At 39.2% G+C, this 129,866-nt stretch overlaps 1 protein-coding gene across 2 annotated transcripts; it reads left to right on the top strand.

Annotated features, from left to right (window-relative positions):
* Nucleotides 1-25,494: 25,494 nt before the first annotated feature.
* LOC148818170 (interferon-induced protein 44-like) lies at nucleotides 25,495-75,157 on the top strand. Of its 2 annotated transcripts, XM_088937785.1 has the most exons (8): nucleotides 25,495-25,553; nucleotides 26,230-26,268; nucleotides 30,079-30,118; nucleotides 49,190-49,385; nucleotides 56,613-56,771; nucleotides 64,074-64,245; nucleotides 72,786-72,886; nucleotides 73,570-75,157. In XM_088937785.1, the coding sequence occupies exons 2-8, from the start codon at nucleotides 26,232-26,234 to the stop codon at nucleotides 73,750-73,752; spliced, it is 888 nt and encodes a 295-aa protein (XP_088793911.1). In that variant the 5' UTR covers nucleotides 25,495-25,553; nucleotides 26,230-26,231; the 3' UTR covers nucleotides 73,753-75,157. The 2 variants fall into 2 exon arrangements, with proteins under 2 accessions (XP_088793911.1, XP_088793913.1); XM_088937787.1 differs by lacking the exon at nucleotides 56,613-56,771 and having other exon boundaries at nucleotides 73,570-73,831.
* Nucleotides 75,158-129,866: the final 54,709 nt, after the last annotated feature.

Below are 129,866 nucleotides of genomic sequence, written 5' to 3'. Positions count from 1 at the left end.
CCACCTTTAAAGGCGCTATATAAAATAAAGTTTATAATTATTATTAATATTGATGATATTCTTCCTCCCAGGACTAAAATTGTTGTTATTGTTGTTATCCTGTAAAGCGCTTTGAGAAGCATACTGTCCAGCATATTGTATTTCATTGCACTTTGACAGATCGTCTTATAATCACTTGTTGTTTGAATATCCCCCAAGAGGATATTCCCCCCAAGAGGATATAGAGGATATCCCCCAAGAGGTATCCAGGTAACAGTGAAACAGGCGTACAGTCTGGGGAGATCGCCCGTTTTCCTCTCTCTCTAGGCGCTCTAGGCGGGCTTGTCTTGTGTCTCTCTCTCGTCTGGGCGCGGGAGTGCTGCTGGCGGGTGGTGACGGAGAAGAAATAAAGCACAGTTTTAACTCCACAAGTCTGAGTCTCTGTGTTCGTCCTCAACAAACCTAAATTCATTACATTGGTGTCAGAAGCAGGAAGATGGACAGTGAACGGCCGATGATGTCGGACTCAGAGAAGCACTGGTTCCCCCAGCAGCCGAGTGACCCCCTAAAGCGCCTTTTGGGGGCGAGCAGCAGCCGCCAGGGGCCGGGATGACCCCTCAGCACCGCCAGCGGCCACAGCCCACGGTGACCTACTCAGCGGAAGGGGGGCCCTTTCCCTGGTCGCCTCAGGCGGTGTGGCAGGAAGGAGACGTCAGGCCAGTGAGGTCCAGCCCGCCACCCCTGCACCAGCCTGCGACAGACCGAGCCGTTATAATGGGGAGCTCCAATGGCAAATGTTTGAGGCCCAGATCCAGATGGCGGCCTGGGCAAACAAAAAATAAAAAGTTTATTTTTAAATATAAACTTTATTTTATATAGCGCCTTTAAAGGTGGCTTCTCAAAGCGCTTTACAGGATAACAACTGACGAAACAACAGTGGCTGGGGGTTGAAAATACCTGTGAAACCAGTTTGTTTACAAACAGTGTAGACACAGAGATTTAGACAGTAGCAATAGCAATCAGCAATAGCAAAATAGCAATATTATGGACACTCAATTGACTTTTTAACAAAAAAAACTTTTTTTTGACACCTGGTACAGCACCCCACCGGGCCCACGCGCCAGCATTATATTCTCATGTATGGGTAATAATAATAATTGCTTACACTTATATAGCGCTTTTCTGGACAGTCCACTCAAAGCACTTTACAGGTAATGGGGACTCCCCTCCACCACCACCACCAATGTGCAGCATCCACCTGGATGATGCAACGGCAGCCATAGTGCACCAGAACACTCACCCCACACCAGCTATCAGTGAGGAGGAGAGCAGAGTAATGAAGCCAATTCATAGATGGGGATTATTAGGAGGCCATGATTGGTAAGGGATTGGCCAATGGGAAATTTGGCCAGGACACCAGGGTTACACCCCTACTCTTTTCAAGAAACAGCCTGGGATTTTTAATGACCACGGAGAGTCAGGACCTCGGTTTTACGTCTCATCCGCAGGACAGCGCCTATTTGCATATTGTGTCCCCTTCACTATACTGGGGCATTAGGACCCACATGGGCCGCAGGGTGAGCACCCCCTGCTGGCCCCACTAACACCTCTTCCAGCAGCAACCTTAGTTTTTCCCAGGAGGTCTCCCATCCAGTTACTGACCAGGCTCACGCCTGCTGAGCTTCAGTGGGCTGCCAGCTGTGAGTTGCAGGGTGATATGGCTGCTGGCTGCTAGTAGAATGTGTTCATTGTCTTCCAATGAAAGATGGGCTCCTTTCACCGAAGTCGGGAGACATTAGAAGCTTGCGGGGGCGGGCATTGAGGGGGCGGGCACGATAATTGTTTTGTTCCTTGATTTTCTGATCTGCAAGGCCATTTGGCTGCAGTGAATGTGAATTCTGTCTGGCATTGCCAGATTGTGAAAAAATAAAAGTATTTTAATCAAGATGGGGGGTAAGGGAGTCGTCATGACACTCTCCCTTATAAAATTAACGTGAAACAAAACAAAAACTAAAAATAAGATACAATCTACAGACATTCACATAAACATATCTTAAAACATTTACATATATTGTTAAATTATTACTTTAAATATATACTTTAAGTTACTGAAACAGCCAGTTAATAAAATTGTTGCAATTTTGTTCTTGTTCGGAGGTGGGGATAATCTGTCAAACTGCAATGAAATACAATATTGTTGATATTGTTGTTTTTATCTTGTAAAGCGCTTTGAGAAGCCACCTTTAAAGACACTATATAAAATAAAGTTTATTATTAATTTGCTGGACAGAGAGGTGAACATTATTATGCAGAAGAGAAAGATAACGACTTACGTTGCATTGTCAGATATTTAATTTAAAATGGGTTTGCGATTTAAATGGAAATGGGGGTGATGGGAACTCTTAATCTAAATAAAAATAAAATAAGTAAAACAGGTTTCAATAGTTAATAACCACTTTTTATGCGCGAAACACAGGTGATTTTCCTTCCTCCTGATCAGCTTAGAAATCTGTGTATGCTGTAAGGTTTTTACTTCTTAATTAAACATTTAAAATACACGTTTCGAAAAGAAAAAATCATCTTTTGTTTTCTTCCTGGGATGTAGAACAGATCAGCAGGTCTTTTTTCCCCAGTCAGAGGGGTGTCAGATGGTGTCAGCCAATCACCATTCTGAAGCTGTGCCATAATCTCTGGTATACGTACACCCCAGAATTCTGTCGCATAGTTTAAATCATTTTTATTTTAAGAAATTATGAAATGCTCGGTTAAAAGCAAGGGAGATTGTCTGTTATAGTGGACATAAAAACAAGAGTTTGCTGTGGCGTTATTGGAAACCCAATTTTAACAACAAATCGCCGGCATTATATCCTAGAAGACACAGACCGGCGCCAGTGGGAGCATGCCCGGAGCATAAAAGAAAATGCCTGATGAACTAGGGATTGGACAGTTTCCAAGTGCTTGTACAATCAATGGAAATGTTCAAATAAATGTGCAATAGAAATAAAAAAATAATTTATTCCTTTATCATATTGGCTAGCTAATGTCCTCTCTTTGCTAGTTACATGTGGCTGTGTTTCTGCGTTGCGTAGCAATGAGTGGTTATATTCTCAGGCGGAGGAACGTAAACAGCTTAATTTTTGTGTTACATTTTTAAAATTAAAATTCATTCTATACAGCAATTACATATTTGGGGACCGTTTCATAAAACTTTGATGCTTAAAATGAAATGGAAGACTGATGTGTATTTTTTCTTTAAACTACCAAGACCAGCCATATACAGTACAGTTTACATACAGTAATATGTTTATGTTCCTAAATTAATATCGTTTATGACCTTCAGATGCATTATGCTTCACTTCTTTTTATGCTTAGCTACTAAAATTTCCGTTTAGTGGTAAACTTTCATATAAATATTCAATAATAAGCAGATTAAAATGTGCACAGTAAAGAGGTTAAATGATTAAATCTTTTCACTACTAACCAATGCACCACGAGTGCCCCCGTCGGTCATTTTGGCCAGCCAATCACGTACCGCGGTACGGCGCGGTGGCGCACGCGTAGTTGCCCGCAGTACGGGTTTGTACCGTGCATTTTGAATGGCTGCATCTGTATGTTCCTGGCAGAGTTACAAAAACAATGAGGAACTTGCTTGACTGCTTATTCACATGCACAGCCAATGTCTAATCCATTTTATGGACATGGTTTACAGCAAAACATACTGTTTTTAATCCATCCATTGTAGGAGCAACCATGAGAGGAAAAGATAGGCGCACAGTTTCTGAAATGAGGTAAGACTCCTCTTTTCTAAAAAGTCCCTAATCCTGTCCACATCTCTTTAGGTGGTTATTTCCCGAAGCTGTAGCAAGTACGGAAGAAAGAGTAGCAAGAGTTCATGTTGTGTGTGATAGTAGATGTCTGGAATTGTGGTACCATATGTGTGATAGGTCCTGGGACGCTAAGTGAGATAGAGGAACTGTCTTGTGCTGGCATTCCGCATTGTTGACGCAGTAATAGTAGGGGTGGTAACCTGGTGCGCGGATGCAATACAGCCAAGGGAGAGTAACTTGGTGCTGCTATTGCATTAACGCCAGGCGCAGAAAAGAACAGTAATTGCTGTAAGCTGTGTTCTTTCTTGTCAACTGACATAACACCAGAGGAGTGCAACCTGGTGCGCAGGGGTAACACCACCAAGGGGGTGTAACTCGGTATCGGTGTTGTATTAAAGCCAGAACTGGAGACCTGGTACGTATATTGCAGAAGATGCCTGTTTAGGTTACCTGATACACCTGGAAGGATTGTGGAAAGTAGCAAGATGGGTTGGTGTTAAAAAAAAGTTAGTGGAAGTGTCTGACTGGGTGTCAGAAAGAAAAAAACTTGGTGAGTGTGAGGACAAGTTGAAAAATAAATATGAGTTGTCAGATGGTATATGGTCTGAACAGGAATGCAGGAAAGTGAATGAACAGTGGAGTAAGAATAAACAGACCGAAAATGGATCGGTGTTAGGGAAACATTTGAGGGTACAACAAAATACTATTGAGAAGACCGAATGGGATAAGACACAAAAGTCCCTAACTGAAAAGCTTAAAGCAATGGCGGAGAGAAATGAAATGCTTGTTATCAATCAGGACATAGTAGACAAAACGTTTAAGGAATATAAAGAAGAAATTGACCATTTAAAGAAAGAATTGGAGAAATGTCACAATTGTAGTGCAACCCCAAAATTATATCCAGATTTAAGACCCCTACAAGGGAAAATTAGAATTGGGATAAATATCCTGATTGGCCATACCCAGATGGAGGGCCGGATTGGGACAATACCTGGTATCGCTCCTGGCCACCCCCTCATGGCAATTATATATTCTTAGGTAAATGACCAAAGGATTATAATCAACAGAAGGGTAAACAGCCTGGGGAAGAAGAGGAAGGGGGTGATGAAGCAGGAGGTACAATTCCACGTCACAACCCTAAGCCTGAGAAACAGATGGACAAAAGAAGTACCCCACCCGAAACCAGGCATGCAACAAACATGGAACGCCTTACAAGAGTTAAAGGATATGTACAGAATTAGTCCTATAGAAGCGGCCATGATTCTTAGAAGGGTGGGAATAAAATGGGAAGGCGAATTAAGAACATATTTTAGCAAAAAATGAGTGTGAGGGTGAGGGATGGCCAACAATGTGGCGGTGTCTAAAAGAGCTTTATCCACCTTAGACTGACTGGAAAAAGATCTCAGCCTGTCAGCAGAAAGAGAGTGAGGATGTATCAGGCTTTACTGAACGATTTGTCACTGTATGGCTTGAGTGCTCAGGTTTAGTAGCAAATGATGATGAGGTTTAGTGATACCTCATGAGTGATAAAGCAAATTTATTTGAGTGGGCTCGAGCCAGACATTGCCAAAACTATACAGTTGCATTCCCCAGACATAGCAGGGGACTATCAGTCCAGGTTTGACCATCTTATTAATGAAGCCCAGAAAGTAGAAAGGAATATGTATGCTAAAGTGTGCGCAGTTCAGATGGGGTGGATCTCTGATACTACTCCCTCAGGGAGATTGGGTCAATCTCCTAAGGAAAAGTTAGTTAATAAGCCGGTATGTAATTTTTGTAAGAAACCTGGGCACTTTTGGAAGAAGTGTAGGAAAAGGCTGGAGACTGAGGTGCAGTACAGCGAAGAAAAGGGAAAAGTCCCTTCCTATAATCCAATTGATAGAGAGGAGCAGAGTAGCGGAGAAGCCTAGTTGAAACCCCAGTTGAAAAACCTGTCAGAAGCAGAGAAGAGATCTTTACTAGAGATACTCGATTGAAACTAGAAAACCACCTTGTAGCCTCCCTAAGCCTAACTCAGGATTTAAATGCTGCTGCAACCGTAACACCAAGTGTTCTCGGTACTGGATATGTCTAATGGTTTCTGGTTGGTTCCCCTACACACAGACGTGCAAGATTGGTTTGCGTTCATTGTAGATGAGGAACAGTATACTGGGACTAGATTGCCTCAAGTTTTCCACAATATCACACGGCTCTCTGAGGGAACTACTCCCACTTACATCTGTTGTTATACAGCATATTAATGATGTTCGAATTCCATCTCCTGATGAGGAAACCCACAAGAAGTTGTTACGGCTGGTATTAGACCATTTGGCAAAAATGTAATAAAGCGAGTTATGACAAGGCACAAATATGACTAGATACCATTTTATATCTAGGAAAGAAAATTAGTCAGGGAAAATGAGAGCTGACTAAAGACAGGGCTCAAGCAATTCATGGATGCTAACCCCCCAGCACTGTGAGAGAGCTGAGGACATTTCTGGGGCTGTGTAATTTTAACAGGGCATGGGTCGACTCTTTCACAGAAAGAGCCCAGCCACTGACGGACCTCCTAAAAGGTGGGGCCCAGTCTGAAGCTTTAGTCTCCTTATCCAAAGAAGCAGAGGATGCTTTTAATGATTTGAAACAAGCTCTCTTGCAAGGTGAAAGTGAAGCCAGGGCAACAAATAAGTTGAAAGCTGATATAATGCTTCTGCGTTTTAATGCAGACTGATTCTTGGGAGGATAATCACAGTATTAGTATTCACCTGGATAGCATGAAAACTGAGTGCCACAAAAGAATGCCACATAATTAAGTTCTGCAGGAGTCAGTGGGAAGGACAAGAAGAGAGAGGGCCCAGTGTATTAAAATCCCCTCTACAGAGGAAGCACTGACAGAGTCCTGCTCTCAGGGTGCCCTTTGCTCTGAGTTTAACAATAATAATAATAATAATAATAATAATAATAATAATAATCATAATTGCTTACACTTATATAGTGCTTTTCTGGACACTCCACTCAAAGCTCTTTACAGGTAATGGGGACTCACCTCCACCACCACCAGTGTGCAGCATCCACCTGGATGATGTGACGGCAGGCATAGTGCGCCAGAACTCTTACCACACATCAGCTATCAGTGGGGAGGAGAGCAGAGTGATGAAGCCAATTTAAGATAGGAAGTTAGTCCTCAACATCACTCGGTGACTCTCTCCTGAATGGTACGCATGTCTGAAAATAAAGGAATTGATTCTAAGAATGGAATTGTATTGACTCCAATCCTGTTATACCGTTGACCAGTTTTAAACGTTCACCAGACTCAAATACAAAAGCTGAATGAGTCCACAAGGGTCCTGAGAACTTGGCACTTTTTGCTAGATGGGGCAATAGAAGATCATTTGGGAATCACCATACAACATCTGCATTCCTGTCACAAATTGGAAGAATAAAATATCTGCCTGATTAAATTTACTGTTACTACACCTTTGTTTGTTCTCCCTTGTACATATAGTAGATATATAATACATATAATGTTATTTTGTTTTTTTGTACACAGGGTAGTGTATTAGCAATGCATTCTATACATAAGTTGCTATCAAGCTGCTTAAGGAATACTGTCATGAGCATTTTGACTGTCACACATACAGAAATATGTGTGCCATTCTTGCTCTTTGTTTAGTAGCTTAACGGAGCTTGGATCCTCCACCCTCCCAGTCTTTCTGCACATCTGAAGAGACACACCAGTGCACTGACACAAGCAGGCCTGCAAATGAGCAACAGGCCACTGCACTAATTTCAACTGAAGTGAGTCCAGACCATAATGTAAGAATCCAATTGTTGAGGTATGTGGATCCTATGTATATGAGGGAGAACGTAGATACTAAAGCAGGTGTCCAATCCAAAACATTAGTCGGTTTGTGGTCAAAAGGCAAAAGGTAGTTCGAAGCCGAGAGATACTGAAATGTAAAGCAAGTCCGAGGTTGAAAGAAAGTTCAGAAGCCAAAAGAGGTATCGCTAGAGGGCTTCAAACAAGGCGAGGTAAGAGCTCTCTATGAGAGGAAACAATACTGAGCAGCGAGAAGCAGTGTGCTGCATGGCACACGGTAGAGCATGTGCTGATGGATTAACATGTGATTAAAATACTGTTAGGGAATGAATGCTTTTGCTACACATTTCTGGAAGAAATTATCAAAAACATTTACTCAGAGCCAGAACGCTCCCCACACAGCAGCTATCAGTGGGGAGGAGAGCAGAGTGATGAAGTCAGTTCAGAGATGGGGGTTATTAGGAGACCATGATTGGTAAGGGCCAATGGGAAATTTGGCCAGGACGCCACGGTTACACCCCTACTCTTTTCGAGAAATGCCCTGGGACTTTTAATGACCATAGAGAGTCAGGACCTTGGTTTCACGTCTCATCCGAAGGACGGCGCCTGTTTACAGTATAGTGTCCCCGTCACTATACTGGGGCATTAGGACCCACATGGACCGCAGGGTGAGGGCCCCCTGCTGGCCCCACTAACACCTCTTCCAGCAGCAACCTTAGTTTTTCCCAGGAGGTCTCCCATCCAGGTTTTTTCCTTTTTGTTTTTTTCCCCCATTTTCGCTAGCCTCACACCAGTGCCCAAGCCCCCTCAGATGGGTTATCAACTCTTTAAATGCTCCTGTCTACCTTTCTTTTTACGATTCTTTCAGTGTAAATTTCCTATTTATATATTTTCCCGATGACTCATTGTATATATGGGCTGGATTTCCCACTAGAGTTACTAATGAACAATTCACCGCTACCACAACATTATATAGCCCTCAGGAAATCAGAACTGATGGTTTTTAGGGTTACCTGGTACAGGCAAGACAATCCTGAGCTCGGCAACAGAGGAGGGAATATAATTGTACAGATCTCCAACACCAAGTAAATTAAATGGTCCATTTTATTGTTACAAATAATTAATTTTGAAACAATTTTTTCGATTTACTAGAGTATTCATCATTTGTAAATAACATTACCTTACATAAGTAATGAATATTATCTTGAATTTTCGTGACTGGAATATATTAGAATGATTCCATAAATTATTGGGTGTGGACAGGTTATGTGAGGTGTTTGGAAAGGTCGAGACGTGGCTCGTGTTTATAAAGGGCGACCAACCGAGTTGAGAAGGGTGGATTAAACGGTCTTTAAGGACACTTTGCTTATGGACAGGATTTGTGTCTGGATTTGCTGTTTATCGAGTGATATTGAACTTTGCCACTTCTATCTATTTTGGTGGATATACAAATTTAAAGGAAAATCCTGGGAACAACATAAGCTACAGAAAAGTGATGGAAGTGCATTTATGGACAAGGACTCTTAGATAAGTGAACTTTTGTTTGTTCTTTTCACTTGTTATCAATCATTTTTTTGTTATTGTAAATCAACTTGTAATACAAAATAAAAAAATGCTGACTGCTTTAATCTTTCTGTATCGTAACATTATGACTATTCTAATAAAAGTTTACAAGGAAGAATCCTGCAAACATAGATTAGTTTGAGTGCACATTCAGAATAACCAAGGTGAATCACCTCAAACATCAAGGCTGATGCGTCAGATCCCAACTTTTAATAACCACATCTTATGTGTCACTTCCATAAATACAAGCAGTTATAAGCAACCAGAAGCTCTGTATTTAAAAAAATACATCTTTACACTAAATTTTTGAAAGATTCTTCTGTGCAGTCATGCTAAGACTGAACTAAACCAGTTGGTTTCATGGCCACCTTGATTTGGGTAACGGATTGTTTTGTTCCCAGGGTTAGAATCCAAACCAGGAATCAGAACACATGAGGGAGAGATAGTTCACCTTATTTGTGTCACAAAGCTGTTTGTTTTACAAAAAGCTATTCCTTATCTAAGAGCTAACAAATGTCTTTATTATTCATTTTCATATTTTAGAAACCCAGTCAAACATATTCCGTTCTCTACCACCTCCCGATTAAACTCATCTTATTTTTCTGTTCCTGCGTATCTTGTGCTTCATGGTTTTCCCATGCTTGTTAGTGTGCTAGGCTTCTGCGAGCTCATGGATAGCTGTTCAGACTGCACAGCCTGAGCCTTTCAACAAAAACTGTGATAACAGGCTGGAATTTGAGAACTACAGTTCAGCTGATAAACCAGTTGATAGCATCTACCAGATGCTAGAGACTTCAATACATTTAGTAGTGCAGTTTTTAGCTTCATTGTATCTCCAGTGACTACTGGAAACTAGTTAATAATTACAGTAGAACCTGGCCTTAAGTAGAAAATGATTATTCAGGTGATGGGTAACCATTTGAATTCAAGACAGTGGAGTTTTATCTGCATGAATTCATTTAGGGCTGCATCTTTTTTAATGAATGTAAGATGAGCTTACGGTGAAGAAAACTAATTACAAACAAAAACCTTAAGAGAAAATTTTGAGAACACTGAAAAGTGTAAGATTAGAAAACTGAATGATACAAAGGAATACAGGATCTATACAACATAGTTTTACTTAGAGGCTTACAACATAAAATTACTGCAATTACACCCCCCACAATAAAATATATGCTATCAGTATTCAGCATAAAACTGAAGCACAAAGCTTAGAGGCGCACACACAAAAAAGCTTAGTTTGTTCCCTTAACTTATATTTAAGCTATAGATAAAATAAGAATAAAAAAATAACCAGATAAAACTAAAGGTCTGAGTAGTCTATGCAGGCAGAAATACTGAAAATCTGATGTTAGTCTGAAAAAGATATGGAAAAGCATTTGTAATATTCCTTTGAAAAAGTATACACAACCCTGTTTCAAGTCCTCTCTGCACTTGGGAGCCATCACTATTCAATATAAACCAAAATACCTTTATTGCATTTCTTTAAAAAAAATCAATGATTTTGACAACAATATTTTAAAATCTTTGAAATGCAGCTGATAGTAGAAATAATGATTTAACAAAAACAAAAGCAAAATGCACATCTTTCCACAGAACTGAAAATATTTTCAATTACATTTTAATACATGTTGATGTATTATTCCCGAGTGAAATATTTTAATCAGTACCTGAAACAACTGATTAAAAACAACCAAAATCAAATTAAAGCCATCAGCCACGTGTTTAAATTGTTTTGATGTTACATCACTATATATTTACTAAAACAGGAACATTCCAACAGTGTATAATTAAAAAATGACTATTAATTGTAAAAACATCCGTTTAATCAAATTAACTACATACAGATGCAGCCATTCAAAACAAGCAGGCGATACCGCATTATTTTGCGGTGCGCTTGACGCAGCCTACTGCGAGTTACCGTAAATTCTCGTATAGTACCTCATAATACCATGTGGTACCGCAAGTAAAATAATAGTATCCGGAATTTCCGCAAGGTGGAGCTAATAAAGCTCAACCTCTCATGTTTGAGCTGTCGCCATCAAAGTCTTTAACGAAGATATTACTAATAGTATTAATAATTATTGACCTTAGACAAGCTGTAAACTCAAAGTATTGCCCTGGTCCACATTCTTTTTTTCATTGACCGTCTTTATAAAAGTAACACCACAGCATTTCGCAATCACGCATTTGTTTCCAATCATGTAAAGTACAGTAATTTTTGAGAATCTCCGATTCACCATGCCTTTCACATGCTCATAAAAGATATTGATTTAGGAACATAAACATATTACTGTATGCAAACTATACTGTATACAGTATGTATATGTATATTTAATGTCTTTACTGCCGTTTAAGTATTGAATATTTATATGGAATTTTACTACTGAAGGGAAATCTTAGTAGCTGAGCATAAAAAGAATAGGAGCATACTGTAACGCGTGTGAAGGCCATAAACGATATTAATTTTGGAACATAAACATACAGAATATGGCTGGTCTTGGTACTTTAAAAAAAAAATACACACCAGTATTCCATTTCCCCCTAAACATTTTAAGCATCGAAGTCTTTAATTAACATGTGAAATAACGTGTATAAAAAGTGGTAGTTTTAAGCTTTTCTGCTAATATAATATGGAATCGCGTATCTAAAGAAATTAATAACGGTATGATTATATTCATATACTGCAACACAGTAGTACATGCTGTACAATGTCTGTTGATTCTGTATGTGTAGGGCTGTTTCACCACTCCTCATGTGACCTTGCCAGTGGTACTGTGGTCTATGTTCCTGACATATAAACTAGAGGTTGTGTGTTCAAATCCAGCTGGTGCCGTAACTTTTCTTTTAACAAACATTTCTTTGAAAAAATAGAATATCAATATTATGGACAATTAATCGACAATAAATATACAAAAGCACATATTAAATTTGGGAAATAGTTTTGATATGTAAATAGTTCCCTGGTTCTGCACCCCTGGGTGTTTCTCTCTCTCTCGCTCGTTCGCTCACTCGCCCTCTCCTTCCCCTCTCTCACTTGCCCCCCCCCCCTCAATTCAATTCAAGGTGCTTTATTAGCAGGGCTCGTCGTGTGTCTCTCTCTGGTCGGGGCGCGGGAGAGCTCGCTGGCATGTGGTGATGGAGAAGAAAATAAAGGCAGCTTTTAACTCCGCAAGTCACACACCAATACACACCAATACTCCATTTCTCCCTAAACATTTTAAGCACCAAAGTCTTACATGTGGTTTTCAGCACTCTCTGTGGGAGTGCTGGCTGTGACGAATTAAACCGGTTTCACAGGTATTTTCAAGTGGTCAAGTCTTCAGCGGGAGGGGGGAACAAGCTGCCCAGCCGTGTGGAATGCTACAGAACCCTAAACAGACAATACACCCTAGCCGAATATTTGACCAAGATATCCAGACACAGCTGTATGAGCTCCACCAGTAAAACTCAAAGTATTACGCTGGTCCACACTATTTGCAACCGTCATTTTAAATGAAAAGACTTTATTTTTTCATTGACAAAAAGTAACACCCACCACAGCATTTCATTGATCTTGCTAACAAGGATGGGACATTAGCTAGCCAATATGATAAAGGAATAATTTACTTTTTTGTTTATTTCTTTAGCACATTTATTTGAACATTTCCATCGATTGTACAAGCACTGAAAAACTGTTCAATCGTTAGTTCGTCGGGCGTTTTCTTTTACTATAACAGATATAAAAACTCCCTTGCTCTTAACAGAGCGTTTCATAATTTCTAACAACCAAAATTATTTAAACTGCGACACTTTTATCATTCAACGAGAGCTCAAAATATCACAAGGATCCTCAAGAGATCAACAAAGACAACAGAAAAAGATATGTGTATAAGATACTGTCCATGGGAATCCAAGCTTTTTTATCTGCGCTAAGAAGTAGTCTTTAAAATTTCTTCATTACACAGTGAAGTCAATCTTCCGGGATGTGCCTATATTAGTACACTGGGCAAACGTTCCGAGGTCAAATTCTTCCAGCACAGGGGTACCTTTAAAGTGGAGACGACGGCACCAAAATTTTTTGGCATGCATAAAAAACAGCAATTCTGTCAGTGAGCCCTAAATGAATTAATAGCAAACATGGTTTACATAAAAGACATTTTTCCAAGAAAGTTTAGCCTTTGTCACTAATGAAACCACTAAATAAAGACATAAATATAGAAATCTTAAGATTTTTTTTCAATGTTGGTAGCAGGATGAACTGTCAGGTTGAGCTAAGTGTATATTTTGTCGCAGAGTTGCTGCAAGATGTTAACAGTGAAAAAAGGTATTTAGAAATGAGTTATTTCAAGAAGAAAATTTTCAGAATAATTGCAAATCTAGCGGGATAGAGAAAGCACAGAAAATAGGCAGTTAGATTGATCAGATTAGTATGAAAAGCCATTTAGCAAAGAGGGAATGAGAAGAGTGACAAACTAGTATACTTTAGATCTTTTTTTCTGAACCAGGGAAAATCTGATCATGTTTCTCTATAACAATAATAATAAACTTTATTTTATATATCACCTTTAAAAGTGGCATCTCAAAGCAATACATTAGATGTAAAAACAGTTAGAAGGACCACAGATTACAAAGTAAATACATATAAGAAAGACAAACAGTTAGAGGTGCTACCAAAATTAGAAAATGAAGCAGATACAGACACTAAGTCTTCTGAAAAGAAAGGTTTTGAGGTTAGATTTAAATGCACTCAGGGTACGTGACTGATATCACTGGGGATACAAATCGAGAGCTCTGGGGTGCAGCTAGAGAAGGTCCTGTCACCCACAGAATGTAGATGTTCTTGAGGACAGCTAGAAGACCAGAGTCAGACGGACAAAGGTGGGGAGTAGACAGATAATAAGCCATATACAGTAGGTACTGAATGAGGATGAGGATTTTGAAGTTAACTCGAAACCTGATAGGAAGCCAGTGCAAGGACTTGTAGGTGTAATACATTCCTGTTAGGATTTTTGCTGTCATATTCTGAACATATTGAAGATTGCTCAGTGTGGATTTAATTTCCCCAGTGAACAGGATGTGCATTTATTAATTCTAGAAAAAAAAGCCTTTCTTGATTTCTCTAGTTCCTAGTTTCCCTAGTTCCCTTTAAAATAAACTATTATTCCACAATGCAGAGTATTACATGGCCAGTATTTACATATGATATTTGTGATTTAAAGAAATTAACACAAGCAGCTTTTGGGGATTTAAGTGTTGGCTGAGTTATTGCAGGATAAAAGACTAGAGATGTTGGTAAGAAAAAGATAATTTTGGGAAAGTTGAGGAATACACTAATAACACTTCCTAATGGAGTTAGGCATACTTTTGATGAAGATGATGAAGTTAACAGACTGTATGTTTACATAGATACTGAAATGAGGATTGTATTTCAGATTTTGTGTAGTTGCTAGCATTGAACTGTGTGTTGGATGCACATGAATTGAAGGAATGGGCAAACATAGCTGATGCTGATCCACAGAGCCAGCATATTAAGATGTTTATAATTAGAGGCAATTTGTTTAAATAACTCGGTATGGATACTGATGTGCAAGAGAGGTGGAAAGGCTGTTTCCTTAAGCCAGCACTATAAAATATTTTATTCTCAGTGAGATGCTGCCATTTCATAGTGGGTTTCTAACACTGTGTATAGTTCCATCTACACAGTGCCTTTACTTCCATCAATTTTCTAATCTCTTTATTCAGTACAGAGGATTTGGAGCCTATCCCAGTAAGCAACGGACACAAGGCAGAATACACCCTGGACATAGCGCCAGTCCATCACAGGACATACAGACACAAACACACACACACCAGGGCCAGTTTTCCCATAAACCAATTAACTTACCAGTATGTTTTGGAGTGCGAGAGGGAGTCATATCACACATATGGAGAAAAACCATGTAACTCAGAGAGAACATGCAAACCCCACACACACAGGACGGCAGGAATTGAACCTAGGACCCCAGTGCTGCAAGATAGCAATGCAAACCACTTTGCCATCATTAGAAATGGATGGATATTTTAGTTATCTTTCTAGTTCACAGGTTTGCATGCATAATTTAATTTTGAAAGCCACTGAGACATCAGGTACTACTGTTGTATTTATGAAAAAGAAACAAAACAAAAAGCATACTAACAACTGTGCCATCCTACTCCTTAGTTAATACATTTTATTATTTATAAACAGTTAACATTGATAGTAAAATATTTTGAATTATATTTTACCCTTTTTTTTTAGTTTTGTATTTAACTTATTATATGATAGTCGGATTTAAAGTATATTTGAACAATGAAAATATATTTTTACAAGATGCGGGGGAAAGTGAAACAACTTATTACAGTGCTAAATTTAATATTATTGATTACTAATAGTTTATGCTAACGCCTAACTTTCTTAATTAGATGTATTTAAAACAGTGAACTAAGTGTAACATAACATTCAGAAATACAATCGAGAATAGTTTTGCGGTGTTTGTATAGATGAAACGTTTCTAAAATGTATAACTTAACAAAATTAAAGACCATTAAAATCTGTAATCTTTCCACTTGTAATGTCATTAGAAAGTACAACAAGTTTCTGCTTTGTCTAAGGATGGTATCAAAAAGTAGTCTAAGTGGGGAGAAAGCTGTGCTTAATGATAATTAAGGGACTTAAAAGTAAAAAGAGATGCTTCATATTGCTTGATTAATTTTAAAAACTAAGTTATAAATGCAGACGCGATTGCTGCGCTCCAGGCAGTGGAACGTTTGTTCTGTACTGCTGAGCTCCTCGCCTCCTCCCTCTCTCGGTGCTGCACCGGATCTAAATATCTAAACATATGTATCTATATAGCAGGTAGTATCACTGTATTCCACTTTCTTTGTAAACACGGAAAAACAGATTCACAACGCGACGCTGTGTCACTGTGTAAAAAAAACTGGTTTGAACATCCTATATTGTAATAAGCTGCTGAGCTAAGAATAGGAGTTCCTGCTGTCAGAGGGGGTGGAAAGTGCCCGCGGTCATTTAATTAGTATTACAATTCGCACTGATTCCCTTGTGAAGATATGGACATAAGAATATTCGTGTGTGGTCAAAAAATGGCATTAAGCACTTAAAATTAATATGGTTAATAACAGTAAACTGTAACATGCTGTAACAAGATCGGCTAAACTGGGAAGCCTGTTCCCACACACCCTGCCCCCACTGCCATTAGAATATACACAAAGCACTCCCCAGACTGTCCGCCCATTTCACTGTTACCTGGATACCTCTTTGTTTAGAACTCACCCTCCCCCCTGCCTGTCTCACTTCTTTTAATCCTTCTGTGCCCGGATTGCAGCGGGTAAGATGTTTTTCCAAGAAAAAAAGAGAAATTAAAAAAAGAGAAATTTCACCAGAGCCTCTTCTCTTCTTGTGTCTAATTTTTAGTTTAGAAGGATTCAAGCAGGATTTTAGATGAAAGGCAACGACCTTAATCAAGCCCAAATCATTATTAAACCATTCAGAGCCTTCATTACATTTTAGCGTTTCATTCTGAGCAGAAACCCTCACACCTGAAGAAGGCTTGCGTTTTCTCTCTTCTCTTTTAAGCATCTCTGTAAAGTCACATAAAGTGTAGTACAAATCTGTTTTGCTTAGAATTTGGTATTCAGGAAACATACGGATTTCTTTCTGTTTTCCTGAATGGCAAATGTCACACCTTAAATCCTCTGAGTAAGCATCTTAGGAATGTTGTTGTGATGGAACCCTGATAAGCAGGATGTGCTGGTTCTCTGTAAAAACAAGGGACACAATAAACTGCATCTATCTTACAGTTTTCACATTTCGATGAAATCTTGTTGTCATGATGTAGCAAAAAAAATAGTTACAACTAAGTCCCCACATTGAAAGCAGGAAATAAAAAGAAGCAGCAACAAGGTATATTATTTAACTAATAATTGCCTTATTAAGGATTTATAATAACATTTCTATTGCATTGAGCAGACAGTAAACCTAGCAGCTCAGGCTTCTGAGTAACACACTAAGAACTCATGTCCTGAGTCTTTAATATGCCAGCAGCCATATCATCCTGCAGCTCACAACTGGCAACCCACTGAAGCTCAGCAGGTGTGAGTCTGCCCAGTACCTAACCCTAACCCTCAAAGAAAAAACAAGGTTTCAGCTGGAAGAGGTGTTAATGGGGGGTAGTAGGGGGCACTCACCCTGACAGGCACACTATACTGTAAAAAGGCATTCTTCAGATGAGACATAAAACCAAGGTCCTGACTGACTGTGGTCATTAAAAATCCCAGGGTGTTTCTGAAAAAGAGCAGGGGTATTCTATAATCCCCATCTATTAATTGGCTTCATCACTCTGTTCTCATCCCCACTGAGAGCTAATGCGTGGTGAGCATACTTGCGCACTATAGCTGCCATTGCACCATCCAGGTGGAATATACCTACAGACAAAAACACTATACCTACTAAGGTCATCAGGAAAAATGATTTTCTGGTTTAGAATGTACTGGAGGGAACACTTGTACATTTTCTCTCTTTCCGTTGAAACTGACTATCTCACAACATTACCAATCATGTGAACCATTGCCATCTGTGTCCTGACTGTAAGTTCGAGAAGCCAGGCCAGTATGCGGAGTGAGTCTGTATGTAACACAATTCTACCCAAGTTTGTCTCTGCACCAGAAGAAAGTTTGTACCCTGTAAACCACTTGATCCTTGAAATGAATACAGTTGGACCATTGTCTTGACATCTTGAATATCAGAGCATACTCCAAGTGTGCATCCGAGTTGTCCCATCCTGTCTCATTGGTGGCCAGACCCAAGTAAGAATCTGTAAAATCTGAAGTTCAGCACCACCCTAACTTCCTTAAGGACCTGTCTTCAGCACCCAGCTAAGTGAAGCACTCTCTACTATTTCAAATTCCTATGCCATCTAGGACCTACGGTAATTGCACCATTTTTTACAGACCTGTGCATTCTAGGCCTTACCAACCTCTGAATGCTGCTGTCTGGGCCTTTGGCAGCAAGGTGAGATACAGCCCCCAGAAACCACTGTGCATGACCAGAGCTGACATGGGGAACTATTCCAAGAGCCTAAGAGTAGAGCAAGGGGTGGACTTCAAGCTTTTCTGGAGGAAGATGAGCAGGCTTGTTTGTAATCTTTCTTATGATTTTTGTCATGTATATGAGATAAGGCCCTCTGTACAGCAACATTTTCAACAAATTAGGATATTGTAAATTGGGTTCATCGTGTCACATCTTGATGGATAGCCCAACACCTTAGTGCCTCATTGAGAAGAAAAGAAACAACGTTTCAGCTGTGGAGCCTTCTTCAGGTGTCAACCTGAAGAACGTACAGGTGACACCCTAAGAAGGTACAGGTAACACCTGAAGAAGGCTCCACAAATTAAATGTTGTGTTTTCTTGCAGTCTATGCATGCTAAAGCAGCTACCTACTTGAACTTCTGTGGCTGTAGTGATGTTTTTCTTGTCTTAAAACAAAACAACCCACCTTCACCCTGTCTTTAAGAAGGTGGGCTATCATTCATTGTTTCTTATACTTGTTATACTTGGTATATTCTGTTCTGTTCTGGAAGCGACACAAGCTTTCCTGAAAGAGCTGAACTTGTTCTGTTGAGTTTATGCAGCTGCATTTTGTCCAGGAGCCACTAGTTAAGACAATGAGTGCAGCTTGGCAAAGAGGACAGGTCATAGTGATCTAATAAAGATGAATCCCCACCTGCTGATGCTCATCTGTGTTAAGGCTTTAACAAATCATCTAGCTGTAAGTTTTATAATCTTAATACATTTTACATTCTTGAGAAAAATTGAAAAAAAAAACACTAGATAGTGAAAGGTTTGTTTCTAGAAAAAATGTTTAGCAAACTTTCACAAGCTTTTCATTCTTCATTGTGATAAAAATCACAAGAGTTCTAACTTTTGTTGTTAAAAGCACTCTTTCCTGTAAATGGCGCAAAACTGAAAGACATTCTTACCTGCTGGGATAAGACAACATGATGCCCTTAAGTGATTAAGTGTTGAAGTATGCAGGATGTAGGATAGGGTAAATACAGATGCAGCCATTCAAAACGGGCGAGGTATGCTGCGGTAAAACACGGTGGGCGTGTCGCATCACAAGGCGTAAGGCATTACAAACATGTATGGCGTACAGTACATCAGTAACAAGAAGCTGAAAGTTTAACCTTTGTCACTAATGTAACCACTAAATAAAGACATAAATATAGAAATCCCAACATTACAAACTGTATATGGCTGGTATTGGTAGTTTAAAGAAAAAATATACACCAGTATTCCACTTTCTTCCTAAACATTTTAAGCATCAAAGTCTTACAGGTGGTTATTTCGGAAACGTTTATTAAGTGCTCCTTCTGAGCATGTTACTGTTTACTGTTACTGACCATATTAAGTTAATATACTTTGTGAAAGGTCCTAATGTTTTAACCTTTTCTGCGAATACACTCGTTATCGGAGTAAACAAAAGCATACTTTTAGAATTTGATAATTCTTATAATATTTATAATATGGAATTGCGTATCTAAAGAAATTATAACTATATTAATTTAAGGATCTAAATACTGTATATGTATTTATATAGCTGGTAGTATTACTGTATTCCACCTTCTTTGTAAACATGTTTTATTAACACGCAAATTATTAACAATATCTTTAGTGTCGCATTAACATTGGAATGTTCTTCCAAGTGTAAAAAGAGGCAATACACAACATTACTTTTCTATAAATTTTCAGTTTACAGACCTTCCAAGATCATTTATTATGAAAAATGTCTTCCGTATCGCATTAAAATTGGAACACTTTTCACAGGTGTAAATCCACCTGTTTTCTAACTGCTTTATCCAGGACAGGTAACAGTTTCACCCCTTCCCTCTGCTTGTCTGACTTTCTTTTTAACCCTTCTGTGCCCGAATCGCTTACAGCTTACACAAATACTCAAACTACAGTATGGAAAAACGAGTGTTACAACGTTGTGGTGCTCTAGCAGTGCTGTCCTGAGGCTAGCCTTTCCTGTGAATACGCTCGTTATTGGAGTAAACAAAAGCATACTTTTAAAATTTTATTAAAAGGGAATATAATATGGAATCACAAATCTAAAGAAATTAATAACAATATTAATTTAACGATCTAAATATATGTATTTATATAGCTGGTAGTATTACTGTATTCCACTTTCTTTGTAAACATGTTTTATTAACACCCAAATCGCAGCGGGTGAGAAAGAGTAAAAAGTGAATTCTGTTTTTTTGGGGGGTCTGTAGCTCAAATCCTGCTTAACTAAAATTAGACACAAGAAGAGTTTTATTCGACAATGTTGTGAGTCTAAAGAAATTAATAACGATATTAATTTAAGGATTTAATGCAGACTGTAAACTCGATCAACCATTTTGGCATGTTCCTTTTATCTACACTGCTGTCGATATTGTAGCAATAGACAAAATGAAACGCTTGGAGTTTTTAAGGTAGGGATCTCTATATTTGTCTTTATTTCGTGGTTTCATTAGTGACAAAGGCTAACCTATTAAATCTAAAGCTGAAAGTTTATTGTAACACATATTGCCAACATTATAGGTTGTGCAAGCTGGCTTGCCAGTGCGGTGACATCACTGCTCTTCCCTGTGAATAGCAGAGACCTCAGCCTCTGAGAGGAGATCTCCCTTTAGGTCAACTGGTTGGTTCCCTGTTGAGTGATGCTGGATGGTTGGGTTCAAGGCCCCAGCAGTATTACTGTATTCCACTTTCTTTGTAAACACATTTTATTTTTAATTTGAGTCATTCACGCACTACAGCGGCCATAGTATGGAGACAAAGACTTTTTATGGTGCTTCAGCACTGTGCTCAGCTGCACAGACTGTTAAACCAGAGGAAAAGAGTGCCTCTTTCTTCGAAGCATTTAATTGAATTTATTTTTGGGCATTTATAATATAATTGAGAGTATAATAGAGAGTCCCCATTACCCCCATCTTGATTAAAATCGCAAATGCGTGTTTAATAAAATGCTTTTATTTATTCACAATCTGACAATGCAAGACAGAACAACATGGTTAAAAACGGTTCCAGAGCCACTGTTGTTTCATCAGTGAAAAGTACATTATGAAATGCCTCTCCCTGTTCAATCCATTGAAGTGCTTGTTTGAGCCTTTCCTCTTTATTTTTTATCCATATCATGGGGCATGTGTTTTTTTTTTTATATTTCCATGCAAGCCCTCTGCGCACTCTTATCAATGTCAGATTCGCGCTCGCACCGAGGTCAGCCCACAGCCGTCTTTGAACTTGAGCTGCTGATAGCTCATTTTCCTCTGTCACTTTGTCAATGACTCACACAATAGGACTTGGGGGTGGGGAAGAGATCAACAGTTAGTTTATAAAAATAGTGTTGTATTCACATGTAATTAAATATTTTTACATTATTTAAGGTAAAGTTATTTACCTTTGAATCGTCCTTGGTTTAGATTCTCTTTGCCTCCTCTCCCCTTTATAATGCCGTCTCACTGTGCTTTCGCAAACAAAGATGTCCATGGAAGCCAAATGCTGTACAGTGTCTCTTGTTGACTTCACATTTCTTTCATTTCTTCATTATTTGGTGTGAAAGAGTCTTCTTGATTTTGGCCATAGTCCGTCTCCTTACCAAAGCTATAGTGCAGTATGTTGTGTGTCCCGACAAATGGTACAGATAAACGTGTACTATACTGACGAGCTAATATCTGGGAAATTTTTCTTTCCTCGAATCGAACACAATATAAAATACTGAAAATTAAAACAATACACCAGGAAATGTGATAGATGCATTAGCAAGTTAATGCAATTCTATTGAAAAGCGGGGCATGATTTTCTCTCCCAGCCTCAGCGGCAGACACCAGATACTTGTTTTCTTCCTTGATTAGCTGATCTGTAACATTGTTGAGCGCAGTGGGGGACATTGGGGAGTGAGTGAGCTCTGTCTTGCATTGTCAGATTTTATTTTTAATTAAATGCATTTTAATAACATGCGTTTGCGACTTTAAGATGGGGGTAATTGGGACTCTCTATGCTACTATATTACTATGGGGTAACCAGCAATCAAATGTCCTGTTTTTTCTTAACACACATTTTTCCATACTATAGTTTGAGTCTTTGTGTAAGCTGTAAGTTCTTTTTACTTTTTAATTAAACATTTGAAACACTTTAATTTTGTAACCTTAACATGCATTCCGTACAGAAATAAAATCATGTTTTCTACAGGTGTTAAGCAGATTAGCAAAATGGCGCACCGTCCACCACTGCCCAGTGATACAGTATAACTTTAATATAAACAAGATCTAGTACTCGTGCAGTTTTTACCAAAATCAATTTTTTAATTAATCGAATCCCAGTTGTGATTTCATAAAGCCTGAACTACGTACTATACCTACGTTTGCGAAACACCTGATCATCTACTTTCAGTGCTTTGTGTATATTCTAAACACAGTGGGGGCAGGGTGTGTGAGGACAGGTTTAGATTGAAATTGAATTGGGGTTCTGTATTCTTCACACCTGAAACATTGCTTTCTCTGAAAGTGTTTTCTTCCTTGTTTAGCTGATCTTTTGCTGCCTACGCATGCTTACACAGCTTCCTGGGTGAATTCTCATACTTGACTGAGAAACCTTTTGAGAACTTAACATTTTTATTATCAACAAATTGTAAGTATGATGTTTACATTGATGTTATTAATTTTTCACTTGAATGTATGAAGGAGTGTCAGCTGTCAATGAGAGCACCCCCTCTCTTAGGCTGAGCAAACGATTTTTTAAATTTTTAAAAAAGAAATAAAAAATGAGATATAATGATGTTCCTGCTTAACTTAGACATTGCATGAGTTTAAAAGCTATAAAAACAGGTTTTGATAGTTAATAAACACATTTTATGTGCAAAATATGGGTGATTTTTCTTCCTAGTGATCAGCTTAGAATCTTTGTGTACGCTGTAAGTTTTTTCTTCTTAATTAAACCTTTAAAATACATGAATTTCATAAGGACAACACACATTTTGAACAGAAAAAATCATATTCTGTTTTCTGCCTGGTATGTAGAACAGATCTTTTTTTCCCAATTGCTTTTTTTCCCCTGTATTTATCATATTGGCTAGCTAATGTCCTCTCTATGTTAGTTAATGTTACTTTTGGCTGTGTTTCTGCATTGCATAGCAACGAGGGACTATATTCTCAGGCGGAGGAACGCAAACAGCTTAATTTTCATGTTAAATAAATTTTTAAAATAAAAATTCATTCTATACAGCAATCGCATATTTGGGGACCGTTTTATAAAAGCAATAAGGCACTCGAGGCCTGTGCTATATCGTGGATATAGTCACGGTTAAAAGGGCTGCCGGCCCTCCGCATCACTTCGGGCCTAACAACACCTTTTAACTATGACTATATCCACGATATACAGTAGCACGGCTTCTCGTGCCTTATTGCTTAAATTAGATTCTGAAAAGTATGAGTTTCTTTTACTGCGATAACGAGCGCAAGTATTCATGGAAAATGGTAATCACTTAACTCACTTAACTTTGAACGTTTTGTGATATTTAGAAATACCAACAACTTCAATATGGTGTCGATAATATTTATTATCAGTAATAATATCAGTAGCAGTTTGAAATTATTCATTGTTATTAATAAATGACTTAACTTTGAGCATGTTGTGATATTTAGAAATATAAAAAATGTCCATAATATTTGGTAGTTTAGTTTTTCAAAGAAATGTTTATTTGTTAAAAAAAAAACCTCATAACAACCACTGGGCTTGAACCGCAGACCTCAGGTATATAAGGTACATGCTCAAGCTATCATGCCACAGACATGATCACATGGAAAAGAGTGAAACTGAAAGATTTCCAAAGACAGTGTACTACTGTGATCATTTTAGCCAGAGTACATGAATATGCGATTCCATATTATATTCCCTATTAATCAAATTCTAAAAGTCTGCTTTTGTTTACTCCAATAACGAGCGTATTTGCAGAAAAGGTTAAAACATTATAACTTTTTACAAAGTATATAAACTTAATATAGTCAGAAGGAGTATGTAAAAACGTTTCCAAAATAACCACATGTAAGACTTTGATGCTTAAAATGTTTAGGAAGAAAGTGGAATACTGGTGTGTATTTTTTCTTTAAACTACCAATACCAACCATATACAGTTTACATAATATGTTTATGTTTCTAAATTAATATCGTTTATGACCATCAGACGTGTTATGCTCCTCTTCTTTTTATGCTCAGCTACTAAAATTTCCCTTTAGCTGTAAAATTCCATATAAATATTCAATACTAAGCAGATTAAAACATGCACAGTAAAAAGATTAAATGATTAAATCTTTTCACTAATGACCAATGCACCACGAGTGCCCTGTCGGTCATTTTGGCCAGCCAATCATGTACTGCGGTACAACGCAGTGACCTGAGGGTAATTGCATGCGGTATGGGTTTGTACCGTGCATTTTGAATGGCTGTATCTGTATGTACAGTACATGCATCTATATTGTAATCAAACCAGGCATAAAAGAAAAAAAATAAATGTACAAAGTACTTAAATGTCAGGAATGATAGGAACAAAATACAAGAAATACAAACTATTCAATTGGCAGGTAAAACACCTATAAACTAACTGCTCTCTCTGAAACATGTTTAACAAAGACTGCCAGGAATTATTATTACCAGATTTCTTTTCCTATCAACCTACAGTACCAATGATCTCTTAGGCCACCACCTGTTCCAGGTTTGTCTTAGAGACATCTCCAACATTCATACAGTATCTCTCTAGACATAGTGATGATACTTTTCAAGTAGCCTTTTTCATTGGTTACTGGTTCATATCAGCAAAATGGTATAGAATGTTATATGGATATGCCATAATCCATAATTGGTATAACTAGCATGACACCCAGCATACAACGATATACACATAAAATCTTTTATGGGTGGACCTAGTCTAGTCTGTCAAGTAATTATAGTACAGAGATACACTTACACTGAAAGAGTGTAAGAAAGTGAGATTTGCTTTTGTTGTTACATATACTGTATACTGTATGAAATATGAAATAAAACTTTCAGTCCTGTAAATGGCCAGGAAATTAATGCTTCTCCAATACCAATGACTGTGGTGACAGTGAGACAAAGGACAGTGCCATTAATTGATAAACATCTTAGAAGTAACCATGACAATCAATTCTGAAAGTGAAAATTAAATTAAAGTTTGTTTCATTTTTAGCAGGCATCTTCTTATTGGTCCTTCATGTTTCCTATAAATATACAGTATGTTCAGTGAAACCACTGATTTAATCTCTTGGATTTTTCTGGTAGGTCAGACCAGGGCTTTGCTTTGAAACCGGTAAGAAAAATGATTTTTAATCAATGAGAACTAGATTGAGTAACATTATCAAAGGTTTGGAATGCAGTAGTTGATTAAAGACATAGACATTGGACAAATTAAATAAAAGCCTAAAGAAGTAGTAGAAGTTACATTATCATTACAATGATTTAATTGTATAATAATTATTGACATTTATACAGCATAATACTTAGCAACATATTGACCATGCAATTCCTAAGTTACTCTGAACACTATTTGCATTTACTTGGTAAAAAATATATTACCACAAAGTTACTCAGTAATTACAGTCATGGCACTATAAAATGTTGTTATGTTACTCTCACTTATTAATCTACACATATGATAAAACTTTTCATTTTTTGTATATATTAGTATGATAGAAAATATTGATTTTTACTCAGTAGAGACACTTGAGGATATTTCATGAGAATTATAGTTTTATTTAATTAGGCACAAGTGTTTATCCCAATTTTCTAACATGGTATTCAAACATAGTGTCTACTAAATCAGTCAAAACAACCAGACGCCAATTATTAAAGATTTTAAATCTAAACACACATACAGGACAAAGAGATCTTGATAAATGTCAAAAGAGGCTGTTTTATGAAAGTAATATTGTTTCACAAAATTGATGCTGATTGATTGTCACACATGTAATTGTATTTCAATACAGAGATGGGTGGTTCCGAATCACAACCTGCACCAAACCCAGGTAAGATTCAACTTTCATACATAATCTAAACAAATATTAGAACAAGAAGGTGTCTCAACATCCAAAATATTGTTTCTTCTTTCTACTTTTCACCATGGAGTTAACCATTACTTGTTCCCTGTGTAATAAACAATGCACTTCTCCTATGTAGTGAAAGACAGGCTTCTAACTTATATGTAATTTAATTACACAACAAAAGGAATTTATACTATGCCTGTCATACGTATGTTGCTCTTTTATCAGAAATCTTATAATAGCTTGTATAATGTAATATTATACTGTACATTATAATTACATTATAATATAATAATGTATGAGTGTCTTGGAATGAGTTTGTCAAGACAATTGTGTGTACAACATACAGATGCAGCCACTCTGAGAGTGCATTAATTACTGCGTTAGCAGTACCTCACAGAACTGCAGCATAGGAGGGTGTGTGGTTCACTGGTCAAAGATAAGTGGCACTTGTGGCCAAAATGACCGACAGGGGCACTCGTTGTGCATTGGTTGTCAGTGAAAAGATTTAATCATTTAATCTCTTTACTGTGCATGTTTTAATCTGCTTAGTATTTAATATTTATATGGAATTTTACAACTAAAGGGAAATTTTAGTAGCTGAGCATAAAAAGAACAGGAGCATAACATGCCTGGAAGTCATAAATGATATTAATTTAGGAACATTAACACATTATGTAAACTGTATATGGCTGGAATTGGTCATTTAAATAAAAAATACACACCAGTATTCCGCTTTCTTCCGAATTCTGAAGTATACTGAAGTCTTGCATTCTGTTACATACTGTGGTTATTTTGGAAAAGTTTTTACGTGCTCCTTCTGACTATATTAAGTTTATATACTTTGTAAAAAGTTATAATGTTTTAACCTTTTCTGTGAATATGCTCGTTATCGCAGTAAACAAAAGCAAACTTTTAGAATTTGATTAATAGGGAACATAATATGGAATCGCGTATCTAAAGAAATTAATAACGATATAATTATATTCATATACTGTAGCTCAAATGATCACAGTAGTACACTTTCTTTGGAAATGTCTGCTTCAGTTTCACTTCTTCCCACGTGATTATGTCTAATGGGTTAGGCGTGTGCTTTCCGTGCTGGAATTCGGGTGTTCAAACACAGCTATTGCCAGGAATTTTTTTTTAACAAATAAAAGGTTCTTTGAAAAACTAAAATAGCAAATCTTATGAACAGTATATTGAGTTTGTTGGTATTTCTTAATATCACAAAACGTTCAAAGTTAAGTGAGTTAAGTGATTACCATTTTCCATAAATACTTCCGCTCGTTATTGCAGTAAAATAAACTCATACTTTTAAAATTATGTTTAATAATTTAATTATTAGGGAATATAATAGGGAATCGCGTATCTAAATAAAATTAATAATGATATTAATTTAAGGATCTATATATGTATTATATAGGATAAATATATGTATTTATATAGCTGGTAGTATGACTGTATCCCACTTTCTTTGTAAACAGGTTTTATTAACACCTGAATCGCAGCGGGTGAAAAAAGTGAAAAAGTGAATTTTTTTTTTATGATCTGTAGCTCAAATCCTGCTTAACTAAAAATTAGACAGAAGAAGAGTATTATTGGACAATGTTGTTAGGTTCTGGCGGAATTTCTCTGTAAACTGAAGAGTTATAGAGGAGACACGTTGTGTATTGCCTCTTTTTACACTTGTAAAAAAGAACATTCCAATGTTAATGCGACATGGAAGATACCGTATTATTAATAATTTAGTGCTTTCAGGCTCACGTGAGTTTGCGCCCTACACCCTGCGTACATACGTTCACAATTCGAGAAATACTGCTCAATACGAGTTTGTGCGAACAACCCGCATGGGTGATATTTAGAAATATATATAAAAATATATATTGTAGTATTTTCGGGTTCGGCGAGGATGGGCACGGTGATTCAGACATTCTTTGACTGAAAAACGGCTCTTTTATTTATCGGCACAGCCAGCACAACCCCCACGCCCGCACGCCAGCAGAGAGAGAGAGAGATACTCACTATTGATAAACATACATAAAAGAGTATTAAAGTATTGGCTACACCTAAAAAACAGTGACCAAAATTCCTACCACCACAAAGCCCTGCTGAGCCAAGAGCTGAGCCCAAAACAGAGCCCCCTAAGCCAACTGGTCCTGAGGCTCACCGACCTGAGCCACACCGGCACTAACCAGCATCAGGACAGCACTGCTAGATCACCACAACTCAGACTCAACCACATCACAGCACAGATCAAACAGCAATATCTCACACACTGGGACACACACAAACACAACATAAACTGAAATGCTACAGAACCCTAAACAGACAATACACACTAGCTGTTTATTTGACCAAGATAAGAAACAGCAAAAAGAAACAGACCCTGACAAAGTACAGGCTCAGTGACCACAGCCTAGCCATAGAAACTGGACGACACAGGCAGACCTGGCTGCCCAGAGAGGACAGGCTGTGCTCCCACTGCCAGCAGGGAGAAATAGAGACAGAGGTGCACTTCCTACTGCACTGTGACAGATACTCTGGGATTACAGAAACATTTGTCCCTAAATTCAGAAATCTAGTCCCAGAGTTCCCACACCTGCCAGAATCACAACAGGTTCCAATCCTATTGGGAGAGGGAGGAGGGAACTCAACTGAACTGGCAGCCCAGTATGTGATCTCCTATCACAGCCTGAGGAACAGTGAGTCTGTCTCCCAATAATACTCAATATGTTTACAGTATATGTAAATATTTTATATGTCTTTGTTGTAAATGTCTGTAGATTTTATTTTTTATTTTGTTTCATGTTAATTTTATTATTTTTATTTGCTTTGGCAACACTGATTGTACCCATCAGTCATGCTTATAAAGCACCTTAAATTGAACTGAATTGAGAGAGAGGGAACGAGCGAGCAACAGCAAGAGAGAGAGAGCACAAATCCTTTGCCCGGCAATCTACCTGAACATATAGCAAGTGTTCTCGTAACTCTAGGAGGTCTCGTGAAAACGCTACAAGTGTGCCAAAAAATGTTTTCGAACTTCAAGCTAACTTTACTGTGGTTGAAAACAGAAATAAAAAATGACTCTGAAAAAGCTACAAGAAGCTTGAAATTGTTATTATGAAATGTATACTGTTAATCATGACCAGACACATTATTATTGTTTCAGTGGTATTTTTAATACTGTTTTGTTATTCTCGATTCTAATTACAATATATAGGATTTCATTTTAAGGCTTGAGGCGTCTGTTAGATTGCCCCACTGAATAAAGTGTTTTGAATTAAACTGATTGAACAGCTGTTAAGCATACTGTAGTTTTTGTGAACACAATACAACTTTGTCTGTCAATGAAAAAAATGACCGCGGGCACTTTTCCCCCCCCCCATTATTCTCATGTATGAGTAGAATAGGCGAACCTTCCAATGAAAGACAGTCCCCCTTTCCCCCACAAAAACTACAGTATGATTAACAGCTGTATTTTTAAATAATCTAAAAATACAAGGGAGAGGCAAGTGGGGAAATGAACTGCAGTGGGGACAGTGTTCATCTGCATTTCTACAGCCCATAAATACAGACTGATACATGTACAGGAATGTTTACAAGCCTCTTCATATCACTGTAGTATGGTGTTAAAATATACAGTGCAAACTTTACATTCATGGTATTGCAACAATCTCCAACAATTTGATACTTTACCGTCAACTTGTAGTTCAAAAGGCAATAAAAGGATGAAGAAACCATTATGCTTTCCAGTTACCTGAAGGTTGTCATGATGTCATTTCTGTTTTTTAGAACTTGATAGACCATGGAGGGAAACACTCTGGAGCAAACAGTAAGTATTTAAAAACACAGCATGAAACCCACATCACACCGTACCTCCCAATGTGGAGCTGACAGTCCTGGAGGGCTGCTGTGTTTGTAAATCACCGAAGAGATGATAGATGTTGTTCAGTTAAGTAAAATAATGAGTATTAAATTGTTAAAAGCTAAGCTGGAAAGAAAAACTACAGATATGTAATTCCAGTACATACATAATCCTCCAAAACAGTGATTGGACTCTTCGGCATTAGAAACATAAACTGCAAACTCAGCTTTTCACATCCTGTAGGTTATAAGGTTTGCAAATATATTAAATATATTTTAATATGCTTAAGTTTACATGAGCCTCAAAACTCCAAGAAGCTCACCTCTCAGTCCTGCTATCTCACTATAGGAGTGTGTTTTTGACTAATTTCTGTTTATATAATACTTCTCAATTAGACCTCATACAGAACCACTTGCTGGAGAATTAAATATTAACAAGGTAAAAATTTATTACATGAAAAATGGTTGTATATGTAGCTTAGTGTACAAATGCTCAGTGCACTGAGTACTGGTATTAGAGTAGAGTAGTCCAATATATCATAAAAACCCAAATAGAGCATTTATATTTTCTCTTTTTTTTGAGAACAACCCATCTCTCAGCAGATGAAAGACGGAACTCTGTGAACAGTGTAGTTTTTTTTTCTTTACAAAGTCTGTTATAGGCAAGTACTAGAAAAATTCTCATCTTGTGGTGCTGTACCTCTTGATAATCTGATTAAAAGATATCAGTGGGGAATCAGCAAACAAATCATTAAAATTAACAATAACTCTTGACACCCATAGTTTAAAACCAGAATCCATAATGCCTGGTAAGAGGTCATGGTGGTCAGTATTTGGAGTAAATGCAGAAGCCAGCCCTAATCTCCCCTCAATGCACTAAACAGCGCTCCATGTCTTGACTGTATTGTCATTGGGTTTTCACAAGACTCTGTTTAATTTTAAATTCTTAAGGAGCAACATATTCTGTGAAGGATATTTTGATTGAGAAGTTCAATATCAATCCAAATTGAGGAGGGTCATTACGTACCAAATCACCTTCAGAACGTAGGTTGGCACTTAACTGCTATTCTTTACTGGGAGACTAGGTCTTCCTTGGTACTTGGTAGGCACGTTGTCATCTTAGGTCTCTGCATCCACCATATAAAATAGCTGAACCAACCATGTAAGTTTTTTTCAAAATATTGTGAGAAAAGGGATCGTTCAAATGGGATAAAGAAACTGAGACAGGACATTCATTTTCAGAAGTGAAACACGGTCCAGCCATAAACAAATATTGGGGGTGACCTACTAAACACGCATCCATTCTGAATGCAAACCACACTCACTTTTTTAAATACAAATATTCTGTTATATATTGTATATGATATACAGAAACAGCAATATCTCACACACTGGGACACACACACACAAACACAACATAAACTGGAATGCTACAGAACCCTAAACAGACAATACACACTAGCCGAATATTTGACCAAGATAAGAAACAGCAAAAAGAAACAGACCCTGACAAAGTACAGGCTCAGTGACCACAGCCTGGCCAAAGAAACTGGGTGACACAGGCAGACCTGGCTGCCCAGAGAAGACAGGCTGTGCTCCCACTGCCAGCAGAAAGAAATAGAGACAGAGGTGCACTTCCTACTGCACTGTGACAGATACTCTGGGATTAGAGAAACATTCTTCCCGAAATTCAGAAATCTAATCCCAGAGTTCCCATACCTGTCAGAATCACAAAGGGTCCCAATCCTACTGGGAGAGGGAGGAGGGAACTCAGTTGAACTGGCAGCCCAGTATGTGATCTCCTATCACAGCCTGAGGAACAGTGAGTCTGTCTCCCAATAATGCTCCATCCACCTACAGTATATGTCAATATTTTATAATATGTCTTTGTTGTAAATGTCTGTAATACGTCTGTAGATTTTATTTTACTTTTATTTTTTGTTTTGTTTAATGTAAATATCATTACTTTTATTTGCTTTGGCAACACTGATTGTACCCATCGGTCATGCTAATAAAGCACCTTGAATTGAATTGAATTATACTGCACTACTTCGTAAAACCACCAGATGGCACAGTAAATGCTTAACTTGGCATATGGGAGCATTTGGGCTGTTGCTAGAAAACACCTCATTTTGAATCCCGGTCAATTCTGAGCCCCTTGAAACAACTGTTTTTCAGTTATAGAATTTGAGTTGAATAGTGTTTAGATTTTTATTAATTTCATGCTGCATATTACAAGTATAAAATGAACAATGTACTTCAGCAACAAGTAATCAGGAAACAATTTTACACTGTACAGTATATTTCACACACACTGTTCTGAAGTGGCTTTAAAACCAGTATCATATATGTATATACCAATTACATCATATTTTAGTTGATTACAGCACAGTTAGATTTAACACACAATACTGCACAGTCCAAAGACATACTTGGAGGTTAATTGTTTCTCAGAAAATTGGCTCTGCCTTGAGTGTGTTTATCTGAATACATTTTTAGAAGTGGTGGTTTTGTGATTAAAGAATTCTTCATGGAATTCTTTAAGTTAAGTAAAGGAGGGAAGAAGATTTATTTTTACAATTGCAAGAAAATACAGAACAGCTTATCAATATTTTAAAACCATACCAGAATAGTGAAGACAGACGTTTAAGTGAGCCAGTTACTTACTCTGTTGTTTGCTAGTGTATACTGTCCAGATGTAGTCTTGTTATGTGAAATGTTTTAGACCAATATACTGGAAATTAATTATTAAGACAAAGTCAACCACCTGTCCGCTAGATCCCATCCCCACTCAACTAGTCAAAGATTCCTCGAAGTACTGGCAGGACCTATAATTAGTATGATGAACATGTCCCTTGCATCAGGTGTTGTACCTGATCAATTTAAGGTAGCGGTTGTTAGACAGCTCCTTAAGAAGCCAAAATTGGATCCAGTTCTTAAGAAGTTCTTAACAACTACAGGCTTGTCTCAAACATCCCATTTCTATCTAAAATTCTTGAGAGAACAGCTGTGGCCCAACTTCAACTGTATCTGGATTCAATTAGTATACTTCTATATACTACAAATTTCAGTATGGTTTCTGCCCAGGCCACAGCACTGAAACTGCATTAACAAGAGTCGTAAATGATTTTCTGTTAGCTACTGATGCGGGGAATGCAACAGTGCTTGAGCTTCTAGATCTTAGTGCTGCCTTTGACACGGTTGACCACTCTGTTTTGTTACACAGGCTTGAGTTTGAGGTTGACTTATCTGGAACAGTCCTTAAGTGGTTTACTTCATATTTAAGTAATCATTTTTATTATGTTCAAATATCTAATAATTGTACTGCTTCATCAATGTCACCAGTTCAATGTGGGATACCACAGGGATCAAAGCTGGGACCAATATTGTGGTCTCTCTACATGCTGCCGCTAGGTAGGATAATACAAAATATAATATTAATCATTTTAATTCATATGGGTAGGTAGTTCAGGTGGGTAGCTGTAGTTCAGGTGGGTAGCTGCGTCAGCATGCGTAGGCTCCTCCTCCCTCCCAACCTTTGTTCTCCCGTTACTTTACCTTTGCCTACTGCCCTGTCTCTCTCACACCTGAAGAAGGGCTCACGGCCGAAACGTTGAGTTCTCTTTCTTCTTTTTCAGCATGGAATAAACCTATTACTTGTTCCTTTGCATTTTAATTCATATGCTGATGACACTCAAATATACATTTTATTTACACCAAACAACAACTCAACTATTATCACTTTAGTTAATTGCATTAATGACGTAAAGACTCGGATGTGTGAAAACTTTTTGTTACTCAACTATGATAAAACTGAGGTTCTGTTGTTTGGAGGCAACAATACTGATAGGACTACTATAACTTCAGCACTTAACTCAGAGGATTTAAAAATTTGCCTCAAAGACTCAGCACGTAACCTAGGTGTCATATTAGACACAAGGCTCTCATTTGACTCTCTTGTTAAAACAGTATCTAAAACATGCTTCCTACAGTTAAGAATTATTGCAAAACTAAGGCAGTTTCTCTCCACTCAAGGCACAGAGAAATTAATACATGCTCTTATATACAACAGGTGAGACTACTGCAATGCCCTACTATCAGGGAGCACCAACCACTCCTTCAACACCTTACAGTGAATTCAGAATGCAGCAGATAGAATTGTTACTAGGAGCAGAAAGTATGACCATATAACCCCCATACTTAGCTATCTTCATTGGCTTCCTGTCAGGTGCAGGCAGGGTGGACTTCAAAATCTTTCTGCTTACAAGGCTCTCAGAAGTCAGGCACCTGTCTATCTAATGGAACTTATTAATGTACAGATGCAGCCATTCAAAGTACGCGGCACAGACACGTACCGCGGGTAATTGGCTACGGCCCCGCGCATTGTGACACAAAATACTGCGGTACGTGATTGGTTGACCGACAGGGGCACTCGTGGTGCGTTGGTCGGTCGTAGAAAGATTTAAATGTCTTAACTGTGCCCGTTTAAGTATTGAATATTTATATGGAATTTTACCACTGAAGGGAAATCTTAGTAGCTGAGCATAAAAAGAATAGGAGCATACTGTAACGCGTGTGAAGGCCATAAACGATATTAATTTTGGAACATAAACATACAGTATATAGCTGGTCTTGAAAAAAATACACACCAGTATTCCATTTCTCCCTAAACATTTTAAGCATCGAAGTCTTTAACTAACGTGATACCAGAGTCAACAAGCATACTTTTAGAATTTGATTAAAAGGGAATATAATATGGAATCGCGTATCTAAAGAAATTAATAACGATATAATTATATTAATGTACCGCAACACAAGAATAGTACACGCTGTACAATGTCTGCTGATACTGTTTCTCTAGGGATTTTTCAACATGCCTCATGTGACCTTGCCAGTGGCGCTGTGGGTTAGGTTCCTGACTTATACATCACACGTTGGGTGTTTGAATCCAGCTGGAGCCATGCCGTGATTTTTTTAACAAACATTTCTTTGAAAAAATAAAACGTTTCCCTGGGTCAGAGATTAAATAAAACTTCACTCGCACCAAACAATTACCACACACACTGAACACTGAACATGTTAACCCAAATATGTCTCACAGTAATTTTATGGTACATTACTTTTCTAAAATGTATTTAAAAATAAAAACGATTACAAACGCCAGCAGAGAGAGAGACACACACACAGTTCTTGTTTTTTACTTTGTCAGCACCCAGACAAACGCAAACGCGTTATTAATGAAATGCTTTTATTCATTCTTAATCTAACTCACAAGTTGTCATCTGTTGTTGAAGCTCTGTGAGACTAGACTCACACATGGCTAGACTTGACTATTTAACCATGAGATTATGTTTATGTTTATTAATCTTCCTTGTTATGCACTGAGAATGATAAGCACCCCAAACACGAGGGCGGCGTAGCAGTCGGCTCTGGCTTTCCCATCTATACCGATACACTGCAAGTACAACCCCCCTCCTTCTCTTGAGTGATGGGCAACAGTTGGATATCTGGGAGAATTGTTCATTCTACTGGCGTCTGTGAATTCCGCAGATTTTTATCGTCTTTAATTTTGTTATGTTATACATTTTAGAAACGTTTAATCTATACAAACACCACAAAACTATTTTCGATTGTATTTCTTAATGTTATGTTACACTTACAGTAGTTCACTGTTTTAAATACATCTAATTAAGAAAGTTAGGTGTTAGCATAAACTATTAGTATTCAATAATATTGAATTTAGCACTGTAATAAGTTGTTGCACTTTCCCCCGCATCTTGTAAAAACATATTTTCATTGTTCAAATATACATTCAATCTAACTATCATATAATAAGTTAAATACAAAACCAAAGAAAAAACAGGGTAAAATATTGTAACGCTTACGGCCGACAGGCACTGTGTAAGAGCCGGCGTACCAGAGCAGGTGACGTCACCGCCCTTCCCTGTGATAGCAGGACTACAGCTACTGGGCTGTAGAGAGATCTCTCTTTAGCTCACGGGGCTAGGTCGCTGCAGAGAGACGCGGAAGTCCCGGGTTCGAGCCCCGGACAGTGTGGGGCCGACCTGATGTGGCAAGGGCGCCCGCCTGAGCCCCCGTTGCGTTACAATATAATTCAAAATATTTTGCTAACAATGTAAACTGTTTATAAATAATCAATTGTATTAACTAAGGAGTAGGATGGCATTTCTTTGAAAAAATAAAATAGCAATATTATGGATAATTAATTGACTTTTTATATTTCTAAATATCACAACATGTTCGAATCCAAGTCATTTTTAATAACAATGGGTAAACTATCACAAAGCTTTAGAGAACTTAACAATAGCAATATTATGGACAATCAATTGACAATAAATATAGAAAAGCACATATTAAATTTGGAAAATAGTTTTAATATGTAAATAGTTCCCTGGTTCTGCACCCCTGGGTGTTTCTCTCTCTGGTCGGGGCGCGCAAGAGCTTGCTGGCAGGTGGTGACGGAGAGGAAAAATAAAGACAGCTTTTAACTCCGCAAGTCTGAGTTTTTGGGTCCGTCCTATCCGAACCCGACTCCTCTTGCCAGAAAACTCTAAATTGCATTTTGTCTTTTTTTAAATTACAACCCAAAAGTCTTAATTCCGTCTTAATTAAACATTTGAAATACATGTTTTGAATAGAAAGAAATCCTCTTCCTGGTATGTAGAACAGATCAGCAGGTCTTTTTTCCCCAATCAGAGGGGTTTCAGATAGTGTCAGCCAATCACCATTCTGAAGCCTACCATAATCTCTGGTATAGGGACAACCCAGAATACTGGTCTTGGTACCGTATTTCACAGAAAAAATATACACCAGTATTCCATTTCTCCCGTGTCCTGTCACAGTGAAGTAGGAACTGCACCTCTGTCTCTATTTCTCCCTGCTTGCTGGCAGTGGGAGCACAGCCTGTCCTCTCTGGGTAACCAGATGTTTCACGCATGAAAAGTGGTTATTAACAATCTCAACCTGTTTTATTTATTTTATTTTTATTTAGATTAAGAGTTCCCGTCACCCCCATTTCCATTTAAATCGCAAACCCGTGTTTAATTAAATGTCTTTATACACAGCTGTATGAGCTCCACCAGTCAGGACAGGAGGCTCTACTGTACACAGAGAGGGGCGGGAGGGGGGAACAAGCTGCCCAGCCGTGTGGTTGAAGCTGATACCCTGGATTCTCTCCAGACACAGTTGTATGAGCTCCACCAGTCAGGACAGGAGGCTCTACTGTACACAGAAAGGGGTGGGACGGGGGAACAAGCTGTCCAGCCATGTGGAATGCTACAGAACCCTAAACAGACAATACACAGGGGGGAGGCCGAGAGAGAGAGGGGGGGTGAGCGAGAGAGAGAGTTTTTTGCCCTCTGTCAAAAAACCACAAATGACTCGGGGCAGAGACTCTGGGGGGATCATTGTGTGGTACAGAGCGGAGCTCAGTCACTCCATATAATTAGTAAAGAGAGAAGAGTCAACAATTGATTTAAGGACGATCTGTCAAAGTGCAATGAAATACAATATTGTTGTTGTTGTTATTGTTGTTTTTATCCTGTAAAGCATTTTGAGAAGCCACCTTTAAAGGCGCTATATAAAAGCACTGATTCTTATGGAATGTGTTTTTCTTTCTTCTTTTTTTTTTAGAATAAACCTATTACTTGATTCTTATAGATGCCCGGTTCTGCCGGGGATTAAAAAAAACCCCATGGAATCGCGTATCTAAGGAAATAGCAGTATAACCTTATTCATGCACAAACAGTGGCATGTTACATTATTAATTTGGGTGTCTCCTCTTGCCAGAAAGCTCTAAATTGCATTTTGAGTGCGGTTTTTGACTTTTTTTAAATTGCAACCCATAAATAAAGCTGATACTGTTTAGACTTTTAATTATTTTAAACTGTATTACAGCAGCACAATGCACAATGCACAATCCAACGTAAATTGCAAAAATGCACTTGGAATCTGTCCAAGCCCTACTTTGTCAGGCATTTTCTTTTACTGTAACGGACATAAAAACTCCCTTGCTTTTAACAGAGCATTTCATAATTTCTAACTATGAAAATTATTTAAACTGCGACACTTATCATTCAACCAGAGCTCAAAATATCACAAGGATCCTCAAGAGCACAGCAAAGACTGTATTAAAAGAATCGCGTATCTAAAGAAATTAATTAAAATAATTATATTCGAGTACTGCGACAGGGCTGTGTAGGGCTGTTTCATCTCTCTTCATGTGACTCTCTTCAAAAGCCATTTAGCAAAGAGGAAACGAGAAAAGTGACAAACTAGTATACTTTAGATCTTTTTTCTGAACCAGGGAAAATCTGATCATGTTTCTCTATAACAATAATTAAAAACTTTATTTTATATATCACCTTTAAAAGTGGCATCTCAAAGCAATACAGTAGATGTAAAAACAGTTAAAAGGACCACAGATTACAAAGTAAATACCCAGACAAACACAAACGCGTTTTTAATAAAATGCTTTTATTACCCGGGCGTAACAATTGTTTCCTTTTTCTGATCACTCGCTCTCTGGATACTCGTCCCACCTGCCCTGTTTTCTTTGTTTTCTTGTTATTTGCTGATTATGCCTGCTGCGATCCACTCCTGCCCTCACACCTAAAGAAGACTACTTTAAATTTCTTTGTGCGGTCCATAGTGCAATTAACCCTTGCTAATACATTTGCGGACTTTTCAAAGTATGTGCTGTCCTTTGACAAAACAAGGCTTGCCAGATAATGTGAATCGAAACCTGTTTTTCTAGATTTTAAAGTCGTGTGATGTGTAAGCGGGAACACATCATTATATCTTACATTTGAAAAATACATAATAAAGCTCCCAAACAAATGCAAACGTGTTTTTAATAAAATTCTTTTATTCACTCATAATCTGACAATTTCATTGCAGTTGCATTTGTCTGATTGTGAATCAAAAAACACATATATTTAAACATGCGTTTGCGATTTAAATCAAAATGCGATTTAAATCAATATAAATGTTTATATTGTAACGCATAGGTGACTATTCATTGTTATTAAAATGACTTAAATTCGATCATGTTGTGATATTTAGAAATATAAATTATAAATATAAATTTGTTTGGTGCGAGTGAGGTTTTATTTAATCTCTGACCCAGGGAAAAGTTTTATTTTTTCAAAGAAATGTTTGTTAAAAAAATCATGGCTCCAGCTAGATTTGAACACCTAACGTGTGATGTATAAATCACAACCCTAACCCACAGCACCACTCACAAGAGGAGTGTTGGAAAAGCCCTAGAGAAACAGTATCAGCAGACATTGTACAGCGTGTACTATTATTGTGTTGCGGTACATGAATATAATTATATCGTAATTAATTTCTTTAGATACGCGATTCCATATTATATTCCCTTTTAATCAAATTCTAAAAGTATGCTTGTTGACTCCGGTATCACGTTAGTTAAAGACTTCGATGCTTAAAATGTTTAGGGAGAAATGGAATACTGGTGTGTATTTTTTCTTTAAAGTACCGAGACCAGCCATATACTGTATGTTTATGTTCCAAAATTAATATTGTTTATGGCCTACAGTATGCTCCTATTCTTTTTATGCTCAGCTGCTAAGATTTCCCTTCAGTGGTAAAATTCCATATAAATATTCAATACTTAAATGGGCACAGTAAAGACATTAAATATACATATACATACTGTATACAGTACAGTTTGCATACAGTAATATGTTTATGTTCCTAAATCAATCTCTTTTATAAGCATGTGAAAGGCATGGTGAATCGGAGATTCTCAAAAATTACTGTACTTTGCATGATTGGAAACAAATGCGTGATTGCGAAATGCTGTGGTGTTACTTTTACAAAGACGGTCAATGAAAAAAAGAATGTGGACCAGGGCAATACTTTGAGTTTACAGCTTGTCCAAGGTCATTCATTATTAATACTATTAGTAATATCTTCGTTAAAGACTTTGATGGCGACAGCTCAAACATGAGAGGTTGAGCTTTTTTAGCTCCACCTTGCGGAAATTCCAGATACTATTATTTTACTTGAGGTACTATACGAAAATTTACGGTAACGCGCGGTAGACTGCGTAAAGCGCACCGCAAAATAATGCGGTATCGCCTGCTCGTTTTGAATGGCTGCATCTGTATGGCTTGTATTGGTAGTTTAAAGAAAAAATACACACCAGTATTTCATTTCTCCCGAAACCTTTTAAGCATCAAAGTCTTACATGTGGTTATTTCGGAAACGTTTTTACGTGCTCCTTCAGACCATATTACATTTACATACTTTGTGAGAAAAGTGATAGTTTTAACCTTCTCTGTGAATACGCTCATTATCAGAGTAAACAAAAGCATACTTTTAGAATTTGATTAACAGGGAATATAATATGGAATTGTAACACTAAAGAAATTAATAACGATATAATTATATTCATGTACTATAGCACAAACAGTAGTATAAGACTTTCTATTGATATATGTACGGCTGTTTCAATGCTTGTTAGTCAATGCAAATAAACATTTCTTTGAAAAACTAAAATAGCAAATGTTATGGACACTGTATTGACATTTTTTATATTTCTACATATCACAACATGTTCGTACTGTATGTACTCAGTGGTACCGCAGGGTGTAGGGTGCAAACCAGAAAGCCCTACATTAATGTAGCGCTTTTGCTCTGAGCTGCGGCCGAAGAGCGCTGGGGTACACGGTGATGGCTGGTCTTGGTACTTTAAAGAAAAAATACACACCAGTATTCCATTTCTCCCTAAACATTTTAAGCATCGAAGTCTTTAACTAAAGAGATACCGGAGTCAACAAGCATACTTTTAGAATTTGATTAAAAGGGAATATAATATGGAATCGCGTATCTAACGAAATTAATAACGATATAATTATATTCATGTACCGCAACACAAGAATAGTACACGCTGTACATTGTCTGTCGATAATGTTTCTGTAGTTCTTTTTCAGCCCTCTACATGTGACTGTGCCGGTGGTGCTGTGGGTTAGGTTCCTGATTCCCATGTCACACGGTCTGTGATTGAATCCCATGGAACTATGACTTTATTTTTTAACAAACATTTCTTTGAAAAAACGTTTCCCTTGGTCAGAGATTAAATAAAACCTCACTCGCACCAAACAAATTTATATTTCTAAATATCACAACATGATCGGATTTAAGTCTTTTTAATAACAATGAATAGTCACCTATGCGTTACAAAATAAACATTTATATTGTTTTGAATCGCGTTTTGATTTAAATCGTAAACGCGTGTTTAAATATATGTGTTTAAAGGCGATATATAAAAGCGCTGATTCTTATGGAATGTGTTCTGCTGGGGATTCAAAAAATTTATTTTTTTTAATCGCGTATCTAAGGAAAATTGCAGTATAACTTTGTTCATGCACATCATTATACAGTATCTCATTTTGTATTTCTATAAAAAAATCGTTTGCCCAGCCACTATTGTTGTTATTGTTTTTATCCTGTAAAGCGCTTTGAGGAGCACAGCTTTCTCACCACTTAGATTACTTTTTGAAACCATCCTTACACAAAGCAGAAACTGATTGTATTTTCCGATGACATACTGTACAAGTGCAAAGATTACAGATTTTAATCGTCTTTTTTCTGAACCAGGGAAAATCTGATTATGTTTCTCTATAACAATAATAAAAAACTTTATTTTACATATCACCTTTAAAAGTGGCATCTCAAAACAATACAGTAGATGTAAACCACAGATTACAAGGTAAATACCCTTAATCGTTTATTAAATTTAATCGTCTTTTTTCTGAACTGGTTTCACAGCGAAAGACACCTCCCCCCCCTCAAAAACCCAGTAAGTACAGTGCTAGTTAAGAAAGGCTAGGCTCCTCAATGAAATCGCTTTAACATGCTAATACGTTGGTGTTGGCGTGGCAAGCTTCTAATTTCAACCCGACCACGGCGAAAGGAACCCTTCTTTCATTTGAAGACAATGAACATATTTTAGCCCTGAATGAATTAATAGCAAACATGGTTTACATAAAAGACATTTTTCCAAGAAAGTTTAGCCTTTGTCACTAATGAAACCACTAAATAAAGACATAAATATAAAAATCTTAAGATTTTTAAAATACATGACTTTGCTAAAATTTATTTGAAAATAAAAACGATTACAAACGCCAGGGGAGAGAGAGAACAGGAGAGGGATGTTGGTTTTGCATAAGGGGCGGGGCTATGGAAATGAGGTCTGTTTGGGAATGTGGAGTTACATGTTCTGGCTGTTTGTGAATTATCGTTGTTGAGTATGGAGTGTTGAGGTATTGATTTTGTTTAATGCTTTATGTTGAAAATTGAGGTGGATTTTGTTTATGACAAAGAGGATAAACTGGGATGGGAGGAGGGTTTGGTTTTGCATAAGGGGCGGGATTATGATAATTGGAGGAATTTGCGAGAGTATAATGGTTTGATATATTTGATTTTGTATTGTGGTTGTTATCTATGTTTTTGGTTGGTATTATGTTTATATGGTTGTTTTTGTTGGTTGGTTGTTATTATGGTTATTAATAATACGATCTATAGTTGAAATCTGAGCCTAAATAAAAAGAAAAAGCAAGTGATTAGGTTTATGAGCAATCTAATTACTTATTCGTTTAAAACGCTATATAAAATAAAGTTTATTATTAATTTGCTGGACAGAGTGGTGAAAATTATTATGCATAAGACAAAGATAACGATCCTGATCAGTTTAGAAATCTGTTTTTTACTTCTTAAACTTTTAAAATACACGTTTCGAATAGAAAGAAATCCTCTTCCTGGTACAGTCGCGTGAAGAGAGAGGCGAAACAGCCCTACACAGCCCTGTCGCAGTACACGAATATAATCATATCGTTATTAAATTCTTTAGATACGCGATTCCATATTATATTAGCAGAAAAGCTTAAAACTACCACTTTTTCACACACTATTTCACGTTAGTTAAATACTTCGATGCTTAAAATGTTTAGGGAGAAATGGAATACCGGTGTGTATTTTTCCTTTAAAGTACCGATTCCTGGAATCTGACTGGCTGACACCCTTCTGAAGTGGTTCCATAAGATCTGGTATACGGAAAAGAAAGCGTTGATAAAATAAGCCTGGATTCCCATGTATCTCAGAGAGCGAGTGATCAGAAAAAGGAACAGCTGTTACACCCAGGTTTTACGCTCTCGCTCTGCTGAATGAATGAAAGCATTTTATTTTATTATGATCAGATTTTCCCTGGTTCAGAAAAAAGACGATTAAAATCTGTAATCTTTCCACTTGTATGTCATCGGACATTAACGAGTACAACCCCCTCTCTGCGGGAGTGCTGGCTGTGACGAATTAAACCGGTTTCACGGGTATTTTCAAAGTAGGAAGTACAGTGTTAACTAGTAGCTAGGCTCCTCAATGAAATCGCTTTAACATGCTAATGCATTGGTGTAACAGTCCGGGCGTGGCAAGCTTCCAATGTCAACTCGACTTGGAAGACAATGAATGTATTTTAGCCCTAAATGAATTAATAGCAAACATGGTTTACATAAAAGACATTTTTCCAAGAAAGTTTATAACAATACGATCTATAGTTGAAATCTGAGCCTAAATATAAAGGAAAAGCATTTTCAGAGAGCAATCACGCTGTGTTTATGTAGAAAAAGCGATTAGGTTTATGAGCAATCTAATTACCTATTCGCTTAAAACGCTATATAAAATAAAGTTTATTTAAAGATGAATGATAAGTGTCGCAGTTTAAATAATTTTCGTAGTAGGGCTTGGACAGATTCCAAGTGCATTTTTGCAATTTACGTTGCATTGTCCAATGTGCTGCTGTAATACAGTTTAGAATACCGTAAAAGTCTAGAAAAAGAAAAAAAATTATAAAAAGTCAAAAACCGCACTCAAAATGCAATTTAGAGCTTTCTGGCAAGGGGAGACACCCAAATTAATAATGTAACATGCCACTGTTTGTGCATGAACAAAGTTATACTGCAATTTTCCTTAGATACGCGATTAAAAAAAATAAATTTTTTGAATCCCCGGCGGAACACATTCCATAAGAATCAGCGCTTTTATACAGTATATCGCCTTTAAACACATATATTTAAACACGCGTTTACGATTTAAATCAAAACGCGATTCAAATCAATATAAATGTTTATTTTGTAACGCATAGGTGACTATTCATTGTTATTAAAAAGACTTAAATTCGATCATGTTGTGATATTTAGAAATATAAATTTGTTTGGTGCGAGTGAGGTTTTATTTAATCTCTGACCAAGGGAAACGTTTCATGTTTGTTAAAAAATAGTCATAGTTCCATGGGATTTGATCACAGACCGTGTGACATGGGAGTCAGAAACCTAACCCACAGCGCCACCGGCACAGTCACATGCAGTGTGCTGAAAAAGCACTACAGAAACATTATCGACAGACAATGTACAGATTTGATAAAGCTATAAAATAATGTAATTAGGTACAGAACAAGTTTACAGCACAGTACAATAATAAATGCTGACTATGACTTTAGAAGAATAAATTACCTTACATTCAATTTAAACACAAGCTGTCTTTAGCCCTTTAAGCTGGTTCATACAGAAATGTAGAGAACCAGGCTCAGAACACACAGCTTCATTAGCGAATACATATGTAGGACAACTAGAGAAGACATTTTACAGAGGATGGATTTTTAGAAACATCCCATCAGTGACATCACTGAAGTCAGCTCCTACTGTAGGTAACTGTCGTGTGGATAGTTTCACAAGAATCAGACAAAGGTTTAAGCATCGCTTGTTCTAGATAAAACTGCAAAACAAAACAATAACCCATAATGTACTTCTTTGCGGCTCTGTTTGCCCAAATCATATATTCACAACGTGAAATTAGAAAATAATATTACGTAACCAAAATCCACAATATGGAAACAGAACCTGTGTAATTGTTGACAGATGATGTTCTCGTAACATTTTTACAAGACGAACTACAACATTTAAAAAATGACTTGTATGTACTTGATATCTCTAATCAATCCACGGCGATATAGTTAAAGCAGTCCCCGCACAAAACGAAACTAAAACGCCCTGGGCATACCGTTTCGCGCTTCTTATCAGTTGCTCAAAAGTAATTTGACCGTATGAAATGCATAATATAAACCTAGAAACATATACAGTACGTGAGCAGTATTTACGTAGTATCGGTGTCAAGACATACCTCTCAAATACTGTAAATCAAGTTAAAAATATCTCAAGACCGATTCTGGTCATAATGAAACCATGTTTCGTGTATGTTTTCTTTAAAGTACCGAGACCAGCCATATACTGTATGTTTATGTTCCAAAATTAATATCGTTTATGGCCTTCACACGCGTTGCAGTATGCTCCTATTCTTTTTATGCTCAGGCACTAAGATTTCCCTTCAGTGGTAAAATTCCATATAAATATTCAATACTTAAACGGGCACAGTTAAGACATTAAATATACATATACATACTGTATACAGTACAGTTTGCATACGGTAATATGTTTATGTTCCTAAATCAATCTCTTTTATGAGCATGTGAAAAAGCCTGAAGCCTGAAGAGCACAGTGAATATTCCCAGGGGGCAAGCTTGTCTGGGATGTCACCTCAAGATAAAAGGGGATTAAGAAAGATTATGTCTGTGCCTAAAACTTTCCAAGTATGTCTAAAGCCTGAAAAATGGAGAAAAATAGCACCTCTAAAAGGTACATCTAAACTAAGACGACTATGGACCCAGATCTTATATAGTGAGTTCAGGAAGATAAATCCTTGCTGCCCAATAGCCTTCAAATACCAATACATCAGGAAAGAGAACAGAAAAAAAACTTTCTGGTGATAGAAGCAGTCTGTATCTTCAGTGCCTGTAATGCAAAATACATAATGACAACAAGACACAAACCAATGGGCAATAATGACAACACAAGTGATGTTGTACGAGTAGGGCAAATACAGCACAGTGAAAGGGAAACAAAATTTCGACAAGCAGTAAACGCCTTCACTATGATACGGTGATTGAATTACATATGACACAACCATTAATGAAAGAATGCGATTTCGACACTGTCCATTTTCCAGTATATGTACAGATTTAGCAGTTAGACACATTTGTTGCCTATCTTTACACAGAACAGAGAAAGCGAATTCTCTCTCTCTCTCTCTCTCTCTCTGGCGCTCTGTTGCTCACTCTCTCTGGCTCTCAATTCAGTTCAATTCAATTCAAGGTGCTTTATTAGCATGACCGATGGGTACAATCATTGTTGCCAAAGCAAATAAAATAATGAAATTCACATGAAACAAAACAAAAAATAAAAGTAATATAAAATCTACAGACATATTATAGACATTTACAACAAAGACATATTATAAAATATTTACATATAATGTAGACAGAAGGAGCATTATTTGGAGACAGGCTCACTGTTCCTCAGGCTGTGACAGGAGATCACATACTGGGCTGCCAGTTCAACTGAGTTCCCTCCTCCCTCTCCCAGTAGGATTGGGACCCATTGTGATTCTGGCAGGTGTGGGAACTCTGGGATTAGATTTCTGAATTTAGGGAAGAATGTTTCTCTAATCCCAGAGTATCTGTCACAGTGCTGTAGGAAGTGCACCTCTGTCTCTATTTCTCCCTGCTGTCAGTGGGAGCACAGCCTGTCCTCTCTGGGAAGCCAGGTCTGCCTGTGTCGCCCAGTTTCTATGGCCAGGCTGTGGTCACTGAGCCTGTACTTTGTCAGGGTCTGTTTCTTTTTGCTGTTTCTTATCTTGGTCAAATATTCGGCTAGTGTGTATTGTCTGTTTAGGGTTCTGTAGCATTCCAGTTTATGTTGTGTTTGTGTGTGTGTGTCCCAGTGTGTGAGATATTGCTGTTTGATCTGTGCTGTGATGTGCTTGGGTCTGAGTTGTGGTGCTTTAGCAGTGCTGTCCTGAGACTGGCTGGTGTCGGTGTGGCTTGTGTCAGTGAGCCTCAGGACCAGCTGGCTTAGGGGGCTCTGTTTTGGGCTCAGCTCTTGGCTCAGCAGGGCTTTGTGGTGGTAGGAATTTTGGTCGCTGTTTTTTAGGTGTAGCCAATATTTTAATACTCTTTTATGTATGTTTATCAATAGTGGGTACTGGCCTAATTCGGTTAGGTGTTTTTCTCTACACACGGAGAATGTTTCTACAGATCTCCATTTGCAGAGTTTCTGTGGGGTGTTTGTCCCATTGAGTGTAATCCTAGTCTGTGAGGGGACCCCACACTCCACTGCCGTATAGGGCAATGGTTGGATTACACTTTCAAATATTTGGAGCCAGATTCTTGTTGGTGGGTTGATGTTGAAGAGCCTCCATCTTATTGTGTAGAATGCCCTGAGTGCCTTCTCCCTCAGTACCTTCACTGCCAGGTCAAAACTCTGCCAGGTCAGATGAGCTGATGGTGAGACCGAGATCTGTGTAGCTGGATGAGTGCTCCAATGTGTTGTTGTTAAGTGTGAATTTGTACCTCTCTCTCTCTCTGGCGCTCGCCCGCTCTCTCTCTGGCATTTGCGCTCTCTCTCTGGCACATGGGAGTGCTGGCTGGCTGGTTGTGCCGAAAAGAAATAAAGCGCCGTTTTTCACTCCACAAAGTCTGAGTCTCAGTGTCCGTCCTCGCCGAATTTGATGTATTATTAATAATATCTTCCGTGTCACATTAACATTAGAATGTTCCTTTTTTACAAGTTTAAAAGGAGGTGATACATAAGTGTCCCCTCTTTAACTCTTCAGTTTACAGAGAAATTTCACCACAGCCTCACAACATTGTCCGATGTACCACACGTGAATCCCATTAAGTGTTTCATTGTCTATTGCAACAGCATCAGCAGCATAATGTAGTTTAAAAACAAACATGTTAAAATGTTTCCAAAATAACCACAAGATAATGAGTTAAAGAATTTGATGCAGATGTGTACAAAGAAAGTGTTATACCCTACCGTTCCCATAGATTAATATATTGTTAAAGATACTCAGAAACCTGTTGGCACATAAGTATTGTTAATATTACTTTGACTGAGGTATGATTTTCATGTGATTTGCACGTGTGGCATGTCGGGAATGTCGTCTTTGTTCATCTTCTAAAACTACAGTACACACAATAAGGATAAATTATTTTTTAAATAAAACAAGCCATTTGATTGCTACTGCAGTAAATTTTGCATTACATATTTTGCATAATCGTAATTTAAAATTAGATTGTTTCCCAATTACTCGTTGATGAAATTTACATTAAGACAAAATATAGATTATTTCAATGTGAATGTAAACCTGAAAGAAGCACATCATGTTCACAACAAGCTACCATATAATAAGACGCTGGCTTTTATATATCCAGCTGAGTAATTTTGTTTTTTTCAATAGCCCTACTTTCTTTTTAAAATTAATTTAATATTTAACATACTGCAACACACAGTTTAAAATTAATACAAGTCTAAACAGTATACAACCTAAAAGTTTATTTCAAGGAGCTAAGCATTGACTGGGATTTGAAACCAGGCATTTTCCGGCAACAGCCCAAATGCTTCCACATGCCACATTACGCATTCACTGCATGACCTGGCAGTTTTACGAAGTAGTTCAGTCCCAGAGCAGAATATTTAAAAAATGTGCAGTGTAATATGGTGTTGTAAGGTGTGTGCACTGCAATCTGCTGCATTATCTGGTGCATATTTGTAATGGCTGGATCTGTATATTAACAAAGATGTTCTGAGTTGAATAGCAAAAATTAGAAAAAAAAGAGAAAGACTGGTTGAATTTTGTATAGAAACATAATTTTTGGACTGAAAAATGATGGTATAAGTTGAGTTGAGTGGCCTCTACTTATAATATTGTGGTAAAGTATAAATACAAAATTTAAATATTTACTTTTACTTTGTATTTCAGTCAGTCATGCTGTTTTTTACAATAAATATCTACCCAAAGAACAGTGTAGAAACACAGTCATACACCCATCTATGAAGTTTAATTTTCCTTTGTTATGTGATGTGTTCTTTCTTGTTTGCAGTGAGAAAGACAGACTGATGAAAGAAATAAGATCCTTAACACCAAAATACAAAGAAGTAAAAGAAATAAGAATCATGATGGTCGGACAGATCAGCGCTGGAAAGTCAAGTTACATCAATACTGTTGATTCTGTGTTTCAAGGTCATTTGACAAACCGGGCTTTGACTGGTAAAGATAGGCACACATTTACCAAGGAGGTTAGTAGCTACAGTATCTAGAGGGTGAACTTGTTTTACTGGAGATGAATGAATTAATATATTCTAATACTTTATAAATAATTTGCAATGTTGACAAACATAACTTAGTTATGATAATATATTACAAGCCATATGGTGACTTGGCACTAGCTGTTAATGTCATGGATTGCAAGCCTTAAATGCAGGAACTATTTTTGCTATGTAATAATAATAATTCCTTACACTTATATAGCGCAGGTATTTACAGGTAATGTAAAGCGTTTTAAGTGGAGTGCAGCCCCACCTGGATGATGCAACAGCAGCCATAGTGAGCCAGAACGCTCACCACACATCAGCTATCAGTGGGGAGGAGAGCAGAGTAATGAAGCCAATTCATTTACACTATACGGTAAACAGGTGGGTCCAGAACCACCAGTGCACTTAATAAAGCCAATTCTTATTATTAGGGGATTATTAGGATGACATAATTGGTAAGGGCCATAATTGGTAAGGGGAATTTGGCCAGGACACCTGGGTTATACCCCTACTCTTTTCAAGAAACGCCCTGGGATAGTGTCCCCATCACTATACTGGGGCATTAGGACCCACATGGACCACAGAGTGAGGGCCCCCTGCTGGCCGCACTAACACCTCTTCCAGCAACAACCTTAGTTTTTCCCAGGAGGTCTCCTAACCAGGTACTGACCAGGCTCACACCTGCTTAGCTTCAGTGGGTTGCCAGTTGTGAGTTGCAGAGTGATAAGGCTGCTGGCAGATTTAGATTTAGCAAGGCTTAAGTAACAGGTACTTTAGTAACAGGTACTTTTATCTTTCAGAACCACCAGTGCACTTAAAGACAGTTATCCTATATAATATCCCTATTTACAGCATTTCAGTCTTCCCTTATCATAAAAGTATTCTCATAGCACAGAAATTTCTATGACTGCCCACTCAACATACTGTACAGAACAGATGATGACCAGTACAAGAACCCCATTGACCCCAGTTACCAGAAGCAAATGTCCACAGAGAACAGCACAGTATTTCTATTCTCCAAAACCAGCTCTGGTTGGTGGCCTGGTGCCTCCTTACACTGCAGCAAAGAAAAAGGTTTATTTTCAGGCATCCTCCAAGGCATCTTACACAATATGTCTCTATGCTCCTTTCCCTTCCCTCTGTCTCTGAGTCCAAATTTGTTTTCAAGGAGGGAGAAAAATAATGCTGGAGCTTTCCTCTTTTGCTCTCAGTACCTGGTGTCCAAGTTCTCTCTTGTGTCCAACAGCTGCAATCTTTTCTAGTTTCTGTCTGCCTTTTCAAAATCCCACCCGTTCTCCTGAATTTAGGTTTTTGAAGCCTCCTGGACAAGGGCTCAAGATTCGTTCTCGAGGGTGGAAGACTTATTTTGTTTTGGATGTGGGCAGAGCTAACTGCTCAGAGCTTATTGAGGAGCTGGCTGCATGCCCGTTGTATGCATTGTGTGTTTGCACCCTGTTCTAGAGATCCTCTCACCTTCACAGGCACAGACAAGCCTGTCTTGCAGCCACATACAGATGCAGCCATTCAAAATAAGCAGGGTATGCTGCGGTATAACACGGTGGGCGTGTCGCAGTATACCGCATCATACCGTATGCAAATTAGATTATGTTAATAGTATCCGGAATCACCTTGTAAAACCACCAGGTGGAGCTAATAAAGGTTAACCTCTCCTGTACAGCATTTGAGCTGTCACCAGAAAAAGTCGGTTTCGAATCCTGATCACTGCTGAGGGACAATCTTTATTCAATTAAGAATTTAAGTTGTATACTCTTTAGACTTTTAAATTTAAACAGCGTATTACAGCATGTTAATCATTAAACATTAAAAAGGCTGTATATTTTATAAAAGCAAGATTGTTCTGTTGGACAAAAGTACACAACCTACCACCTTTATCATAAATATTTTAATTATGCAGAAATATTTTATGCATCAAAGTCTTTACCGAAGATATTACTAATAGTATTAATAATGAATGACCTTGGACAAGCTGTAAGCTCAAAGTATTACCCTGGTCCACATTCTTTGTAACCGTCTTTATAAACGAAAAGAGTTTATTTTTTCATTAACAAAAAGTAACACCACAGCATTTAGTTGATCCGATCACGCATTCGTTTCCAATCATACAAAGTAATTCTTGGGAATCTCAGATTCACCATGCCTTTCACATGCTCATAAACGATATTAATTTAGGAACATAAACATATTACTGTATGTAAACTGTACTGTATATTGCTGGTCTTGGTAGTTTAAAAAAAAAATACACACCAGTATTCCATTTCTCCCTAAACATTTTAAGCATCAAAGTCTTACATGTTGTTATTTGGGAAACGTTTTTACGTGCTCCTTCTGACCATATTAGGATTATATACTTTGTGAAAAGTGATAGTCTTTTAACCTTTTCTGTGGATTCGCTTGTTATCTAACAAATGCATACTTTTAGAATTTGATTAACAGGGAATATAATATGGAATTGCGTATCTAAACAAATAAAGAACAATATAATTATATTCATGTACTGTCTGGCGGAATAAACTGAAGAGGTTAGTTAATGCGACACAGAATTATTAAGAATTATCACCTCTTTTTACACTTGAGAACATTCCACTCAGTGGGCGGTGCATTGTTATCTCAATCACCTGCTAATTCCTTTTACACCACTGGACGACAGGAGAATGTGACTGTACTGTATCTGTACAGAATATGTGTTTCAATCAATACAGTAATTGATTAAAATCGCAATCGCGTGTTTAATTAAATGCCTTTTTTGATTCACAATCTGAAAATGAAAACCGCGGTAAAGTCACCTTGAATTAAAAAAAAACGATTTTGGCACGCCTGTAGCATTTTCACGAAACCTCCTAGAGTTGTGAGAACACTTGCTTTGTGTATAAAGTACATTGTGAATGTTTTCACAGCCTTCACTTTGTCGTTTTTATGCCATTTTTTTGACCACGCACGAATATTCCTATGTCCGTATCTTCTCAAGGGAATCAGTGCGAATTTTAATACTAATTAAATGACAGCGGGCACTTTCCACCCCCTCTACATTCTCAGAGTAGAACAGACTAACCTTCTAATGAAAGACGGTCCACTCCCCCCCCCCACGGACAGGAAAAGTGTCCACAGGCACTTAAACTTAATATGGTCAGTAACAGTAAACAGTAGCATGGTCAGAAGGAGCACGTACAAACGTTTCCGAAATAACCACATGTAAGACTCTGATGCTTAAAATGTTTAGGAAGAAAGTAGAATACTGGTGTGTATTTTTTCTTTAAACTACCAATACCAGCCATATACAGTCTGTAACGTAGGGATTTCTATATGTCTTTATTTAGTGGTTACATTAGTGACAAAGGCTAAACTTTTAGCTTCAGTAACACGTACGCCGTATGGCATACATGTTTGTTTTGGGTTTTGCTTGTTCACATATCTCCCCTTTTTATAAAACAACATGGTTGAAAACTGTTCCAGAGCCACTGTTGTTTCATGAGTGAAAAGTACATCATGAAATGCCTCTCCCTGTTCAATCCACTGGAAAAAAGAAAAGGAGCATAAAGCGTCTGATGGTCATAAACGATATTCATTTAGGAACAGCATCAGAGATATGTTTTTAACTGCACTGCATCAGAGAGAATACCATAGTGTGTTTTTTTTTACTCCCTGGCGGAAACTGGCTTCCATAAGAATCAGTATGGCTCAGAGATTAAATAAAACTTCACTCGCACCAAACAAATGTATATTTCTAAATATCACAACATGATCGAATTTAAGTCATTTTAATAACAATGAATAGTCACCTATGCGTTACAATATAAACATTTATATTGATTTAAATCGCGTTTAAGTCGCCTTTATTTAAAACCCATAAATAAACCTGATACTGTTTAGACTTTTAATTATTTAAAACTGTATTACAGCAGCACAATGCACAATGCAACGTAAATCGCTATCTTTGTCTTTTGTGTAATAATGTTCACCTCTCTGTCCATCAAATTAACAATAGTAATAATAATGAACTTTATTGTATATGGCGCCTTTAAAGGTGGCTCCTCAAAGCGCTTTACAGGTTAAAAACAATAACAACAATATTGTTAGGCTGGGCAAACGATTTTTTTTTTAAAGAAATACAAAATGAGATATAATGATGTGTTCCGGCTTAGACATTAACGAAGAGCATAACATGTGAGCGGCGTAGCGGTCGGCTCTGGCTTTCCCATCTACTGTATACCGATGCACTGTAAATACAACCCCCCTCTCTGCGGGAGTGCTGGCTGTGACGAATTAAACCAGTTTCACAGGTATTTTCAAAGTAGAAGGGGGCGAGATTTCCAGCGAAAGACACCTCCCCCCCTCAAAAACCCAGTAAGTACAGTACTTACTAGTTAAGAAAGCTTGGCTCCTCAATGAAATCGCTTTAACATGCTAATGCGTTGGTGTAACAGTCCAGGCGTGGCAAGCTTCTAATGTCAACCCGACTACGGCGAAAGGAACCCTTCTTTCATTGGAAGACAATGAATATATTCTAGCCCTAAATGAATTAATGGCAAACATGGTTTACATAAAAGACATTTTTCCAAGGAAGTTTAGCCTTTGTCACTAATGAAACCACTAAATAAAGACATAAATATAGAAATCTTAAGATTTTTAAAATACATGACTTTGCTAAAATTTATTTAAAAATAAAAACGATTACAAACGCCAGCGGAGACAGAGAACAGGGGAGGGATGTTGGTTTTGCATAAGGGATGGGGCTATGGAAATGAGGTCTATTTGCAAATGTGGAGTTACATGTTCTGGCTGTTTGTGAATTATCGTTGTTGAGTATGGAGTGTTGAGGTATTGATTTTGTGTAATGCTTTATGTTGAAAATTGAGGTGGAGTTTGTTTATAATAAAGAGGATAAACTGGGATGGGAGGAGGGTTTGGTTTTGCATAAGGGGCGGGTTTATGATAATTGAGGAATTTGAGAGAGTTTAATGGTTTGATATATTTGATTTTGTATTGTGGTTGTTATCTATGTTTTTGGTTGGTATTATGTTTATATGGTTGTTTTTGTTGGTTGGTCGTTATTATGGTTATTAATAATACGATCTATAGTTGAAATCTGAGCCTCAATTAAAAGAAAAAGCATTTTCAGAGAGCAATTACGCTGTGTTTATGTAGAATAAGTGATTATGTTTATGAGCAATCTAATTACTTATTCATTTAAAACGCTATATAAAATAAAGTTTATTATTAATTTGCTGGGCAAAGTGGTGAACATTATTATGCATAAGACAAAGATAACGATTTACGTTAAAAGACATTTAATTAAACAAGGGTTTGTGATTTAAATGGGAATGGGGGTGACGGGAACTCTTAATCTAAATAAAAATAAAATAAATAAAACAGGTTTCGATAGTTAATAACCACTTTTTATGCACAAAACACGGGTGATTTTTCTTCCTCCTGATCAGTTTAGAAATCTGTGTACGTTTTTAGTTTTTAGTTCTTAATTAAACTTTTAAAATACACGTTTCGAATAGAAAGAAATCCTCTTCCTGGTACAGTATGTATAGCAAACCAGCACGTCTTTTTTCTCCAATCAGAGGGGTGTCAGATGGTGTCAGCCAATCACCATTCTGAAGCCCTACCATAATCTCTGGTATGGGGAGACCCCAGAATTCTGTCCGATAGTTTATGTAGATAGATGATAGATACTTTTATTGATCCCGTGAGGGAAATAAAGTAAATCATTTTCATTTTAGGAAATTATTAAACGCTCAGTTAAAAGCAAAGGAGATTGTCTGTTATAGTGGACATAAAAACAAGAGTTCGCTGGCATTATATCCTAGAAGACACAGACCGGCGCCAGACCGGGAGAATGCCCGCAGTGTAAAAGAAAATGCCTGATGAACTAGGGATTGGACAGTTTCCAAGTGCTTGTACAATCGATGGAAATGTTCAAATAAATGTGCAAAATAAACAAAATAATCATTTATTTCTTTATCATATTGGCTAGCTAATGTCCTCTCTTTGCTAGTTAGTGGCTGTGTTTCTGCGTTGGGTAGCAACGGGTGACTGTTCTCAGGCGGAAGATGTAACCATCTTAATTTTCGTGTTAAATAATTTTTTTAAATTAAAATTCATTCTATACAGCAATCGCATATTTGGGTACCGTTTCATAAAACTTTCATGCTTAAAATGTTTAGGGAGAAATGGAAGACTGGTGTGTATTTTTTCTTTAAACTACCAAGACCAGCCATACACAGTACAGTTTACGTACATACAGTAATGTTTATGTTCCTAAATTAATATCGTTTATGACCTTCAGATGCGTTATGCTCCTCTTCTTTTTATGCTCAGCTACAAAAATTTCCCTTTAGTGGTAAAATTCCATATAAATATTCAAAACTAAGAGGATTAAAATGTGCACAGTAAAGCGATTAAATGATTAAACCTTTTCACTACCAACCAATGCACCACGAGTGCCCCTGTCGGTCATTTTGGCCAGCCAATCACTTACCACGGTGCCCTGCAGTGGCTTGTGGGTAGTTTAGCGTAACCGCGGGTTTGTACCGTGCATTTTGAATGGCTGCATCTGTATTTCTTTGAAACCGTGTAGTAACTGCCCAGCATCTGTGCCTGTTTAATCAACAGGAGAAAGCTCAGAGAACAAGGAATGAAATACAATGTAGGGTGGCGTAGTGGCCATTCAATTCAACTTACAGTCAATACAGTCCCAGACAACTGGTGATTTTTTTATGAAATCCCCATGACCATTGGCCTAATTTGTAACAAGCAGAAATGTTACCACCTTTTAGCCTGATCACTGGATTTCTGAAGTGAAACAGGAAAGGACTTGGTCAGTAGTGGGATGTGAAACCTCTTTTGTTGTGTAAATACAATAAATTACTACACATTTTGACAACATTACAAATAAACTGAATCATTTGTAAATCATTTCATGAGGTGAGAATATAAAAATCTAGAAATAAATCTAGAAATCTGTTTAATGTTTTAATAAGTTTCAATAAGGACTTAATTGGAACCAAAACAAAAAACAACAGTTCATGAGGACTATTAAAATGTCTATACGGACCTTTAGAAGTTCAATATACTGATACCTAAAAGTGATAATTAATTTTTATCTGTGGTAATGGAGATTTATTTGCACAATGGGGATAATTCTCTCAATATTTACACTTTTGCTTTTCTGTCTTTTTTGTTTAGTTTAAACCATACTATGTAGAGGACGGTGTAAAAGGAGACGAAGATGGATTTCTTCCTTTTGTCATCTATGACATCATGGGAATAGATACAATTGTGACAAGTCCTGATGACTTCGTCAGTGCGGTGAAAGGCCATATTCTTGAAAAGAATGGATACACGGTAAATTGAACTGACAATGCATCACCATTCCACCACCAAATAACTGCTCTAGGAAAATTGTCTGTTTAAACACTAGCCTCTTTAGACAGAATGCTTGGGAAAAGGAAAAGACCCCTTTCAAGGAGCAGAAATAACTAGGCAGTAGTTCAAATTGAAAAGGTGAATGACAAGAAGCAGTGAGACAGTGAGTTTCATGGTACAGATCAGTGTGTGATCTTAAATAACTTAAAAGTGACAAGAAAGTACACAGTCTAGCCCAGTTTTGATTTGTACACAAGCCCAGTTTTGATTATACATATGAAAAACAAAGCAAAAACACAAAAACAACATATGAATATTTTTGCTAATTAACATTTGAGCTTATAAAAGTAATATGTTGAGTTTCTGTATGTGCCTGTCGGTCTTTTTAAATTGTCTGGGGAAGTAAGTAGTACTCCTATTTAATAATAATGCACAGACAGTACCATCTTCAGAGAGGTATCTCAAGTGAGGCACAGTATTAAGTGTAGAGTGAAGAATGGTAAAAAGCAGGCAATTCAGGTGGAGCTCTGGATGACTACTGACACAAAGCCTCTGTCTCTGTAATACTGACAAATACTCTAATTCTACTGTATGCTTGTACAGCTGCTGTGAGTGTAGCTTGCAGTGCTTTCGGGTGTGCTACAAAAGCACAACCATCAGCCTACTGGAGTTCAAGGACATGTTCTGATTTTAGCTTAGTGGCAGTCTGGAATCTCCTGATATTGAAGAGGTTCCCATTTAAACAAAAGTTCAAAATTACCCCACTCTCTACAACCATATCTGTGTACAGGAGGAAGATACTGAAAAGGACTGGTGCAAGCACACAACCCTCAAAAGCAGTTCTTCAGTGAGGGTGTCAATGTGCCTGCCTTCGCCAGAACTTTAAAGGCAGCTGAGAGGAAAGATATGCCTCTGCTGTTACTGCAAATGGATTTGTCACCCTTCTTACAAATGCTGACAATGTTTTCATCCCTCCATTGATGTGGAATGCATCCTTGTTTCCACACCTCTACAAACATAATCTCCCTGTATAGTATTTCAGCAGCAATGAAGTCAGGTCCAGGAGTTTAGTATTTTTTGCGAAACTTGATGGCAGAGTAGACTTCAATGAAGGTGGATGGTGGGCAGGACTGGAAGACTGGAAGTCTCCTAAAACTGATAAGTCACCTACAGTAGGTTTGGCCAGTTTAAGAGTGTATGAAAATATTTGCTCTAATTTAGTACTACTTTTCTTTGACCCTTTCTTTAAATCTACTCTCCTACAGTAATAGGATAGAGAGGGCCATGGATAGTCTTCAAAGTGTCATAGACGTTAGCATGTCGTATTAACTCCTGCAGTTCCTGTGCCTTGCGTAATGTATCTACCTCTCATTTAGAAATTGCTGCAGAACATTCTGTACATTCCTCTTCCATTCTTCCTTCTGTTTGCTGAGAATCTCAGAAGTGGGGTTGTAGTCCTTGTGCATGGTACTGTTATTAGGTTGTAGATTTCTTTTAGTTCTTATCAAACTAGTCTTAATGTTTCTTTCTACTATAGCCAATGGATTAGGCTGCTTTCTCATGGAGCAATATAAAGAAGTCCATTTGTCCTCAATAAAGCCCTCTGTACTAAGTTGACTTCAAGGTTTTCTAGAATGCTGCCAGCTGGTTCATGCCTCCACTTCTTGGAGGGAGGCAAAGTGCAGTTTTGTTTTGGAAGACTGCTTTTGGTCGGCCACGCCTTCATTCTGGGCTTAGCAATGATCATCCTGTGGTCCATCTGTCACTCTGCTCATCTCATGGCTTCTGTGAAAAGAACATGTTTAATATCAGAGAGCCTAACAATGACGTAATCTACAAGGTACAAGTGCTTTGACCATGGATGCATCCATTTGTATTTATTTTTCATCAGAAATATTGTTTGTGATAGTGAGACTATGCTGAGACTTAGCAGCTTCAATCCACTTTTCACTTGCATATCCAATGTAAGATTGTATGCACATAATATTTTATTGGTGGCAGTTTTTTTATTGCAAAGTAGATACCATGCCGATGTTCTCCTCCTGAGGGTTAATCCTTCCAGAAAAAGGTGTAGCCTTCTCTGTTCTTCCTGAGAGACACTTCACCCAGAAGTCTGGTCTCACTTTGAGCACTGATATCAATATTATAATGTTTTAACTGTGCCACAATGAGTGCAGTTCTGTGTTTGGGCCTATCTGTGCCATAACTGCTGTCCAGAAGAGTCCTTATGATCCATATTGCTAGTCAGAATGAGACAATTCTGCTTTGAAGTTTTTGACCACTAGGCTGAACGTCCCAAAAGGTGAGGCAGCTTAACTTAGAAATTGTGAGTGGACAATGTTTGAGTCACCTTTTCCAGGGCAGGGTGGTCCCTAAATAAAGCTGTCAGACACCAGGGTCTGCTGGGAGCAGCTGTCACTGTCACGATCGTAAACCCGTCCTCTTAAGGACTTTCCAGCCCTTCCTTGATCAGTACTCATTCCCTGCACCTGCCTCCGGTTCTTGCCCCCCGTCCTATAAAAGCCGGGCGCTCACTCTGTTCCAGGCTCTGCATCGGTTCCCATACCAGGTAAGTCCGGGACCTGGAAGTGCCTGGTCCCATCAAGGTTTTAAAGTTCCTGTTCCTGCCGGTTTCTACCCGGTTCTAGTTTTAATTCTATTTGTCTTGGATGGACCGCCTGGTTCTGGATTTTGCCTTCTCTCGGATTCCCGTTGTTGATTCAAAAAATTTATTTTTTTTAATCGCGTACCTAAGGAAAATAGCAGTATAACTTTGTTCATGCACAAACAGTGGCATGTTACATTATTAATTTGGGTGTCTCCTCTTGCCAGAAAGCTCTAAATTGCATTTGGAGTGCGGTTTTTGACTTTTTCTAAATTGCAACCCAAAAATAAAGCTGATACAGTTTAGACTTATTTTAAACTGTATTACAGCAGCACAATGGACAATGCAACGTAAATTGCAAAAATGCACTTGGAATCTGTCCAAGCCCTACTTTGTCAGGCATTTTCTTTTACTGCAACGGACATAAAAACTCCCTTGCTTTTAACAGAGCGTTTCATAATTTCTAACAACGAAAATTATTTAAACTGCGACATCATTCATTCCATTCCATTCCATTATCAGTCTTCCATTTCTCCCTAAACATTTTAAGCATTGAAAGTTTTATGAAACGGTACCCAAATATGCAATTGCTGTATAGAATGAATTTTAATTTTAAAAAATTATTTAACACGAAAATCAAGCTGGAAATCTCGCCCCCTTCTACTTTGAAAATACCTGTGAAACCGGTTTAATTCGTCACAGCCAGCACTCCCGCAGAGAGGGGGGTTATACTCGTTAATGTCTTAGCCGGAACACATCATTATATCTCATTTTGTATTTCTATAAAAAAAATCGTTTGCCCAGCCACTATTGTTGTTATTGTTTTTATCCTGAAAAGCTCTTTGAGGAGCACAGCTTTCTCACCACTTAGATTACTTTTTGATACCATCCTTACACAAAGCAGAAACTGATTGTATTTTCCGATGACATACAAGTGGAAAGATTACAGATTTTAATCGTCTTTTTTCTGAACCAGGGAAAATCTGATCATGTTTCTCTATACCAATAATAAAAAAACTTTATTTTACATATCACCTTTAAAAGTGGCATCTCAAAACAATACAGTAGATGTAAACCACAGATTACAAAGTAAATACCCAGACAAACGCAAACGCGTTTTTAATAAAATGCTTTTATTCATTCAGCAGAGAGAGAGCGTAAAACCTGGGTGTAACAGCTGTTCCTTTTTCTGATCACTCGCTCTCTGGATAAACGTCTCGCCTGTCCTGTTCTTTGTTTTCCTAATTTGCCGATTATGCCTTCTGCGATCCACTCCTGCCCTCACGCCTAAAGAAGACTATTTTAAATTTCTTTGCGCGGTCCATTGTGCAATTAACCCTTGTATGTGCTGTCCTTAAGGTGATATCATTTAAAGGTGATATGTAAAATAATTTTTTTTTATTATTGTTATAGAGAAACATGATCAGATTTTCCCCGGTTCAGAAAAAAAGATCTAAAGTATACTAATTAAGAAAAATAAATCTAAATGGGGAGAAAGCTATGCTGAAAGTTTATTAAGATACTTAGAAGACAAAGATATCAATTTATGTTGCATTTGTCTGATTGTGATTCAAAAAACACACTTTTATTCTGAACCGGGGAAAATCTGATTATGTTTCTCTATAACAATAATAAAAAAAAATTATTTTACATATCACCTTTAAATGATATCACCTTAAGGACAGCACATACAAGGGTTAATTGCACAATGGACCGCGCAAAGAAATTTAAAATAGTCTTCTTTAGGTGTGAGGGCAGGAGTGGATCGCAGAAGGCATAATCGGCAAATTAGGAAAACAAAGAACAGGACAGGCGAGACGTTTATCCAGAGAGCGAGTGATCAGAAAAAGGAACAGCTGTTACACCCAGGTTTTATGCTCTCTCTCTGCTGAATGAATAAAAGCATTTTATTAAAAAAGCGTTTGCGTTTGTCTGGGTATTTACTTTATAATTTTTGGTTTACATCTACTGTATTGTTTTGAGATGCCACTTTTAAAGGTGATATGTAAAATAAAGTTTTTTTATTATTGGTATAGAGAAACATGATCAGATTTTCCCTGGTTCAGAAAAAAGACGATTAAAATCTGTAATCTTTCCACTTGTATGTCATCGGAAAATACAATCAGTTTCTGCTTTGTGTAAGGATGGTATCAAAAAGTAATCTAAGTGGTGAGAAAGCTGTGCTCCTCAAAGAGCTTTTCAGGATAAAAACAATAACAACAATAGTGGCTGGGCAAACGATTTTTTTTATAGAAATACAAAATGAGATATAATGATGTGTTCCGGCTAAGACATTAACGAGTACAACCCCCCTCTCTGCGGGAGTGCTGGCTGTGACGAATTAAACCGGTTTCACAGGTATTTTCAAAGTAGAAGGGGGCGAGATTTCCAGCTTGATTTTCGTGTTAAATAATTTTTTAAAATTAAAATTCATTCTATACAGCAATTGCATATTTGGGTACCGTTTCATAAAACTTTCAATGCTTAAAATGTTTAGGGAGAAATGGAAGACTGATAATGGAATGGAATGGAATGAATGATGTCGCAGTTTAAATAATTTTCGTTGTTAGAAATTATGAAACGCTCTGTTAAAAGCAAGGGAGTTTTTATGTCCGTTGCAGTAAAAGAAAATGCCTGACAAAGTAGGGCTTGGACAGATTCCAAGTGCATTTTTGCAATTTACGTTGCATTGTCCATTGTGCTGCTGTAATACAGTTTAAAATAAGTCTAAACTGTATCAGCTTTATTTTTGGGTTGCAATTTAGAAAAAGTCAAAAACCGCACTCCAAATGCAATTTAGAGCTTTCTGGCAAGAGGAGACACCCAAATTAATAATGTAACATGCCACTGTTTGTGCATGAACAAAGTTATACTGCTATTTTCCTTAGGTACGCGATTAAAAAAAATAAATGTTTTGAATCCCCGGCGGAACACATTCCATAAGAATCAGCGCTTTTATATATCGCCTTTAAAGGTGGCTTCTCAAAACGCTTTACAGGATAAAAACAACAATAAGAGCAACAACAACAATATTGTATTTCATTGCACTTTGAAAACCAAGTAATAACTTAACTATATGTGCAAACGTTTTATGATATGTCGCTGTTGTGAATGTCTGTGGAGTGTATCTTATTTGCCTGTCTGTCCTGGCTCTCTCGCTCGCCCTCCCCCCTCTCTCCCTCAAGTCAATTCAATTCAAGGTGCTTTATTAGCATGACAGATGGGTACAATCAGTGTTGGGTATTTACTTTGCTTTGAGATTCCACTTTTAAAGGTGATATATAAAATCAAGGCTTTAACTTGCTTTAACTCCGCAAGTCTGAGTTCTCGTGTCTGTCCTATCCGAACCCGAAAGTTTTACAATATGTATCTTTATAGCAGGTGGTGTACAACTTTTTAGCATAGATTACACTTTTATAAAATGTATTTAAAAAATAAAAACGATTACAATCTAATCTTTCCACGTTTGATCCCAAGATCCCAAGACAAATAAATCTAAACGGGGAGAAAGCTATGCTGAAAGTTTATTAAGATACTTAGAAGACAAAGATATCAATTTATGTTGCATTTGTCTGATTGTGAATCAAAAAACACATATATTTAAACACGCATTTACGATTTAAATCAAAACGCAATTCAAATCAATATAAATGTTTATTTTGTAACGCATAGGTGACTATTCATTGTTATTAAAATGACTTAAATTCGATCATGTTGTGATATTTAGAAATATAAATTTGTTTGGTGCGAGTGAGGTTTTATTTAATCTCTGACCAAGGGAAACGTTTCATTTTTTCAAAGAAATGTTTGTTAAAAAAAAAGTCATGGTTCCAGTGGGATTCGATCACAGACCATGTGACATGGGAGTCAGGAACCTAACCCACAGCGCCACCGGGAAGGTCACATGCAGAGTGCTGAAAAAGCACTACAGAAACAGTATCAGCAGACATTGTACAGCGTGTACTATTCTTGTGTTGCGGTACATTAATATAATTATATCGTTATTAATTTCTTTAGATACGCGATTCCATATTATATTCCCTTTTAATCAAATTCTAAAAGTATGCTTGTTGACTCCGGTATCTCGTTAGTTAAAGACTTCGATGCTTAAAATGTTTAGGGAGAAATGGAATACTGGTGTGTATTTTTTCTTTAAAGTACCAAGACCAGCCATATACTGTATGTTTATGTTCCAAAATTAATATCGTTTATGGCCTTCACACGTTTTACAGTATGCTCCTATTCTTTTTATGCTCAGCAACTAAGATTTCCCTTCAGTGGTAAAATTCCATATAAATATTCAATACTACAACGGGCACAGTAAAGACATTTACTGTAAATCTTTCTACGTCCGACCAACGGACCACGAGTGCCCCTGTCGGTCAACCAATCACGTACCGTGGTACCGCGCGTCATCGTGCGTCACAATGCGCGACGCCGTAGCCAATTACCTCCGGTACGTGTCTGTACCGCGCACTTTGAATGGCTGCATCTGTATGTTATAGTTTGTGGGAGACTGCCTTGATTGACTGCAAATGGTCAGTATACCATGGGGTAGAGTATAGGAGGTGGTTCAGGTTTTAAGAGGAGCTAAGGTATCAAGAGTAATTCAAAGAGAGCTATTAAACACTTGTAACTTTCTCATTGCATTTTCATTCTCTCTCTCTCTCCACCAGTTCAATCCCATCAAACCTCTCAGTGCTGACTCTCCAGATTACAACAAGAGTCCCACTGTGAATGATGTGGCCCACTGTCTTGTTTATGTTGTGGCAGCAGATCAACTCAGCATTATGGATAATCATGTTCTGAAGATTATAACAGACATCAGATCAAAAGTCAGTGATATTGGTAAGAAAATTCTCATGTAAGGGGCAACAACATTATATGTTTAAAAATATCTCTTTAATATTAATAAAGAGAAGTTATGTTTCAAATTGATATCACTCAGCACAGTTGTAATATAGTGGTAGGAGCACTCAGGGGCATCACAAAGTACTGTACACTTGTTATTCTGTTCTGATGTTTCAAAAATTTTATTTTATTTTGATTTGATTGAATTTGCATACCAAATGTTTCATTGTTGCACCTTTGCTAATGATTAATATGTATTTATAAATATTTGAACTTTATGCCACCGAGTACATGATAGACCCCACACAACTTGGTGAGCTTGCTCTTGACCTGTCTTTACATGGTCTTTTCTCCACTCCCTACGCTGTTTCTATTTTCTTTCATCGATTCTGCACACTAACATTTCTCTTAGTGTACTTCGCTTTCCCTGCAGTGCAGACACACCCGACATCACTCAGAACCAGACAGGCACTCTTTTAAAACACAGTCAGTGTTCTTCTAGCCACTCTCCTTGCTCTCTGGATTTCACTCGGGTTCACTGTCAGACAAGAGCAAAATTCACACCTCCCCTGTCTTCCATCCAGGCAGAGGGCCTCCCATTGAATTCCCTGCTCTCCAATCAACCGATTGTCACACATATCAGTGGCCCTTCCAGCCCACCACCCATCAGCTATTTATTCATCTTTCAGTTTTGTATGGATTCATTTATCCATACATAACTCACAAGTTCTCTCTCCCTCTTATTTTCTAATCACAATCCAATGAAAGACAGAAAAGATCACTTGCAGTTTGACAGAATACCAGGGAATCTACAGTACTCAGCACTCTCAGCTCCACTCTTAGACAGAAGTTGAACTCCTCAATGTGGTCTGTCATATGCTCTTCTCTTGGCTCCTACTGTATATTAATATATACATACACATTCCTCTGTAGCTATTGGCCACTTGGCCACCCTATATAATGCTAGTTTTTTGTATGCATTCTTTATATTTCTAATTCATGAGAACACACAGAATACACATTTACAGCAGGTTTGGGAGACTTCTCACCTGACATGCACTGCACTTGAGAAGAGTTTCTTCTTCATTCCCCTTGTTATGGAGCACAGAAGTCTCTTTAGAGAAGCCAGACAGGCCATATACTGTATATATAGGACAACCACAGCTGTAGCTCATTAAACCCTCAATTCAGTTATGGCTTCCTGGACAACCTAAGATAAGGTCAGGTCACCTTATTAGCCATATACAATTTCTTGCATTAGGAATTTGTCTTTTCACATACCCTAGCCTGCTCTACATGAGACACACAGACAGATTGTTGGGGTCAGAGCACATGGTCAGCCATTGTACAGTGCCCCCAGAGCAGCTGGGGTTAAGGGCCTTGCTCAGGGGCTCAACAGAGTAGGATTCCTCTGCCAGCTGTAGGATTTGAACTGGGAGCCTTCCAGCCATAGGTGCAGATCCTTAGCCACAGAGCCACCGCTCTGCCCTGTGAGCCCATATTGTAATAAAAACACTCAAAAGAAACAATGAACAGACACTCTTTGAAGTAATTATGAGTAATATTCAAATTCTGAAAGTATGTTTTGTGTATTTCCAATTGTCTTACTGGAATTGACGCGTCTTACTGCTCAACAGTGACTACTGCTAGAAGCTCACAGCAGCATTGAGAAGGGACAACTTCACAATTAGATTTGCATCGACTCTCTTACATACCCAATTAAAGGACACACAATGTACAGTATAGCTTTGACAGTCAGGTGTGAGAGTAGTGCCTGATCACTATTTTTCCTGGTACAGAGAATATACTGTACATGTAAACTGATCTGATAAACAACAGACAACTTAAACCTACTGGGTAAAAAACTAGGTACAGATGCAGCCATTCAAAGTGCGCGGCACAAACACGTACTGCAGGCATTTGGCTACATCATCGTGCATCGTACCGCGGTACGTGATTGGTTGACCGACAGGGGCACTCGTGGTGCGTTGGTCGGTCGTAGAAAGATTTAAATGTCTTTACTGTGTCCATTTTAGTATTGAATATTTATATGGAATTTTACCACTGAAGGGAAATTTTAGTAGCTGAGCATAAAAAGAATAGGAGCATAACGCGTGTGAAGGCCATAAACGATATTAATTTTGGAACATAAACATACAGTATTACAGTATGTAAACTGTATATGGCTGGTCTCGGTACCTACACACCAGTATTCCATTACTCCCTAAACATTTTAAGCATCGAAGTCTTTAACTAACGTGAAATAACGTGTATAAAAAGTGGTAGTTTTAAGCTTTTCTGCGAATACGCTCGATACCGGAGTAAACAAGCACACGTTTAGAATTTGATTAATAGGGAATATAATATGGAATCGCGTATCTAAAGAAATTAATAACGATATAATTATATTCATGTACTGCAACACAAACAGTAGTATACTGTACACATACTGTACAATGTCTATTGATACTGTATGTGTAGGGCTGTTTTACACCTTGGCATGTGACTGTGCGAGTGGGACGATGGTCTAAGTGCCTGACTTTTAAGTGAGAGGTTGGCTGTTCAAATCCAGCTAGCACCATGGATTTTCTTTTAACAAACATTTCTTTGAAAAAATAAAATAGCAATATTATGGGCAATTAATTGGCTTTTTATATTTCTAAATATCACAACATATTCGAATTTAAGTCATTTTTTAATAACAACGAATAGTCACCATCTTTCCCTCTGACAATGGTTCCTGCTTCTGCTTCCTGCTTCTATCGTGTGGGGTTCCCTTTAGATCTCCCTTCAGATGTGTTACAATATAAACATTTACTGTCAGACTTTCCATTGAGAGGTGCATGTCACATGACTGTCTCCGTGGCATGATTGCTTAAGAAACTGACTTATACACCAAAGATGGAGTGTTCAAACCCAGCTGTTGCCATCAGTTTTCTTTTAACAAATAAAAATTTCTTCGAAAAACAAAAAAAGCTAATATTGGCATTATATTGACATTTTTTATATTTCTAAATATCACAACATGTTCGTACTGTATGTACACAGCGGTAGGGTGCAAATTCTCGATCACGCCCTATTAATAAAGGGTATTAAGTGCATTAAGTGCAATGAAATACAATATTGTTGTTGTTGTTATTGTTGTTTTTATCCTGTAAACCACTTTGAGAAGCCACCTTTAAAGGCGCTATATAAAAGCGCTATATAAAGGCGCTGATTCTTATGGAATGTGTTCTCTTTCTTCTTTTTTTCAGCATGGAATAAACCTATTACTTGATTCTTATGGAAGCCCGGTTCCGCTAGGGATTAAAAAAAAACATGGAATCGCGTATCTAAAGAAATAACAGTATAACTATAGTCATGCACAAACAGTAGTATAAGATTTTCCATTGAGAGGTGCCTGTCACATGACTGTCTCCGTGGCATGATCGCTTAAGTAACTGACTTGTATACCAAAGGTTGAGTGTTCAAACCCAACTATCGTCATCAGTTTTCTTTTAACAAATAAAAATTTCTTCGAAAAACTAAAATTGCTAATATTGGCATTATATTGACATTTTTTATATTTCTTAATATCACAACATGTTCGTACTGCATGTACACAGCGGTAGGGCGCAAATTCACGATCACGCCCTATTAATAAAGGGTATTAAGATCCCTTTAGATCTCCCTTCAGATTTAAAAGGTTTTTAATAATATCTTCGGTGTTGCATCTTCCCAGCTTAGCTGATCTTTTGCTGCCTACACATGCTTACACAGCTCCCTGGGTAAACTTTCATACTTGACTGAGAAAGCTTTAGGGAACTTAACAGGTTTTAAGGCTTTCTGTGTTTCCCTTCCAAAGATATGGACAGAAGAATATTAGAGCATGGTCAAAAAGCGTGGTTTTTATGGTCTGTAGCTCAAATCCTGCTTAATTAAAAATTAGACACAAGAAGAGTATTATTGGACAATGTTGTGACGCTAAAGAAATCAATAATGATATTAATTCAAAGATCTAAATATATTAAACGCTTACGCCTGACATTTGAGGTGCCCGCCTGCGCGGTGACCACTCGACAGCCGGCTGGCTGTGCTGAAAAATAAATAAAAAACGGTTTGACAACTCTTAAGCATACTTAAGCATACTGTTAACACAAGTTTATCAGTGAAAAGACAACGGGCATTCTCAGAGTAGAATAGTCGTGCTTTCCAATCAAAGACAGTCCCCATTCCCCCCACGGAAAGACAGACAAATGTTTTCACTGCCTATTCAGTCGCTATTCAGAGGGAAATGTGGTGACATCACTGCGCAGGCGAGCAGCTCCAATGTCAGGCGTAAGTGTTAAATATATTTAGCTGAAAAGCTGTACAACGCAAGAAATTTTTAGGAGGTTTTGTGAAAAAGCTACAGACGTGCCAATTGTAATCGTTTTTGTTTTTAAATACATTTTAGCAAAGTCATGTACCATAAAAGTATGGTAATTAAAAACCATTAATACTTTCGTTGGAGTTTAAATAAAGATTATATTTTATCTTTTGGCTAGACTTGACTATTTAGCCATGAGATATACAATAGATTGTCATTAAACAACCTTATGTTTATTAATCTTCCTTGTTATGCACAGTGAGAATGATAATTAATGATAACGGAAAGCAACTCAGTTTATACTACAGTATATTTCGCTTTGCTTGGTAAAAAGAATTCGTGATCGGATCAACGAAATGCTTTGAAGAAGGAGGCGCTCTTTTCCTCTAGTTTAACAGTCTGTCCAGAAACAAAACATTCCTTTTTGGAATGTAAAAAAATTGTACAAAAGTAAAAAACAATTACTTTTTGACAATGAAAAACTGTGTGTGTGTCTCTTTCTCTCTGCTGGCACGCGGGCACAGTGGGGTGCTGTACCAGCTGTACAGAAAATTATAGTGCCCTTTTCCATTCAACGGGTGTCTGAGTCGCTGTGTCCTATCTTCTGACAGTCACTGTTGTGAATGTCTGTAGAGTGTATCTTATTTTTAGTATTATATTTTTATATTATTTTCCCCATTAATCAAATTCTGAAAGTATGCTTTTAAATGCACAGTGACATGGTCAGAAGGATCAAGGATCAAAACGTTTCTGAAATAACCACATGTAAGACATGTAAGAAATGTTTAGGGAGAAATAGAATACTGGTGTGTATTTTTTCTTTAAAATACAGTACCAAGACTAGCCATACATGCCTTTATATAGCGCCTTTAAAGGTGGCTTCTCAAAGTGCTTTACGGGATAAAAACAACAGAGCTGTTAAACCGGTTTTTATCTATTTTTCAGCACAGCCAGCCGGCTGTTGAGTGGTATTAAATGCAACTTTTTTGTATACTGACTTTGCTAAAATGTATTCAAAAATAAAAACAATTACAATTGGCACACCTGTAGCTTTTTCACGAAACCTCCTAGAGTTACGAAAACATTTGCTTTGTGTGTTACATTTGTGACTGTTTTCACAGCCTTCAAAATGCCGTTTTAAAGCCATTTTTTTTTACCACGCTCGAATATTCTTCTGTCCATATCTTTGGAAGCGAAACACAGAAAGCCTTCAAAGCAAATGCACTTTGGAGACCACGACTTGTGAAAATGTTCACAGCCTCCACAGAAAACTATCAGCAAGCTAATTCTCTTTTTTTAAACCGCTGGTTTTTCACTGATGTGTAATCACGCACTAACTGGAACGCCGGGGGGGGGGCGCCATGTGTTAAGAAAGTTAGGTGTTAGCATAAACTATTAATGAGTGGCTCTGGTGAAATTTCGCTGTGAACTGAAGAGTTAAAGTGTAAAGTGTTTCCTCTTTTTAACGGGAAGAGACGTAGTGCTTTTTTTTTAATCCCTGGCAGAACCGGGCTTCCATAAGAATCAAGTAATAGGTTTATTCCATGCTGAAAAAAAGAAGAAAGAAAACACATTCCATAAGAATCAGTGCCTTTATATAGCGCCTTTAAAGGTGGCTTCTCAAAGCGCTTTACAGGATAAAAACAACAATAACAACAACTACAATATTGTATTTCATTGCACTTTGACAGATCGTCTTTAAATCAATTGTTGATTTAAAGTTTGACAGTAAATGTTTATATTGTAAATATTGTCGTATTTACAATTTGTTGATAATAAAAATGTTAAGTTCTCTAAAGCTTTCTCAGTCAAGTATGATAGTTTACCCAGGGAGCTGTGTAAGCATGCGTAGGCAGCAAAAGATCAGCTAAACTGGGAAGATGCGACACCGAAGATATTATTAATAACCTTTTAAATCTGAAGGGAGATCTAAAGGGAACCCCACATGATAGAAGGAGGAAGCAGAAGCAGGAACCATTGTCAGAGGGAAAGATTGTAACTATTCGTTGTTATTAAAAAATGACTTAAATTTGAACATGTTGTGATATTTAGAAATATAAAAAGTCAATTAATTGTCCATAATATTGCTATTTTATTTTTTCAAAGAAATGTTTGTTAAAAGAAAATCCATGGCGGTAGCTAGATTTGAACAGCCAACCTCTCACTTAGAAGTCAGGCACTTAGACCATCGTGCCACTCGCACAGTCACATGCCAAGGTGTAAAACAGCCCTACACATACAGTATCAATAGACATTGTACAGTATGTGTACAGTATACTACTGTTTGTGTTGCAGTACATGAATATAATTATATCGTTATTAATTTCTTTAGATACACGATTCCATATTATATTCCCTACTAATCAAATTCTAAACGTATGCTTGTTTACTCCGGTATCGAGCGTATTCGCAGAAAAGCTTAAAACTACCACTTTTTATACACGTTATTTCACGTTAGTTAAAGACTTCGATGCTTAAAATGTTTAGGGAGTAATGGAATACTGGTGTGTATTTTTTCTTTAAAGTACCGAGACCAGCCATATACAGTTTACATACTGTAATATTGTATGTTTATGTTCCAAAATTAATATCGTTTATGGCCTTCACACGCGTTATGCTCCTATTCTTTTTATGCTCAGCTACCAAAAATTTCCCTTCAGTGGTAAAATTCCATATAAATATTCAATACTAAAACGGGCACAGTAAAGACATTAAATATACATAAATATACTGTATACAGTACAGTTTGCATACAGTAATATGTTTATGTTTATGTTTACAGCTTGTCCAAGGTCATTCATTATTAATACTATTAGTAATATCTTCGGTAAAAACTTTGATGGCGACAGCTCAAACATGAGAGGCTGAGCTTTATTATCTCCACCTTGCGGAAGTTCTGGATACTATTATTTTACTTGCGGTACCATGCGGTATTATGCGAGAATATACGGTATTAATACAGTATTATACGGTAACTTGAGTTACACCGCGTTAAGCGCACTGCATTATAATGCAGTATCGCCCGCTTGTTTTGAATGGCTGCATCTGTACTCCATTTAAAAAATGATGTTTCTTTAAAAAATGAATACAAAAGTATTAGTATACATTTTAGAGCTAGCTGGAAAATGAGTAAATGTTAATTGATTTAGTTTTTCATTTGTAGAAACAATAGTAGATTTAATTACAAACTCTAGGATGGTAGAAGTTAACATGATAATGATTCTGAGAGTGTTTTTGAATGCCATTAAATCTGACTAATGTACACAAGATTTTCTAAAGATGACAACTGTTTGATTTTTACTGGAATTCTAAAAGGAACTGATACAATCTGGGTTCACTCTGATTGCAATCACTGCACAGCGGCAGTTCAAAATCCCCTTACACCACCAGTGCTGCTGAGCACTTCATCCACAGTCATCAGAGCTGTTGAAGTCAAAGAATCCTGTCTTAAGTGTTGTTTTAAAATTACTTAGCTGTGGTCATTAACCTAAACTGAATTTAAATTCTGATATAGTCTTACTGATACATGGGCATTTTTCTCTGTCCATAGATCCTGGTCTGCAGTAGCCATGAAAATAAATAAAACAGTGATGAAAAATCTACCATTTACACACCTGCACCAAATAATTCTACACCTCATCAATGAAGACATTTCATTGCCAGCAACTACTGCTGCTTGCTGTATTTTTGGACATTTGATAAACTTTGATTGATGTGATGGATCTTCCATTTGGCGCTATTAAACTGCTTGGTAAAACACAGATTCACAACAACATCTAAAACATTGTCAGCATAGCCATTACTCTTAAAACCTGTAATTTAAATGAGGAATAATTCTCTCCATCAGTGTGAAATGATAAAAGTAAGCTGAACACAATACAAACTAAATGGTACAGACCACACATGCACTACATGTGAAAAACAAAACAAAAATGTATAAAAGTATCAAATGTCCCAAATAAAAGACATGTAACAAGTACTCTGAACGTATAGTATTTCATGACGTGGGACCTTAATTACCTTACTCAGCCCAAGAATATGATCCACTACACCTGATAAACTGATCCAGGAAATATTCTAAAGCTGAGTGAGTGAAGTACAAATATGCAATTTGTAAAATCAAATTACTCTTCAGTCTTTGCCTTTTTGGAAGGTCTGAGAAAAAAAAAACTATGTTTTGTTTCTGCAGGTATTCCCCAGGTTGTGCTTTTAACTAGAGTGGATGAAGCCTGTCCATTGGTAGGAATAGATCTCAAGAAGGTGTACTGGAGCAGATACATCAAAGCACTGGTGAGTTTAAACTTTGCTGCAGTAGGTTTTAATATTAATGTATAACTTCTCAAGTCACAATATTCAAGAGAAGGAAAATCCTGACCTAGATATAAAAAACTCCTACAAGTTGTGTACCTTATTGTACAATGCACAATTAATATTGTAATCAATTTAAATTAATTTGCTGATTTGGTTCATAATCAGTCTGCATCTAAACTCCCGCTCAAAGGAGGTGAGTCACAAGTTTGAGACAGGTGGGTTGCAGCCTGTTGGCCCAGTAGTGTAGAAATGTAGTTCAGGTGGGTAGCTGCACCTGCATGTGTAGGCTGCAAAGGAACAAGTAATAGGTTTATTCCATGCTGAAAAAAAAGAAGAAAGAGAACACAATGTTTCAGCATGGAATAAACCTATTGTTTCAGTGTAGAAATGTGTTGTTGAGGAACAGCAATGGCTTGCTGGAGCAGGTCTGGAAATGGAGCACCTTCTCACAACAGAAAAGAGAGCAGAATCTAGACAGCACAGACTGTATCACTAGTCACTCTGCATGTCAAGATCTGCAGACAGGCATTCACTGAGACACAGGAAATAGATAAAAGAAAAAATACAGAAATTTGATTGGTTTGATGCCTACGGTGTTTAAAGTACAATTCCTTGTACTTGTATTGTATTATTATTTTGCCCTGTCTTTCTTCGTATTTCAGACAGAAAAGGCCAGTCAGATATTGGGCATTTCTATGAACTGCATTCTTCCTGTGAAGAACTACCATAAGGAAACCAGCCTGAATGATGACATTGATGTCCTGGCCCTGTCAGCACTGCTGCAGATACTCAGATTTGCAAACTGCCACTTACAAAACCTGAATCAAAAGAAATCTAAGAGATAGTTGTAAAGTATTCAACTATTGTATGTACTAAATCTTAAAATGTCTCTGAGACCCATCTGAACAGCTTAATTAACTCAATTTAATTTCTTGTTATTATATTCCCGTTCATTTTTGTCAAAATTAATATTCTTGTTATTATGGTATTGATCAGGAATTTGACAATCTACTCTAAAATGTCTCATTTTATAAACACAAATAAAGAAAATAAAAATAAAAAAACATCTGTTGCTAATTAGAATTAAGTGTTCTGAACGTTTTGCTTTCTTGCAAGATATAAAGTGTATGTAGGTGATATGTAATGCAAATGAAACCATTAACACAGAAAATGAAATAGGGAAAATTAAATTGACCTGATAAAATATTGTATTATTTTAACACTAATGCAGTCTAATAGAAACTACACAACTGCTATGATATCTTAGGCACTACTTCTGTTACCCCTTCTCATTTGTCTCTCATTAATCCATTTACCCATAAATGCCTGTGTATAGAATTTATTATTTTCTACTTTTGTGCTTATCTGTTCGGTTTCCCTGTTTCAAATGACTTGTTTATTCTTAAAAATGATTCAGATCCTGATCCAATGAAACCTGTTTAATATGACTTGTAAAATGAATTTACTCAGTAATAAATTAATTGAAAGCTCTTTCGGGGATAAGCACTTGTAAAAAGACATGAAGTTCACACTTCTTGGGAGGAAGGCCCTGTTTGACGCACCTCCTGGTGGGAGACGTACAAGGTATCAGCTGTAACAGATGTCAGATTTTCCCAGGTCTTGCTTTTGTCCACCAGCTTCTCCTTCATTAACTGTTTAATTTCATCCAGAATGCAAGAACTAGGATGGAGGCTGGAATTCTCCACTCTTTGTCTGCAATATCCAAGTTCCCATTACATCCAGGACCATGGCCACTCGCCCTGTCACGTCATCAGTGGTCCAACGATTTTCCCATGTACACAGTATTAGGAGGGTCAGGAAGCTCAAGATGACAAGTTTACAACACTAATAACACTCTTAAATCCAAGAGTAACAAACTGAACAAGAACATGATTTCAATACCAGTACTTCCTGCTCTTCCTGGTATTTCACCTGGCCAGGCTGGCTATTGACTGAGTTTTTATTTGAAAAGAAGTTGTGATTTTTTTCCCCCTAGTGACAAGTAGGCATATTAAAAGCAGTATAATCCCATGACTCATGTCAGTGGTAAGCAAATTGTTGTGTGTACTGTGTTTTGGGGTGACAAAATCAAGCACCTCACTGCCCAAAGAAGATCCAAAAGAGACACTTGTGGTGCTTTAGGTCTGTTGTACTACTTCTTTAAATTCACTTAAACTGAAATAATAATATGGAATTATGTAACTAACAGGAAATTGTAGGTAGCCGAAAATAAAAATAACAAAACTATAATAATGTTTCCGGATATTATTTAACATATATTTAACATATACAATGTATTAAATATAATAACATATAATAAGACTTGGAGACTGCTTGAACATGTTAGGGCAGTGAAGATTAAAGATTTCTCCAAGCCCATTGTTTCTCATTTCACCTCTGATGGCCATGATCACACTAATCTCTTCGTCTGTGTTCTCAAAGATGGTTTTCCGAACTCATACATCAGAAAGACTACACTTAATGAGACGTTAGTCTTAACGACAGACTACTTTTCTCTCTATTCATTGCAGGTTTCATTTCACACCTCTCTTCACCTATCCTGACTTCATACCTCTTGATTGGCCTCTCTTTCTGTCCCCAGCTCCCGCCTGTCATGATCACAACCCCTCCGCTTAAGGGCGCTCCAGCCCTTCCTTGTTAGTTTCATCTCCTGCACCTGTTCCCTGTTCCAGCCCCTTTTCAGTTCCCCCTTAAAAGCCAGAAGCTGACGCTAATCCGGGCTCTGCATTGGTTCCCGCATCATGCGAGCCCGGAACCTGGATGCTCCTGGCTCCGTTATGGTTTTAAGTTTCTGTTTCTGTTCCACCAAAGGGAATTACAAAAAAGATAATCACTAGAATACTTTCTCTTCCCCCCTATTTCTCTGTTATTCACAACAATGTAAAAACCTTTCATTCCCATTTCTTTCTTGTCTCTCACCTCTGTGACCATTCTCACTCAGTTCCCTTAGTGCCATAAACCAACAGCTTTGGTGGTCATATTGGTTTCTGTGAGTGCACAAGGTTTTACATTTGCAACCTTCTGCAACATACAAGATTTCTAGTATGATATGGGAAGATTTAACTTTGGCCTGCAGTGACATCAGCAGTGTTTTTAGTGGTTATGAACAATGAAATCTGAACACAAAATACTAGAATTTAGGTCTTACTAGTACATTGTAAATCAATCAATTAAGGTTTATTTATCAAGGTATTTATCAATCAAGGTTTGTTCATTGTCAGCAATTAAAAGTTTTATCCATGAGCTAATTAATAAGAGGGATAGAAGAGTAGAAGGACAGAAGTTTATAGGGATTAGGTTAAGATTAGGATACAATAAATTATACAATTACAATTTCCAATACAATTTACAGATTATGCGAAAGTAACACAGGGAGGTAGTTGTTCATATGTGTGCTGAGAGTGCAAGTGACAGGAAGGCGCCAGTGCACCTGTCAGTTCAAGGAGGTTTCTTACTCGCCAGCGGCCATTTGGGTAATTGCAGGCATCTGCTGTGGTTGGCTGTTTAGCAGTGTTACTGCCTGGGGGAAGAAGCTGTTACGAAACCTGGTAGTCTTGGTCTGTATACTGCGGTATCATTTTCTGGATGGTAGTAGAGAGACGAAGTTGTGATTTGGGTGACTGGGGTCCCTGGGGATATATCTGGCCTTCTTGAGTCATCTAACAGTGTAGATATCATTGAGCACACAGCCAATAGTGTTTTGAGATGCTTTCACCACCCTCTGGAGTACCTTGAGGTCTGGGGTGGAGGAACTACCATCCCAGGCAGTGATGCAGCCAGTTAGGATGCTTTCAGTGGTGCACCTATAGAAATTGGTTAGGATGTGTGATGGCATGCCAAACGTCTTTAGTCTGCAGAGAAAGAATAGATGCTGCCGTGCTGTCTTGGCTACGAGGCTGGTGTGGTGGGTCCAGGTTAGATCGTCTGGATGTTGACAGGAATTTGAAACTGTTAACTCTCTCCACTGCAGACCTGCTGATGTGAATGGAAGTCCTTGATGGTCTGTTCCTTGATGGTTCCTGTAGTCCATGATCAACTCCTTAGTTTTGCTGGTGTTCAGAGAGAGGTTGTTGTCCTGACACAATGCTGTCAGCGCTTCTACCTCCTCCCTGTACATGGACTCATCACCGTTCGTGATCGAGCCAATGATTGTTGTGTCATCCGCAAACTTAATGACTTTAAGTCTTTGGACTTTGTTTTTTTCCTGGCGATGCAGCTGTGGGTGAATAAGGAGTAGAGGAGAGGGTTGAGCACACAGTCTTGGGAGCACTGATGTTCAGAGTCAGAGTGGAGGATGTACTTGTGCCTACTCTGATGGGTGGTCGGCCCATCAGAAAGTCCAGGATCCAATTGCAGAGAGGGGAGCTTAGTCCTAGATCCTGGAGCTTGGTGATAAGCCTTGAGGGTACAATGGTGTTGAATGCTGAGCTGTAATCAACAAACAGCATTCTCACATACGTTCCTTTCTGACCTAGGTGTGAAAGGCTAGTGTGTAGAGCAGTGGTGATGGCTTCCTCAGTTGATCTGTTCTGACTATATGCAAACTGCAGTGGGTCCAAGGTGTCGGGCAGTAAAGAGCTGGTTTGTGCTTTGATCAGTGAGGGAGAGATTAAATATGTCCACAAAGATGTCTTCTAGTTGATCTGGGAAGGCCTTTAGGACACGATCAGGGATAGCTTCGGGGCCAGGAGATTTGTGTGGATTAGTCTTTTTAAAGACTTTGTACACATCAGCTCTGGTGTTCCCCCTGGTTTAGTGGGATTTCCTTAGCCGGTTCCATATTATGGACTTCGAACCATATGTAAAATTAATTTAGTTCATCCGGGGGAAAGGTGTGTGTGTCGTGTTGCTGTGTTTCACTTTGTAATCTGTGATGGTATGGATTCTGTTCACATATTCCGAGTGTCCTGGTCTTCATGATAGTGTGATTCCAGTTTTACTCTGTAGTTATATTTGGCTTTTTTGATGGCTTTTCTGAGATCGGATCTGGATTTTCTGGACTTGTCCTTGTCTCCAGAGTTGAAGGCTGGGTGCGGTCCTGTCTGTCGTTCTAGCTCCGAGTTTAGCATGTACTCCACTTCGGTTTTTGATTTGGGTATGTGCGAAAAGTAATCCTTGGTAAAACAATCCTGTTATCCTGTAATTCTTTCATCCTGGGTAACAGTAAAGCATCCCTCAACAGTTGATGCAACTGTCAGTAGCTGATACTATTTCCATTTTTTGTGAATATACTATATCAGAATCACAGAACCAGTCCAGGTGCCATTAAGTCCATGCTTCTTAGGAATCAGGTACTCGTGGACTATGGTCAGACTGCATCCCAAGTCCAGGAGAACCTTGACATTCTTTTACCTTTACCTGGACCATGAAGGCCTGGACTAGAACTTTTTATGCTCAGCTGCTAAAATTTCCCTTCAGTTGTAAAATTCCATATAAATATTCAATATTAAGCAGATTGAAATGTGCACAGTAAAGAGACTAACAACCAGTGCACCACGAGTGACCCTGTCGGTCATTTTGGCCAGCCAAATCACGTACCGTGGTACACTGCAGTGAACAGTGGGTAATTTCACACGGTACGGGGTTGTACCATGCATTTTGAATGGCTGCTTCTGTAGATTTGGCAGATAGTGAGAGGCTTGAATAATCAGGTGTATTTCTGGCAGGGAGAGTACGAAGGTTTAAAGTTTAATGGGATAGATTCGGAAAATTAGCACACAATTCTGTCAGAGAGCCTTATATGAATTAATAGCAAGCATGGTTTCATGAAAGGCTTCTCTGATAGTTGGGCATTCAGGTGATTGCCAGGGCTTATTCATTGACAGTCTCCACCCGTCAGTCAGAAAAATGATCGTGATGCATGCAGATGCACAGACCATGAAAATGACTGATATTAGGAGTTTAGCACAGAAAGCCTGGGAGTATGAGCTAAGCCCTGGCACAAAGCAAGCAGACAGGACCGCACCCAGCATCCTAAACGCCGTTTAAATGGTGTGTGACAGAGGAGTCTGTCACAGGGTACAGAGAGCACAGAAAATACATTCATACACCTTCCATTGAGCGGTTGCTAAATAAGTTCCTGAGGGTGCACACTCAGGGCTTGACTAGTAACTGCTATTACCTAATTTCATATACATTCACGTAAACATACCTAATTCCACATACATTCAAATACTTAAACACAGGTATGAGTGAGTATTGTGGTGTGAATGGAGAGCGCTCTCAAAATGGATGTTACTCACTGTTTGTTTAGCGTCAGTACTTCCGGGGTTAGTCAGCCTATGGTGGCCTCAAAAGGATAGGCGGAAAACCACTTTGAATTAGAGAAATGGTTTGTTCCAGAGGGGGAGGGGCTTACAAGCTATTTAAGCTATTTAAGAGTTGGGTTGGTTGTTGGTGGTTAGGTAGTGTCATATTGATAGAAAGATAGAGAGATAGAGGATTTACCTTTATTTGAATAATTCGTTTTTGTTTCTTTTTTTGGGGGGGGGTTGTTTTCTGGTGTGGGGGACTGGGAGCACTGTAAATAGACTGCACCTGTTTGCTTGGGTGCTTTTGCGGAGGAGCCAGTTTGAGATAAAATGGACCTACTTTGGCCTTGCTCAGGCCATTGTGTGACATTTTGGTGGCAGCGGTGGGATGGCCAGCCGTAAGACAGTGCATCCTGTGAGGAGAAGGAGAGGCCTGCGTTCACAGAAAAACACCTCATCCTCAACCCCAAAGACAGAAGAACGCTGGAACACAGTGACTTCTACGGAAGAGAGGAATATGAAGACTTGGGAACCAAGCCTAGAAAGTCTTCACATCAAGTTATGCAGGCGGACACTGCACAAGGGACAGGATCTGAAGGGGCAGTGGTGGCTTTGCTTCAAGAGTTTTTGAATATGCAACAAAAAAAAAAAGGAGATTCTTTTGACAGAATTAAAGAAACTGAATGTGGCACAGAATGTCATAAACCAGGGTATGCCTGAATTGCAAACAGCACCGACAGAAGCCTTGTCTCCACCAGGAAGCCCACGATTGGCTCTTCCTACACCAGCAGTACGAAGTGCCCCCAAGGCAGCTCCTCAGGCATTATCAGACAAACCCCTCCAGATGAAGGAGCCCAAAATGCCCTCATATCAGCAGGGAGAGGACATTGAAAATTACCTGCTGTGCTTTGAGCGCATGGCCTGGACATGGGAATGGCCAGTGGAAGAGTGGGCAGTCAGACTGGTGCCATTACTAACAGGCAAAGCTTTGGAAGCCTACAGTACTATGGGCGAGGATCGGTCCAACACCTACAGAGATCTGATGGAGGCGATACTGGTGAAGTTCGATATCTCTCCAGAGACTTACCGACAGCGCTTCAGAGATCCGAGACTTCCACAAGGAGAGATACCAACGGAGACATATAACCGCCTAAAGGGACTATATAAGAGATGGATTCATCCAGAACAGAGTACCAAGGAACGAATTGGAGAAACTATCATTTTGGAGCAACTGCTAAATGTACTTCCGTCTGAAACCAGAACGTGGGTAAAGGAACATGACCCACCAGATGGATTAACGGCGGCGAAATTGGCACTACAGTACGTGCATGCTCATCAAGGGGAACAAAGGAAGTATCCATCGGTAGTTTCCAGAGGTATCCGGACTGGTCAGGACTTCAGAGGTAACGCAATAGATATGCAAAGACCGAAAGTGGAGGATAAAGCACCTATAAGGAGGACTTTTGTCGAAGAACTGGTTTGCTTTTATTGTCAACAGGCAGGACATAAAGCCGCAGTGTGTCCAGTGCGTAAACCAAAATTGACAGGATTTTGTTATGTACCTAGAAAAGGGGACAAATTTAAGGAAAGAAATGGAGATAAAGAAAACTTTTCATGTTGGCCAGTAATTGTCAATGGTCAATCTGTGCAAGCTTTACTGGATACAGGTAGTTCAGTGTCTCTAGTGAAACGTTCATTAGTCTCAGATAGTAGAATAGACTATGAAATGCAAATTATGGTTCAGTGTGTACATGGAGATAAACGAAAACACCCCATGACAGAGATTACTATAAAAGTAGAGGGCAATTGTATTTATTAAATATAGGAGTCGTTCAGAACTGCAGATGTTATTTTGGGAAGGGATTTACTGGTTTGATTGATTTGCTGATTGATTTACCGGTTTGATTGATTTGCTGAAAAATGTAAATGCTTCCATAATGGCTAATGTACACCTATCATGTCCAGTGGTCACTAGGGCCCAAGCAAAAGCTGGTCTGCAACCCTTGCCAGACCTAGACGATAGTCTGTGTGAAGGTGGGACAAAAGGGCCTAGGAAAACGCGTTGACAACGTCATTTGGCTAAATATATAGGTACACCGGAACCCAAAGTTGATCATTCTGAACTGGTTGTACATGAATGGAAGGTCCCTGATGATATTGCTAGGTTGCAAAGGAATGATCCATCGTTAAAGCCTTTATTTGACAGGGCCATGGTTGACAAAGAAAAAAATGGATACCAAGTATGAGTACAAAGATGTTTTTTCTATTGAAAATGACATTTTGTATAATGGGAAAGCTGGGAACAAGCGTCTTGTGGAACCAACTAGTTGTAGACCATTGGTAATGCACCTGGCACACACTGTTCCATGGGCCAGGCACCTGGGACAAAATAAAACATACATATGAGTTAGTTCATGATTTTATTGGCCAACCATGTACATGGACATACAAAAGTACTGTGCTACCTGTGCCATTTGTCAGAAGACCAGTAATGCCCATAGGTCTGATAGAGCTCCTTTGCATCCATTACCCATCATTAGCACTCCATTTCAGAGAATTGCAATGAACATAGTGGTATCCCTAGAAAAGAGTAGCACCGGGTACTGATATATACAGGTAATTTGTGATTATGCTACTAGATTTCCTGAGGCATTTCCATTGTGATCTATTGCCACATCCCGGATCATTAGTGTTTTGATACAATTGTTTGCAAGAGTAGGCATCCCAGAGGAAATTATTACAGACCAGTGCACCAATTTTACATCTCATTTAATGAAACAGCTTTATAAACAACTTGGTATTTCAGCAATCAAAACAAGTCCATATCATCCTCAAATGGATGGGTTAGTGGAACGGTTTAACCAGACCCTTAAAAATATGCTTAGGAAATTCGTATCCACGAGGTAAAGACTGGGATAAATGGTTACCTTTCCTCCTGTTTGCATATCGAGAAGTTCCACAGGCGTCTACAGGTTTCTCCCCCTTTGAACTGTTGTACGGGTGGACTGTCCAGGGACCCCTGGATTTATTAAAAAAGAGTTGGGAAGGCTCACCTGCTAAAACAACTGAAAAGGGAATCTTGCAGTACGTACTCCAGATGAGAGACCGGATAGAGACATACCAGGAAAGAGCAAGGAAAAATCTCCAGGAAGCTCAACAAGCCCAAAAACGATGGTATGACCAACATTCACGGCATAGAGAGTACCACCAAGGACAGAAGGTTCTGCTGTTGCTTCCATCTACAACTAGCAAACTGTTAGCAAAGTGGCAAGGACCATATACTATTCTGCGGAAGATGGGACCAGTAACATATGAAATTCATCATCCAGAAAAAGGGAAAGAAAACAGACATATCATGGGAACCTTATTAAAGAATGGAAGGAACAAGAACCTGTTCAAGGAAGTGTGTGTATGGTACGGAAGATTGAGAAAGAGGATGGGGACGATAGCAGAGAGCCAAGAGATTGGAAACAGCAGACAGAAATTTCATTAACACATTTGACAACTACACAAGGAATAGAATTACAACAAATGTTTACTGAATTCCCCACCCTGTTTTCACAAACACCAGGAAAAGCAAAGGTACTCCATCATTTAATACACCTTAAGGACCCCTCTCTGATCCGTCAACGACCATACCGAGTACCAGAGAGATTAATTGGACCGTTAAAGACAGAGATTCAAGCGATAAAAGACTTAGGGGTTATTGAACCTTCAACTAGTGAATGGAGTAGCCCCATTATGATTTTACCAAAGAGAGTATTTGCTACGAATTTGTCGAGATTTTCAGAAGCTCAATGCGGTATCAAAGTTTGATGCCTATCCTATGCCACGAGTAGATGATCTACTGGAAAAGATTGGATCAGCCAGTTACATTACAACTTTGGACCTTTGTAAAAGGTATTGGCAAGTACCACTGGAAGAACACTCCCGACCATACACAGCATTCCAGACTCCACTAGGCCTGTATCAATTCACAGTAATGCCTTTTGGATTACATGGAGCTCCTGCCACGTTTCAACAACTCATGGACCGCGTACTGGAGGGATGTGATGTGTATAGTGCAGCATACTTAGAAGATGTAGTCATCTTCAGTAACACCTGGAAAGATCATATCCAACATTTGCGACAGGTCCTTGCGAAGATCCACAAAGCAGGACTAACCTTGAATACCCAGAAGTGTAAGTGGGCCAAGTCAGAAGCTCAGTATCTGGGTTATCTCTTGGAGAAGGGCAAAGTCAAACCTCAGGTGGATAAAGTAGAGGCCATTCGGAATAGCCCTAGACCACGGACAAAGAAACAGGTCAGATCAGTCCTGGGGTTAGTGGGGTGGTACCGGAGGTTCATACCACAGTTTGCATCCATAGCTCAGGAACCTCACAATCAAAACCGCCAAAAACCTAGTAGTCTGGACAGAGGAATGTGAACAGGCCTTCAACACACTTAAGGAACGGTTACCTTCAATACCGGTATTGAAGAGTCCAAATTTCCAAGAAAGGTTTCTGGTGCAGGTAGATGCCTCTTCTGTGCGCCATTCCAAGATGGCGCCGTGTTAGTGGCAGCCTGCTACAGCAGCTCTGTGTCTTTTTGTTTCTTTCAGTTAGTTAATGCTAGTGTGTTAGTGTTTTTTCTTCATACCTTTGCCGGCAACTAGATTTGCGATCACAACATGATGGATACTAGGAAGCTGAGAAACTTTTTCTTGTTTTTTCTGATACTTGGACCTCTGTGGCTATCGAGTTGCAATGCCGATAGCCACAGAAGCATTGTCTACACGCGGGACCAGCTGATCGCGCTAGCGCGTCCGGCTCTACTCACTGGAGAGAAGCCATCGGTGCCGGAGGAGCTGAGGAGAAGAAGCCGAGGCTGTAGGGCTGGTGCGACGCGAAAGGCGAAGAGAAGGAGATTTAAACCCTACCTTCCTTCGATCATCATGGGAAATGTGAGGTCCTTAGTGAACAAGATGGACGAACTGGGAGCATTGGTGAGAAGCCAGAGGGAGTATCGTGAATGCAGTATCATGTGTTTCACCGAGACGTGGCTGCAGGAACTTATTCCGGACTCGAACGTTACCATCGGCGGCTTTCAGACGGTGCGGGCGGACAGAAACACCGAGAGCGGTAAGAGGAAAGGAGGGGGGCTCGCGGTGCTTGTAAACAACAGATGGTGTAATCCTGGACATACTCATGTTAAGGAGCGCGTCTGCAACCCGGACATCGAACTGGTAGCCGTAGGACTGCGTCCGTACTATCTGCCGCGGGAGTTTACATGCGCCATCTTTGTTGTTGTGTACATTCCACCTACGGCAAATGCAGCGGTAGCGTGTGACGTCATAAACACGGTCACAGCCAGGCTACAAACAAAGCACCCAAGCGCTTTTATAGCTATTTCAGGGGACTTTAACCACGTATCTATTTCCACCACTCTGCCTACTTTCCACCAGTTTGTTAAGTGCCCAACCAGAGAAAACAAAACACTGGACTTATTATATGCCAATGCAAAGGATGCATATAGTTCCACAGCCCTTCCCCCCCCTTGGCAGATCAGATCACAACCTTGTCTTGCTTACACCACTGTACACGCCTATTGTCCAGCCCCAACCTGTGACCATGAGGACTGTGAGGAGATGGTCTCAGGAGGCTATGGAGGATCTACGTGGTGCTTTGGAGGCCACCGACTGGGATGTGCTGTGCGAACCACATGGGGACGACATAGACAGCATGGTGGACTGTGTCACTGACTATATTAACTTCTGCGTAGATAACACCATCCCCACCAAAGACGTACACTGCTTTTCCAATAACAAACCCTGGATCACCAGCGACCTGAAGGCTCTTCTGAATGACAAGAAGAGAGCCTTTAGGAGGGGAGATAAGGAAGAGGTCAAGCGTGTACAGAGGGAGCTAAAGCAGAAGTTAAGAGAGAGCAAGGACGCATACAGAAAGAAGATAGAGGACAAGCTGCAAAGGAATAGGGTGAGAGATGTATGGAGCAGCATGAGAGAGATCACTGGCTTCAAACAGGCTGGGGGTGCAACAGAAGGGAACCTGGAGATGGCCAACGAGTTGAACCAGTTCTTTAACAGGTTTGATTCTGGGTCCTCTGTGGCGCAACACCCATCCCCCCACAGCCACACGCTCCCTAACCCTTCACAGCTGCGACTGCCCAATACCTCCTCCATCCCCCCACAAACATGGCCGCCTACAGCCACAACCCCTGACGGCCACTCACCCACCCATCCCCCACAGCTGCCACTCTCCAACACCTCCGCCATTAACACCTGCAGCACTGAAAGCACTATGAGCACCATCCCCCAGGCCAGGCTGACCATCACAGCTGACCAGGTGAAGAAGGAGCTGAAGAGGCTGCACGAGGGTAAGGCCACAGGACCAGATAACATCTGCCCCAGAGTTCTGAGGGCCTGTGCTGATCAGCTGAGCGGAGTGCTCCAGCGACTGTTCAACCTGAGCCTGCGCTTGGAAAGAGTCCCGGTGCTCTGGAAGACATCATGCCTGGTCCCGGTACCAAAGAAAGGGCGCCCCTCTGTCCTCAACGACTACAGACCAGTTGCACTGACTTCTCACATCATGAAGACACTGGAGAGGCTGGTCTTATCCCACCTGAGACCCCTGGTCAGCTCATCACTGGACACCCTACAGTTTGCCTACCAGCCCAGTGTTGGTGTGGAGGATGCGATCATCTACATGCTGCAAAGGGCCTACTCACACCTGGACAGGGCTGGCAACACTGTAAGGATCATGTTTTTCGACTTCTCCAGTGCCTTCAATACCATCCAGCCCTTACTTCTAAGGAGGAAGCTGGAGGAGATGCAAGTCGATGCCTCCACGACCTCGTGAATCACTGACTACCTGACAGGCAGACCACAGTCTGTGAGACTTCAGAACTGTGTGTCTGAACAGGTAGTGAGTAACACAGGGGCACCTCAAGGGACAGTTCTTTCTCCATTCCTCTTCACCCTCTATACTTCGGACTTTAAGTACAACTCAAAGTCATGCCACCTGCAGAAGTTCTCAGATGACTCTGCAATTGTGGGATGTATCAAGGGTGAACAGGAGGAGGAGTACAGAGGACTGGTCAGCAGCTTTGTGGAGTGGTGTGGGGTGAACCACTTGGAACTGAATGTTACAAAGACAAAGGAACTGGTGGTAGATTTCAGGAGGAAAAAGGTCAAACCTACTCCTGTCTACATCCATGGGAGTGGCGTGGAGATGGTGGACTCGTACAAGTACCTGGGAGTGCACATCGACGATAGACTGGAATGGTCTAAGAACATCGAGGCCATCTATAAGAAGGGACAGAGCCGACTCTACTTCTTGAGGAGGCTCAGGTCCTTCAATGTGTGTAGTAAGATGCTACACATGTTCTATCAGTCGGTGGTAGCAAGTGCCATTTTCTACGCAGTGGTGTGCTGGGGCTCTGGGATTAGAGCAGTAGATTCCAAAAGGCTGAACAAGCTCATCAGGAGAGCAAGCTCTGTCATTGGGTTTGACCTGGACTCCTTGGAGGTAGTGGCTGAGAGGAGAATGATGTCCAAACTAGAGGCCATCATGGACAACTTCTCCCATCCCCTCTATGACAGGCTTGCAGGAATGAAGAGCACGTTCAGCAATAGACTGATTCATCCACGGTGCGACAGGGAGCGCTACAGGAGGTCATTCTTGCCGTCTGCCATAAGACTGTACAATGCATCCACCTTGCGTCTTGGCAGAGGCAACATCGACAGTGACCTGTTTCTGGACTAAACGCATCTACACATCTACTGCTACATCTGTTCTCTTTCTTTTTCTTTTTCTTTTTCCCGTTTACAACCACTTTTTGTGCAATATATGCCAGGGACCTGTGCAATACATTTATATTTATATCTATAGTTACATCTATATTTATATTCATATGTGTGATATGAGTGTGATACGATTTTCTGTGTACTGTTCTGTTCTAGTTTGTTCTTGTGCGTCCGGACTGTGAGTAACTCTTGTATTGTATTGTATGTATTGTACTATTATTATATAATTCGTTACACTGTGGCTGTGTTGTGTGTGTTAAGCTGCTGTTGCACTGCAATTTCCCTCACGGGATCAATAAAGTATCTATCTATCTGTGGGAATAGGAGCGGTGTTGGCACAAGGGAAGACGGGGGAAGAACATCCAGTCCTCTATTTAAGTAGGAAATTGTTACCATGGGAGACACGATACTCTACAATTGAAAAAGAGTGTTGAGCAATTAAATGGGCCTTAGATAGTCTACGCTACTATCTTCTAGGAAGAGAGTTTGAGCTAGATACTGAAGAAAGATGTGAAAACGGGTTTAAATTAAATCCTTTTCTGTATGAGGTTTAGAGTTCTAAACAACAAGCTGGAATTTATGGCAGGAAAGGGGGTTAACTGATAAGGATTCCAGATGCAAGCTAGGAACCCCCTGGGGATGTAATCTTAAACTGACCATTCGGCCAGGGTCTCTTAACTGGCCAAATACAGATGGAGCCATTCAAAATGGGTGGGGTATTTCGCGGTATACCCCGGTGGGCGTGTCGCATCAAAACGCAGTATCACGCAGTATCATGCAGTGTATCGCGTCATTTGACGTCGTACCGGAAAGTATCCAGAATCACCTTGTAAAACCGCCAGGAGGAGCCAATAAAGCTTAACCTCTCATGTACAGCATTTGAGCTTTTAAATTTAAACTGTGTATTACAGCATGTTAATCATCAGTCATTAAAAAGGTGGTATATTTTATGAAAGCAAGATTGCTCAGTTGGGCAAAAGTACACAACCTACCTTTATCATAAATATTTTAATTATGCAGAAATATTTTATGCATCAAAGCCTTTACTGAAGATATTACTAATATTATTAATAATGAATGACCTTGGACAAGCTGTAAACTCAAAGTATTACGCTGGTCCACATTATTTGTAACCGTCATTTAAAATTAAAAGACTTTATTTTTTCATCAACAAAAAGTAACACCACAGCATTTCGTTGATCTAACTAACAAGGACGGGACATTAGCTAGCCAATATGATAAAGGAATGAATTACTTTTTTTGTTTATTTCTTTAGCACATTTATTTGAACATTTCCATCGATTGTACAAGCACTGAAAAACTGTCCAATCCCTAGTTCGTCGGGCATTTTCTTTTAGTATAACAGACATAAAAACTCCCTTGCTTTTAACATAGCGTTTATAATTTCTAACAACGAAAATTATTTAAACTGCGACACTTATCATTCAACCAGAGCTCAAAATATCACAAGGATCCTCAAGAGCACAATAAAGACTGTTTTAAAAGATACTTGTACCAGATACATGGGAATCCAAACTTTTTTATCTACGTCTTTAAAATTTATCACACAGTAACAAGTCAAATTTCTGGGGCGTCCGTATACCAGAGATTATGGTACCGCTTCAGAAGGGTGTCAGCCAGTCAGATTCCAGGACCGGAATTATCTGTTTTATAATCGAGAACATGTAAGCACATATCTAAATAAATTAATCATGATATTAATTTAAGGATCTAAATTTCCAAATCTATGTATCTATATAGCTGGTAGTATTACTGTATTTCACTTTCTTTGTAAACACGTTTTGTTAACACCCGAATCACAGGTGGATTCTCTTTTTTGGTCTGTTATGGTCTGTAGCTCAAATCCTGCTTAACTAAAACTTAGTCGCGAGAAGAGTATTATTGGACAATGTTGTGAGGCTCTGTTGGAATTTCTCTGTAAACTGAACAGTTATAGAGGAGACAGGTTGTGTATCACTTCTTTTGACACTTGTAAAAAAAACATTCCCATGTTAATGCGACACGGAAGATAATGTGGTGTAGTTAGTGAAAAGATTTAATCATTTAATCTCTTTACTGTGCACATTTTAATCCACTTAGTATTGAATATTTATATGGAATTTTACCACTAAAGGGAAATTTTAGTAGTTAAGCATAAAACGCAGAGGAGCATAACGAAGGTCATAAAGGTCATAAACGATATTAATTTAGGAACATAAACATATTATGTAAACTGTATGTTGCTGTTATTGGTATTTTAAAGAAAAATACACACCAATACTCAATTTCTCCTAAAGTATATTGACATTTTTTATATTTCAAAATAACACATGTTCGTACTGTATGTACAGTACACAGCGGTACCGCAGGTTGAACTGTAGGGCGCAAATCCACCCGAACCCAAAAGCCCAACATATTAATGTGCATTCGCCTGGCGCTGCGCGGTTTTCATCACTCTCTGCGGGAGTGCTGGCTGTGACGAATTAAACCGGTTTCACAGATTTTTTCAAAGTAGAAGGTGGCGAGTCTTCCAGCGAAAGACACCTCCCCCCCTCCAAAACCCCTTTTTTTTGCTTACACTAGTAGTTCTTAAGTACAGTACAGTAAGTACATACTGTACAGTACTTACTTACGGTAGTACTTCTCACGTTAAGAAAGCTAAATGTTAGCATAAACTATTAGTAATCAATAATATTAAATTTAGCACTGTAATAAATTGTGCTAATAATAAATTCTATCCTACTCTGAGAATGTAGGGGGGAGGAAGAATGCCCGTGGTCTTTTCACTGATAAACTTGTGTCAAGCTGTCAACAAAAACCAGCTGTCAAAAAAAGTTTTTTTTTTAAAAAGTCAATTGTGTGTCCATAATATTGCTATTTTGATATTGCTAATTGCTATTGCTACTGAGTCTCTGTGTAATGTAAATACATTTTGTCTCCAAATCCACCACCACTTGTATGAATCATAGCACTGCCAAACGATGCAAATTCTGCTGCAATGGTTGTGTGCAGGAATTATTCAGTATGGCATCTTCATGTTCACTGTCCATCCTCCCGCTTCTGACACCAATGTAATGAATTTGGGTTCGTTGAGGACGAACACAGAGACTCAAACTTGTGGAGTTAAAAACTGCACTTTATTTCTTCTCCGTCACCACCCGCCAGCAGCACTCCCGCGCCCAGACGAGAGAGAGAGACACAAGACAAGCCCGCCAAGAGCGCGGGCCCGAGAGAGTGAGAGACAGAGAGAGAGACAGAGAGAGAGACACCAAGGGGTGCGGAACCAGGGAACTATTTACATGGAAAACGGGCGATCTCCCCAGACTGTACGCCCGTTTCACTGTTACCTGGATACCTCTTGGGGGATATCCTCTATATCCTTTTGGGGGGAATATCCTCTTGGGGGATATTCTAACAACAAGTGATTATAAGACGATCTGTCAAAGTGCAATGAAATACAATATGCTGGACAGTATGCTTCTCAAAGCGCTTTACAGGATAACAACAACAACAACAATTTTTTAAAGTCCTGGGAGGAAGAATATCATCAATATTAATAATAATAATAAACTTTATTTTATATAGCGCCTTTAAAGGTGGCTTTTTAAAAAAAAACTTTTTTAAATGCATTTGCATTTGCACACAGAGCAGTGTTTACTTGAACATGGAGATGCCATACTGAATAATTCCTGCACACAACCATTGCAGCGGAATTTGCATCATTTGGCAGGGCTATGATTCATACAAGTGGTGGTGGATTTGGAGACAAAATGTATTTACATTGGGTTGCTGTAAGTGGAGCACTAATAAGCCCAAAGCTCTACTTATTATTTTACAAGAGAATGCACCTGACAAGCTGGACAGTATGCTTCTCAAAGTGCTTTACAGGATAACAACAACAATAATAACAACAATTTACAAGTTCTGGGAGGAAAAATATGATCAATATTAATAATAATAATAATAAACTTTATTTTATATAGCACCTTTAAAGGTGGCTCCTCAAAGCGCTTTACAGGATAACAACCGATGAAACAACAGTGGCTGGGGTTGAAAATACCTGTGAAACCGGTTTGTTCACAATGTACTGTAGACACAGAGTGCTACACCAACGCATTAGCGTGTTAAAGCGATTCCATTGAGGAGCCGGGCGCGATAATTGTTTTGTTCCTTGATATCTGATCTGCAAGGCCATTTGGCTGCAGCGAATGTGAATTCTGTCTGAAAAAATAAAAGTATTTTAATCAAGATTCCCTTATAAAATTAACGTGAAACAAAACAAAAACTAAAAATAAAATACAATCTACAGACATTCACAACATAAACATATCTTAAAACATTTACATATATTGTTAAATTATTACTTTAGATATATACTTTAGGTTACTGAAACAGCCAGTTAATAAAATCGTTGCAATTTAGTTCTTGTTTGGAGGTGGGGATATTCTGACAACAATTGATTTAAAGACAATCTGTCAAACTGCAATGAAATACAATATTACGCTGGGAAACGTTCCGAGAAAATTATTAATTTGCTGAACAGAGTGGTGAACATTATTATGCAGAAGACAAAGATAACGATTTACGTTGCATTGCCAGATTGTGAATCAATAAAAATATTAAATTAAACACGGGTTTGCGATTTAAACGGAAATGAGGGTGACGGGAACTCTTAATCTAAATAAAAATAAAATAAAAAAACAGGTTTCAATAGTTAATAACCACTTTTTATGTGCGAAACACGGGTGATTTTTCTTCCTCCTGATCAGTTTAGAAATCTGTGTACGCGTTTAATGTTTTTACTTCCTAATTAAACTTTTAAAATACACGTTTCGAATAGAAGCAGCATATGCTCATGTCTTCCTGCTATGTAGAACAGATCAGCAAGTTTTTTTTTCTCCAATCAGAGGGGTGTCAGATGGTGTCAGCCAATCACCATTCTGAAGCCTACCGTAATCTCTGTATAGGGGTAGCCCAGAATTCTGTCGCATTTTCATTTTAGGAAATTATGAAACGCTCGGTTAAAAGCAAGGGAGATTGTCTGTTATAGTGGACATAAAAACAAGAGTTTGCTGCGGGATTATTGGAAACCCAATTTTAACACGGCATTATATCCTAGAAGACACAGAAAGAAAATGCAGACGAACTAGGGATTGGACAGTTTCCAAGTGCTTGTACAATCGATGGAAATGTTCAAATAAATGTGCAAAAGAAATAAACAAAATAATCATTTTGAGGAGGGAGGTAATGTGACAGAGGAGTCTGTCATGGGGTACAGATAGCACAGAAAATACAACATTCATACACCTTCCATTGAGCGGTTGCTAGATAAGTTCCTGAGGGTGCACACTCAGGGCTTGACTAGTAACTGCTATTACTTAATTTCATATACATTCACGTACATAAACATACCTAATTCCACATACATTCAAATTCTTAAACACAGGTATGAGTGAGTATTGTGGTGTGAATGGAGAGCGGTCTCAAAATGGATGTTACTCACTGTTTGTTTGGTGTCAGTACTTCCGGGGTGAGTCAGCCTATGGTGGCCTCAAAAGGCCAAACCTAACCCCAGTTAACCTAACCCTTGCTCAGGCCATTGTGTGACACGGTGGTACACCCAGACTGGAGCTGGATGGTCAAGCCACCTGTCTGTTAGTGCAGAACATGGCAAAGGGGGGTATCAGAATCCCCGCCCACACTGACATGGGCCTGGTGAGTGATAGCGAGTTCAAAGACTGTAAACTAGCTATCCCAGTGCTGGGGCAGCTCCCTGACCCCCTAACAAGGGAAGGGAACGATTGCAAACATGCCGGTAGAGGGATTCCTCAATCAGGAGGGGTGCAGGGTGGACCTGAACAATGAGAATGGGGTAACAATCCCAGATCACTCAGGTGCTCCAGATGACCACTCAGCCGGGGGTCAGGCATGCTCCACCGCTGCACCACCCCCAGTGGGGTTCCTAGAGCACAGGCATGAACAAATTGAAAAAGCAGATGCCCTGGAAACGGAGGAGCAGCATCAGCAGCTGCGTCAGATCTCCCAAGATTTCCAGGATGTTGTTGCCCAGGATGGAACATGGCATACTGAGAAAGACACCATGTACATGCTGCACCAGCTTAGAAAAACAACAGTCACTCAGAAGGAGATGACTGGGATCAGCCACCCTAAAAGATTTTTGGGAGGACTGATTACTGCCGCCACTGTTGTGCGTTTGGTATTTTTGGTAGGTTTGTTTGCTACTGGCACTCTCACCCTGACTGCCCCAAGAAAGCAGATGTCAGAGATGCCAGAGGGTAGTGACAGGCTGTATCAACAGCAGCAAGAGCTGGAAAGCCTAGGGAAAACCCTATGGGCAACTTTCTATGGAACAGTGTTAATTCTTATCCTCCACCCAGTGGGCAGGATTGTCGGTGTTATACAGTGGGTTTACGCTTGTGCGCAACAAGCCAGAATGTTGACACAAGACCTGTTAAGGGAGCTTAGTGCCACTGTAGCCAGTCTAGCCTTGGGACAAATTCCCAACCCACTTGATCCCACTCTTCTCGGTAGAGGAGCATGTGACGTTAACCACCCCATCGCTTGTAGCTCACCCAGAAGGCGATCCAAGATTGAATTTGGTTCCAAATCTTGAGATGGGTATATCTACCAAAGCTGTGCATTGGCTGTGTCTAAATGATCCACCACTGAAGGTGTAAAGCTACTATAACGAGCAGAGGGAGGTTAATGAACCCCATGGAGAGCAGGTGGGAAGTAAATGGCTGGTCAGCACACCACATTTAATTGTCACTATGACTTATAACAGGCATGATACAGCTACCACAATGCAGCTGCCTAATCACACAGTTTTCCTGCAAGTTCCCGAGGAGGACATAGTGCATCTTGGTGACTTAACACTGTACTGTCTAGAACCAGACAATATAAGACCAAACGTGAGGTCGTGGATGCCTTCAGGTGCCACACTGGCAGTAAAATCCAAGAAACAGTAAGCCTTGAAGGGGTACAGGTAGTTGAGTGTTCTTTTAATGGAACGGTCCTCCAAACCACCCTGGTAGGTGCCCAACACAGTTGTTGTGGTTCATCAGGGGGCTGGGAACAGTTATTGTAACACTGCTGCTGGGTAGCTGGATCATGACTGGCAGGGTAAACTGAATGCTGTACTCTCACATCAAGATTTTGCCAGGTAGCATGAATGAGTCAAAGGTAGTATGTCAAAAGAAAGGAAGTGACCTCTCCCAAATATCTGCCTACTACTGAGGTAACAGATACTGACAGTGAACTTCCTGATGTGTAATGCCTAGACTGAGATGAATTCTCCTACCTTGTTTAGACATACTCCAGTTGCTATGATAACCTAAGTGATGGTCAGCTTCTCATGTGAGTGTGACTTATCATCTGTTCTAACGGATGTTATTCATAATGTTTGTTTCCAATGCTGGTTCCTGTATGAATTCTTGAGGAGTAATGCGGACCTTAAAGGTTAGTGTTTTAATGATACAAGGGACATCACTTAACCTTGTGTTTTTGTTTGAAGAGCACAACATCTCAGGACCTTGTGACCTTCAAAAAGGGGGGATATGTAGTGGCAAGGCTTATTAATAATACAGGAATTAAGTTTGCTGCTCCCTTGCCAGTCTCTCTCTCATCATAGTGGTGCTGGACACAGAGAGGTGTAGGGTTTTGTGAATTTACTGGGACAATTTATTAATTGAAGTAGCAATCACGAGGTGGTCCGTTATGGCTTTTAGAAAATCAATCGATCAGCGACGCACACACAGGGATTCAATAAACGAGATACATTTATTAATACATAAATTGTGCATATAAACATATAACAGTCTGCTTGGATACAGTTGGCATTTTACTCTGAGGGTTATCAAAGTGCAAGGTATAGAATCAAAAAGAGATGCAAAACACAAAGAGATACAAAGTATATGCTTCAGTATACCGTTCGACTATACTATCTTTAATCAGTCTACATTAGCTACTCAAAAGTAAATACATTACTCATATGAATTGAATTGATATCAACTTGGTTGAGGTAACAATTGAATTCTTGAGATGCAATGTAGAACATTGGGTTTACTTATCAAGATATGGATTTGTATTTCCCGGCACGGGCACCAAGACAATAGGATTGTCCCGGCTTCCTCTGGCTCCCGGTCAACCAGTCGTGGTGCAGCTCGGAGTCGGATGAATTAGAAGGAGAGATTTCTGCTGTGGCGACACGCTAACAGTGTCTTTCTCAGGGACCTACTAGTAGTCCGGCTGACTAGTAGAAAGTCTCTATGCACAGAGGGTGACCGCGGGTCCGAACAAGTCACTCTTTAGGTGGAAGAAACTCGGTTTGCTTCCGGTGTAGCACTGCTGCTGAATAAAAACATATTCAGGTTGTCGACAAGAGTCCAAATGTATACTCCAGTGATCAAGCGAAGCGACCACATTGGCTTGGCTAGCAATTTACGTACAGGCATTCCCCAGGCCGATACTTTGCTGAAACAAGGTTCCAGTCCCTATACAGACAACACCGGCCGTCATGTGATTGTCTTTCAGGGTGTGAAAAGTGGCCGGAGAAGCAAAGTTTCTGAGCTGTGTCTTTTAAGCCAGGACCAAGACAGGTGGTGACTGATCAAAAGTTTAGCAGGCATTTCATACCCACATGGGGTTACCACGCCCAGCAGGTTCCTGATTCATTGGTCAAGGTGAGAGATGAGTAACAATGACCTCTGACATCTAGGACCGCAATTCAGATGTTCCCAAGAATCTCACAGACAGATAGGCACCAGGAATGACCATTGATCGTGATAGCCAAGCATGGCTGGGCGCATCCCCATTTAGGATCTTCTCCTTATCTGAGAGAAAACACCCTAAATCAGAAATGCATAAATAGCTTCTCTGTGGCTGCACAACAAAGATGAGAAAGAGAGATGGGGTCTCATCTCAAAGCACAGCAACACTTAATTCTGTCTTATTAATAAGCATTGTCGTTACAGTGCGATGACCCAGACGGGAGTGTCCTTCCCCAAGGTGAAATCAGCAGAGGAGGGTGTAGCGGACCTAGTTCAGACACGGTGACGTCATCACCCTCCCTGTGCGTAGCAGGGACCTCAGCTGCATGGGCTGACGGAGGTCTCCTTTAGCTCATGTGGCTGGTTCCCTGTTGCGTTACGCCGGAGACCCAGGTTCGCGTCCCAGGTGTTGCGGGACGAACCGGCGGGGTGGAACAGCGGAGGGCATGACCCTGCGTGGAAACGCGACAGTCACACATGCACATGCTAGCGATGGTCACAAACTGGAAGGGGTCAGTGCACACCACACGCACCACAGCCCCCAACTCGGTCACACATGCCTGTCTGGTCATGTTAATGACCTCGTCTCTGAACCTGACACAACCTTCTCTTAGAATTGCAACATCCTGCTTACAGTATTGCTTCAGTTCAGCCTGCAAGTTAAACACATTTCCCTTACATTCTTAATACCATTCCAAAAACTCAGCTTTCTCGCTCGGAAGCATGTAGTTAACAGCATAAAGTTCTGGCGGCAGCAACGGTCCTACATATTTTTGGTTTTCTGAAGTGTTCATAAAGTGTGGAAAATGCCCCTTAGCCCTGGGGAATCCCATGGTTGATGGCAATTTGCTTAATTTCATAGGGAGAAAGTTTAGAGAATCGATAAATCTGATGTTCAGAGCTTTTACGGTCATGCACATTATTTTACCACCCTGATTAATTAGTTCAACATCCATCTTTTCATCTAGTAGCTGCCGGATTACTAGGTAATTGTCATAGCCCTTTCCAATGTGTGATATGAAAGTATAGTTTTTGAAACTTCCATCAATAAATTTATTAACAGTCCTTTAAACAAGTTTCACCATAATATTCCCAGCTTCTGTTGTTGTAAATGTGCTGAGTGTATTTGTAGTTTGGAATGTGTGTCCCTGTTACGACCCCAGGTGTTTAGGGGTAAAGGGGTGTAACATTTAGGATGGGTTTGGATGCAGGTGGGTTTCTGGTGAGGGACTTGGGAAGCATGACAACAAAAGTTTGGTGCAAAAATGAATTATTTTTAAAAAGTGAATAAGTGACTGGTTTGTATACAGGACACAATAACACACAGGGAAAAAGAGAGGTGCCAAAGGAAAGAAAATAACAAACCCAAACAGATCTGGCTAATACAGTTAGGTCTATCCTAACTAACCTAAACAAACAAAAATCAAAAGGGTCTTCTGCATCTTCATGCGCCCTAACTTCCCTACACTGACTAACCAGAACCAAAACATATGAGTGGCACACGCCCCTAACCCAGTGTGCCTAGACAGAAAACTACCCTACGAGTGCACAGTGTTACCTGGCCACTTTACCTATACCTATACGGGTAATACCGAAGAAAATACACCAGCAAGGAATAGGGTAACAAATGAGCACAAGCAAGGTAAAAAGGAAAGTAACAAGTGCGGGCAAGGGAATAATGAAACACATTCAAAACAAACAAATGAAGCCAAAGCTAACAACGGAAAAACACGAACACTAGCGAGCAAATGCGAACATGAGCTGAAGCAAACCGAAGTTTAGCCGAAAAGCTCTCGAGGTCGGAACTTCTTCGATATTTAAACTGTAGATCTAGTTGCTGATTGGTCGAGAGTTGATTGATGATGTCACAACTGCAGTGATGATGTAGTGATGGACCAATGGGGGACAAATGCATGTCAGGGGTGTCAAGTAAGCTGTTACACAGCGAGCAAAGTTTCTCTTTACATTTCTGATTAGTGGGGGTTCTCGTCAAACATGAGAGCTTTGACGAAAGACCTTACAGACAGGGCAATTCTGAACGTATGACTAAATTTCGCAACACTGGGGATCTAAACATGTTTTACAAGGTGTAATGCATGAACGTGCAGTTTTGTGGCTATACGCGGCGTGGCAGTGACTACAAAAATATGCGGCTCCCACAAAGGCTTTAATATTTAAAATCCCGTAGAAATGATCTTCATGCAGTAGAACAAAACGTATTGTAGATTCTGGCGGCATGGGGCCCGATGTAAAATATTTCGTCTGATCATGGTACAAAATTTTAATAACCATCTTTAAATGCTTTTCAAAAGCTGCAACATCTGACAAGGAAATCAAATTTTCAGATTCTCTGAAAAACCCAACTCGCTGTGTAATTGTTTAGCCCCCTGCAACATTTCCCTATCACCACAACCAGTATTCATCAAGCCGTACACACAGCCTGCGAAACATAGATTAGTATCCAGATAACGTAAATCAATAAGGTGCCATTTTTCCCGTTCAATTACCCTACTGTACAAAATGGATTTAAACCTTCTGCGGGCACCACTCTCCATATACCGTAACTACTAATCTGAGGCTCTATAAGAACTTCTGTATGGCTCTGTACGAGGTCTGAGATGTGGTTTAAAAAATCAATTCTCCAGGCCGCCTTCTGAGCAAGAAAAGCGGGTTATTAAACATGCCAAGACAAACGCAACTGTACTAAATCATTAGGCCCTACACTTGGAGCAATTTCATCCAATATTCTTTGGGCTGCACCATGAATGGTGTCTATAGCCTGTACATATGAATCTATTCTGTCAAAATTTAAAAAACAGAATTAATCAAAGTGCTCTGTTGCTCTAAAATGATTATACAGCACACATATTCCAGGAAAACTAAGGGGTCTCGATTCGCATCACCACCACCACCAACCTTATTCTCATCATTCATCACAACCAGTAATCGTTATCCAGTTCTACTGCACCACCCCTGACCATTACATTATTTTCTACCACTGCATTCTCATTGTGTGGATTAGGTTGGAGATGTGAAATGTTGTGTCTCTCTCTGAATGTTTTGCGTCTCAGCAAAAATGCTTTTGCAACTTTAATTTTTTTATTAACATACCGACGCGTGGTGTTATCAAGGGGTTGGTCTTTTAAACACTTTTGAGACTGCATGTTTAGTCATTTACATCCATCCAGGTTCGAGGAATTTACACCATAAAATCCCATTGCCAGATCGCGGAATGCTGTCTTTAGAGCTGCATCCTCTGTAGAAGCTGAGTCAAAAAGAAAAGTGATAAAAGAGTGGACATTTTTTGGTAGATTGAATTGAAGATCTTCAAAAAAACAGATATTAGGCTCTCTAATTCTCTCTTTTTACCCATTTCATTGGTGTTCAGCGTAGCTAGTGACTGAACTATGTAGCTCCTACACTTCTTAATGCAATTGTGGACGCAAGCGGCTACAGTCTAAGAAACGTGAATTAAAAGGAGAATCTCACTTCATCATTTTACATCACCAAAACCACAAAACCTTTACAGAAAACCTTTTATCAATCGAAAAAGGTTCAACTAGAGCTTCACAAAACCATTTTCAGAACCGAAAAAAAACATTCATTTAATCAAACCTAGCCCATGCCAGACATAGTCTCAAGCGACCATGGTGTAAATTAATATTTACTTTTGATTCCTGCATCATATTTAATAGTTTTTTACCAACAAAACCACAAAACCTGTTATCAATCGAAAAAGGACAACCGGAGCCTTAAAAAAAACGTTGTTTTAAACTAGACAATCACAAAGTCACTTTTTATCTGATGATAGACTTCCAAAGTATTGTATTTTCAGCCATTCAGAGCCCTTAGGGGGTGAGACTTCCTCTAGAAGCCTCAGGCTGCACTCCGCCTGCCTTTTAGCTGTCAGTCATTGCAGTCATTGGCCTAAGAGCAGAAAAAGGCTCTCTAGCAGTGTCTAAAGGTTTTTGTAACAATTGCAATGGTTTTTATTGTTATTGCTTTCAATATTTTTTATAATTTATTTATATGTGAGAAATTTCATTCCATGTCCAGTCTTCACAAAACATGTGATCAATTTGTCCCAGATTTTTATCCAAGCTAGTAGACACCTAGGACAAGGCCTAGAATTTAAAATTCTGACCTTTGAAGACCAAAACAACATTTCCGCCTGCTGTTTTTTTTCATATGTTTGTCTGCTGAGTGGAAACATTATGAAATATAAGGAATTTGACTGTCTCAAAGCCAAGGGGGTTAGCTTCAATGTAAGACCTGAACCAGGTTTCTGCTATGTTCTGCTGCAGAGATATAACAAAATGTTTAAGGGAAAGAAATTCCAGGCAGAAATTGGCTAAAAGGGTCTTCGGCATCACAGTTGTGCTGTGCCTTATGTTCTGAGCTTCGCTAACATTATTTGAAGCCTGTGCAGTGTCTGTACGGATGAGAAAAAAAGGGTGTTAGGTGTAGACCACAATACTGAATACCACAAATTACCAAGAAAATAGAAAACCGATGTAAGCAGGAATTTTTTTTATTAGTTAAATTCCCCTTAAATTGTGATTGATAAAATCGTGTTTTAATGCATCACACACAACACTTAAGTAATACACACGATTTCCCAAAGATGATTTAGAATTGCTCTGCTTCTCCTCTGGATTTCTGTGGACAATGGCCTGAGTTTCCACACAATTTTGAGGTGGTATTGAAAGATTTTTTTAAACTTGTACAGTAGGTTCTCGGGCCTTTACCAGTGCCTGCAGATACACAACATAATGCGGAAAAAAGGCAGAGAGCCCCTGGCTAACTTCAAGACTGTGTCGTAATTATTACCCACTGGTGTTGGACAGTCCTGATGAAGCCACAGGTTTAATCCCTGTCGAGCCTGTTGCCTGTGCCGGTTGTATAACTGGAGCATCTAATGGAAATGAATGGGGTACATGCTCTCGCTTGCAATGGTGTTAAGTTCTCTACAGCTGATGTGTGTGACACCATTTACGTACGCTACAACCATTGGCTGACAACCAGACTCACTCAGACAACAAATGGGAGTATATAAATACAGATGTCACAATATGACAAAGCAAAGCCAACAACAAGCGACACAGAAACAGAAAAAAAGAAAAAACACTTTGTCCACAGTACTGAGGTTCTGTGGTGTTAGTGGGGTACATTAAATACATGTATATGCTAAAAGATTTTTGTAGACCAACTCACCAAACTTATTTTTTAATATTTTTAGTGAATTTGTGTATAGCTTGAATGAGTTAGAAAATTCTTTAAAGCACATAGGAGTTTTTTTTTACCCTACACATACAGTATGTATGTAAAATTTTGCTAACATGAGAATGACATTCACCATTATTCGACCCTCTTTGTTTGGATTCGAAACACCGAGAACAATATCCCTAAAAGTGAGATGTACACGGTCGTAATTATTACCCACCGATGCTGGAGAGTTCTGATGACCAACACCATGCATGTATTCCCCGTCGAGCCCGTTTCCTGCGTCGGGTTGCATCTAATGGAAACGATATGGATACATGAGACACGCTCTCGCTAGCAATGCTGCCATTTCACAAATATGCATACCCGAGAAATGTTGAAAATCATTGTCATCCATCAAATCCTGCAGCGTGAGGCTTGAAAAAAGTGAGTCTTCTGAGGTCTGTATCTGCTCTTTGCTCACCATTGTTCTATTTCTTTGAAATCCAAAGATCTCTCAGAGACCGACACACCTGGACATTGCAAGCCATGTCCTTATGTACAGATGCAGCCATTCAAAACAAGCGGGGTACGCTGCGGTACAATACGGTGGGCGTGTCGCATCAAAACACGTCTTAACCCATCATTTACCATATGCAAATTAGATTATGTTAATAGTATCCGGAATCACCTTGTAAAACCGCCAGGAGGAGCTAATAAAGTTCAACCTCTCATGTACAGCATTTGAACTGTCACCAGAAAACACCCAGTTTCAAATCCCGATCACTGCTGAGGGACAATCTTTATTCAATTAAGAATTTAAGTTTATACTCTTTAGACTTTTAAATTTAAACTGTATTACAGCATGTTAATCATTATACATTTAGAAGTTGGTATATTTTATGAAAGCAAGATTGCTCAGTTGGACAAAAGTACACAACCTACCACCTTTAACATAAATATTTTAATTATGCAAAAATATTTTATGCATCAAAGTCTTTACCGAAGATATCACTAATAGTATTAATAATGCTTAAAATGTTTAGGGAGAAATTGAATACTGGTGTGTATTTTTTCTTTAAACTACCAAGACCAGCAATATACAGTTTACATAATATGTTTATGGTCCTAAATTAATATCATTATGACCTTCAGATGCGTTATGCTCCTATTCTTTTTTATGCTCAGCTACTAAAATTTCCCTTTAGTGGAAAAATTCCATATAAATATTCAATAGTAAGCGGATTAAAACATGCACAGTAAAGACATTAAATGATTAAATCTTTCCACGACCGACCAACGCACTACGAGTGCTCCTGTCGGTCATTTTGGCCAGCCAATCACGCACTGCGGTATGACGTAGGCAGTTGCGTGCACTATGGGTTTGTACCGTGCACTGTCAATGGCTGCATCTGTAGATTTTTAGGTCACTTCACTGTCCACACCCGAAAGTTCTAAGAGATACAGTATGTTTTTTAGAGATATGAACCCTAACCCCCCTCCCCCCCCATAACCTCTAACCCAGATTACACTAGATAACAAAGTGGATGGTTTGATTTTCGACATAGGGGTTATAATCGTTAGATGGTGGGGAGAGGGGGATGCTGCATATGACTGTGTGTAGAAATGTTTCAAACTTTTAAAGCCTATCAGTTCCAACAGCAGAGAAGGTATCAGTAAAATTTAAAGATGCATTCCCACACTGTGCTTCTTTTAATTCAATCTATTTTTTCTTCCCCAAATCATGAGGGTTTGTGGTGGTGTGCACGTTAATATGTTTAAAAACATTACGTTCCGTGTGTAGAGAACTCTTTTCAAACTTTTACAAGTTGGCTATATTATTCAATGTAAATAATTTTAAAACATTTAATTTTTTTAATGTTTAAAAACTATGTACACTGTGTAGAGAATTATTTTCAAACTTCTTTAGCCTATCACAGTTCCAACTGCATTGAAGACATCACAAAAATTTAGATCCATTGCCCACATGTTCTTCTTAAAACAAAAAAAAACTTTACATCTTTTAAATTCAATGCAATTTCTTTACTTCCCCAAATCCTGAGGGGTGGTGGGAGTGGGTCTGCATTAATTTGGTGCTGATGGGGTGTGCTATAGCGCCCCAACCAATTGAAAACTGGTGTGCTGTGTATTTAGCATAGTTACGAACTTGGTGTTTATGCTTAAAATTAGCTGGGGTCTCTGGCAAAAACTGTCCTGCCTGAGCTGTCAGGACCAGTCATTGGCTGCTACGAAGACGGCTTCTTTGAATAGAGAACACGCTGTTGGGGAAACTGAAGCGGTATGTTATTACACCATTTTCTGATGGGATTTGTGGTTTCAATCTATGTTTAATGTATGTTATTTTCAACACTTGGCACCAGACACCAGACGGACGCTGGATTTCCTGTCCATTCTGAAAGTGATTCCGGTGAGGAACCGACAATATCTAATGCGAAAGAGTCGATAGAAATGGTAAATATCTTATTTAATGTAAATAAAGACGATGGTCAACCTAGTTTAGCTAATCCTAATGCATCCTTTGTTATGGACCAGGTTGTAAAGTCGGTTGTTTGTTGCATCTTCATCCACTGTTTAAAGAGAGTTCTGATTGATGAATGTGAAGCCTGTTTGATTGATGATCTGAGGCAGATGGGTCACATATGTTTGTCTGTCGAGTAAGAGAAATGTTACGAAGATGTGTCAATTGCAGCATCAGAAATTTATAACTCTCAGTTTAGGCTGATTTTTAGCAATTGTTCTGTACATCACACAAGCCCTGGATACATTTACTATTACACATTACACTGGGAGATAAGGCAGCTGCTAAAAAGTATTAATGACGACCGATCACCACACCGCTATACGCGATCCATACTTGAAAATGTAGATGAAAAAATACTAGACATGACTTTTGATACTGTGCAAAAGAAACATTACACTTTTTTTACAGAAAGAAAGAAAAAAGATCTTAAGTAAAACCAGGGGTGTGAAATATTTACATTGTGAATAGAGTTTTTACTCTGTTACACTCTTCTTTCTACAAAGCTAGAAATGAAAATCAAAGAGCACAATGCTAATGTCCTCAACTTTGTAAAAGGGTTGGAGGTGTAAGTATAGAACATGAGTGAAATTACTTCAAATCTGCTGTTTTCAGATGGGAAACTAAAACCTAGTGCTAACCACGGGGTCTATTCCAAATACAATGTGTGTTGCATAGAACCTGTGGTAACACTGTACCTCTAATCACCCAAGCAAATTTCTTTGCCCTGATGGACAGAGTAGCACAGCTAGGTGTTCACGACTATAGAGGCGGAGAGAGAAAGGGTGTTATGATGCTTTTTCAGATGCAGCAGAGTTTTTGAGCCATGTTAGAATAGTAGCTACATGTACTGAACTAATTTTCTGCACCAAATTTTAATTGTAGATTGCAACCAGGAGTCTGTAATGTCTGTAAAATTTTAAAAAGTTCAAAGGTGTATTCTGGGTTGGTTTCTGTCTCTGTGTTTTTGTATTTGAAAAGCTGCTGCTGAAATAAAGTGGTTGCACGAATGTTGATCATTTTAATTAGACTAGTGAGAGATTAGTGTAACCAATGGTGTACTAACATAATATCCCAGGTTTTATGTATTTCTTCTGTATCAGTTTGATATTTTTAATATTTTCTGTGCGCTTTGTTTCTATTTATCAATAAATGTTATCGCTGTGATGTAAATCCTTGTGAAGACTCCATGTTGCTCTAATAATTGATTCATAATAGCCAAGTGAAACTCATCCATTTTACTATAACAACTAAATACTGTGGCAGTAAATTCACATAACCCCTACAAGAGCTTGATAGGGATAGTGTAAAGCCTTGATCTTGAAAAGAATTTAATGTAACTTTATGCCTTTTGCCTCAAATTAGAATTTGAAATTACTAACACTTAATTGTACCATACAATACTTAGGCAATTTTTCTAATTTGAACTCTTTCTACAACCCTTTTGTTTATATATTATTTTTATTCCTGATAAACTTGTCTATATAAATAAAATTAAGCAATCCTAATTTGAATCCATGCAGATCAACCTCACCGCTATCTTGAATTTGTGTGTTTAAGAATCATGTTAATTATCACATTAACCTGTGATTTGTGATTTCAGAGATCACAGTCATTTAAAAGTTGCCACTAGATTACCACTAGATCACTAGTTTAATTTTATACCTCCCCTTATTTTTCGGTTACCTCCAGGACAAATGGTATGGCTCTAGCATTCAAAAGTACTTATAATAGCATCTAATGTATAGTCACACATGCTATTCTCCTAGAATAAATGTATGATTGAGTTGTGGTTCAGGCAACCCTCCTAAACCATCTGATCCACTCACCACAAAGGCAGAGAATGCCCAGACTTCCAGGAGCAGGAGAGGTCAATATCAGAGGAAGACAAAGGGCAGGTAACACATGATGAAAAGGGGATGGGTTTCCAGTCTGGGGATTTCTGCTGTGGGCATTCACACCCAAAATGACAGCTCCACCTAAGACATTTTTCAGGGAAACACAGGAGGAAAGCCGTGTGCCTCAGCAAGTGCCCAGTGCACTCCCCAAGTCTGTGGAGAGGACTGCTGAAGAAGGAGTGAGGGTAGAAGAATATTATAGACCATGAAGGACTGACTACAGTCAACTAAATCAACTATATCCACTTCGGGATTGAGGCCAGCTAGAAACTGAAAGTGGTCTGTGGTCAGCATCAGCACATTTCTGATGGTGGGAAGTCTCACAGAAATCTATCTGTGATGAATTGAGTTTATATGTAAAGGCCAGTGAGTTGTCAGTATTGGTGTGCTTGTAATTTTTCTGTTGGATGGTTTCCTCCTCCCTAATCAAAAGTCATCAAATGCAGACAGTGAGGCAGGAAACAATTAGCAAGAATCGAAGAACACAGTGGTTGCCCAGACATATCACAATCACCACACCTTGGGTATTGACACATGAAGGTCTGTGGGGTTGCCAGTCTGGACCAGACCTTGGGCAGAGGAGTGAAACAAAGAAGTGATAGAGCCCCATGACACCTGGAAATCTCTATACTGACAGTTCTCAAACAACCCATATTGTTTATGCCAAAAATTCCTTCTGAAAATCACCTGAAACACCTGCCCCTCACTGCACTGAGACAGTGGTAAACCCCCTCTGAATGGGACTGGCTCACCCAAAGGGAAAAGAAACTGAAGAGATGGGGAGCTCTCTCTTCCTCCCAAAAACACCTTGACACAAGCAAACAGAGCAAGGGAATTCACTTTCTGAAAGACCACGGGAAAGAGGAACTGAAGACTAAAGGAGACATCTGGGACAGAAATGAGGTACTGTGGAACTCTGTTGACCTGGGGGCAAGGAACCAAGATACAGGCCTGGAGAGCTGATACTGAACAGAATGGAACAGAGTGCAGCCTGCAGGAGGATGTCCATTATGACCTGACCATTGCAGAGACCAGGGAAACTGGACTGGGCAGCATTCCTCTTTGTGGTTGTTCTTTCTGCAAACAGAGACTACTCTTGAGGAATATTTACTTTTTCTATATCAACTTAATAGTGCTGCACAGGGTAATAAGGACATTCTAGTGCCTTTTTCTTACCACCTAAATGGAAAGGGTGATGTGTCCTTTACAGATGTGTGCAGATGCTGTTTTGGGTTGTGATGAACATTGTAATAATGAGAACATGAAAACGACACTTTAAAAGTTCAAGTTCAAGTTTATTTGTCGTTCCAGCCATATACAAGTATACAGAGGAGCGAGATATCGTTCTCCAGGTCTACGGTGCGAATACAGACAAGGCTCAGACAAGACAATTCTATATAGACAAAGTAGATATAGACATTTCTGACAGGGCACAGGGTGCATAGTGCTTCCAGATTTGGAGTAGGTGCAGTAGGTACCAGGAGCTTGCTGAGGAGCCTGACAGCCTGTGGAAAAAAGCTGTTATGGAGTCTGGTGGAGCTGGCCCGTGTACTGCGATACCTTTTACCAGATGGTAGGAGGGCAAAGAGGTTGCAGGAGGGATGGGAGGGATTGTCCATATTACTGGAGGCTTTGTGTGTGCAGCCTTTGTGGTAGATGTCCTGAATGGACGGAAGGGCGGCTCCGATGATGTTTTCTGCTGTATTGACAATTTGTTGGAGGGACTTGCGGTCTGAGACCTTACAATTCCCAAACTAAACAATGATGCAGTTTGTCAAGATGCTCTCGATGGTACCTTTATAGAATGTGTATAGTTTGGGAGGTGGGAGAGGTTTAATTTCTCAATAGCTGCAGGAAGTGGAGACGTTGTTGTGCTTTATTAGCTTTTTTAGCTAGGGAGCTGGTGTTGATGGTCCAAGTGAGGTCATCTGTGATATGCACACCAAGAAACTTAGTACTTCTAGTTGTCTCCACAGGGGGGCCGTTGATGTGCAGTGGGGAGTTATCAGTGCCAGCCCTCATCTCTTTTGTCTTATCTACATTCAATTCAATTCAGTTTATTTTTATATTCAGAGACAGATTGTTGTTTAAGCTCCACCTCCTCTCTGTATGGTACCTCATCGTTGTTACTAATGAGTCCCACCACTGTCATGTCATCAGCAAAGTTGATTATGTGTTTAGCAGTGCAGTCATGAGCCATCAGAGAGGTGGGGAGTCTGGCCTTAATGTGGCCCATGGCTAGCCTTTCGAAGCACATCATGACAATTGGTGTGAGTGCCAATGGGGCGATAGTCATTGAGACTGGACACAGTAGACTTCTTTGGCACTGGTATAATCATGGTGGTCTTGAGACATACAGGGATGACTGCCTGGCACAGGGAGATATTAAAAATATCTCTATAAACATCCGCTAACTGTGCTGCACATTCCTTGAGCAGACCAGGTATATTGTCAGGTCCAGCAGCCTTACATGGGTTACTTTCTGCTAGTATCTTCCTCACATCAGCTGAGGACAGGCAAAGCACCTGATCATCTGGAGGAGGTGTGGTCTTTCTCGAAGGCACTGTATAGTGTTTTAGAAGTTATTCAGCACATCCGGAAAAGAGGCATCTCTGTCACTGACACTTAGATTAGCCCTGTAGTCAGTAACAGCCTGGATACATGTGCCGCGTGTCTCTGGTGTCCAGGAAGTGGCCGTGAATCTTCCGTGCGTAGTTGCGCTTTGCCTCCCTGGGGGCACAAGACAAGTTGGCCCTCGCAGTCCAAAGGGCTTCCTTGTCACCTGATCTACATGCTACATTGTGAGTTCTTAGCAGTGCGCGGACCTCTGCAGTCAGCCATGGCTTCTGGGTTGCCTGTGTGATAATAGATTTAGAAACAGTGACATCATCTATGCACCTGCTGATGTAGCAAGACACAGATGCTGCATACTCCTCTAGATTGATATGGTTTTCATAGGTAGCAGCCTCCCTGAACATATTCCAGTCTGTGTGCTCAAAGCAGTCCTATAATGCTGAGGTGGCTCCCTCTGGCCATACCAGGGTCTGTTTCAAAACCGGTTCAGCACGTTAGAGCAGTGGTCTGCATGCAGGAATAAGCATCACAGAAATGTGGTCAGAGCGGCCCAGGTGGGGGCGGGGGGCAGCCATGTATGCATCAAGGATATTTGCATAAGCTAGGTCCAGTATGTTCATTCCTCTGGTTGCAAAGTTAACATACTGGTAGAATTTAGGGAGGAGTGTCTTAAGATCCGCATGGTTGAAGTCTCCGGCAACAATAACACAGCCGTCAGGGTGAGCAGTTTGTAAATTGCTGATGGCCCCATAACGGACATGCAGTGCCTCTTTTGAGTCGGCACTGGGCGGGATGTACAAAGCTACAATCATAACAGTAGTAATCTCCTTTGGTGAATAAAAGAGCCGACACTTCACCGTCATAATTTCTACTAGTGATGAACAGTGACTGGAAACTACTGCAGCATTAGTGCACCACTTTCTGTTTATAGAAACACCCAGACCCCCTCCACGAGACTTACCAGTCACTGTAGCTTTCCTGTCCGCTCGGAAGGAGGTCAGTCTGTCTAGCTGAATGGCCCTGTCTAAGATGTTGTTGTTTAGCCATGTGTCCGTAAAAATAAGGGCACAGCATTCCTTCATCTCACGCTGGGTCTCCAGCTGTAATCTTAAATAGCCCAGTTTGTTCTCCAAAGAACAAGCGTTGGAAAGAAAAATTGACGGGAGAGCCGGTTTGTGAGGATTGGCTTTTAGCCTGACATGGATTCCACTTTTGTTTCCTTTCCCGCCACTTGCTTGAGTGTCTCCTCTCATACGGACGACTGCAACAGGTGGCGCCGCCAGTGTGGGACCTGATCCTCACAGTAAGTTAAGGTCGCCTAATCTTTCCATCTGAATTTTAGCAGATAGTCCTTGCATCATTTTCCAATGTCTAGCAGGGTCAGATGATCGTAGACTCTTAGGAAATTAGGACTAGAGACAAAATGTAACACAGGAACAACATTTAGCACCGTTTTTACCAGACCCAGAATAGCCGCTGCGTCTGTGTGCGCTGCCATTCAACAGTTTTAGTGCTTGTTGCTCATATGTAGGTGGTTCTGAGAGATAAGAGAACCTGTGGCAAGGGGAGAAGATTCCTGGCACCCTTTATCCTTAATAGGTGGCGTAGTCATTTACAAAGCTGATGGACTTCCTGCATTAGGGGTCACAATCTGTGACATAATCACACTTACATGAATTATTAGACTGTGTTAAAAATGTGTCTGAAAAGAAACCAAGAACACTGAAGGCCTGGGACACTGACACCAGCTCTCTTCAAATATTGTGACAAGAATGTTTTTGAACAGAAATCAATGGAACGTGTCATGCCCTTTTTTTAAAAAAGTAACATAGTGGGTTTCGCTGTGCAGCATTTCAGTAAATCAAATGAATTCAAATTATTACAAGGAATTCAATATTTAATCTAATTAAAATCAATTTTAAACAATTAAAAATATTAAAATATCACATCCAATTCAAGAAATTATTTAGTTTTAAAATTATAGTCCCATATCCTGAATCAGGTTTTTAGTAGGAATACAATTATGTGTGAATAGATAAATAGCAAAGTGATACGATCATTTTATACAATTTCTGTGATCATTGCACTAAGAACGCAACTGATAATGTTTTTATTTTGTGTGTTCAAATCTCATCTCAACTAAACTGTCTTATTGACATTAAAAATGACACACAAATAACAATGTTAAAATGCTAGTTCAATACTATAACAGTCATAAAACTGTTAAGAATAAAGGAAAATTATGTAAAGAAGGTCAAATGTTGAAACATTTGAAAGGGAAAGGAGGACAAAATTATTTTACACATTATTAAAATAAATTCAGAATAAAAAAAAACTCTTGGGATTGAAGATATCCTACCAAATTGTTGTCAACTGCATAATACAGTAAACTTGAAGGTGAGAATATTTTTTTCCCCACATTTTTAACCAATGTTTCAGATCTTCACATTTTGTAATATGTATTCATAGTAATATAGTAAATTTAAAAAACCTTTTTTACCAGACACTTAATATTTAAATGTTCAGAGCTTTACAATTTAACATTCACAATTACTATCCAGAGATTTAAATGGTTGTCTGCAAAATGCTCATTTTTAAACTAGTTTTGGAAAGTACCCTTTCTCCACTAACTATATTTAAAAAACCATTTTTTTCTTTTGTTTAATTGGGCTTCATCTGTAAAGTTTTATTTTGAGCTTTAAGGAAGTAGGAAGGCATTTGTAGTTTTCTCTTACAAAATATTCGAAAACATTAGTTGTACAATTTTGAAATACTACTGTAGCGGCGAGGCTTATTAAAATACAGGAATTAAGTTTTCTGCTCCCTTGCCAGTGAGGTCCCATCTCTCCCTTCATCTCTGTGGTGCAGCCACAGAGAAGCTATTCATGCAGGCTGATTTAAAGATGTTTTCTTTTGATAAGGGACAGCTCCCAAATGGGGATGCACTTAGCTAAGCCTGGCTATCATGATCAATGGTCATCCATTGGCGCCTAAAAGTCTGCAAGATTCCAAGGGACAGCCTCATCCAAGTGGTTTACAACCCCAAGGTCAGAGGGCATGGTTACTTATCATCAGCCAATCAGGAACTGGTAGGGCCGAGTAACCCACGTGGGTCTCTAATGCCCATGAAACTTTCAGCCAATAAACGAGCTGAAGTTCCTCCAGGTAAAAACAGGCAACACAGAGAGCCTAAGGAGAATTCCAGGGGGAGAACGATTCCAGGGCAGGACGGCTCAGGAGCAGAAAGGCTCCCAAGGGCAGGACATTCTTGCAGCGCGCCTCCTGACCATCCTGAGACTCAGCCCGGACCACCACGTAATGGCCAGTGTGTCCAAGTGCCAGAACTTTCCTTTGTTCTAAGAGTCGAGAGCGGAGGTTGCCTCGAGTAACCAAAGGATCCACCCGAGGTTAGCACCAGCAGCAAGCCTCGTGAACAGGTCGGAACTGTGGACAGCTGAATCAGTATTCAGAACTAGAGCTTCATCAGGAACAAACCGGTCCTCTTCCTGACCCACTGGGACCCACAGTAACTTTTCTCCTGTGCACAAACTTTGCTAGTTTCAGCCAACACTAACTAGCGAGTCTTCAGAGAGCAGCGCAGCAGGAATCTCTCCACCACGTCGCAAGCCGCACAGCACGGCCACTGCTTGGCACTGAGCCAGAGAGCTTGGATTGGACAGCAACAAGCCTGCAGCTGTTTCTTTGTGCCCGCAGGAGATCTGAATCCCCAAAGAATGGATGAGTATTCAACTTCACTGCATTACAGCTCGAGAATTCAATTGTTATCCCAACCAGTTGATATAAATTTAATTCCTAAGAGTTATGTACTTGTTTTGAGTATCTAATGTAGAAGTTGTAACCAAGTTCAATTACGAAACGGTCTAAATGAATGATATACCAAACGTATGTCCTCTTGATATAAGTAACTCTTCGTAACTGAATGAATATATACCTTTTGTATTCTGATAACCCTCACGATAAGATCTGTTATGTTTATATGCACATTCTATGTATTAATAAATGTATTAGTACCTGTGTGTGTGCGTTGTTTGAGTTATACCGCATGGTTGGATTCTAAGGCCATTAAAAGAATCATTTTGTGACTTACTGCTACAAGTAATAATTGTCCCAGTAAATGCCCAAACCCCTACAGAACTGGTGCCTCGTGAGAGCACACTACACTACTTTCCATCCTATTTATTTATGTAATTAGAAAATCATGTAATGTATAACACACTTATTTCAATCGTATTACATTTTGTTATTTTTTAAATTTATATAAATTGCCATTCATGTTGCCAACCACTTAATTTTTCTGTTTTCATTGCTTTTCATTTTTAAATACCAAATTTACACATTTCAGTATTTTGAAGTCGTTCTTCTCTTTATTTTTTTACAATAGTAAAGTTTTTCTAAACAAATGTCAGTTGCTTTAAAATTTTGTCTGGAGTATAAAACTGTAGATATTGGGTTTTAAACATTATTAGTTTTGTTCATGAGAATGCAGGCAAATCCTCTGTTTGATAGGTGACAGGTGATCAATTAATTAACACCTGGGACACAGAACCCAAGCTATATAAGACTGACTAAAGGAGTATAGCTTGGAGTAGGATCACAGAATTAATGTGCTTTTGGAGTGTATGGTTTAAAAAGGTTAAAGCTTGGAAGTAAAAAGCAGAGCTTTTCCAAGAGTATAAGATTAAGTGAATGGGTTTTTTTTTAATTTTAGTATACAGAGGAGGTTTTGGTTAAATTGCTTTAAATAAAAGTATGGTTTATCAAGCTGTTCTATTCTAAGTGAATGCAAAAATGTTTATAATGAATATTTATACTTTTTATGACCAAGTGAAGTTAAATATTGAAAGAAATAAAAACTTAAAATGTTGGCTGATATCATTAAAACTTCTAGAATTGTCAATATTTGGAAGATGGTAACATTCATATTGATAAATTGCAGTGTTTGTCTGTTCTTTATACAGGCTCTTATTTTTCATCCTCCAGACTTGAAATTTTTTACACAAGTCCATCTTATCTTGGGTTAGGTTTTTTTTTTACCTAAAACCTTTTACCTTCAAGGTCAATAGACCATTTAATTTAAAACCTGGCATGTTTTATATCAAGCTGATGGGAGTCCCTGTCACCAATTGTTCTTCAATAAATTGGATTAAAAGCACAGGTGCAGCAATGAACATTCGACATTCCAAACATGCTGAGAGTGTGGTAAATTCACATTCACAACATTAGTTTTTTGATTGTCAGGTGGTGGTGCATTATCCTTTATTGCTCTGCACAAACTTGCAAATAATTGTGATGTTGTGATAGAGAGATATCAAACACCTGTAGCTCGCCAAGCAGAAACAGATGAGCAAAGAGCAGCAAGGCAACAGGTAGACCAAGCAAGAAAAGCAGCTCAAAGACAAAGATGGTTTGCCCTTCACAATGTAGCTTTTGATTATACTAACAACTTGGACATCTCACAACACAAAGCTGTTGAAATTGGAACTATGAGTGTGGTGTGCAGTCACTGCAGTGTACAGACGTGGAAGGATGAACCACTAGGTCTTTGCTGCAATAATGGAAATGTGAGCCTTTTGCCAATAGAACAACCATCAGAGCCTCTTCTCTCACTGATGGAAGGGGACACAGAAAAGTCCAGGCATTTCCTTTCAAACATCAGAAAGTACAATTCATGATTCTAAATCCATTAAAAGAAGTAAATAAGCCAGGATTTATGCCCACCTTCAAAATCCAAGAAACGTGACATTATCTTTCATCAAAGGGATGATACCCTACAGAGAATTCCGGAAACATGTCATTCTTTGATGCGCTCAAGTACCCAATAATAGTTTGGAAAGGACAAGATGGCTACTTCATCAACATTCCGTCTCTCTCATCAGGAAAGAAAGTAATTGCAAGTGATTACTATGCTTACCAGATTATGGTGAGATCAAATGGTTCCAATCACATTTTGAAGAGCACAGAACTATTCCACCTGTACATTAACATGTATGCCAAAATTGAAAGTGAGTGTCTTTGGCAGAGCAGTGGCACTGTGGCTAAGGATATGCGCATATGACTGGAAGTTTTGTCAGTTCAAATCCCACAGCTGGCAGAGGAACCCTACTCTGTTGTGTCCCTGAGCAACCTCAGCTGTTTCAGGAGTGCCGTATAAATGGCTGACCCCGCACTTTGTCCCCAAGCTTCTCTCTCTCTCTCTGTCTGTGTGCCTATGTGTCTCCTGGAGAGCAAACTGGGGTTTGCGAAAAGACAAATTCCTAATGCAAGAAGTTGTATCTTTTGTTCACTTGCCAAAATCAGGCACAGTTTCAACCTGAGACATACCAGGGTCTGAGAGATCTAATCACCAGTGATGGAGATTTCAACAACATTGGTGGGGTGGGAAAGGGTGATATTACCTTCCACGTTCACAGGAGGACCAAGATACATTGACGAAAAGACTCAAGATGCCATGACTCATGTCAGAAAGTATGGCAGACCTGACCTTTTCATTACTTTCACATGCAACCCTACATGGCAGGAGATACAGAGAGACCTTTTACCTGGCCAAAAGGCAATCCACAGACATGATCTTATTACAAGAGGTTTTTGGAGAAAGGTGATGTCCCTCATCAATTTTTTAACAACAAGGAGCAAAATCTTTGGTGATTCAAGACCTGTCATCATGAAGTGCTTCGAGAGGCTGGTCATGAAGCACGTTGAAGACACCATTCCAAACACACTGGGCCCGTACCAATTTGCCTACTGGCCCAACAGATCCACAGATGACGCAATCTCCATTGCCATACACCCTGCCCTATCCCATCTGGATAAAAAGAACACATACGCAAGACTATTATTCATCGACTTCAGCTCATCATCATTCCAGAGAAACTAGTCAAGAAACTCAAGAGTCTCAAAACCACCCTCTGCAACTGGATTCGGGATTTTCTGACAGGCAGACCTCAGGCTGTCAGGCTTGGAAACCACACCTCCAGCACACTAACTCTGAACACTGGGGTCCCCCAGGGGTGTGTGCTTAGACCATTACTCTACTCCCTCTACACCCACGACTGTAAGGCCAAACACAACACAAACCCCATCATCAAGTTTGCACACTTGTAGGTCTGATCACAAACAATGATGAGAGGACCTACAGGGAGGACGTCAATCTCCTTACGTGGTGTAAAGACGACAACCTCACCCTCAACGTCGGCAAAACCAAGGAGTTGATCATTGATTTCAGGAAACTGCAAAACAGACATGCCCCTATCCACATCAATGGGACTGAAGTAGAAAGGGTCAGTAACTTCAAATTCCTTGGCGTCCATATCAAAGAGGACCTCACATGGTCTCTCAACACCACCTGTCTGATCAAGAAAGCGCAACAGCACCTGTACTTCCTAAGACAGTTGAAGAAGGTTAAGATATGTCCCCAGATCCTCACTAACTTTTACAGATGCACTACAGAAAGCACACTGACAGGTTGCATCACAGTGTGGTATGGCAACTGCAGTACTGCTGACTGCAAAGCCCTACAGCGGGTGGTGAGAACAGCCCAGTCCATCACTGGGGTTGCCCTCCCATCTATACAGGACTTTTATGACGGACGGTGCTTGAGGAAAGCTCTAAGCATAATCAAAGACCCCACACACCCCAGCTTCAGACTGTATGACCCTCTACCATCTGGAAAACGGTACCGGAGCATTCGGGCCTGGACTACCAGACTCCGAGACAGTTTTTCCCCCCGCACTATCAAACAATTAAACTCCTAGCCTCTCTCACTCTCACTTCACCTCTCACCTATGATCTGAACCTCACAGTGCCTTCTTTCTTACCAAAAACTCAAACACACATTGAAATCTGCCTCTACCTTACATGTCAAAAAGCTAAGTCCTCATAATTTCTATCCTTTTATTTCATCCTGTTGATGCATGTTTTTGCACATCTGATGTTGTTTTGCACACTGCTTGTTGTCTCTGTCTTTCTTTTGTTATACAATTGTATTGTTGTTTTTTTGTACTACTTATCATCTGAGAGCTAGCTAAACAGCATTCCATTATACCATATACCTGTATATGAGTATAATGACAAACTTGAACTTGAAGATGCCACATGTATACCATAAAATGGCAAAAGAGAGGTTTACCTCACGCTCACATCTTGCTCTGGTTGGTCAACAAGATTCACCCCAAAGATTTTGACAGAATTATTGCAGCTGAAACTCCAGATCCTCATGATGACCAAGTTCTGTTGGATGTTGTAGTGAAAGAAATGATTAATGTGCCCTGTGGTCCTTTTGAATCGTAACTTGTGTGTAGGACAGAAAATGCACCAAGAAGTATCCAAGAGAGTTCTTACATGAAACTCAAACCAATCGGTATGGTTATCCATTGTACAAGAGAAGGAAGCCAGAAGATGGTGGCCATGAGGCAATCATCATGATTAATGGTCAGGAAGTATTTGTGGACAACAAGTGGGTTGTTCCCTCCAATCCACTTCTCTCAAAAACGTTCAAGGCTCACGTCAATGTTGAATACTGTAGCTCGGTCAAATCCATCAAGTATGTGTGCAAATATATCAACAAGATGGTGGTTTTTGGATTCCAAAACAAAGAAAGTAACAGTGATGACAAAGTTTTAAATGGCCAATGATGTTTCCTATCTCCGAGCATCATCCAGAGAAACTCTTGATCAAGCAGCCCTCCTTGATCCAAAAGCCACTAAATTGCAGCTTTCTTTGATCTCTGTGCTTCAAATGATTTTGCAAAGACACTGCTTTACCATGAAGTTCCCAAATACTTCTCTTGGGTGAGTGGATCAAGAACATGGCAACCAAGATTACAAGGAACATCAATTGAAGGATTTCCTGAAATCAAAGCCTCTGATGCCCTAAGAAGAGTCTAAGCTCAACAATGAAGAGTGTTATTATGTGCGTTTATTACTTCACACTGTTAGAGGTCAAATGTCCCGAGTGTTTCAAATGACGTTGGAAGGCAAAGTGTGTTCAACCTACAGAGAAGTCTGCAATCTCCATGGACTTTTAGAAGATCACAAGCACTGGGATGAAGCTCTTACAAAGGTTACATTGACTGCTTCACCTTATAGACTTGGAGATCTCTTCTGCATAATACTCACTGCATTTCATCTTTCCAACCCACAGGCATTCTGGGAGAATCACAAGGAGGCTCTCAGTGAAGACATATTTACAATGCAAGGCAACTGAACAAAAATGCCTCATATGATGATACTATCCTCAATGAGGCTCTGGTGAAAACTGAAGACAAGGTCGTTTCGTTAGGATGCAAAGAACTGAAGCAATTTGGATTGCTTCAACCAAGAACAGAAAAAAGTGGCATCTCTCAGGAAATGCTCAGGAAACGTCCTACAACAAAGAAGAGTTGAAGGAGTTTGTTAGATAGATAAGACTTTATTAATCCCTTAGGGAAATTGATGTGTTACAGCAGTCCAGCCCAAGACATAAACAGACATCAGAATAGTTATAAAAACAGAAGACAACAAAATAAATATAAAATAAATAAATACATAGGTGTGTGCAAAATGCGATGATCATAGTCACTGTAGAAACAATAAAATATGTGCAAAATGTGCAGACTGATTGTCCAAAAAGTACAATGGCGCAAACATGCTGTCCATAGACGAGCAAATGAAGGGGTAACAGTCCTAGCCTAGGGCTGCGTTATACACCCTGACAGCCGCCGGGAGGAAAGACCTGCGGAAACGTTCCCTTGAACACTGTAGCTGGAGCAGTCTGTTGCTAAAAGTGCTCCGCTGCCCAGTAACAGTCCCATGAAGCGGATGAGAGGCGTTGTTCATGATGGCTGTGAGCTTGGTCAGCATTCTCCTCTCGGCCACCACCTCCAGGGGGTCAAGGCTCATTCCCAACACAGAGCCAGCCTTTTTGATAAGTTTATTGAGCCTATTTGCATCTCCTGTCATGATGCTGCTGCCCCAGCACACGACAGTGTAGAAGATGGCTGCTGCCACCACTGATTCATAAAAAATGTGTAGCAGTGTTCCACACACACACCAAAGGACCTGAGCCTGAGTTGGCTCTGACCTTTCTTGTACAGGGCGTCAGTGTTACCAGACCACTCCATCTTATCATCCAGGTGTACCACTAAGTACTTGTAGGACTGTACCCCCTCTATGTCCTCACCCTGGATGGAAACAGGGTTCAGCGGAGACTTATTCCTTCAGAAGTCTAAGATCATTTCTTTGGTCTTGCTGGTGTTAAGCTGGAGATGGTTAAGATGACACCACTCCATAAAGTTGGTAATCAAGCTCCTATATTCCTCCTCCCTCCCCTCTCTAATACACCCCATAATTGCAGAGTCATCTGAAAACTTCTGCAAATTACATGTCTGAGTTGGAGACACCTGTTTGGAGACACAGCTCTGTAGCCGTACATACTGTGGCCTGCAGGTCAGATAGTCTATAATCCAGGACACCAGGGGAGTGTTCACCTGCGCTGCCCTTAGCTTATCTCTCAGTAATGGGGGATGGATGGTGTTAAAGGCACTGGAGAAGTCAAAGAACATAACTCTCACAATGCTCCCCGTCTTCTCCAGGTGAGAGTTAGCTCTGTGTAGCAGATAGATGACTGCATCCTCCACTCCCAAGTGTGACCGGTAGGCAAACTGCAGGGGCTCCAGTGCTGTACTCGCCAGGGTTCTGAGGTGGTCCAGTACAAGCCTTTCCAGAGTTTTCATCAGGTGTGTTGTCAGTGCCACTTGTCTGTAGTCATTCAAGACTTTAGGGTGCCCCTTTTTGGGTACTGGCACCAGGCAAGATGTCTTCCAGAGCATTGGAACCCTTTCTAATCTCAGGCTGAGGTTGAAGATGTACTGCAGCACTGAACCCAGTTGGTCCGCGCAGATCTTTAGCACCCTGGAGCTGACACCATCAGGGCCCGCTGCCTTCCCTGCATGGAGTCTCCTCAACTCCCTTCTGACCTGGTCAGCTGTAATGAATAGGCCAAGGAGGGCAGGGGAAGATGGAGTAGGAGTAGGAGGGACCTCATGATGGAGTGACTGAGGACATGAAGAGGGTGTCTGGGGTGAAGGCCTGTGAGGTGAATGGACAGTGTATCGAATCTGTTAAAGAAAAGATTCAGCTCATTGGCCCTCTCCAGGCCTCCCTCACTCTATTGGCCACCGGACAGCTTGTATCCAGTGATCTTCCTCATGCCATTCCACACTTCTGTCAAGTTGCTCTCCATCAGCCTGTCCTCCATTTTCCTCCCATAAGCCACCTTGCTCTCCTTAACTCTCACCTTCAGCTCTTTCTGCACTTGCTTCAGCTCCTCCTTGTCACCTGCCCGAACAGCCCTCTTTTTCCTATTTAGGATGGCCTTCAGATCACTGGTGGCCCAGGGTTCATTATTGGAGAAGCAGTGCACTTTCCTGGTGGGCACTGCACTGTCAACACAGAAGTTTATGTAGTCAGTGATGCAGTGGGTAAGACCATCAATGTCATCTCCATAAGGCTCACCGAGTATCTCCCAGTCCGTTGTTTCAAAACAGTCCATCAATGCATCATTAGCCTCTGCTGACCATCTCCTCACTGCCCTGGTGGTCACTGGTTGCTGTAGTACAAGAGGCTTGTACAGAGATAGGAGGTGAACAAGGTTGTGGTCAGATCTGCCGGGGGGGGGGGAGTGATGTGGAGCTGTAGGCATTTTTTACATTAGCATACAACAAGTCCAAAGTCTTGTTATCTCTAGTAGGGCATTTATGAAACTGACTAAAAGTAGGCAGAGTAGATGAGAGCGAAACATGATTAAAATCGCCAGTTATCAAGAACATGGCTTGTGAGTGACAAGTCTGTAGTCCAGATGCAACAGTGTGTATGACGTCACATGCTGAGGCTGCGTTGGCAGAGGGCGGGACATACACCAGCACAACAATAACCTGAGAGAACTCCCTAGGTAGGTAATATGGCCGCAGGCTAACTGCTAGTAGCTCAATGTCCGGGGTGCAGAGCTGTTCTTTTACAGTAATATGATTACAGTTACACCATCTGTTACTCACAAACACTGCTAGCCCTCCTCCTCTCCTTTTACCGCTCTCCTTGATTTTCCGATCTGCACGCACCATCTGAAAACCCTCTATTGTAGCATTAGCGTCGGGAACCAGTTCGTTCAACCAAGTCTCTGTGAAGCACATAATAGAGGACTCACGATATTCCCACTGGCTTCTCGTCAGCACCGCTAGCTCCTCCATCTTGTTGGCAAGAGATTGTACATTCCCCATTATGATGGAGGGTAAAGAAGGTTTATACCTCCTTTTTTTATCCCGACATGTTGCTCCGGATCTACAGCCTCTGCTCTGTTGTATTAGTTCTCTGGGGATCTCCAATCGCTCCCCCGAGAACACTGCCGACTTCTGTAACATGAAGAGCTGGTCTCTGGTGTAAACAAAAGAGCCCGGTTTGCCTGTAGTACACGCCGGTTTAAAAAGTTGCATAACTCCGAGAGAGAGAGAAAAACAAAAATGAAAGTAAATGATATCCCAAACTAAAACTAATGTAACTACCAGTAGTAACAACAAAAAGGACACACAAATCACAAAGTAACCGGAGCTGCTGCAACAGGCTGCCGCACTCACGGCGCCCTACTGAAAAAGTATGTTGTAAGCTTGTTGCTTGTTGCTTGTTGCAAGCAATGAAACAAAGCTCACATTAGATAAAGCAAATGCCTAAAGAAAAATTCTAGATGCCATTGATCATGGTGGATTCTTTTCCTCGATGCTCCAGGTGGAACTGAAAAGACATTTGCTAGCAGCCATATCGCCCTGCAACTCGCAACTAGCAACCCACTGAAGCTAAGCAGGTGTGAGCCTGGTCAGTTCCTGGATGGGAGACGACCTGGGAAAAACTAAGGTTGCTGCTGATGAAAGAGGTGTTAGTTGTGCCAGCAGGGGGCACTCACCCTGCGGTCCATGTGGGTCCTAATCCTCAATATAGTGACGGGGACAGTATACTGTAAATATATACAGTATCTCCTTCAGATGAGATGTAAAACCGGGGTCCTGACTCTCTGGAAAAATCCCAGGGCGTTTCTCGAAAAGAGTAGGGGGTGTAACCCCAGCCACCTGGCCAAATTTCCCATTGGCCCTTACCAATCATGGCCTCCTAATAATCCCCATCTATGAATTGGCTTCATTCCTCTGCTTTCCTCCCCACTGAGAGCTGGTGAGTGGTGAGTGTTCTGGCTCATTATGGCTGCTGTCGCATCATCCAGGTGGGGCTGCACATTGGTGGTGGTGGAGGGGATCCCCATTACCTGTAAAGTGCTTTGAGTGGAGTGTCCAGAAAAGTGCTATATAAGTGTTAGCGATTATTATTATTATTTGTCACTAACTTACTCCTTGCAGACTTCCATTCGCAAGGACACATTCCTTTTAGCCTTGCTGTGGCATCATCAGATATAGCTTTAACTCTCCTTGCTGGTGGCAGGACTGCCTATCCGCATTTAAATTGCCTCTTGATCTGGTCAGACTTGCAACATCACAAAAGGGACAGCAGCTGCACAGGTTTTGATTGAGTGCAAGCTTGTCTGGGATGAGTATATCATGTCCCTATAGTGTCAAACAAATGACAAAGTCCAGGTATCTGTCGGAGAAGTCTCTTTATTACATGTGCATATGGGAGACTGGCTTTTAGGAACCAGACTCAAAAAGTAATTAAAGATGGTCTTTTATACTGTGGAACAAACAAGCTAAAGTGGCACTCCCCCTAATAGTTAGTAATACAGAAATATGTCTACATACTATGATATACATCACATAAAATTCATGCAAAGATTAGTGAAGCAAACTGTTTAGCGCACCGCCCATATAAGTGTGTCTCAATGAGTTTACCTAGTGATACATGACAAAATGCTCAAATGTACAAATAAGTATAATTTCCCCGTATAAATGTCAGAGCGAAACGTTTTATAATAAACATGCAGAATAAACATCTTATATCTTAGATCATGTGTCTTGGCTTAATTACAGAGGGTTCCGCTTTATGTTCTGGGGTGCAAAGCCACAGTTAGACAAGACACATTTTGTTCCTCCATCCCACATGCATGCCTTTGAAGCTGTTGATCGAGTACTGCAAGACATAAGAGCAATGATGAAATTATGGGAGGAATTAATTTTTTTATGTCCGGACATTTCAGACAAACTTTGCCAGTCATTCCAAAAGGAACCAGAGCTGATAAATTGTATGATTCGGTTAACGCCTCTTATTTGTGGAAACATGTCCGGAAGCTTCATCTGAAAACCAACATGAGAGTCCATGTCAAAAAGGATAAGCATTCTGGAATCCTTGCTGAAAATATGTTGAGAATAGGAAGTGGTACATTGGCAACAGAAAAAGATGGTTCAATAAAAAGCATGTCACTGTTTCTTCCAAAGAAGCACTAGAAAGTGTTGTATTCCCAAATTTGTCTGCCAACTACAAGAATGCCAATTGGCTTAGTGAAAGAGCAATACAAGCACAGAAAAATGATGCAGTGGGTGACATCAATGATCAAATGTTGAAAAAGATGCCTGGTGAAGCAAAACTTTTCAAAAGTGTTGATACTAATGATGTTGTCCAATACCCTGTGGAGTATTTGGACACCTTGCATCCACCTGGTGTTCCACCTCACAATCCAAATTACAACATTTGGATCCCCCAAATGGAACTCGCTGTAACGAAGCTAGGTTGTGGTGAAAAGGATCCGATGCAGATGCAGGAAACCTTGGGCAGTGAGTAGGCGGACAGAGCAAATCCAGGAGCTGAGTCGTAGTCCGAAGGCGTAAGGTAGGTCAAGATCCGGTAAAGGCACTGGTGGCGAACAATCCAGAACGAGAGACAGGTTCGTGGTCGAAACAAGAACTGCAGGGTCAATACCGAAAAAATAGTCACTGGTAGCAAACAATCCAAGGGGCGAGACGAGAACCGAAGTCCAAAGGCAAAAGGTGAAGTCAGAAAATCCAGTAAGGCAAAAGGGAAAGAAACGCTAGGTAGAGCAACACGTAGTGAACTCAATACCAAGCAGTGATATGCGGGTAAGGGAGGCTTAAATAATGCAGCCTGCCGCACGGTAAGACGTCTGATGAGAATTAACACGTGCGGCGGCGTTTGTAATTATCACTCTGCTGCTGGGACTGATTAGACCTCTTAGGAGCTGGTCTGGGTCGGTTAGTGGTCGTGACACTCGCTTAGTGATAAAAAAGCTTCACCCATATGGGCTTGATGCATCAACTCTCTGGATCGTTCAAGGGAGCAGATGTGTTCATTCTGAGAATTCAAATAATTCCATCAATCTGCCATTCAGATTCAATTCCCCATTAGACTAGAGTTTTGCTATGTCCACCAACAAAGCGCAGGGTCAGCCTCTTAAAAAAGTGGGCTTGAACCTGGAATCATCATCATGCTTCACACATGGATAACTTTGTTGGATGTTTGCATGTAAAAAGTGGGGAAAAAACAACTTCACATCTTTGCTCCAAAAGGAAAAATAAAAAATGTGCATTCAAGAACCTTTCCACGAGTAGATTTTATGTAGTACAAATCTTTAAGCAATAAAAGATATGCAATCTTCATGTTTACAGCATCCCTACTTTAACCTGGGTGACGCCGGGTACTTCAGCTAGTAGTTTATAATGTGGGAAAGTATAATGTGTGAAATGGTAGGAAAATGAAAGCAGTGTATTAACCCAAGAATTGTTCATAATTAATAAGCAGCTTGATTCTTACCCCACTGGTACAGAAGGTAAATGCCAATTGCAAAGAGCTTGGCTGCTGACATTTACCAGGTCTCCATAGTAATTAACCTGAAGAAGTAACTGCTGCCTTCCTGAGGATACTGAAGTGCAAACCTAAGCTATTACACTGCTTGATATAGACTAAGAAGCTATCCTATAATACACTGAATATTGTGTAGGGATTTTGTGAATTTGCAGGTGCAATGTTTAGTTAGAACAGTGTCTTCTCAGACATTTTGACTATAAATGATTTTCTGGCAGCCATTGCTATTACTCGGGTAACACAAAAGACTCTTTAGAATATTGGACCCCTTACTGCATTTACTTTAGTTTTATCACACTTCCACAGTATTGTTTAAATGTCTTAAAAAGAAGAGCACCCTGAATTTATGGATTTAAAGAGCAGGGGGGAGCTGGTGTTGCTTTACATACACAGAACTGTACACTGTGCAGAATCCAGTGAAGCCTCAGCTTCTGTCAAACTACAGTTAGTTCTCAAGATTTTGTTTTTTTTCAATTGATTCTTATTTTAGTATAAACCAATCCTCACATGTGATGCCCAAATATGTAAGGGTTTTGTGAGTTTACTGGCACAGTGTTTAGTTCTAACACTAAATTGCTTCAAGGATTAATTACACAGAAAACATTTGATGCATAAAAGCATTCAAATTATCAAGCTTATAGCAAGTGCACAGAAGAGATGCATAAAAATAAAGACAATATATTTAGTAAACTGTAAAACTAACTTGATCACTTTCATTATCATAATCAACAGTCAGGTGCTCATGAGTAACTACTTCTACTTAAAAGAAATTGATATTAACGTCTCTGTAGTTAATCAAGAGTGCATGAATGTTGATCATTTTAATTAGACTAATGAGATTAGTGTAACCAATGGTGTATTAACATAATATCCCCATTTTTATGTATCTCTTCTGTATCGGCTTGATATTGTTAACATTTTATGTACACTTTGTTTCTATTGATCAATGAATGTTTTTGCTGTGATGTAAATCCTTGTGAAGACTTCGTTGCTCTAACGATTGATCCCTAATAGTCAAGGTAAACTCGCCCAATTTACTTTAAATACTGTGCCAGATAGGGATAGCGTAAAGGCTTGATCTTGATAAGAATTTAATGTAACTTTATGCCTTTTGCCTCAAATTAGAACTTACAATTACTAACACTTAAATGTACAATACAGTACTTAAGCAACACTTTCTAATTTGCTATTTTCAGGGAATGGTTGGAACTCTTTATACAAGCCTTTTGTTTGTATTATTTTTATTCCTGATAAACTCATTTATTTTAATAAAACGAAGCAGTCTGAATTTGAATTCACGCAGATCAACCTCCCCGCTCTCTTAAATTTGGGTTGTTAAGAATCGTGTTATCACATTAACCCGATTGTGTTTTCAGAAATCAGTCATTTAGAGCAAGTGTTTCCAGCTTACAGCCCGAGAACAGAGACCAGCGCCACCACTGCATGCATACGCGCATGACGTCGAGTAACTTTGACCTCAGGTTCACTTGCTTGTTATCGAGTTTTCTTGCATTTTTAAATTTATTTTACATCGAAATGTCAGGAGCTCAGAGGATGAAAGTTGACGAATGGTGCCGTGTTTTTAATGAGAAGTGGAGTAAAAAATATTTCATGTTTGAAAGCAATAACAAAGCGTTGTGCTTAATATGCAGAGAAATGATACGAAGCACAGAAGTACTCAGACTTGATGCAAAATGCGTTAAGATGAGGTAGAAACACGGAAGAAAAAATGTTTATCAGCGTGAAATATGATCGCTTTGTGAATAACAATCAGAATCCTTTGTAAGGGTGAGTTGCAAAATAGCCCATGTCATAGCAAAGGTGCCAAAGAGATTTTTAAATTACGCTCAGAAATCAATATTTTCATGACTCGGAGGAAACGACCGCACATATATATGACTGCACATATAAGTGAACTGAATGTGAAAGATCAGCGCAAAAATGGTCATTTCAGATTTGTTTTCGTGTAAAATCCTTGAGACAAAAATTAATTCGTTTTGGAAAAACAGGTGGAATGTGGGGGAAAAAAATAATTCTCAAGTTCGTTAACTGTATTATACAGTTGACTATTTTAGTAGGATATCTTCAATCCCATAAGTTTTTTTTAATCTGAATTATTTCTGCTACTTGTGTTTTAATAAAGTATAAAGAATTTTGTCTTCCTTTCTCTTTCATTGTGTAAACGTATAACCTTCTTGTCCTACGTTATTTTTCTTTTTTCTTAACAGGCTGTTATAGTATTGAAATACAATTTTAACATCGTTATTTGTGTGTCATTTTTAACGTCATTAGACAGTTTAATTGAGGTGTGACTGAATACATACAATCAAAATTTTTTATAAAACGATCACATAATTTCGCTATTTACCTACTCTGTGGCACACATAATTGTATTTCTCCTAAAAACCTGATTTGGGAGATGGGACTAAAAAAAATTAAATTCTTCCCTTTATTTCAAAACTGTCTTTATTTGAATTAAATCATTTCTTAACTTGGATGTAATATTTAAATCTAAAATGATTTGAATTACGTAATTTTTTAGGTCTTCACATTTTGTAATGTCTTTTAGTTTAAAATCCCCCCTTTTCTACCAAACACTTGGTATTTAAATGTTCAAAGCAGTTCTGCTTTACAATGTAACGTTCACAATTTCTATCCAGACATCTAAATGGTTGGTTGCAGAATGATAATTTTTAAATTTGTGATTAACTATTTTGGAAAGTACCCTTTCTCCATTAACTATCTGCATTTAAAAAACATTTGGGGTTTTTTAAGTCTTTTTTTTTAAGTGGGCCTCATCTGTAAAGTTTTATTTTGAGCTTTTAGGAAGTAAGAAGGCATTTGTAGTTTCCCAACTCATCTATATAATTATAAAACCGTGTAATGTATAACACACTTGTTTGAATTGTATTGCTTACTTGCTTTTCATTTTTAGTTTTTTTTAAATACCAGTTTAATTTCTGTACTTTCAGTCTGTCTTCACTTTTTTTACATCAGTTTTTTTCTAAACAAATGATTATTCAAACTTTTGTTCAGAGTATAAAATTGTAGATATTGGGTTTCAACATTATTAGTTTTGTACATGAGACTGCAGACAAATGCTCTGTTTCCATTGGGCAGGTGAACAATTAATTAACACCTGGAACACAGAGCCTGAGCTGTGTAAGACTGACCAGCTGTATAAGATTGACTAAAGGAGTTTAGCTTTGGTGGGAGTAGGTTCACAAAGTTGCTGTGCCTTTAGAGTAGATGGTTTATAAAAGTGTTCTGTTTTGGTAAATTACAGTTGCTTTTAGCATTTTTAAAATGAACAGTATTTGGAGAAAAAAAGTGTTCATTACTTTTATTTTTTTATTTAGTGAAACTAAATATGGACAAGCTATAAAGATAAATGAAAGCTAAAACAAGTTTGCTGATATTGGAAGATGTACATTGTTTTTAATCCAGCAAAGTATAAGGGGTGAAACTGCAAAAATGAAAGCTGTGTATTAAGGGAGGAATCATTCTTGGTTAATATGTACCTTGATTCTTTCTACACTAGTACAGAAGGTAAAGGCCAGTTGCCTTTTTCAGCTTGGTGCTGAAATTAGTTCTCAGCTCTGTAGTGGGAAAATATACCAGCTCTCCATTGTAACTAACCAAAAGAAATAGCTTCTGCTTTCCTGGTGATACTGTTGTAACATAAAGAATAAGTTCTGGATCCCGAGATGAAGTTAAACAGATGAGTTTATTGCATGAAAGGAACAATAAAACTGAAGTCTTGTTTCCCGCAACAAAATGCGTTGTTCAAAATGTTGTTCAAAATGCCGGTACAGAACTTTCAGTTTATACAGGATTTTCCTGCTGCTTCTGACGGTGCTTCGTACTATGGTAATGGGGAGAGGTCACAGTGCTTGTCTAGTTTATGGATTCTGGCCAAATGGTCAGTTAGATTATCTTATACAGGCTCTTGTTTTTTCATCCTGAAGTTCTGCACACAAGTACATCTTACCCTAGGTTAGGTTTTTAACCTGAAACCTTTCACCTTCAAGGCCAATAGACAATTTAATTTAAAACCTGGAATGTTTCACATCAAACTGATGGGAGTCCCCGTCCCCAATTGTTTTTTGATAAATGGGATTAAAAATGCAAGCGTGCATGTGGTAAATTGTTTAATTCACAACATTCCTTTTTCAATTATGATGTCAGGCGGTGGTGTTATTCTTTATCACTCTGTGCAAACTCGCAAATAATTGTGATGTGTTAATGTTTCCATCTATAAAGCACCTGACATTTAACCCTTCTAATTAAATGATTTAATTTTAATTAGCTCAAAACCCAAGAAGAGGTCAGGATCATTGGGAAGGTCCACCAAAGGTGCTTCAAAAGTTAAAGAGCTCGAACAGCTGCAGCTCGCCAAGCTGAAACAGATGAGCAAAGAGCAGCAAGGCAACAGGTAGACCAAGCAAGAAAACCTTCACAATGCAGCTTTTGATTAACAACTCGTTTTTTGTGTGTAACGGTGAACATTTGATGTTCCAAACAAGCTGAGCATGTGGAATGTTGTGAAACAAATTTGTTTTTCAATTATGATGTCGGGTGGAGGCACGTTATGCTTTATCACTCTGTGCAAACTTGCAATTAATTGTGATGTTGTTTATATCTATAAAGCGCCTGAGATTTCAACGTTCTAATAAACCATTTAATTTAAATTGGATCAGAACATGCCACCCAAGAAGGGTAGGTCCACCGAAGCTGCTTCAAAAGTCAACAAGCTCGAACACCTGTAGCTAAGCTGAAACAGATGAGCAAAGAGCAGCAAGGCAGCAGGTAGACCAAGCAAGAAAAGCAGCTCAAAGACAAAGAGGGTTTGACCTTCACAATGCAGCTTTTGATTACATTAACAACTTGGACATCTCACAACACAAAGCTGTTGAAATTGGCACTATGAGTGTGGTGTGCAGTCACTGCAGTGCAAAAAAGTGGGAAGATGAACCACCAGGTCTTTGCTGCAATAATGGAAATGTGAACCTTTTGCCAATATAACAACCACCAGAGCCTCTTCTCTCATAGATGGAAGGTGACACAGAAAAGTCCAGGCACTTCCTTTCAAACATCAGAAAGTGCAATTCGTGTTTCCAAATGACATCGTTTGGTGCTTTAAAAGAAGTAAATCAGGATTTATGCCCACCTTCAAAATCCAGGGACAAGTGCATCACAGAATTAGTTCGCTTTTACCTGTTGAAGAACAAATTCCCTAAATTTGTTCAAAATTACTTCATGGGTGATCAGCAAGAACAAACAGATCGCAGGTGCTATATTTTGCCTGGTGTTCAACGGGAAGTCATTCAGAGCCTACAAAACATGCTCCACGAGCACAACAATTTAGTCAGAAGTTTCAAATCAGTGCAGCAACATCCTGCACTTGGAAATCACAAAGTCATCTTTAGAGCAGACTAGACACTAGCTGGTGAGCATAAGAGCAGGTTCAATGCCCCAACCACAAATGAAGTTGCAATCCTTTTGGTTGATCAAGATGCAGGAAAACGTGACATTATCCTTCATCAGAGAGATGATACCCTACAGAGAATTTTGGAAACATCGCTCTTATGATGTGCTCCAGTACCCAATAATATTTTGGAAATAATAAAATGTCTACTTCATTAATATTCTGTCTCTCTCATCAGGAGAGAAAGTAACTGCAAGTGATTACTATGCTTACCAGGTTATGGTGGGATCAAACAGTTCCAATCACATTTTGAAGTGCACAGAACTATTCCACCTGTACATTGTTGACATGTATGCAAAAATTGAAAGTGAGCGTCTTTTGTTCATTTGCCAAAATCAGGCACAATTTTAAACTGGTATTGAAACATACCAGTGTCTGAGAGATGTAATCACCAGTGATGGAGATGTCAACAACCTTTTGGGGGGAAGGGTGATATTACCTTCCAAGTTCACAGGAGGACAAAGATACAGTACAAGCACGAAAAGACTCAAGATGCCATGACTTATGTCAGAAAGTATGGCAGACCTGACCTTTTCATTACTTTCACATGCAACCCTACATGGCAGATACAGGAGATACAGAGAGGCCTT

The sequence above is a fragment of the Atractosteus spatula genome, chromosome 19 (assembly GCF_055471065.1).
Source record: "Atractosteus spatula isolate fAtrSpa1 chromosome 19, fAtrSpa1.hap1, whole genome shotgun sequence".
In the NCBI taxonomy this organism is placed as follows: domain Eukaryota; kingdom Metazoa; phylum Chordata; class Actinopteri; order Semionotiformes; family Lepisosteidae; genus Atractosteus; species Atractosteus spatula.
The sequence above is the reverse complement of the archived record's forward strand: the minus strand, read 5'-3'. Positions and strand labels throughout refer to the sequence as shown.

What these genes read in the sequence shown, in the direction of transcription:
- LOC148818170 (XM_088937785.1), top strand. Translation starts at nt 26,232, where the DNA reads ATGGGTGGTTCCGAATCACAACCTGCACCAAACCCAG. An exon ending in ACAACCTGCACCAAACCCAG is followed by an intron (nt 26,269 to 30,078) that starts GTAAGATTCAAC and finishes TCTGTTTTTTAG; the next exon opens with AACTTGATAGACCATGGAGG. An exon ending in GCAGATACATCAAAGCACTG is followed by an intron (nt 72,887 to 73,569) that starts GTGAGTTTAAAC and finishes TTCGTATTTCAG; the next exon opens with ACAGAAAAGGCCAGTCAGAT.